This window comes from Mangifera indica, unplaced genomic scaffold (genome assembly GCF_011075055.1).
Source record: "Mangifera indica cultivar Alphonso unplaced genomic scaffold, CATAS_Mindica_2.1 Un_0064, whole genome shotgun sequence".
NCBI lineage: Eukaryota > Viridiplantae > Streptophyta > Magnoliopsida > Sapindales > Anacardiaceae > Mangifera > Mangifera indica.
Genome location: NW_025401156.1, coordinates 1 through 141,457, shown reverse-complemented (window position 1 = coordinate 141,457; position 141,457 = coordinate 1). Strand labels below are relative to the sequence as shown.

The following is a 141,457-nucleotide window of genomic DNA, read 5'->3' as shown; positions in this document are numbered from 1 at the left end:
GATATAATATGATATAAGTGAAAAATATATATATTATGAAATACATCAAATTAATACGATATAGTAGATGTATCATTCCAATATGATACGTATCTTATGTATGATACGTATTATCAATATAGATCGATATATTTTTTAAAGGAAATGGTAATATAATATAGGTATATATGAAAATTTTTAAAATTTCAAAGGTATTTGTGATGTCTTCTAAAATGATGACATATTAATTATATATTTTTATTATTTTATTATTTTATTTTTTAAAAATTATATCATATCATACGATACGATACGATACTTAATATACCATACAAAAAATTAAGTTTTCGATATACGATACGATACGTAATTCAACTACCATGTGCAACTCTTCTTTCACATCTTCGCATGTCTTCACTTCACCTTTATTTTGTATTTTCTTTTAAACTAAATCTTTCTTCACTCGATTTTCTTAAGTTTGAGTTCATTTGATTTTTTTAAGCTCGAGTTTGATATTGATTAACTCAATAAATTTGCAAACTCATAATTCAATTTAAATAAAATGTTAATAAATTTTTAAAAGTTTAAAATATTATATTTAACTCTTATAATTTTCTCTAGTTTTAAATATTGAGAGTAATTAATAAATATATAAATGAAGGGAGTTTAAATATATTTCTTTTTTTATAAATTAAGGGTAAAATATAATTTTTGAACTACTTAACAAAATTGAGTTTATTACATAGTATATCATATCTCTATCTCCTTGCAAGCAAGCAATCAACAACCAATTAACTAGAAATTTTCTCTCAAATCTTATAAAATTAACAAATATTATTGGCGGTCATATATATCTACGATCAACCTGACTGTGATGAGTATACAAAATATTTCATCAATTTTTTAAATTTAAAATTATTTAATTATATTAAAATATATAACAAGTTAATAATAAAAATAAGTAAGTATAATATTTTTTGTTGTATAAGTATCTTTGTATAAACAAAAAAGAAATGAGATTTAAGAAGGACGTTCAGAATCACCTTAAATTCAACCTAACATTTTAAAAATAAAGGAAAGACAAGAACAACGCCAAAAGACACCAAACAAAAACTAGGGCAAACAAAAAACACACCCAAAAGAATCATCTTTTTGGAGCCGCTCAAAGTTTGAACATTCCATTTATTTATCAAAACTAGAAAATTGGCAGTCGTAGCACGAAACAAGATAGTGTATGGTGATTAGTGCATAAACATTCGATGTTAGGCCACTTCTGATTGGGGAAAATGGCCCAATTCCATTGTTACAACAGAAGACTAACTAGGAAAATTAGATCAATCACCGTCTTTTTTGGGTATAATTACTTTTTTTTTAATCTTATATATATAATTATTTTTTTTATTATATAAATATAATAACTTTTTAAATTAACTTTATCTTTAAAAGAAAACAATTATAAGATTTAGAATTGACTGGATAAGTTAACCAGATAAATTGGTCGGTTGGCTATGGCCTACCGGCCAAACATCCGGACAACCATCCGACAAACCATTTGACCAATCTTTTTTTTATATTTTTATCTTATTTTATCTTATATTTTAGTCTTGATTGAGTGAGTGAGTGAGGTTTATGTCTTGATTAGATGAGTTTATGTTTGGTGAGATGAGTCTTGATTATATGAATAATAATCTCTGGATATTTTAGATATTTTATGTTTTAAGTTATATATGTATAATTAATATCTCATCTTTTTTTCTATCTTTCTGAAAACATTTGGTATTTCCAAAATCGAAAGAGTAATCAGTAATGTTTCATTATCTTTTAAAGTAAAAAATATTTCTATCAAAAACACTGTTTTTTTCAACAATCGAATGAATACATTAAAATTATTTTCTTTTTTTCGTATATTTAATGGTAGATAGATAATGAAGATGAAATTGAAATCCCACTCCAAATGAAAAATGGTTAGTGATTATTTGATATTCCCACTTCTGCCCATCAATACCAAAATCTCAAGCAAATAATGTTTACTAAGACATCATACAGTGGGAACCACTATGACCTAATTCCATTTGGTTTTGTTCAACTTTCGTCTTGTTGCCAGTTGGGAACTTTGTCTCGTTGTTTGCTCTCTCTCCTTATCGGCTTCATTTCTTCAACCTCTTCTTTCTCCTCTAACATATTTAACTTTAGTTTGGTATCATTGAACTTTGCTGCGCAGCTTCTAAACACGAATTTGTCTGAGCTGGTCAACAAGCATAAGCAAACTAGTCAATTCAGTGTTGTTTGAAGCCATGAACTATTACTTAATATTAAGAAATTTCATCTAACTTCAACAAGACTCTATCTATCTCATGGCTCCAAAATCAACACTATGCTTCGTAGCCACCCTCTCTTAGCTACCAAAAGTTGCCTTGTGGCATCCATCAGCGGGTTTAAGATTGGGGAGGGGGATGTTGATAAATATGGGAAGGTTATTGTCCATAGCGTGCAAGGTTTCTTATCTACTTTTCATACTCTTCATAATCCTTGGCGTGGAAGGTTAGTGTTCATAGCGTGAAGGTTTGTTTTATCTCCTACCCAAAACCCTAAATAATTATTAAATATATATCTATTTATTATGGTGTTCATTGATTCATCGTATTTCAATTACCTTCTCCTATATAATAAGTGGACTTAATTGGTCAAAAATATTTTTAAGTACATTTGTATTAACATGGACCTCACGAATCCTATATATATATTTACTTTTCAACAATCCATAAATTGATTCAGCTTCCTTAAATTGTCCTTTGTAAGACTTTTATCATGCAATTTAAAAATATTAATAATTTCTTTAAAAAAAAAAATTGTCGGCAAAATTCTTAATAAGATTTTTTTACGATCTTACCCCTATTATAAAAGCGCTTTACTTATATTCCCCTGCTTCTTTTTTCACTCTTTGTAAAATCATTTTCACCATCCTTCTTTTACCAAGATAAAACTAATTAAGGCTAAGCGAATGTGTTATTTATAATACCAAAAAACTTATTCCCACCTAAAGATGACTGTTTTCTTAATTTTCATCATTTAATTTTAAAAAACTCTTTTACCTACTCATAAATTATAAAATTTATTAATTTTAAGAATAAAATCGTCATTTTATATATAATATTAAAAATAAATAAAAAAATTTATCTCATTTTTCTTTTCATAAAAACTAACAATTTCTTTATTATGCAAACTTTTAAAAAATTGTTTTTTTTTTTCTAAGGTCTTAACTTTAATATCCAATCATTTTCTTCAACGTTATTATTAATAGTCTCTCTCTATTGATGGTTCATTTTTTTTTTTGGCCAAAGGACTATTTCCCATCCAAGGTATGCTTTTTTTTTAAATTCCCTCCATTAACTTTGAAAATTTCATTCAACCACTCATGGGTCGTTAAATTTAACTGAGTTTGTTAGTCATATTATTTTTTCCCCCAACCCAAGTTTTCAAAAACTGTATTTTTCCTCTAGGGTTTCCAAATCTTTAGATCCAATTTTTTTGACGACAATCGACGATCTCCAAGGACCTACTCTCCCTCTTCGACAACCTATCTTTTCGGTCATACACTTCTAACGTTGTATACGCCTAAGAGGGAAAGACGTCGCATGATCGGAAAGAAGAGACATCAGGGAGGAAGACATATCGTCTGGAGATCATCGGTCATTGTCGAAAAATTTAATCTAAAAGTTTAAAAACTCTAAGGGGAAAAATGTTGTTTTTGAAAATTTGAATTGAAGAAAAATTATTAGTTGTTAGGGTTTGGGGGTAAAAATTAAATTTAAGTTTATTTGTAATAATACAGATAAAATAATAATTTTACTTTTGAATCCGTTAATCTGACTCTTTTTTAATAGTCTATGGATAAAATAACGTTTTTTTTTTTTTTTATAATCCCCTTTTTACATCTCTTTTCTCTCTGATGACATGCAATGCTTCTCTAATAAGATGAATCATCTTTCTAAATAAAAATCTTCAATCTTGTCTTTGCCTGAAAAAACAATCATACTTCTTATGGAGCATGAAGGTGTGGTGGCTTAGCTATTTTATTGGGTGAATTCGTAAGTTTTTGCCGTACTACGTTCTGATTCCATCATAAATATCAAAGGCCGATTTTAAGGGGACCGACCATCCATTAGAGTTATTGCTTAGTCATTACATATTACAACAGTCTTAATCAATACGTCATACAACTAAATGAATTATGAAAATATTCCTAATTTCCCTTTTGTTGTTAATTTTCAGGTTAGAGCGTAACGAAATTTATTTATATTTAAAGAATTGTAAAAACCAAATAAAAATTACAAAGTTTCAAGGTTGGTGTCATTGAACCCTATCGTGCAGCTCCTAACCACAAACATGTCTGAGCTGGTCAAAAGGGAGAACAAAATTAGTCAATTCATAAATGTCGTTTGCATTGAAGCCATGAACGGTCAATTAATGCTACGAAATTTCATCAAACTTTAACAAAACTCATTCTCATGGCTCCATTATCAACGCTACTCTTTGTGGCCACCCTCTCGTGGCTACCAAAAGTTGCCTTGTGGCTTCCGTCAGCGGATCGATTGTGGAGTGGAATGTTTATAATGATGTGAGGGTTATTGTTCATGGCGTGGGCGAGTGTCATCCTTGTTTTCAGAATTCTCATTATCCTTGGCTTGATAACAATGGTGGATACTGACGACAGTGACGGTCATGGCAAAAGTGGGATTAATGAGAGTTGGGTCGTGAGGGGTTTTAGGGATGGTGACTTCTAATTTATTATCTCGGCAATACATGAATTTGTAAATAATAATATATTATTATGTAAATGTATAATTTTAAATTAAAAATTAAATAATATTTAATTATATATAAATATATTAATATTTTTATATATATAATATTATTTAAAACGTAAAATTTTTAATTGACATTAACCGAAGGGATAGATTGAATAAAAGTAAAAAAAATTAGTTAAAAGTATTTTTGAAATTTTAATAAAAAATAAAAATATATTAATAATTGATATTTATATTAAGTATTTAAATTTTATTAATAATTTAAAATAAAATTATTATTAATAGTAAGAGGGAGAAGATTGATCCTTTTAAAGTAAAATATAAAAATAAATTATTTGAAAAACAAAATTATCGTGAAAAGACTAAAAACCTGATACCATTGGGTGAAAGATTGAGTGGTTCACAATGAGTGATAAATTCCATATCAACTTGTCATCAACGTTGTTTAACTTATGTCAAAGTTCCACCATCCATGCCTCCTCACATTAGCCCCTCATAATTTGTTGCCTTCTTTTGTTTTTTTTTTTTAACAATTTGATGACGTTTGAGATTTAGAGTCAGAGATGGCAACCATTCAATAAAATTATATATATAAATAGTATGTATAAATAATAATATATTATTATTTAATTAATTATTATTTTATTTTTAATTTTTAATTATCTAATCATATATCAACATCATCATTATTTTTATATAAAATTATGTATAAAAATTACACACATACATGACATTGCTCACCTCCTTCTCTATCCCTAAATGAAGTAACTTTTCACAAGCCATAGCGACACGAAGTTAAGTCAATAAGTTAAATTAAAAAATGAAAATCACCACAAATCATGTCAAATTAAGCAACAAAGGCACAGTCTACTGTCCCCTTAAATCACATAAAATAAAAAAATAAAAAGTTCTAAGAAAATTGAACAAAAAGAAAATAGTGAGGGCTAGTTTGCAACAAATTTGAGTTGAGAGTGGACAATGCGACCTCTACAGTTTTGGGAAAGAGACAAAGAAGGGTTTAGTTTATATATTATTGACATTTGATAATTATTTAAAAGTATAATAGGTGTGTTTTATAAATTAGATAGACAACGGGGTATAAGATACGGATATATATTATTTCATTTTTGTTTATAGAGATTTTTTTTATCACCGTCATGTTTATTTCAAAAATCCCTTTTCTCGTAAAATATAGAAATTACTATTTTCACATTCTTAATGTAATTTCAACTGTTTTATTTTTAATTTTGAATATTTATCCAACAAATACGACTTAATAAAATTTTGTGCATCTATTTAAACGAAAACATGATTTGAAATGCATGATAAGTAGTAGACTCAGTAGAATGTTTCTGTATTCATATTTCATCATAACCTAAGTATTTTCCTTTGTTAATATTTAGCAAGGTATATTAAACTCTAAACCTTTAACCCAAAATCCAAATCCATTTTTTCCTTGTTTTGCTCGTTTCATTATATTTTATAGACCATAACTTTAAGGCTAAAGGACTATTTCCCACCAAATTTTGGTGAAAAAACAAATATATACGGACAATAAATAAAAAACTTAAATACCCATATAAGTTTTAGTCTGTTATGACATATCTGTAAATTTTTTACTATAATTAATAAGTAAAATCATTATTTTATTAATAATATTAAAATAATATCTTATTTTACTATTTTAGTTTGAAAATTTAATAATTTCATATCGTGAGTAAGCTTTGAAAAATCCATTTTTCCCTCTAAAAATATAAAACTTAAAATCTAACCATTTTCGTAGGTGATTAACAGCCTTAAGGTGAACAAAAAAGTCATTATTGTTAAGAGAATGACCTTTAAATGACTTTTTCTTATTTAAAGATTTGAATTACGCTTTATTATCTAATGAAAGACAAACATTTGTTCAGATCTATACACCTCTCGTTATCTAGCAAAGTTTGAGGCCTTCGACCACCGCTAGTGGCCTAACTTTAATTATGATATCCATTGATTCATCGTATTCGAATTGCCTTCTGCTATAAGAAGTTGTCTTAATTGATCAAAACTGTTTTTAATTACATTCATATTAATATGGACCTCACTTAGCTATAGGTACTTTTCAACCGACAGTGAATTGATTCAGCCACCTTAAATTGTCCTTTCTATGACTTTGCATCATGCAATTTAATAATATCAATAATTTCTACGAAAGAAATCCTTTTTTGTCAGAGTTGAATTATAGAACAACCTGAATTTGTCGGCAAAATCCGTGGTAAAATTTTCTTTCCGATCTTACCCCTATAATGAAAAAGCCCCTTCACTTCTATAAACCCTACTTTATTTCACACTTGAAAAATCATTTTCATAATCCTTCTTTAACCCAAGATAAAACTAACTAATTAGGGTTAACTGAATATGTTATTTATTATAACGCCTATGATTGATTGCTTCTGGTAAAATGAGTAAGAAAAAAATATATATTTTAAATGTTAAATATTTTAATGGATAATTTTGTGCGAATCATGGTTTAACTGCCGTTGGATTAGCCTGTAAATTATCAAACAATTATTTGATGGGACGATAATAATCATTAATTTGTGCCCCACGACACTTGAATTTGGCCTTCTAAAGAGTCAACGATTAGGATTTATTTTTAATCGATAAATATTTAAACCCAATCATAATTCTTGTCAACAATGATCATATCATTTAATTAAAAATATTTTAAAAAATTTAAAAGTTTATTATATATTTTTAAGTTTAAAATTTAATAATTTTTTATTTAAAAGATGAAAAATAAGTATTTATTTTTTAGAGTTTTAAAATTATTATGGAAAACTACAAATTTCGTTATCTTTAGTTACATTCTCTCTTTTTTTTTTTCTCCTTTGTTATCTTGTCTAAAACGAATATAATTTGTCATATTCATCTCTTATACAAAGACGAGTGGTAATGAATCTTTTGGCATAATACAATAAGAAATACATTGTCTTGTCTTTTGTTTTTTAACTATTTTGCGGTCCAAAGAAGACAAATCTTTTGCCCTAGTACAATAAGAAATAGCGGTGGAGAACACAGAATCCATTGATATACTCAGAACCAGCACACAGCTTTGCAATTACACCAGAAATAAAAAAATAAGAATAGGGACAACATGCTGCCCCGATTCCATTCATTGGAAATTCACTACCTTTTCCTGCATTAAGAACAAATGTTTCACATGCATTGGGTTTGTGGCGGTGGGTTCTGGAATTTTGTTGCTTCATTTTGGCAACATGCTGTAGTCATATATTTTAATTTAATGGTGTCTAATAATTTTAGATGCTTTTTTATTAGTGATTTCAATTTCTTTAAAAGAATAGGCGGTGCACGGTTTGGTTTGATATTGTTGGAGAGTTTTTTAAAACTAATTAAAAAAATAATTTAAAAATTCTGTAAACCATTTTAGATTTTAAATCGAACTAAAAAAATACGATTTATAAAATATAACATAAACATTTAAAATTAATGTGAAATATATATAATATATATGTAAAAATAATAATAACATAAATATAAAAAATTATATATCTAATTATTTATTAAAAAAATTTATAAAATATAGTTATATAAGTATTTTTTAAAAATATAATTTATAATTTGATTCAGTTTGAAAATAGCTTAAATCACAACCCAAATTAAAGATTATTTTTTAAAAATTTATCAACTTAAATTAAACTATAATTTTTAAATAATTTAACTTAATTTTATGATTTAAATAAAATTATACCCACTTCTCTAAATGACTTTGGAATGACATAATTGTTACGCAATTGCTTATGAAATTCAGGTTATATAACATTTAAATTGCTTTTCCAGTCAAAAGCATTGAACTCATGCATTCCATTGAGAATGCTGAAAACGTTAGTCAATATTTACGACTTAAATTACTGCAGACGAGAAGAAATAATAGCCGCAATTGTCCTGGCTGAAGACTTGAAAAATATCCGAGAGCTGGAAAAAAAAAAAATAGTTATTTTAATTTCAATTGATTGCTACATTTTTTTCGAAGTTTTAAAGAGGAAAATGAATGTAGCTATTTCGATCACGTGAAAGAAATATGATTGGGCAGCGAGTCGGCGACCTTCATCATTTATACCTGTAAAATGATCCAATTTCAAGATTCGATTATAATAAACAAAAGCAAAAGAAAAAAAAACACAAAGCATAGTGTCATTTTTATCTCTTCTCCAACAGAAACGTAGACATTTTTTCATTTTTATTAGTAGACAATGAAAATAATTATTTCAATCACGTGAAAGAAAATAGAAAAGGGAAAAAGAAAATTAGTTCAAGCAATAATTTATCAATACGATTGGGCAATGAGTCAGCGACCTCCACCACTTGTACCTATAAAATGGTCCAATCTTAAGATTTGGTTATAATAGACAAAAATAAAAAATAAAAAAACCACAAAGAGTAGTGTGCTCTTTATCTCTTCTCAAACAAAGATGAAAATGTTTTTTCGTTTTCATCAACAAAAAATAAAAGTAACTATTTCAATCATGTGAAAGAAAATAGAAAGGGAAACAAAAAAATTAGTATAAACAATAATTTGTCAATACAATTGGGCAATGAGTTGGCAATGTCCACCACTTGCACCTAGGAAATGGTCCAATGTAAAGATTCAATTATAATAGACAAAAACAAAAAATTAAAAAAAAAAAACATAAAGAGTAGTGTGACTTTTGTTTCTTCTTAAACAGTGTCTTTTCATCTTTGTCGATGAAGAGTTTTTTTGTCTCTTTATCGACAAATCTCCATCAAGAAGAGACAATGATGATGTTGGAGATGTCATCATTTCTTCTTTAGCTTATCATCGTCACCAAAAAGGGAAGAAATAAAACATAGAAATTTGGAGAAAAATAATCACTTTTTAAACCTTAAATTGAGAAAAATTATGAAATTTTTAAACATGATTAGAAAAATGTTATAAAACTTTTATTTTTAAATTTTAGTAAATAATAATTTTACCCCTAACCCTAATTAAGAGTTTGAATTAAATATTATTTGTCATTAAATAATGTAATTAATAAAAGACTAAACGACTTTTTTCTACTCAAAGTTTTAATAGATAAATTCTTATTTTTTTAAGTTAAAAAAAGAAATCATTATCGTTAATGTTGTTATTTATTTCTATTAATAAATTTATTAATTTTTTTAAAATAATAATTTTATATTTTATTAAAAATTATAAAAATGTTATTAATATTTAATATAATTATTAATATATATTAAATTATTAATATTTAATATATATATATATATATATATTATATATATATATATATATATATATATATATATATATATATATATATATATATATATATATATATATATATATATATATATATATATATATATATATATACTCTTGAAAAAAAATTAAAATTCTAACTTGTGAGTGAGGGTGAGGCAATACTTTGGAATATTTTTGGTCCATATGATCTCATAAAGTAAAAACAATGTGTAATGGACACATATACAAATAAATGTTGACCAATCCAAAGCGTCATTTCTTAATGCTTGTTCAATTATGCTTTAAAGGATGAAGATGCTCCCATGGGACCCCTCCCCACTCATCTTATTTATTCACAAATGACCACAAGACTTGTTCCCACCCAAGTGTGGTGAAATTTCAAAGTCTTTGTTTTTAATTTTTAAAAATTTATTTATTTAAAAGATAAAATTAAAAAATAAAATCATTATTTTTTTACCCAAAATTAATAACTTTTTAAAATTAAGTTTGGAAAAGTTGTAATTTTTTTCTATTTAAGATTTCAAATTTTGTAAACAAATTTTTGATGAATGGTAGTTGATCTCTCTCCCTCCGATGACTTTTTTCTCTTAAATACTTTTTATTTGATTAACAATATTTGAATTTGATAGAATTTAAATAAAAAATCAAAACTCTTTGTGTTAATTATAAACATTATCATTCAAATACAATCAATTTATTAATAAAAATTTAATTTAAATTAAATTATTTTTTAGATTAAATTAATTATATTAAATAAATCAAACCCAAAATTTAATAATAGATGTATAAAAAAAGATTTAAAAATATATTCTTTCAGACAAAAACCGCTTTTAGTGTCGTTCAAGCGCTTTTAGTAGAAACAATCTTCCATATCGGGTCCCTCTCTTTTTCCATTCATATTCTCCCACGTGTCTATTTACCCCCTACATCCTTTATCCCACGTGCTCTAATTTCCCCCTCCTCTCCCCACTATTTCTTTCTATTTCTTTTTCCCTCACTCCTTTGAACTTTCCTTCTCATTTTCTTCCCAAACATGAATCATCTAAACCTTTCCGTTACTTTCTCCATCTCAGTCATAATAATAACAGTTTTTCAGAACAATATTTTATTGCATGTCAAATCCTCAACTCCTTCAGATAATCAATATTCTTTCTTTGATATAAGCACTCTCGCTTCCTCGCCGTTGCAGTCCGGCAACAACAAGAACAAATCGTGCACTTCACGGCCGACGTATTTCCGCTGCCAGGTATGGACACAGGACTGCTCCGATGAGGTTTTGGCCCTGGCTCGCTGGCCGGAGAACGTCAATTGGTTGAAAACTGTGAGGAGAAAAATTCACCAGCACCCGGAGCTTGCTTTTGAAGAATATGAAACAAGTAAGTTGGTCCGGGCTGAGTTGGATCGGATGGAAATTAAATATAAATATCCGTTGGCCAAAACGGGTATTCGGGCCTCTATTGGGACCGGAGGCCCGCCGTTTGTGGCCATCAGAGCTGATATGGATGCACTTCCTATTCAGGTGTTTTTTTTTTTTCTGTATTTAATTTATTTTTATAGAGAAATTATTATCATTTGCAAAGTACATAATAATCATCCATGTGCTTGTACATGTACAAATATAGTCATGGGCTTGCATGTCGGTACGTTAGTGGGGGATTTATTTATTTATTATATTTTTGGGTTCTCAGAATGTCTCAATTTATGGCTTTATTTTTCCTTTTTGATGAGAGTTGAATTAGGTTTCTGTTTCTTATTATTTTTACTTTGTACTTTAGTCACATAAAATCTAAGGGAAGTTATCTTTTTACAGAATGACACAAGAAGGATTAAAACAAAGTTATTTCAACTATTTTTACCTTCCAAGAACTTCAGGTCAAATTTTTTGACAGAAGGGACAACTGGATTAACATGCTGGAGTTGTATGTTTTTCAGGAGGCTGTTGAGTGGGAATATAAAAGCAAAGTTGCTGGAAAAATGCATGCTTGTGGACACGATGCACATGTTACAATGCTCATCGGTGCTGCCAAGATCTTGAAGAGCCGTGAACATCTTTTGAAGGTTTGTTATTTATTCTGCAAATTTTGTTTAAAATGAGTCTGTTTTCTCACTTGTGTTTCTGCATGCAACCAATTAGAATTGCTGTTACCATAATTTTTTTTGATATTGGAGTTGATGGGTAAATGTAGATATATGAAATAATGAAGGGGGTCCACGGGGGGCTGTTGATTAAGCATGATATATAGGTGGAACATTAATTGCACAATCTTTAGGGTGAAGAAGTTAAGTGTGTTGATAGGAAGGCTCATTTTGTTTTGTATGAATATGTGTGTATATAGGACTGGATTTGAATCAAATTTGTTTAAGTTCGAATTTAAATTTGTTTGAATAAGTCTAAAATGAGCTCAAGCTCGAGTTTGAGCCTAAAGGTTCAATATTTCTAAATTCGAATTTTAGGGTGCTCAACTCATCAAACTCGTGAGGTTAAAAATTTTGATACAAAATAACTTTATTTTAATCAATATGTATTAAAAATGACATCATTTTAATAATGAGTTAAGCTAAAAGGTTAATTTGAACTCAAATTAAACTCGAGTTCAATGCCTTGCAAATTGAGTCAAACTCAAGCTTAAATTTAATTTAGTTCAAATCTAACCCTAGGTGTATGTGTGGTATAGGCCTTCCTTCTTCTTCTGATTAAAAGGACTTGATGATTGTCTCTTCTATGCAATTTTTTCACTTAGTATTCTCACGTATTTTGTCGGTTGCCTAAATTTTTGCCGTCCAACCAGATCTGTTTTCATTTTTCTGAAATGGTATTTATTGAAGTGTACTATTTGTTTAAAAAAGAAATCCCATGTGTCAATAGTTGAAAAAAAAAACAATTTCACTTTCATAGATTGGCATTACAGGAGTAGGGCGGTTCAATTTTAAGTTATACACAGAGTGGGTCTGTTTCATGGATGTCCACTTTTCAAATCTTTCAATTTGATTAAGACTTGGAAAAAACGAATCCCATGAATTTGGAAATGGAACCGACGTTAATCCTGTGGATAATGAAAGCTGCTTGCATTTCAGCCGTGGATTCATCTACTTGCTTTTGTTTTTTTTTTTTTTTTTGTAATTTTTGTGTATTCATTTATGTTTGGTACAAAGTGACACACATGTTTGGATGTTTGCCTCTATTCAATGAGGCATCACATTGTGTGGACTATCTTCAATTACTAAAGGTTGAAAGGGATGGCCTCCAATTAATCCAAGATTCCATTTTGTGTTAGAATGTGTTGTTCTTGTTATTCTTTGCCTATTAATGAGTGTTTGAGTTGTCCCTTTCTTTTCTTTGTCATAACGAATAAATTCACACAAAATATGGGCCTAAACAAAATGGGATGTTAGCTGAAATGAAAAATAATAAGAATATTTATATTGTGGTTCTGTTCTCAGGATGAAAATCCAACCAGTGCCATTTTCCCTCACAATCGGCTGATCTAAATGCCTGAGGATGTAAACATGTTTATTTATTAAGAAAGTTGTGTCACATATACGTTTCTAAGCCATACTGCTCTTTCTACATTTGCAAGAAGCTTAATTCAGGATAGGGGGTTTGGTGGATTAACTGATAATTTTCGTATTTTGTTATGACAGGGAACTGTAGTACTGATATTTCAACCAGCAGAGGAAGCTGGAAACGGTGCAAAACGGATGATTGGAGACGGGACTCTTGAAGATATAGAGGCCATATTTGCAGTTCATGTATCTCATGAGCATCCAACTGGTGTCATTGGCTCAAGGCCTGGTCCTTTGTTGGCTGGCTGTGGCTTATTCAGAGCCGTGATTAGTGGAAAAAGAGGCCACGCCGGGAACCCACACCACTCAGTTGACCCCATCTTAGCAGCCTCCGCTGCTGTAATCAGCTTACAAGGCCTTGTTTCTCGTGAAGCTGATCCACTGGACTCACAGGTTTGGCTTTCTTAACGGTTACCCATTATTCTACCGGCCATCTCTTTCGTTAAGGGATTTAATCAGCATTTCTGACTATGATCAATCTACAGGTTGTCTCAGTAACTTCATTCAATGGAGGGAATAATCTGGACATGATTCCTGATACAGTTATTATTGGTGGAACCTTCAGGGCTTTTTCTAACACTAGCTTCTACCAACTTCTCCAAAGAATACAAGAGGTGATTGTGGAGCAGGCCAGTGTTTTCAGATGCTCGGCAACAGTTGATTTCTTTGAAAAGGACTCCACAATATACCCCCCTACGGTGAACAACCAGCGCATGTACGAGCATGTGAAGAAGGTTGCCACCGATTTGTTGGGTCCACTGAACTACAGAGTGGTTCCACCCATGATGGGGGCTGAGGACTTCTCCTTTTACTCGGAGGTGATTCCTGCAGCTTTCTTCTACATTGGAATTAGGAACGAGTCATTGGGGTCAATACACACAGGCCACTCCCCATACTTTTTGATCGATGAAGATGCTCTACCCATAGGCGCAGCAGTTCATGCTACTATAGCAGAAAGATATCTTTATGAGCAAGGAAAAAGTCGGGGACTTTAAGCTGCAGCTTTTGCTACTAATGCGGTAAGTTTTAAACTTGACTAGCAAGAGAATAGTATTTGAAAAAAAAAAAAAAGTGCTCTGCTTTTTTCCAGTGCACTTGGCGACGTTAATCTACTACATATTTGAAGGTCAGGCCAACGGCCTTGGTTTTTTCGGTGTACTTGGGTTATGGGATATGCAAGGGCAAGATTTTCGTTGGAATTGTAGATGAACAAGACAATCTTCTGGTGTTGTAATACTTACCGCATGTTTTATATATACCCGTAGTTTGATTTCATTTGTTTTATTCAGAGGGTTAATAGGATTTAATGATGCAAATTCAGCAGAGAAAATCCGGTGGTTCCATTTCGGAAATTATACATACTTCCAGCAAAGAGAATTAGAGGTAACAAAATGACTTCCCAGAAGACAACAGGGATAACCGGGCCAATATTATTAACTCTTTTTTTCTTGATTCAACTACTAGAAAATAAAACTAACTATTACTTCATCGCACGTTAGCATTAAATTTTTTCTTTTTAACCAAGGACTCACTAATATTTGTTTGATGGGTAAACCGGGGCACAGTGACCGGATCTACACTGTTTTAGCATTCCATTGTGTGCAGAATAAACAGAAAAGGTGAATATCATGTTTAAGCATTTCATTCCAAAGTTCACTCAAATTCTAACGTCAAACAAAATATGCAAACCCATAAATCTAATAACATTCTCTACAACTTTATTACAAACCCACTTGTTACTTTATTTCACACAGAATTTCAACTTATTCTAGTGTCAAGTACCAAAAAAGCTGTCCCTAGAGCTTTTTAATAAATAAAAGTTCCATGTTGATCAGACCATTCTCACCTCTTCTCACCGCATAAACTTCTAGCAGCTTGTAAAGCAAAATACGTGAGGATGATATCAGCACCAGCCCTTCGGAGGCACATCAATGATTCCATCATAACCCTCTCTTCATCGATCATCTTGAGAACCCCACCAGCCTTGATCATTGAGTATTCACCAGAAACCTGGTACCATGAAATCAAAGATTAATACAAATGGACCTAAAAAAGAAAGGCTGTGGGAGACTGAAATAAACAAAGAAGCAGGTATCGAAGATGAGTTAGTAGAAAAGGCGGTTAATAAGGTTATTAAATATTGGAGTACAACAAAGAAAGGATCACACCAAGAAAGCTCTCTACTGTCATTATATTATAAATTACTTTATCTTTTCATTTTGAACCTTAATCCTACAGGACAATTGGATACATACATGGTAAAAGTGCTGAAAGATGTATTTTCAGATCATGTTCAGTGAAAGATTACATGTCTATACTGATTATCATAAGTCAACAGGACAATGCTAGTCCTCAAGAGAAAGGTTGTAAAATGAAATAATTTTAGCTATTTCATATATGAACATGGTAGATTTAGGAAAAGAAATAGTTTCTGACAATACCTGATATGCAGCAATCGGCAGAGGAGATTTATCCCTGAGTAGCCTTATGATATCCAAATAAGGAAGACCAGGTTTCACCTGTAACAAATGTTAAGTAACTTCAGTATAATGAAGGCTATAGGTACAAGAATATTCACAAAATTCCCAAAGAAGCAATTCTGACCAAAAGGATGTCAGCTCCTTCAGATTCATCTTCACGGGCTTCTACTAGAGCCTCTCTATAGTTTGCTGGATTCATCTGATAACTTTTGATTACAAGCCAAATTAATGAAAAAAGTGAGTGACATAAACACTAAATTTACAATTTTACCATTAATAATGAATACATACGTTTTCTTGTCTCCAAAACGTGGATTTGAGTCTAATGCCTCCCTAAATGGACCATAGAAGGAACTTGCATACCTGTTTGCAGGACAATATGGATTGACATGTTAGATATGATGAAAAAGTTTGCCTGTTAGATGGTTGGAAAAAAAAAAAAAAAAGCCCATCAACATCCATCAACACAATTGATTTATCAAAAACTACTGGCTTCTGCAATGGTTGGTCAAACAAGTGTCAAGCATAGAAATACGCCAGAAGCAAATTGTAGTTTTTGTTCACATCAACTAAAAGATAGGATGAGGAAGAAGATAAATAATACAAAGTGGTGTCTGAACATCCCAAAATATGTGATCACAAAAGGCTTCTTAACTAATTACCAAAAATAAATGTGGATATAGTTGAACTAGGAAAATGAGTATCCACACACGAGATTTGTGCAAGCAATGAAACAATACCGTGACACTAAAAATTCAAATAAATTGTACAAACAATGGAATAATGGCCTCCAGAATAAACCATGTCCTATGAAAAAATAATTGAAACATTGAGAAACACATAATAATAACTAATTAATTTTTTCCAGGATTTTCATGGTCTGTAAAGTATCCACTTAATAATCTTCTCCCATTCCCAGCTCTTTTCTAATTGTTCTTTCTTTCTTCCCTGATTTTGCAGTTCTTTTCTAGGATTACTCAATCAATGTTTGTGTATGAGTTTGAAAAGAAACACCCACTCACCACAGCATGAACTGAAATACCAAACATTATGATGACAAAGATAAATAAAATGATCAACATACTTTGCCGTATAGGACATAATAGAAACATGATGAAAGCCTTCAGCATCAAGAGCTGCACGAATTGCTCCTACACGACCATCCATCATGTCACTGGGACTCACAACATCTGCTCCAGCACGAGCCTACGTACAGAAGTAACAACACCAACATGACCAAGAAAATGTCAGGTCATAGAAGTGCAGCACAAAGCAAAAGTGAGAAAAATTATACAACACTGAGATAGTTGAAGCAAAATGATTGACTAACTACAAATGATCCGTAAGAATTCTCTTAATTAAAGCAGTTGAAACACCATACTGCAACTTAAATGATAATGAGCACTAAGTCGAGAATAAAGTAGTTTTTCAAGCACAAACAATGACTGCATCACAACCCAAGAGGAGGTCAATAAATCTTCAAAAACCTAAAGGAAGTTCACAAATGTTGTTAACTACATAAAGACATTGTAAAATTCCAATGGCAGAAAATCTATCCAAATTACCTGGGAAACAGCTTGCTTACATAATTGATGCACTGTTTCATCATTCAATATAACACCTACATAGTATTACAGAAAATATAGCAATGAGTGATTTTGTTTATGATCATAGTTAATTAGAAGCTCAGTGAAAAGTTTAAGAAAGTGAATTTTTTCATGACAAAGCATTTTGTAATTTGACCAGCAAAAGAAATGCCACCCATAGGTTACACACTTCTGGTCTTAACTCTAGCAATTCATCTTCCAATCTCTTACAAATCAATCTGATAACATCTCTCTTGCTCCCAAACATGCACACACAAGAAGATAACAGATGTAAAAGCATGACCTAGAAGACATCAAACAATCAGCCTAAACAGAGGAAGTGATGAGAACTAATACCCTACAGTTCAACACCAAAATGCATAAGCTCGGTCGTCTTCCTTTAGCCATACAAAAACATTGGAGTATTCTTGGTAAAATACAATACAAGAATAAAAATACAAGCTCACCATCTTCTCGGACAATACCATCATGCCCATCTGAGGAATATGGATCTAAAGCAACATCAGTGTAAATAACCTAATAAGAAAATGGTCAGTCAAGCAGATTGTCAGAATTTCAGAAACATAGTCTAGAAACCCTGTCAATTCTAAAGATACATGAATTGATTTTTGACTTACAAGATCAGGATATTTGTCCTTCAGTAGCCTTATTGTTCGAGGAACTAAACCATTGTCATTATAAGCTTCAACTCCTGTGGCAGACTAAGATGCAAAAACCAATTACATTTATGAATTCCAGATTAAAGAAGAGAAACCATGATGGAGAATAGAAACCTTCAAAGCATCAGGAACTTTGGGGAAGAGCACAATGCTGTTGACACCTACATCCCGAGCTTTTGCCACCTGCATCAAACAATACTTAACTTCAAATTAAATCTGGCAATTCTCTAACTACGTATATATGTGAGACGCTCATTCCAGTCTGCCCCACACGTTTGCCAGAAGTAGGCACTAAACATTGCTCCAGTGCTAACAAAGAATCAAAACAGTCATTTGTAAAATACACAATAGCTTAACCTAGAACCAATGAAAAAGACCAAAAATCCAAGATCAGTTATCTTTCGACTTGGAGATAATATACAGAATCTTCAAAGGCTGAATCACCTCTTCCACAAGCCCATGTCGCCATCCAAGTCTGTAACATCCAGGCATAGCTCCAATAGGTGTGTCTTCCTCACCTGCAAACCTCGAAACATTAATTACACAGCATACGGCCACGTTTCAGAATTTAATTAAAAGCATGAACTATACAACACATTTGCAATAATACCTTCATGAATAAATAATGGATAAACAAAATTCGCAGGAGAAAGATTTGTTTCCTGAAACGATGCTCGCAATGTAGGGGACTTTCGATTACGACGAGGGCGCCGATTAAGTGCCTAACACAACACAAAGCAATCTCAATCAACAAAACAAAATAAGAATGCAATTCAAGTCCTTCTGAATTTAACATTTTATCAAACAGAACATTATCGCAATGACAAAGAAACTCACAAGCGAAGGAACCACCGGGGTGCCAGCTGGCGCGGTGGGCTTGGGTGGCAACGGAGGCGCTTCTGGAGCATTACCAGCCACCACGGCCGCCTCACATTCCGCATCAGTCAATCCAAGTTTCTTAATAGGTCCATCGCGCGTTTCGCCAGCTTTAACGATAAATAGACATTGACTTTGACGCACCTTGACTGTCGTTTTAACAAAATTGAATTTCAACCTTAAATTAACCGACGGCTTCAGACCAATGTAGTTTTGGCTATCTACAAACTTGATTGAAGGTGAACTGCAAGCACCCGGCGCGTGAATTACCGTTGAAGCCATGAATTCACTTCGGTAACAACAGGTGTAAAACTAAATAAGAAAACAAAATGATGCAGATATTCTGACTGGTTGACGAGAAAATGAAGGAAAATCAGACAGCAAATCTTACCTTTCAAAGCTTATCTGATGGAGATTTCTAAGGCGGCCAATAAGAAGCGAGCTGCACACACACTACCCGATATTTACCGATTACCTTTATCTCACGAATAAGCGCTGCTTGGATTGAATTGTCGTTTTGTTCAAGCGTGGCAGAGTAAGTTGGTTCAACTAATTGGATGCATCATACCATACTTTACATCTTATTGTAGGATATAACACAAATATAAAATAACATATATTATAAAATTTATTGAATTAATAGGATATATACTTTATAATTTAATATATATTATTAATATAAATTGATATATTTTTTAAAAAATAATATATTTAAAATTTTTTAAAATTTTTAAATATATTTATAGTATTTTTTTTAAATAATGATGTGTTAATTAGACTTTTATATTATTTTATTTTTTAAAGTTATATTATATGATATCATCAATATTCAATTTATAATATAAAAAATTAATTTTTTAATATATAATACTATAAATGATTCAACTACCATAATTCAAATATTTATTTATAATGGAATTTCCTAATAAATCTTGATTCAATTCAATAGAAAATTCATTGAAATGCTTTCTAGATCCTATACTCTGTCGTTTCGATTTTTTGCTTTCTCGGCCTACGGCTCAGTTATTTGGGCCTGTAAATTGAACCTGCATCTTTGTCTTCTGGCTGGATCCAATACGATGTAATTTGAGCCCCTCCCTAATCTTTAGAAAGAGGAGAGAATGGAAAAAGGAAATAAAAATTAATTAAAATAGTTTTTAAGGGTATTTATACTATGTTAATTAATACTCTAAAAATTATACATATATAATAAATAAAACAAAATAATAAGAATTTTTAACCTTACATAAACCATAATTGCATCTTTTCATCTTCATCAGCAATTTCAACTAAAATCTAATTAAAAAAAATAAAAAAATTCAATGAAATTCATCTTAATGCAAATAAATAAGAATTTGATTACGTTGTTTTTTTATATTTTCAAGAATTAAGTCTAAAATATAAAATATTTTTTGAGATAGGCGTGATTTATCCCTAGTATGAATAATTTTAATTTTAATCTCATTCTTTCATCAATTTTTCATCACTATTGTCAATTTTAGTTAAGAGTATAACACCAAGTCAAGTTTATTGAGTTTTGTGTCTAATTTATTTGAAATTTGAAGAAATCAATGGGTCAGAGCAAGTAGACATGTTCATGGGCTGTATTTGGCATGGTCTATCAGGCTCATGGGCTATGAAGGACCAAGGCCCGAGGTACAACCCTATGCCTCCTTAGTCATATCTTCATAGTCCTTTAATGGGTTGGTCCACATGTTTTGTCGGTTTGCTTGTTATATTATATAATTTTTAATATTTTGTTAATTTAAAATTTTCTTTTTATAGGTTGACCAGTAAACCTTACCTACAAATCCCTGATATTTGTAAGCTGTGTTTTTTCTACAGGCTGCCCTAACATCTTGACGTGTCTAGGAAAGAGGGTAAAAGTGATACCTCTTAACTTTTCCTTGTGTTAATTATAGATTGTAATTGTGAACATGATTTATAAGTACAATTCTTAATCTCGTGTATTTGATTTTAAGTTAGAATTTGTATAGAATGTGAAGAAATTTGGGGTACGAGTGAGATAAGAGTAAATGCGGTTATTATTTTAAAGGTAGGAGTAATTATATTTACCTTGTTTTTTTTAACCAATTCTATATTTTTGTGAATCTTAGTGAGTATGATATTTAACTTTTTATTTATTTCATTTCTTCATTTGTATGAAGGATGAACGTGATTCTAAGTTAAAATTTATGTAAACCTGAAAAAAACAAAAGAGCTGTTGGTATGAGTAATCTCGACAGAGTTGACATGCTCTAGGGGGTAGGCATGGTAGGTGCAACTACATTTTAAGGGTTAAACTATAATATTTTAAAACCTTTAAGGTGATTTAAAAATTTATGATAACATAGGGTTTTATTGGATATTTTAATTATCATTAAACCAAATATCACTTTATGTCCATGTATTTTGACAAACGACAGATATTATATTGCAATTTAGGGTGACGCGATTATTATGTTCTAAACTCATCTTACTCTCGCTAAGCTTTCCTTAAGCTTTGCCTATTGTGTCATTATGTCATCTGGCTTTTAATCACAAGATATTAATTAAAATCGATAAAATTTTTTTTGTGTAAAATTTTTTTTGTGTAAACTTTTTTAGACAAATGTACAATGATTTTATTTTTATAAACAAATTTACTTTTAATTTTAAAAATACCCTTCCCGATTTATTACGTGACTTTCAACAACTTACGTATGTGTATCACAGTGTATGGGTGAGTATAGGGTACATACAAGGTGCGTAGGTGCGTACAGGGTGCATGGGTGCATACAGGGTGAGTACAGGGTGCGTGCATTGTGCATAAAGTGAGTACAGGATGCGTGGGTGCTTGCAGGGTGCGTAGGTGCGCACAGGGTACATACGGGGTGTGTAGGTGCGTGCAAGGTGTGTATGGAGTGCATACAGGTTGCGTGGGTACTTACAGGGTGCATAGGTGTGTACAAGGTATATGGGTGTGTGCAGGATACGAGGTGCGTAAAAGGTGCGGAGTGTAGGGTACATAAAAAATATAAAGGGTGTGAAGAGGGTGTGTACGCACTCTGTTTTATATATATATATATATATTACACACACTGTATTCACCCTATACGCACCTTGTACTCACCCTACACACTTTTTACGCATCATGTACTCACTCTACACGCCCTATACTTACCTTACGTACACATAAGGTGTGTAAGTGCGTACAGGGCACATCGGTGTGTGCAGGGTACGAGGTGCGTAAAGGGTGCGGAATGCAGGGTACGTAAAAAATATAAAGGGTGTGAAGAGGGTGTGTACGCACCCTCATCGCACTCTGTTATATATATATATATATATATATATATATATATATATATATATATATATATATATATATATATAAAATTTTAAATATTAATATATTTAATATAATATATAAAAATAATAATTTTTAAATTTATATTATATTATTCTATTTTTTAAATATTATTTTATTTTATTTTATTTATATAATATATATATATATTTTTTACACACACTGTATTCACCCTACACGCACCCTATACTCACCCTATACACTTTGCACGCATCCTGTACTCACTCTACACGCCCTATACTCACCGTACGTACACATAAGTTACTGAAAGTGACATAATAAACAGAGAGGGTATTTTTAGAATTAAAAGTAAATTTGTTTATAAAAGTAAAACCGCTGTACGTTTGCTTAAAAAGATTTACAGGAAAAAAAATTTGTCGATTTTAATTAATATCCACACCCCAAAGTTGTGCGCTTGGTGGAACATCATAACCCTTTTCTCATAATTCATAGCATGTGAAACCCCTTTCATTACTAAAATGTTAATGTGCACTTACAAATTTCAGTTTGCCTCTAGCATGCATACGACGTACCAATCTACCACATGTTTTGATGAATAGTACAGGTACGGGTAATCGACTTAGTAGGTGCGATCTATTTCACACCTATCAAATAAAATATTAATGATCTTCCAACCAAAATTAAGGTTTCATTCCACAAAACACAACATCAAGTGACGGCAAACATTTTTCCATCAACTAATAATCAATTTTAATTTAAAAAATGTTACAATCCTAAGTAAAATTTAAAATTAACTTAGGATTGTAAAAAAAAAACTTTTTTTTTTAACTTTAACTTTATAATAAAATTATGTATACCCATTTTTAATACATAATTTATATATATAGATGATGTGTTATCATGTGATTAGATGTTTCTTTATCATATGATAACACATGTTTTAAAATCACCTAATTACATGATGACACATTACTGTGTACATGAATTGTGTATCAAAAATAAACACACATAGCATTGTTCTTAACTTTAACCTTTGAACTTGAATCATTGAACTTGAAACTTTGACCTTTTTTTTTAATTGTCAATTGGGCTAAAGTGATACACAAAATTGGTTCGTCAAGCCATCTTGAGTGAAAATATTAAATTGTCAATCTTATCCTACATGCATACAACTATGCAAACTTGCCTTCCACAAAACCACTTTTTGAAACCCCTTGCCCCCTATTGGTGTGTGCATAACATTTGGGGTTTTAGTCCCCTCAACACGCATATGCTATATAATATTGAAAACATGCATAAAATTTATTCACATGTTGTGACATGTTAAAACGCATTTATGTAACTTAACATATGTCACTTTTTTCCTTTATCGCTAGTATGCCCTTACATAAAATCTTGTTATGCATGGACAAATCACACTATATATAACACAAGACATAACACATGTGAAACTTAGCATGATATCTCTTACATTACTTTCTTAACTTGTCTTAAATCTCCAGTTCCAATATCATCAACCTGCTTTTATCTATGCCCTATTATCTTATTTTTGTCCTCCTAAAGCTTAGGAGATAGCGTACGAAATCCAAAGATAAGTTGAAAATTACAAATTTACAACACTAACACATGCCAATTGGGGATTTTATCAATTACATACCATTGATAAAAAATTTAACGTCAAGAGGGAGAAAAATACTCCTTAATATATCTAATCCATTAAAATTTCCCTTCAATTTACTCAACTTTCTTCAATCACATAAAACCCCTAAAATCACAAACTAGGGTTTTTACATTGATTTTGTTTCAAGAAATTAAGGTTATATCAACATACCTTGAGGTTTAAATCAAACTGTTGCACTTTGACTTCGTTGTGATTAAGAGACTTTAAAATATCTTTTCAGATTTTGCACACGAGTCCTTCTAATTCCTATTATTTTTATTATATTTTAATCTTTTCATAACATTAATTATGCGCTTCCCTTTGAACTTACTAATTTAACACTTTCATCCATTTTCTTTTGCACATAACTTTCTTATATTATACTTTTCCCTCTTATATCATTTACAACATAAATTTAATAAGAAAAAAAGGATTAAAATATCCTTTGTTTATACATATGCGATTACGAGCCCCCTTTACACTTGATAATTTCAATAAATCCTATTTTTTTGTTAATTATATCTGTATAATATTTAAAGTTATGAGTAATATTATATGAATTCATTTAAGGGTTTTTTTTTAAATAATGATAAAACCCCACTCAACTCTGAATGATAGTAAACTCTAATGTATAATAACTAAATCTATAACGATTGCTCTAAATAGTTTTGAATTTTATTAATTATAAGAAGAATACAATTCGATCTCAACTTTCTTCCTAAAGTATTTTATACTTCTACCATTTTCATGCCCATCTGGGTCACAAACCCAACTCAAGTTAGGTTACAAGTCGGGCCTAATCCTATTATAGAAAAGATCTTGGCATAAATATAATCAAGAAGTATGAAAGGATGATGATTATGAATTGAGGTCAAGTGTGCTAGTGTTTCCTCTCTTTTGCCTTTTTCCCAATCTGCCACTCACGTTTATAATATGTCGTGGTCCTACTCCAAGTGTGCCAGTGTTTCCTCTCTTTTGCCTTTTTCCCAATTTACCACTCACGTTTATAAAATGTCGTAGAGCGTGCCATTCACATGCAGTGGTCCCACTCCAAGATAAACTTCGACATGTAAGTCTTTGCCTTTAGATTCTTTTGTCTTCAAAAAGATATGATTATTTTGTTGCAACATATATTAAGTCCCATCAAAATTGTTTTTTAGCGGGAGATCCTGAACAACTTGAACACTTGTTAAATGCGGTTGTGTGGTGAGTTCTAAGTGATGATGACAAATAACAATATCCAAAAATTTAGCAGGTTATATTTAGTTTAAATAATATTTTACAAATTTATTTCCAACCAAAGTTTTTTTGTATTTTTAAATTAGTATTTATTAATTATTAAATATTTAAATATTTATTTTTAAACTATTAAAATTAACATAATTAGTTAACATTATCTATATCCCTTTAAGTTTAAAAAATTAATAATTTCTCATAAGATTAAACTTTAAAATATTATATTCTCCTCTAGGGTTCCTTTATTTGTCTTCCTAGCTTTTCTAACATCGTCTTCAGTCAGTTTCTCTCTCTCTCTCTCTCTCTCCCCTTTTTCTGATGTCGGTAACCAAGTAAAGAACGTCCTTATCATTAGAGGAAGACAAATCATCTTCCTCCAAAGACAAAGACAATTCGTCTTTGTTCAATGATGAAGGCGTTCTTCATTCGATTGTCGACGTTGGAAAATGGAGAGAGAGTGAGAGATAAGTCGGTGACGACGTCGAAAAAGCAAGAGAAAGAAAAAGAAAACCCTAAAGGAAAAATGTAACATTTCAAAGTTTTATCTTTGAAAGAAATTATTAGTTTTCTAAATCTAGGGAGGAAATGAATAATGTTTTATTATTTTTAATATATTACTAGTTAAATAACAATTTTATCCTTGAAACTTAACTAGTTATGTTAATTTTAACCACTCATTGATGGATATTTAAATTTTCAATAGTTAACGGATATCAGTTTAGGAATACAATCAACTTTAGGTGGGAATAAGTCCTTTGGTCATGTTTTATTATTAAAAATGATAGAGTATCACAAATATATATTAACTTAAAGACTATAAAATATAAGTTATTACAATTTTGACAAAAGTTTTTAAAATTGGTAATTATAAATAATTATTATGTTTAGTGGAAGATAATAAAAAAATAATAAGATATTATTTTACTAAAACGACCTTAGGCATAATTATTTTAAAATAATTTTCATATTACTCATTATATTAATTGAAAATGAGAGTAATTGGTCCTAAAAAATTAATAAATAAAGATAAAATTATAACAAAATTAACATTATCTTGAAAATTTTTTAATGTTTAAGATGAATGTGATAATTAGATTACTTTTTATATAACCTATCATATTATTATTGATAATAATAAATTATTAAAATATTTTATTATTAATAAATCAAATAAAATAATATTAGTAATAAAATATTAATTAATAGAGTAATCTTACCTTAAACCATACACCTCTTTTGGTGAAAATTTTTATTACAAATTATTAAGGGAGAGTGAAAAGATTTTTTATTTTTATTTTTAATAATAACATAAGACAATGTATATTTAATCATTCTACAAGATATAGGATGAATAAAAACTATTTATTTGACTATAAGATTAAATTCTTAATTTATTTGATTTAGTGCTTATAAAATCAATTATTAAATTCATAATTTATTTTATTTAGTATGATTAGTTTTAGTTTAATGTGACAGTCTGATTCAGATGGATTTCCTTGTTAATAAAAACCTTAAATATTAAAATATAATGAATACACATAAAATTGCAGGCAATTGTGCCATTATTCATCGTTGGACATTATTTAAAATTATAATAAAATATTTGAGTTCATGTGTATAATTTATTTTATATATAGTTATTTTCTACTAAGACATCTTAATATAAATTTTGTCAAAATCTTACATATTTACCGTTGGATTACATATGTTAGACTAAAATATTACTTTCAATCGAGATTCAATGGCCTTGATAAATTTATATGAGAGCATTTTATATGAATTATTATTATTATTATTATTATTATTATTATTATTATTATTATTATTATTATTATTATTATTATTGTGGTATAAATAATCTACCATCAATTGTCCTTAAATATTAATTAAGAAAGGCCAAAAGACTTGTTCCCACCTAAGGTTTGGTCAAATCGTATTTTCATCCGTAAAATTTCAAAAACTTAAATACCAACTGTTCTGTTAAAATTTTTTATTTGAGACAAGAGTAAAATCATCATTTAACAAAAAATATTTTTAAAAAAACTAAAATTTTATCTCATTCCACATTTTCTTAGTTTAAAAAACTAACAATTTTCTCCTATTATAGTTTTAAAAAGTGATCCCCCCCGCCCCCTCTTTAGGTTTGATTTTTTCCATCACCATTTTTTGGCAAACTTCACCGTCTCTAGCCCTTTCTATCTCCTTCCAGCGCTCTCTCGTCTCTCTTCCAGGCCGACTTCAACTTGTATAATTTATATTGCATAAAATATCATCTCATAGATATTCATATATGAAAAGAGAACATTGAAAGTAAGGGAGCAACTTACTAAAAATAAAAAAAAATGAAAAAAAGAGTAAGGGGGGCAAAATTTGATATCTCTTCATAAAGAAACTGCTTATGATGTTAAGCTAATTGATTTAGACATATTTTGTTATTATTCAACCGACATCACTAAATGATTTAGATATATTGATGCATTTTAAAATTTAGGATGAGATATGTTGGAGATAAAGTTTTTGTTTTAAGTGTTGTACAACAAATTGAATTCAATTCTACCTTTGATTAGACACTAAATCTTGACTGCAAATCAAAATATGAATTCAAATTTCATGCCACAGTTGTGTTCATTTAGGCTTTCATGGTGTCTTGTCTTGAGGACCACTACCTTACTATCTTTCACTAATTAAATTGGTTGTAGTCCCATATAAAAACTATAATGTTTATACAATAAAATGATCGAAAATAAGTGGATGGTTTTTTCCTTTTCGGTATCAAGCTTTGGATTTTGGGTTTTGGGTTTTTCTGTCTAAAAGACTTATTTCTATATAAGGTTTAGCATATTTTAAAATTTTCACCCGTAAAAATTTAAAAATTCAAATATTTATCTACTATTAAACTTCTATTACTTTAATAATATTATTAAAAAATATATAATTTCATCTCATTTTTCCCTTTCTGATTTTAAAAACTAACAATTATATTCCAAATTAAGTTTTTTTTTAATTTTAAAAATTGATTTTTCCCCCTTGCTTAGGATTTTTTATTTTTTCTTCTCTTACCACGACAAGAATCTCTTCCCACACAGAGAATTACTCTGAGAAAAATGGTGCTATGTTGAATAAATAGACACCTTGAGATACAATGAAGTGTTGGATTATTTACTCATTGACAATTGTAACGTTATATGAAATGACATGTGGGGCGAGTTATTGGTTTTGGAAAATAGGTAAATCCAAGATTAGTTGATAAATTCACATTTGGATTTAATAATTATTGAGTAAATTTAGACAGATGAAGATTGTCAACCAAAAAATCTTTGGATGATGATGCCATGCCTAACCAAATTAAAGCATAATCTTGTTCTTTTACAACTAGAAGATTTGATTTGATATAAAGGGACGCATGCATAAAATTAAAGAGTTGTTTCACCAGAGAGTATCGATAAATACAAATTAGAGTCATATCTAATAAAGAATAATATTATATGTATATATTTTTTATATATAATTTAAATATAAGTAATATTATATATACATACTTTTAATATATAATTTATATATATAGATGATATATCATTATATAATTAGGTATTACTTTATCTTTAATTTAAAATTATCTAATCACATAATGACACATTATTATATTCAAATTATGTATTAAAAGTATGTATACATAGTCTTATTATTTATATATATAGATGATGTGTCATTATGTGATTAAAAGTTATTTTATTTTTTATCTTTTCCTTAGTATTGGTCCTTAATATTTGTAAGATGAAGAGTGAAAGTTATATTCTAATGATATATTTGGTTATTCTTGATTCAAATATAATTTTAAAGATTTATTTTTTATTTTAATTGAAATAAAATTAAATATTTATATTAACAACATCAATAAAATTATATATACAAATAATAATATATCACTATATGATTAAGTATTATTTTATCTCTAATTTTAAACTATCTAATTACATAATGATATATCATTATTTATATATAAAATTGTGTGCATAACACTACTTTAACGATATAGTCTTAATTTCGTAAAAATTATAGTTTTCTCTTGTATACACAGAAAAAATAGAAAATGAATCGCATAAATATTGAAGAGATATATTATTTTATAAAATTCTTCTCGTTGTCTTTGAATATAAGGTTTACTTGCACTTCTAGATATTTTTTGAATAAAAGATATATTTAATTATTATTTTTATAATTAATCGTTTATCAAAACTCACTATATATCATATTAACAAATTCGGTGAAAGAAAAAATCTATCTTATCGCAAAAAATATATATATATTATTTATATTCAATAAATTAAGAAAAAGACCACTACTATATAAACAGAATTTAAATATATAAAACAAGTATATATATATTATATTATTATATAATTGAATGTTATTTTATGCTTAACTTAAAATAATTCATTCACGTGATGATATATTATTTATGTATAAATTTTGTGTATTTAAAATATATACACATGATTTTATTGTAAAAGATGTATAATTTTTTATAAAATAAAACTATATATACCTATTTTAAGTATACGAATAAGTACATACTTAATGCATGTCATCATATGATTAAGTGATTTTCAATTAAGAAAAAAATAATACTCAATCATACGATAACACACATAAATGTATATATATTTGTATATTTAAAGTGTAAATACACAGGATTAAACTTTTAGTAAAACTATGTACATATGTCTTCATATGATTAGATAATTCTGAATTAAAAATAAAATAATACTTAATCATGTGATGAAATAAATTCGCATAGTATTGTTTTTAAACCTTATGGTAAATAAATTTTTGGGCCTACTATTGACAATTATGTACCTATGTATGAAAGAGAATATTGAAGGGTAGCAAAATTTGAAATCTTTACATAAGAAATTGCTTAGGATGTTAAAGTGATTAAGGCATATTTTGTCATTATTCAACCGACATCACAAAATGATTTAAACATCTTGATTAATTCTTAAATTTAGGAAGAGTTATGTTGGAAATAAAGTTTTTGTTTTAAGTGTGGTACAAAATGAACTTGATTAGACACTCATGTGTGCCCCAACTATTCTTAAAAATCTTCACTCCAATCCAAATCAAATTATGAATTCACAATTCACACCACTGGTGTGTTAATTTAGGCTCTTTTGGGGTCATGTCATGACTACCACTTTCTTATTATTTTTCACTAATTAAAATTGTCGTAGTCATAATCAGATTGTATATCATATTATATATTAAAAAATTAATTTTATATATTATATATTAAATATCGTATCATATCATATGATATAATTTTTTAAAAATAAAATATTAAAATAATAAAAAATATAATAGACACGTCATTATTTTAAAAAAATATCATTAACACGTATAAAAATTTAAAATTTCTCATATATACTTTTATTATGTCATTATTTTATTTAAAAAGTGTATCGATCTGTATTGGTAATACGTATTATATCGTATGATACATCTATTGTATTGTATTAATTATGATACACTTCATAATACATATCATACTTTATTTGTATCGTAAAATATGTATTGTGTATCATAAGATATTAATAACTATAGTTGAAGAACACACTTTTGATTATATAATTGTATATATAAATAATATATTATCATATAATTAGATATTATTTTATCTTTAATTTAAAATTATTCAATTACATTATCATATATTATTTATATATTCATCTATATATAAAAGTATACAAATATATATTTTTATTATTTTGAAAATGGGTAAATCTATGATTAGTTGGTAAATTCACATTTTTATTTATTAATTATTGGGTAAATTTATATTGATTAAGATTGTCAACCAAAAAATCTTTTGATGATGATTCCATGCCTTACCAAATAAAAGCATAATCTTGTTCTTGTGCATCAAGGAGATTTGATTTGATATAAAGGGGTTCATGCATAAACTTCACCATTAATTATGTGTTCATATATTTCTATTTTTTATATAAAAATGTGGTCTGGTTAAAAGATAATGACATTTAGTGTCTCCTATAGATTGAGATCGGTATCACAGAACGGTTAATTAATTCTAATATTTAATATAATAAAATATAAATAAAATATAAATTGATAAAAAAAAATTATTGTGATTCAATCAGATAGCCAATGATATATGTCCACAATTGAGTTATTAATTATCTTATTGTTAATAAAATGGCATGTGTCCTCGACTTGAAATAATTTAATTTTGGATAAAGGTCGTAAGGGGCATGTGGTGAGAGGAAATTAAAAATTATTCTGATAATCTATATTTTATTATTTATATATTTTGTTTGATTTATAAGTAATAAAATATTTTAGTAATATTTTATTATCAATGGTAATATTACAGATAATATAAGAGGTAATTTGATTATTACTCCTATATTATGTATTAAAAAATTACTAAGGTAATATTGATTTTATTATAACTATATTTTTATTTATTAATTTTTTAAGCAAAAATAATCTTATTTTTAATTAATATAAAAAATATTTTCGAAAAATTATACCCAATAATATTTAAGTAAAATAATATAATAATAATTTATATCTATCTAATTTTATCAAATATAGTAATAATTTATATTTAATAATTTTTAAAATAATTTATTTTTAAGATAATTCTTCAATTTTAATAATAAAATATTCTTCAAATTACTACCCTTTTCTTACGGAAAACTTTTTGCCTATCTTATCATATTAATCTTCCATATTTTTAGGGGAAAAAGTAACCGATACGTTCAAATGCCAAATTTGATTATTCATTATTTAAATATGATTTTCAAGATTTGTTTTTATTTTAATTGAAATAAGGTCAACAAAGTTACCTTAACAACATGGTGTTAGAGAGACAATAACTTCCCCTTTAGACACAGGGGAAAAAAAAACAAAAGATTAAATATCTTATGATGTTAGAGAGATTAAAATATATTTTTTAATTCTTTGTAAAAAAATAATTATTAACGGTTGGACTCCTTTTCAATCCTTTGAAGAACTCTTTGTAAAAAAATATTTTTTAATTCAAAGTCTATATATTCTATGTTTTGTGGATTGAAAACTTGTCTAATCGTTAGCTATTTATTCTATTATTTATTTAATTTTTTAAAATAAAACATATGAAACATATAAAATATAATTTTAAATACGTATTATGTAAATTAGTTTTATTGATTTTAAATATTTTTTTTATTTAATCAATTTAATAAATTTGATTAAATTTAAAATAAATTAATATTTATATATAAATTAAATTAAATTATAAAATTAAAACTAATTTTGAAAATACTAATTGTAATTGAGGAAAGAGCGAGCGGTGAGAACGGGGAAAAGTCATATGAAATTTGTCGTGTAAAAGCAAAGACCAGAGGAGTGGTGGAGAAATCTCTTTTGATTTTTAGTTAGGAGAGAGATCTGACCCGACCTGACCCGTTCAATGTAGTAGCGTTGGTCAATAAAAGGCCCCACAAACATTACTTGTCCAAGTCAAACCAACTAAAATCAGTTACGCTTTTTTCTTTATGGAAATCAATAGCCAACAAACACGCTTTGCTTTTGGTTCAAAGAAAGATTTGGGATCCTCTCTTTCTTTTCTTTCTTTGCATCACACTATTTTTCACTTTAAGGTCAAATTTGTAAGGCTGTCTGTCTTTCTTATTGTTATTTAAACCCTAATTAATAATTAATAAATATAATTATTATTGTAATAATTGCTTATTAAATAAATATATGTAAAATTCGGGGATAAAATTGTCAGGGGTGTGTGACACATGGAGAGAGCAACACGTGGTGGGCAGGTGTTAAAAAATTAAAACAAATAGGGAACCTTGTAATTTTCTACTTTGAACAAGGGACACCCCTTCTACGGGGACATATTCGCAAAAAATTGAAGATTTATAGCAGAAGAAAGTGAGCCCCACAAAAGATTATATTTCATAAGGGTCCCACAAAGATTTCAAATTTTGTTCAGTGGGTCCCTGCCTATTTATTTCATGTTCCCTTCAAAATTATTACTTTACATTACAAGAAGAGCAAATTGCAAATGCTCAAAGGGAAAGAGCTTCAATCCATTCCATTCCATGGTCTTCTTCATCTTCTGTTTTTTCTCTGTTCTGTGCATGTCTGTCTGTGGTCCCTTTTTGGTAATTTTGCCTTTTTCATTCCTCTCAATTTTCATTATGGTGTTTCCTTGTGTCTGTTTAGACAAAAACAACAAGACCCATCTTTACCCCTGTGGTAATTTAGACAGAGCATATGGTGTCTCCTTGTGTCTGTTTGGCCAAAAACAAGAAGACCCATCTTTACCCTGTGGTAATTTAGACAGTGTGTATTATGTATCATATCATATATTAAAAATTTAATTTTTTATCATATATTTTAATATAATTTTAAAAAAATAATAATTAATATAAAATATTTTTAAAAAATTAAAATTATATTATATATCTTTATTATATGGGTATTTTATAAGAAAAGATACATTAATAAAATATATTATATTATATGATATATTTATTATATTATATTAATTTAATATAACTTATAATACGTATTATTTTTATACCATATTATATCATAAAATATTGATAATAATATATAAATTCTCAAAAAAAGAATTTAAATTTAAATTTTATTAATATTATATTAAAACAATATTTTTAACTTTAATTAGTATAATGATTATAAACCAATTATTAAATTTAAAATTTATTTAATTAATATAACTTATATAAGGGTTTAAAAAATTAAAAAAAAAAACAAGGCTACCTTTTTATTTTCAATTATTATTATTATTATTGGGAAATAAATAAATAAATAGTAAAAATAGTTAGGAAAAATAAACACAATGATGACTTAAATGGGGGAAAAAAAGATCTCCGGATTTTCCTTATTAATAAAACAAAATCCAATCAAAAGGACGCCATAAAGATAGAGAAATATGAGTGGTTGTACCAACAATGTATGCAGAATCTAGGAAGAGATTTTGGCAACTAAAAACACTTCCTTTATCTCTCATCGACCTCATAATAAGAACTCCAGTCTCTTCCTTCATCTTTCATAAATCATACCCACCAACGCACGCTATCTACCTTCTCCCTTTCACCTCTTGGTCTTTCTCTTTATATAAACATTCATAGTTTGAAGGCATAATTCATTTTATTTAATGGAGTTGAAATCAGAATCTGCAAAGGTTGAAGATACCCAGCAAGTTATACTACTTGAACAACAAAAGGAAGAAGAAGAAGATGATGATGAGAAACAGAAACAGCAATTACAACAAAGTTTTCATGTTTTGGCAGTTGATGATAGTGTCATTGACAGGAAGCTTTTAGAGAAGCTCCTTAAAGTTTCTTCCTATCAAGGTAATGATTTTTATTAATTTATTAACATGGGGATTGAGTTGTTTGATCATTAAAATTATTATTTTTTTAATTCTTATATGCATTTTGATGTTTTGTTCTTGTTGTTGTAGTGACTTGTGTGGATTCTGGAGATAAAGCTTTGGAATTTCTAGGTCTGATTGATAAACTAGACACTCCTACTGATTCTACTTCTTCATCTCCTCCGCAGTCATTACAGCAAGAGGTAAAATTAATCTCTTTACTCTCTTTTAGATTCTCACATGTGTTTAAAGAAAATAATAAGCTGTTGATCTCCAAAACAAACCAACTTACTCATATACCATTTGTTTTTTCCTCAACTTTTCCATTTCTGATATCCACTTAGGGGAATTAACTTTAATCTCTCTGTCAGTGAAATCCTCCTGAGGAGAGTGAAGTTTTGAGTTTAATATGAACTTGTGTCGGTTAGGATTAAGGCAAAAGTTGTTGTTAATTAGCTTAATGGATAATTGGTTTGCAATATTCAATGTAGAAATCAGTCCCTTCACGTTCTCATTCATTACTGACATATCGTTATCAAAGATGAAAAAGGAAGGCAAACGCAAAGGCAAAGTAGCCAGAAAGGCTTTTGATTTAGTATAATTAATTAGCCAATTAGAACCCATCTGTAGATATTAGCCTGCTTTTATACTTATAATATAATCAACAAATTTGTGAGCTTTGAAACATTAGTTTATCCAAAATCACAACAAATATTCATAAAGGGGCCACACAGATGGAGAAATTCAGCTTTTATATAGTTAAGGAGATCTGTCTTTCTGTCGACATTAACAACCTGGAAATGCAATCCCATTTTGCTTCTCAATTTCTGTGCCAATTCAATATTTTGCCTGTGGACCTCTGTGATTTCTTGCATGTTTTATGAACTGGTAGGTTTGTCCTTGACATTTTTGCCCAATAAATTCTAGGACAAGCCACATTAATGAGAATCAAGCCAAACAAAATTTTCCCCACCTACGGATATATGTTTGACGAATAACCCTATTTTCACAAACAATGAACACAAATTTATGTATAAATAATATCACATCACCATTTGATTGAGTGTTTTTGTATCTCTAATTTAAAATCACTAAATTATATGGTAATATGTCATTATTTGTGTTCAAATTTGTGCTCATATTTGTATTGTATGTTTTACATAAACTGTGTGCTAGTAATTCAGAGTGTCTGAAATTAATGTTTATGATCAAATATTGCAGGGATCCAAGGTGAACTTGATCATGACAGACTTCTGTATGCCGGGAATGAGTGGTTATGATTTACTCAAACGAGTCAAGGTGAAGTCCATGATCTTAATTTGAAGCTATGTTAGTTTAGAGATAGCTGATATTTTCTTTTCTTGGTTTCTATGCATAGAAAATTTGGTAAGATGCTTCTCTGATAAGCAATAATCGAGTTGATTATCTGACTGTTGCTTCAAAAAGACACTAAAAAGTTGGGTAGAGCACAGCATTTTACATACAAGTTTATTATTTCTTAAACTGAAAAATTCTAAGTTTTGCTTAAACTTTCAGGGATCCTCCTGGAAAGATGTACCGGTTGTGGTCATGTCATCAGAAAATGTACCTTCAAGAATCAGCATGTCAGTTCTTTATTAACTAATTCTTTTCAACTGTCTCCAAATCAAATTTATATCAACAAATTAACTAAAGTTTGTTTGAATTGTCAGGTGTCTGGAAGAAGGAGCAGAGGAGTTTCTGTTGAAGCCGCTTCAGTTATCAGACCTGGAGAAGCTTCAGCCCCATCTTTTAAAATCCCTAAATATGAAGAGCCAAACCTGTACAGAAAGGGAGGAGGAGTTGAGGGAGGACAACAACAGCAATAACAACAGCTCTAACAATTATATAAACAACAGTAATAGTTTTAGCAAGAGGAAGGCTTTGTCAGCTGAGCCCTCAGAGAGGAGGCCTAAAATGAAAGAATTGGCAGTAGTATAATTTTGATATTTTATTTTATTTTGATGGGAGATTGTGGTGTAATTAGTTTACAATAGAGAGTGCATTAATTTTCCTATATACATTGGTTATCTACTTGTTTAGTTGATTGATGACTGACAGGCTTTTCTATCAAACATATACATGAAATTACGAACCAAACCTGTCTTTCGGTTGACTGATTGAAAGGTAGATTATTTCAACTAAAAAACCTTAAATCATAATAATCTAGTTTGATTTTAATCATACTCCTTCAAGTCAAAATTAAAGATAATTTTAATTCAAATAAAAATAATTTAATGATTTAAAATCATGACTCAAAGTTGTGATTTTGATTTTTAACCCAAATTTTTGACTGACTGAAAAGGTAATGTTTTATTTAATAATAGATATAACGATATCATTTTAACAATTATTTCATATAATTTGAATCTGAGTCGAACCCTACATTTGAATCGAATTGAATCATTTACCTTACTTACAAGCTAGACAACCGAACTCTTTTTAACTTCAGCTCAGTTTCAAAGATGAGTTTAATCATATTACTTAAATCCGCTCAAATTTAAATTAAACAAATTTGAATTAAATTGAATCAAACCAAATCAAATCGAGTCTACTTTGGAATCCGAGCCAGCTTGGTTTAGTCCTATCCTTAGTAGAACAATTTTCTGGATATCAATGCCAACACAAAGCAGGAATAGGAGATTTCAAGCAACAAAATTTTCTAAGGTAAGAAAATCCCAAACCACTGGGCATTTAATTAAAGGTATCTCTCCTACATGTAATTTACTATCTTTTTCATTCAGCCAAACCCACTGTTACAACTACGCTATTCCAAAAAGTAAACACGCGATAAAACAGCCGAAAATGCCTCCCATTTATTCAAACAAAGTAAGGGGAAGGAAGGACATCAGGCGATTCTTTTCCTTGCTGCTGTTGTTGGGTATCACAGCCGCAAAGCACAATACAAAATGCACATGTCTCTTAACTCTACTGAGAAAAGCTGCATGTACCTTCTTTAAAGCTCATCTTTTGCAGATGATTCTGCTTTAACAGATTCTTGAGGAGCAGATTTATCCCTGTTCTTCTCAATGAATTGGATAATGTCTTCCTTGGTCCTATCCCCCTCATAAGCCACTACCTTTCCACTAGCTGACCTCAAGTACACCGTTGGGAAACCTTTAACATCAAAAGTGTCACTTGGGATATCATTTGCAGTTGCATCCTAGACAAACACGAGCATATCATGTCAAAAAGAATACTTTCAACTACAAATATATTTATGCTGAAGGCTGTGCGCAGCAGAGATGAACATATAGAAACATGAAGATAAGCAAAATAATGAAATATCAAATGGTAACAAGGTAAAATTGAATAGAGTCGAGTCGAATAAAATAATTTAATGCGCAAAAACTAGCTATTCATATATTGGACAAGGCATCATGTCCGTGTGCCAATCATTCTACTAGACCCAATTAGGTTGCTGCACATGTTTAGGACCAAAAAACCATTGCCCAAATTAGTGTCAAGCAGACAAGTTTCAGACATAAAACAATAAATTTGATTATTGATGTCATGGAGACTAAGGATCCACACCAGTGCAAGCAATAATCAATTAAATTAAATTTCTATCTGACGATCACACTGAAATACTAGTTGAAGCCATAGAGGGTCATCTTTAGAGGTAGAAAAGTTGAAAAAAGTCTTACAAATTTTGCGATAACAACGTCCGCATCATTTTTATAAGAGACGGCAACTTCATCCAAGATTGGAGCCAATTTTTTGCAGTGTCCACACCAAGGAGCATAAAACTCTAGCAGAACTGCGTAGAGCAAAATGTCAACATACATTACATTTCAAAATTCACTTGAGTAGTGAAATAAGACAAAGCATCAAAGAGCAGGAAATGGTAGTTATATTCACAATTATTAAGCAGATTCATCTATGCAAATTCGTTAATTACAAATTTCCATTTTTAACTGTAAAATTAGCTGTCCATTGATGTTTCAAATAAAAGAATTAAAAAGTAAATGCATGCCAGCAGTGATCACAGCCTAAAAAGAATAAGTAATGGTAATTGCTGAGGCTCTGTTTAATAAAAATAGATTTTGTAGCAAATATAATAAATTGACAAAAAACATTCCATGATTTCTTATAGAAACGTGACACAAATCCTAGAACGAAGAAGCATTTTTAGCACAACCACCCAACACAAACCACCAGAAAAGACACAGGATTTCAAGCACAGTAAGCAACACATAAAAAATCCATCAAGTGAGAAAAAATTTAAAAACACACCATTTTTTCCAGACTTGAAAACCATTTCCTGAATGCTTTCAGCAACAACCACCTTCACAGGCTCATTGTTCTCTTCAGGAATAGGCTCAGATTTTTTGTATGGTTGAATTTTCCCTCCCTGCAAGTAAAAACTTTCATAAAAAAGATGCTTTCTATGGAAGGACTTAGTAACACACACCTTCTACAATAGAACAAATAAAGTTATATTTAACAAATAAAATATTAACTTGGCAAAACATTATGAAATTCTCTATTCTCATTGAGGAAAAAGTGCAATGAATACAAGAAGCAGATATATCACCTTGTATTCCTTCATCCAAGATGCAATTTGATCAGCCTCCAAATTAGGCTTCAAATACTTCTGCCCATCAGTTGCCTGTACAATGATGAGAGGCACTTGGCTTTCTTTGAGTCCAAAGTACTGTTGTTCAATCAATAAGAAACAATTGAAATATCAGATAAATATATCAAATTTGAAACCATAAATAGAAACTAGCAGATCAATGCATACCAACCTGGAAAGCAGCTTTACTAGCATCAAGATCTCCCATCAGAAAACTGATGCCCTGTCCTTTGTATTGATCAGCAACTTCACGATATTTCGATTTGAAAGAATCAGCACCTTCACTGTTGAAGTTCATAAACAACATTGCCTATATTTGCAATTTTACAAAAAAAATTAGACAATGTTCCAGTAAGGGTTAGTTTGTTAAACAGAATCAGAAATTTTGCTGCCACAATATTCAATAATATTACAAACAAATTAAATTTAGTTAAAAATAAAAAAGGAACAAGGAAAACAGAAGATGAAAGATATAAGACATTTAGAGTATCTATATGAAAGGGTCAACATATCCCTTCCTAAACATATAAAGAACGTGACATTAAATTTATTTTTTTAGAGGAAGATGCAGAAAATGGCAATCCAAGACTGCTGCACTTACCTGTGACATAAAGGCCTATCCACAAAAAGAAGAAAAAATCTAAAAGCGGTTTTAGAGACTAAAGGTTGTGAGTTCACAAAGATCTTATTCTGTAACAAGAATTTGTTGCAACGAAACAGCAAAGAAATTACTATGCTCCCAAACTATAATCTAATCTCTGATGCCAGATATGGAGAGATCATTTTGAAGCCTCCTAGACCTTTTCTACTTCTGATTTCATTTACCCTATAACCAGCTATACCATGAACCCACATGGAAACTCGGCTTAGCTTTTCAGAATGATAATGTTATTACATGAGAAAAAAGCTACTCACTGCTAAACAAGGAGAATGGAGATAAGACGATTTCCATGCATAATTGTATAATTATAAAGTTCTAAAATAAATTGAAAAGGACAGTGTAATTTATATACTGGTGCACACCTTTGCATTAGGACTGTTAAAGAATTTCATAACAAAAGGGTGCAAGCTTGGGTCACTGCTAAACACAGTCACAAGGGGAATGCTAGCTTCTTCAACAAACTTCTCAAGAGTATCCACCTTAAAATCCTGGAAGCATGTAACTTCAGCAAGTTAGCTGCTTGAGCATAGCTTGACAGAACCATTTACAAAAGTTTACTATACCTTGGAGTCAACAAAGATTTCATCAAAAGGCTTGAACAACCTCACTACCGGGCCAGTCACAGATGAATCTCCATGTGGAAGGATTTTAGCGTTCAGTGTATGACCAAACTCATACTCTGATCTCAATTTCTCAGCAACAGCTGTGAAGTTGTCAAACTCCTCTCCAGATAAGTTCGGGAAAACCCCAACCTAAAAAACATGCATAAATGTTCAAACAAACCTTTGAATTTCCTCTAACTAAACAAATAAAACCAAAGTATTCATGTCAAACGCACAACAACTATCTTCTTCTCATCAATAAAACTACTAGCATCTTCTGCAGTCTTTATTTCAGTAGATGCAGGACCACTCTGTTTCTTTAAATAAGCAACAATACCCTCAGCATCACGGGGGCCTTTGTATTCTTGAATAGACTTCCCACCATCTCTCAAAATCTTAAGTGAGGGGAAACCCCTAATATCAAACTTAGTGGTAAGATCTTTGTTTGCTTCGTCATTAGCATCAACTTTGGCAAGAACAATTGGGGGGTCAAGAGTACTCAAAATAGATGCAGCTTTCTCATACTACAAATAACAATAGACACTTTGTTAATTTGTTATCAGCAAATTGAACAAGCATTATAAATATCATATAAAACAAGGGTAGATAAGTACCTCTGGAGCAAGATTTTTGCAGTGGACACACCTGAAAAATGATAGAGTCAACAAGTAACAAAATATATGGAAACTCAAATTCCAATAATAAAACGATTTTACTAGAACTTAATCAGCAACATGCAATTGATAAATATTACGATTTCAGGTTGAAGTTGGCTCAGAGAAACTACAGAATTGTCCAAAAAAAAGAGAGAGAGAGAGAGACATGCATTCAACAAAAACAAAATTAAAAAATTAATAACTAATTAGTAAAATAATATAAAAACCAGCCGAATTAAAAATTAAAATAAACAAATTAAGATAACAAAGAATGTATAGCCTGCAACTCTAGATTAATCAAACATTAGAAAAATTCCTTAAGCCATAGAATGAAATTAAAATCTCGTGAAAAACAAATCAACAAAAAGAGGAGCTAAATTTAAAATCTGCAGAGGACCAAACACAGTTAACTAGATATGTAGAAGTTAAAAAAAAAAATCAAAGGAAGTGAAGATTATACCAAGGCGCGTAAAATTCAACGACGATGAACTTGTGTTTACTAACAGTGTCATCAAAGTTGGAGTGATCCAAAGTGACGACGAACTCCTTGGATTCGGTGCTCTTGCTCTCTTCAGCAAAGACCGCCGTGAGGAAACAGGCGATCAGCATCACTAGAGGAAATATCAGCGATTTGATCGCCATGATCACAGCTCTCTTTCTGAAAAAATATCTTCTGATACTCTTTCTTAAACTTTTAATCAGAAATTGGAGGATTTTGTGGCGGTGTGAGTCAGAAAGAGAACGCGACAAACATGGTACTGGCACGTGACTCAGTGGAAGATGTTCACGTGAGTGAACAACCAGAGTCGCGCTTAAAATACCTATTCGAGCCGCATGTTGATGAAAATCTACGTGGAGGATTTTGATTGGGGAATTGTCGTAATAGCAAGTGTTGGAACGTGGAATAAATAAAGTTTTACTTATTAAGGGGGCTTGCTTTAATATTTAAAAATTATCTTGCGAATTTATTTTTTATTTTTTTTGTTTAATTTATCAATAATAAAATATTATAATAATATTTTATTATTAATACTGACATAACAGATAATATAAGTGATAATCTGATTATCATATTCACTTTAACTATTTAAATGTTATTAAGATAATTTTAATTTTATTATAATTATATTATAATTTATTATTATTTTAGATAAAAATAAATTTATTTTTAATTAATATGATAAAAAATATAAAAAATATTTAAAAATAATTATATTTAAAGACATTTAAGTAAAATAATTTATTAATTATTTTTAATTAAATATAATAATTATTTATACTCATCAAATTTTATTAAATATAATAATAATTTATAATTAATAAAATAATTTTTTTATTTTAATAATAAAATAATTTTTTTATTTTAATAATAAAATATTATCTAAACCAAACCACATAACTAAAATGGTCAGTCGTAACTTGCAACAATCAATCTTAAATTTAATTCGGCTGAAAGACTTACTCTTGCCCAGGATAAAACTATCACATTTTCCTAGAAATCTTACAGTTTTCCTTTAATCCAAAATTTAAAAATAACGAATACCTTTTTAAGTTTATTTTTTTTCTCTCCAAAGACAATTTATTATCTTTTCGATCGTTTATTATGCTCTCTCTCGTCTTATCTCTTTTTACCAGTCTCTCTCTCTCTATTCTTTTCAGTTATCTTCAACCGAGACAAAAACGATGTCTTTATTTGAAACAAAAATAATTTTATCTTCATCTCGATCGAAAACTACTGAAAAGAAAAGAAAGAGAGACCAAAAAGAGAATGATCGGCGATTGACCGTCAAAGATAGCTAATCAATGCAAGAGGGAAGTGAAAAAGCCCGAAAGAGTATTTGTCACTTTTCAAACTTTGAATTGGAGAATAAATTATGAATTTTTTAAATCGAGGAAGAAAATTGTAATAAAATCTTAGTTTTCAAAATTTTTTAATAAATAACAATTTTACCCCAATCTCAACTAAAATTATTAATAAAAAATATTTATATGTAAGTGTTTAGATTTTTGAAAATTAAGGGTATGGGTTTGAGTTTTCACCATACCTTGGGTGACGTTAAGTCTTTTGGCCTTTCATTTTTAGTTAACAGTTTAAATACTTTGCCATTATTATTATTATGTTTTAGCTAAAAAACTATTTCCCACCCAAGTTTCAATGAAAAAATAAATATGTATCTATGACAAATAAAAAATTTAAATACTTACCCAAGTTTTAGTTTGTTGTCATGTATCTAAGAATTTTCTATTAAGATTAAGAAGTAAAATCATTATTTTATCAGTAATATTAAAATAATTAAAATTATATCTCATTTCCCTCTTCGTTTGAAAAACTAACAATTTTCTTTAGGATTAAATTTTGAAAAATTTACTTTTCTCTCTAAGATATTAAACTTGAAATCCAACCACTTCCACTTGCAAACAACAACCCTCTCATGATAAAGGCATCGTCATTTTCCAACAAAGTTTGGGGTGAAGTTGTCAACAATCGCCGATAGGCAGAGAGGTAAAGAAAAAAATTTAGAGATTTGGAAGAGAGTCATTTTTTAAAGTTAAGGTCCATGGTAAAATATTAATTTTCAAAATAGAGTAGAAAAATGAGATAAAATTATATAATTTTTAATGTTATTATTAAATAATGGTTTTACTCTTATATTTAATGATAATTTTAATAAAAATTTAAAGATCGAAAGATATTTAAAATTTTCATTTACCATAAATATGTTTTTAATATTAGACTAAAATTTGAGTAGAAAATAATTATTTTTTTAAGAACAGGAATGCTTTGCTATTGCCTAACGTTACAAATGAAACCTCATAATTGACATAATTTATTAGAGTAAATTACGTTCTTCTGCCCAAGGTTTTATTTAAAAGTATTTTTCAATTATTAAAAGGTATAAATAAAATTTGGTTGAAAACACAAATTAACAATTTAAAGGCAAAAAGTGATTTTACCATTTTGTAAAATATGAAAAATTGAAAAAGCTTTTTCTGCATACCAAAGTAAGAACTAAACATGATGGTTCAGCGTTTTAATAGGTTTAAAAACTTGAATTTTACACCTGTAAAACCCTAGCAACACCATTTCCAGTTATCAAGCCACAAGCCAAGGCTGCCAAGAAAGGAAAGGTCATGTAATGAAGAATATTATGAGAGTTAAAGTTCACTAGTTGGTTGACCGATTGGGTATGGCCGATTGAACAATCAATTTTTAAAAACAAATTAATTAACCAATCAATTTTTTAAAAATAAATTGGTTAATTAAATGTTTAATCAATCAACCTTTCTACCGTCAAAGTCATCAAAAATTTTCATATTTTCATCTCATATTTTAGTCTTAATTTGGTGAATGAATGAATTTTATAACTTAATTGAGTGAATTTATGCTTGATTAACTCTTAACTAGAGAAATACAAAGCCTAATGATAATTTAACTAATATCCCAAAAAGAGAAATAAAATAGTTTCACATAATTTAGATATTTAAAAGATTTTTTTTTTTGAGTTGATTTGGATTATTTGGTAATTTTTTAAAAAATAAATAGTAAAGATAAAATGATGGCTTCCCTTTTTAACACATTTTATAAAAAAACAAAAAAAAATCTTACCAATGTTTGATTTTGTGAGAGAAAAATTATTTTTAAGCCAAACCTTGGGAAAATCTACTTTGCACATATTATTACTATTATCATCGAGACAGAACAATATTTCCCACTAAATTACGTCAAAACAGCAAGATTTTTTACTTTAAAGTTGAAAAAAAAAAAAAAGGGACAAATTGGCACATTCTATTACATTTTTAAGGCAAAAACCAGAAAAAGATTAAAATATTTTTATGACTTTGTAATAACTATTAAAGTTAAATAACACTTGACTTAAAAAAAACTTATATTTTATAGTTAATAATTATATAAAAATTTTAAAATAGTTCACCGGTGCGGTGGCTTTCATCATCTGGCAAACTAATCAGTTTTGATTCCAATTGAATTGCACCATGTTGGCGGGAGTTGGTTTGGAATCACGGAATCTTAAGCCAACCAGCATTGTCCACTCACCTACTCAAAATACCATCCACTGCCGCTAAAATCAACCTATCTAACCATCATTAATCAGCACATCCCACTTCTCCAGCCACACCCACCTTCTCAATCAGGTCTTATCCATTAAAATTTTCATTCGACCACACAACTAAATCATCGAAATTTGATTTTGAAACTCAAGCTTCTTCAGCGCCCAAGCTATAATTTCCTATGTTTTGGTTGGCAAAGGACTCATAGGTATTAAGTCTTCTTTTCTCTTCCATCACGCAAGAAAAAAAAATGGAAAATTCAAGACATTATCAACCTATCTCCAAGAACAAAACATTAATATTATGCGTATCTACTTTCAATATACAAATAAATATATATTTATGTGTATTATCACGTGATTAGATATTATTTTATCTTTAATTTATAATCACCCAATCACATGATGACACACATCAAGTATATGCTCATTTATATACTCAAAGTGAGTAGACATAATTTTATTGAATGTGAATACATAGCAACTTTACTGCTGACAAAATTCAATACTCCTTCAAAAGCAAGATAAAACTTCTGACGAGAAAAACAAAGAAAATAACTTACAGAACTACAAACATGATGTGCCTGCAAAATGCTTTTGCTTCACTTTCACATACTTTCAGTTGAGGCAAAAGAAATTTCCTGTAAAAAGCAGGGCAGGCAGAAATAGCTTTCATTCATTATCACATTGATTAATAAAATATCCTAAGTTTCAACACTAAACATCTACCCTCGACTATGATACTCCCAAACATTCCGACAACAACCAACCAGTCTACCCGCGACCAACCAACCAATAAATGAATTTCTGTACAAAATTCCTACCTATCTAATTAAAGGGGCTATAACATTACCAAAATTTTGAAACATGCAATTTCAACTTTTGACCTCCGCAAAGAATGCACCGTCTGAGCTTCTTTCCAGCAGATCTGCAACTCTACATTCTCTAGATGATTCTACAACCCCCTTTTTTCACATCTTCTATTAGTAACTCTTTGTAATGCCTAATATTCACTTCCTATAGATTTTTTTTTCCGCAGCCAATCTAACATTATACACAAGTGATCTCACTGCAACTGTACATATTCTGGCAGAATTTTTCCCCAAAATAAGCCAACTCGGTCAGATTGAAGCCAAAATATTAATATAAGCATTCCCTATGAGTTTCCAGAATGGTGGTCAAGTCGGACTTCCTCGTGAACTTTCAGTGCCTCTGCAGTGAACTTATGTAATGCCTCAAAAATAGGGGCAAAACCTGACTGTAAACTACTTGAAGCTGCATTGTGAACTAGTTTAATGGCTTCCTTATGCCTGGCTCTCTCTTCTTCCAGTTTCTTCTTCATTGAATCCAAATCCACCTGCAGATCATCAAGAGGTGAAACTCCACTTCCAGAGACCTTGGACACTGCTGTTTTATCAGACAGTGCATCTTGATCATGTTCTAATTTTCCCTTCTCCATGCGTAAGGTCCTAAGCTGTTTCTCAAAATCCTTTGAGGTATATTCTGCTTTGATCCTTTGTCGTTGCTCCTCATCTTGCCTTTCCCATAGCTGATGTAAAGTTGAAGCAAATCCACTCATAGCACCTGCCACCTCCTCCTCAGAAATTCTATCCATCGCTTGGTACCAATCATTGCAAATTACAAAAATAGGAGGAGCTCCAATCCGACTAGGAGAGAAAGGAGCTTGTCCATCAGGGGTTTCTTCAGGTTCATAAAGAAGGCACCTTAAAAGCCACCCATTTAAGGACTCAACATAGGACTTTTGGGACCTAACCCAATTATTAAACTGGGAACACCAATTCATAAGCTCCATCTCAAGATCAAGTGTAGCTTTTAGACCAGAATCTCTTCGGAAGCCTGTGTTTGCTTTAAGAGAGTGAACTTTGCTTTCCATGATAGCTTGGAACTGTTTCTGGTGGCATTTTAGCATGGACCTCCACATTCTTATTAATCTGCAAATAGAGAGGTTACTTTTATCAGATTAACAAATAAAACCCAGAAAATCAGCAAATAAAATGATAGAGAAATACAAATATTTTAAATTAAAAAGCAGTTGTTCCCAACAGAACTGAATAGCACCAAAAGTTTCAGTATAAAAACTAAGAAAAATTATGATGGTTGCACTACTTGTAAACATTATATATACAATAATCAGTTGATCCTTCAGCAGTTTAATAATCGTTTCAAAGAATACTGTGCATGGAAATGAACTCCCAGCTATTTCCAGCTAATGTGAGAAAAGACAAATAATAGAATGGCAATCTATGTTGCCATATGAGGAAAAAAAAATTAAGGATGTTCAAAGATCAGTAGACAGAAAGTAAAACTAGCAATTTTATATTCATAATCTTGAACCACACATATAAACGACATTAGATATGATGATATTTTATATCATGATAAACACCCTAATACACTGATATGGGCAAAGAAATAAAGGGCTGTACCACTTGCAATATCTTCATGTCTGAAGTAAGCAATTACACTAAAGCATATACCATAATGTGGAAAAACAAATGAGATTTCACCTTGCTGATGTGAAGCCATGTAGCAGTAGTTATATAATAACAAAAACAATAAAATCCAACATTATTAGTTAAGTATCAACACTCTCCAGCCCATCAATAAAGAACAAAAGCCTAAACCCATTCAGTGATCAAAACCCCAACCAAAAACCTATCATTTGTCAGAAAGCTCCAGTTTTACATATAAGAAGTTAACTTAGACATGGGACATTTTATAAGACCTATTTAATCAGGAAAAAGTCATAATCCAACAAATAGTCTATAGTTAAAAACTTGAATGTCAAAGCGAAAAATTCTAAGGTACACCAGATTTAAAATATCATCTTAACTTTAAGAATATGTTATCTTTTTGGCCTCCATTCATAGACAAAATTCAGTGTCAAACAAAATCTCGCAACCTAAACCATAATACACAGATATAGAGTTTCACTAAAAACATGGCCGAACAAACAAATGTAAAACACAAGTGACATTCCTATCCCTAGCCACAAGTCCCTACCACCATCTATTTCATCCTAAAGAAACACAAGTGACATTCCTATCCCTAGCCACAAATAATAAGATATTCTATATGTTATAGACATTTAATTATAAAGCAACAGAAACTTAAATTAAACAACTCAAAGAATAAAATCAATTTATACCCATGAATTAGTTCAGTGAGTTGTGGCCGCAATTCTTCATCCCTCAACTTATGTATCCTGCTTGATATTGAATCAACTGCCCTGATACAAACATTAATTTTAGTAAGCAACTTTCTTATAGAATCCTGTGTAGCATCAATCTTGCTGGACTCTGCTCCTCGGTCATCTAACATTCTTAGTCTCCTGCACTGCTTTTCATATGTAACTCTTAACTTTTCTTCATCCTAAAATCAGCAGAAATAACCATAAATGTTAAACCGAATTCCATAGCCACTAGATATCAAACAACTTGAATGCAAACAATTAAAAAAATAATAGAGTAAAGACAATGATAATTAACATCCAAATCACAACTGCTATACACAACAGTATTGTATTATGATTTACAAAGCATAAAGACTTTTTAGAATCAGAATTTTACACGGAACAAATTTCACATGACAGAATAGGAATCTGAAAACCCACAAATCTGAAGCCTAACAGCAAGGAAAAAGTGAATCAGCCAGCCATCAAGACTAAACCAAAGCCTGAACAATGATTTAACCCAAAAAAGAGGCTAGGCATGATCATAGACATGAGGAACAGAAAAAAATATATATATATGTATCAACCACAATTTTCAGTTTCACAATTATTCAATGTTCCAAATGTGGAACTATTTTGGATGGCAGCTTCAAGCATGATAATGCAGTAAAAAGAACTCTAAAAGGTTCATTAAGAAAACAATCATCAAAACAGTAAGAAATATTGAAAAATATATGCTCCCCCACCTTAACTTCCTTGTATAATTTCTTCTCCCAGGCATAAAGTTTCTCCAAAGTTGAAGAAAGGTTAGCAGATTTTATGTCAAAGTCTTTCCTGGGATCCCCACAGTATGCTTTTGCCATCTTCATTGTCCTAGAAGATAACCGTGCAGACCCCCTGGGTGGAGGATGTGAAGATAACATGAATGGTGCAACCAGGTACATGATCCTGGAGAAGATAACTTCACATGGGTATGTAAGTTAGTAGAGAATCATGGTAAAAGCTAGTGTATATCAAATTTAATGTTAATCAACAATAAAAATGATCAAGCTACATGTGATAGATTGGCAAAGGGGATTTTTTTTCTAATATAAAGAAACAGATAAAAGCGAAATAGCATCTTAAAGGCTCAATTTGTAAGCTTCCATGTTTTAAATTGTGGCATAGTCAGCTGTGTAATATTATCAATTTCCTGGAACTAACTGGACAAACCCACACCAGGTGACATCTTTCTGGTTACAGCCAACACCAAGCATATGAATATCATCCTGTTAGCAACTCAAATAGAGATTCATTTTACCAAGAAAATGTGCGATTTTTTTTCCAAAAGTTGTTCCACAATAATATCCCCTCACAACTCAATCACTTATTTTTGGTCCCCAACGCTATCAAATTCACAGTTAAGGTAACGCATCTAGGGGGAGCAGGAGGTATATCATAAAAAGCTGTGTCTAAAACAACATGATGAAACTGCAGGCAAACATCAGAGTGAAATACAAAAAAGCTACATATATAATTGGAAATGCTGAGCTATGAAAGATGTAAAACTAATGAAGGAAAGAAAATCGAGCTATTCAAGGCAGATGGACGCAAAACAGTATCACAAAACAAGACAGCAGTATGCCCCTCTTTCTTTGTTTGGATCAAATTGATTGTCAATTTCGTGGGCAGCTTTCATAAGAGAAATTTTTTTTTAGTGTTTTGGAAGACTGAAAAATAGTGGCTTTACCAAAAAAGTAGTCCTGAGGAATCACAAACCAGATCTTGCAAGAGTAAACCACATATGTGACTCGACCAAGCTGGGTCAACTAATATGATGCAGTCGACTAGAAATTCACTGAATAACTTCTCAGCAACAAACAATTGCTGCGACTTGCATAATCACACAAATGATAAGCCCATATTATAAATATTAACTGAAAAGGTGATAGAGAGCATTCAGAATGCACAAAAATACATCCCAACCGCAGAAATGGAACTGGAAAGTAATCACATTCACAGAAATCTGTAATCAAATAAACACACAAGGCTTAGAATCATACCTTTCAGTAGTGGACTGGTTCTACGCTGATAAGGCAACTTTCCGACCTCAAGCAACATTGCAACCTCTTTTCCATGACTTGAAGCAATCTCAAACTCATCCCTGATTTCCTTTACCACCTCCTGAAGTTCCCTTGTTCCATGAACTGACAATGGAGTTAAACTACTGAGCTTTGAAGATTCAATATCAACAGTAGAAATTGGTGAGTCCTCAACCTCAAAAGTCACCCCCTTTTTTCTCATATGTCCCTCTTCAGAACCCTTTGAAACAATACTTTCAATACTACTACCACTATTGTTCTTAACCTCTTTAGGCTCTGCTTTCTCAATAATCGGTGACTCATTACTAATGTTTTGCACAGGGACTGACCTAGAAGTTCCCTCTCCAAAGTTCACATTCTTGTGTTTATTATTACTACCACTTTTCACGTTTACATTCATTTCCTCGTTTATTATATTTTTCTTTTTTTCATTTTTATAAACTTCTGGCTGTGTCTCATCTTCCAAAGGTGGTATACCTTCTCTCTCCCTCACCACAGTCGAATCTGGACTACTCGCATTGGACCCGTACCCGTATCCAAATGAACCCGGGTACATACCATAATTGTTACTATTATCATAAGCGTCGAACACATTCAGATAATCCCACGTGGACACCCTGGGCGGCGAGGGAGGTGGCTGCGGCTTAGCTGGTGGACTCGTCTGCTGATCATTTGCTGGAGGTGAACCCATTGAGAACCCGAAAAACCCACCATTCTGATACATAGGCGGATAACCCGGCCCACCGTAGCCATATCCATAGCTGGACCCAGTATAATGTCGCTCGGGCTCCTCGTATACAACAGACTTCGCCGGTGTAGCAGATTTTTTCATATAATACATGTTGTAGTTCCGATTTGGAGGGTATGCCCAATCTTGTTGATTTGGAGGGTATTCCCAGTTCTGTTGATTTGGAGGATAAGCAAAGTTTTGTTCGGTTGGAGGGTATGAAAAGTCTTGTTGATTTGGAGGATAAGCAAAGTTTTGTTCGGTTGGAGGGTAAGAAAAGTCTTCTTGATTTGGAGGGTAAGCAAAGTTTTGCTGCGCATAATAATACGGATAATTGAAACCATTGTACGAAGAAGAAGATGGCTCATCTTGTTCATGGTGATGTTCATGTTCATGTCCACCTTCTTCGTCGCTCTCCTTTATATGGATATGACCTGAATCCGAGTCCGTATCTAAATCCGATCCGGAAGACAAATGCAAATGCGAATCTTCATGTATTTCCTCCTCTTTCAATCTATCATCAGCCGAATGAGAAATCGAGGTGGAGGAAGACGAGTTCCGGATTTTCCTTTGCTTGGACGAGGATTTGCCTTCGTCGGACGGCAAGGTGAGAACCGGAGAGTCTGGGGAAGATCCAGAACCTCCAGTCACAAGCTCTTCCTCCACGAACTTTCGAAACGCGTCACCAACTTCCTTTAGCGAACAGAAATACGACAAGTGTGAAGCAGCGAATGCGTAGCGGTGTTCGGACGCTTCTTTAAGAAGCTGCTTCCGTTCTCGGCAGAGCGTCACAAGCGGTAAGTCATCGATTTTGGATCCTGCACACCCCATATCCAAGAAGCAGAAGAAGAAGGAGGAATTTGCATAAAGAAGTCGCGTGATGGGGAAGTGATGATGATGATAAGCCGAAGAAGAACACCACTCATGATGCCTGTTCTTCGTAGAAAGGACGACCAGGAGAAAGCATTTAGGAGGGGCAAGTCAGTAAATAACAGTAGATCCAAGGCTAATTTCAATTTATCTCTTCACCACAGAACAACTTCATCATCAAAACCTAAATAAAGCAAAACCCTACGAAACAGAGAGAAATAATAACGGAAAAAAAAAAAAAAAGAAAAGAAAAAGAGATGAATCTGACCGTCGAATTGGATGAAAGAGAAACACAACCGTCCATACAATTGAAAATTGAAACTGAGATACGCTTCCGGAGAGAGCTTTTTGTATTCTTGTTGTAATAAAGGCTTTGTTTTTTATTATATTGATGTTACCTGGAGATTTGAAAAGTGGTGGGGATTTGTAATGAAAAGAAATTTATTAATGAGAGAGAAGAAGAAGAAGAGGGAAATTAGACTTGTCAGCCTTCTTCAGCGAAAAAGAGACCGTTTCAGAAATTGCAGCAGGAAGAAGCAGGTTCGTGGAACCCGCCATCTGGCTACCAGTTTTAATTTTGCTTTTGTGTTTTTTTCTCCCTAATTGCCCTTGGTGGCCTGTGCTTGGTTTGTTTTTGTTCATTTAACGAATTAGAGAAAAGTAAACACTTTTTCAGTCATCCAAAATTTTACGTAGTTAAAAGGAAATTTCCAGGGTGGGAGAGAAAAATAGTAATTTTGACTTAATTGGAAATTAAATTATTAATTACAGGTTTTATTTGTTTAAATTGAGCTATTCAACCTCAATGGAGATTTTTCGTTAAAAAATTTGAATTATGTGAATAAATAATTAAAATTAATAAAAAAAGAGAAAATATGCATAATCTAATCCCGACATCCCAATCTCAATAACCTATAATTGCATTGTTATATCTTCTCATATCTCACAACCATCTCGAAATATTATGTTGTGCAATCCAATCCAACTTTCCTATAACAATCCACGCCATCGCTCGACCATTTCGTTTCGTATCTACTTTTCCTTTTTTTTGGTTTAATGGCTTATGGCTTTTGTGACTATAATAATAGTTTATTTTGGTATTGTGTTGGATTTATTATTTACTCAGCGTTGGTTTCACAAGTACCAACTTCTAGTAGGGTGGGTGTTTCTTTATTTTTTACATGGTGAGCCATTGGTGGTTTGCAGTCGCATGATCAACCATCATGTGATGTTTATCTTTTCTTTATTCTCGTCTTTTTGTTCATGATAGACATCACAGAGAATGTCCGACAACATTACACTGCTTATAAGGGTGGCCATTATGGTGGTGCATGCTTCATTAGGGAAGAAAAATGATTTGTTATTGGATAAAAAAGTTAGAGATATGCTACGTATACCCATTTTTTATACACAATTCATATATACAATGATGTGTCATCATGTAATTAGGTGATTATAAAACATGTGTCATCATATGATAAAGAAATATTCAGTCACATGATAACACCTTATCTGTGTACATAAATTATGTATCAAAAATAGATACACATAGTTTTATTGAAAAAGTTATTAGGTTAATGACCGATAACTTCGATTGGGTCTTCTTCTTCTTAATATTTGTAAATTGTTTAGTGCAAAGTAACTTCTTAACAAGACCATTAATGAGAATGACAATTTTTTTTTTTTTTTTGGCGATAGAAATTGACTGATACTAATTGTTTATTAACATTTTTACTTTAAAATTTAGCAAAATTAATGAAATCAATGAAGCTAGATTAGATATCATGGTGCATATTCAAGTTAAAATAGTAATTTTACAAAAAAAATAAAGGGTATATAGCCAGGCACTTCCTTGTTTCCATTGGAAATGAGTTTTAAGGATAAAATTGGTAAATAATCTATTTATTAAAAATATTTTAGTTATTTTACGGATCTCTAAATTATTTACGACAAAATTCAAATAATAAGTTCGATATCATATTTGTCATTTTTATGTTAATGTATGATGTTAAGACTCAAGTGAAAAAAAGAAAAAAAGATTTATGCATTAAATTTTATAAAACTAACTTGTAGTAGGAAAATGTTAATCACTTAAATTAATTATTCACATCCATACGTTTTGAAATGGATTTGATCAAGTTAATTTAAGTTTGATTTGATCAAGCTTGAAATGAATAGTCACATCTCAAGTATAGTTCTAAGAATTTTTTGAGTGATCTCGAGCTCAAAAAAAATATTTTTTTGATAAAAAAATACTCAATTGTGGTGAGAAGATAAAGGAGTCAACTTATTTATAATAAGTAAGATGAGTTATTATAATTTCTTTCGATGATTTGAGTTTTATAATTTGAATGAAAGCTTATTTATAGTAAATTTTTGCAAACGTAAGTCCACTTCCTATTTGCAAAAACCTCAAATTTATGTGCATGCCATGCATCAGGCTTTTCGTTTCTTAGTATTAAAAAAATATGTTGATGTTTTTATGAAAAGCATGTACTTTAATAAAGGCAAAAGACTCATTCCCACCCAAGGTATCAAACGCTCATCCCATAGGTTTTAGAATTTAAAAAGATATAATTATTATTTAACTAATAATATTTAAAAAATCTAATTTTTATTTTTTAGTTTTAAAAATTAATAATTTTTTTTAAATTTAAATTTTGAAAAGTTATATTTTTTTCTTAGGATTTACCTTTTTTTTTTCTTAGGGTTTACCTTTTTTTTTTTCTTCTGACCAATTTTTTCATCTCTAACCACCATCTTCAACTCACTCGCTCTCCCTCGCAGAGCTCTCTCTCCTAGAAATTACTCATTTTTTATTTGTCAAATTGATTCATCTTCATTTGAAGCTTTCGTTGTTGTTTTCTGTCGAGTCGTCTTGGAACAAAACTTTTATCATACGATTCGTCTTCGTTCAGAGGAAATTTCACAACAAAGGCCGACAAAAACTTAGATTCAGTTTCTACAAAAAAGAGCATCAAATCTGAAGAGATAAATCTTGTCCTTGTCATGATGAAGACGATTAATCTTTCAAGAGAGAGAGCACCAAGAGGGAGAGAAAATGGGCTGAAGACGGAGAAGTTGGCTAGAGGAAAGATTATTAATAAAAAAAGATAAAATTTTGTTAGTTTTCAAAATTTAGGGAAAAAATTATTAGAGGAAAAATGTAACTTTTCAAAACTTAAGTTTGAGAAAAATTATTAATTTTTAAAACTAAGAGGCATAATAAGATAAAATTTTATTTTTTAAATATTATTAATTAAATAACAATTATACTTTTAAATTTAATAAATTTTATTAATTATAACAAATAACTATTTAAGTTTTTAAAATTTAATAAATATGAATTTAAAATAGATTAAACCTCGTATGAGAATAAGTCTTTTGACCTTTAGTAAAAGAGAATATTACACAACAGATTATTAATAAAAAGAGAATACTGATCAACAGAGAGTAAGAGGCAAGTTATCCTTATAAACCACCTACATATCCGTTTTATTATAAGAAATTCAATTTCAAAAAATTCATCATTTTCAATTGAGAAAGAGATCTTAAAAAAAAAAAAAAGACAAAATAAAAATTGTTGTTTAGCAAAAGGGACAAGAAGATAAGGGATAAAAGGGAGTCGTTGTTGTTAAGTAGAGATTTGATGACCGATAATCCTTGCATCCCCTTTGTGGCACCATCAATATTTGTTTATTTTGTCCCTTCTAAATTTATTTATTTATTTATTTTATATATAATATTATATTTACACATTTGCATGCCATATTGGTCTTTGTCTTGTCTCTTTTTTTTATTTTTTAACTTTTTCCTTTTTATTTGTAAGTTGTAACCCACTTATGTTTCGGGTCCACTGTTGCCAACGCCAGCACGCACCTTTTGGGCACGAGCCGTCCACACTTTTGGCTTTATTAACTAATATTCTCTTCGGGTCGGGCACTATAATGACTTGACCCATTTAACTATTTGAAAAGTCTATCTAAAATTTATAGGGTAAAACACTTATTCATACTTAAAGTATAGTAAAAATCTAAATTGATTCTTTTAAATTTTTAAAAACTCAAATATTTACTCATAAATCAAATTTTATTAAAAAATTTAGTTAAAGTAAGGGATAAAACTTAGACAAAAATGAATAGTCTTTCTTTGAGAAGAAAACGACTACTTTTCATCTTAGACAAAGACTCATTGCCTTCGTCTCAAACTAAGAGCAATCGTCTTTGTCTAAGTCTCAATCGAAAACGATTGACAAGGTAAGGGAAAGAGCCAAAAAAGAGAGAGATAAGGGAGAAGAGAGGATGGTCGACGGTTGAAAGCCAATGAATCCCCGTTGAAGAGAAAGAAAAAAATCCTAGGGGATAAATCATCGTTTTTCAAACTTTAAGTAGGAAAAAATTGTGAGATTTTAAACCTGAGAAATAAAATGTAATAAAACTTTAATTTTTTAAATTTTTTAATAAATAACAATTTTACTCTTTATCATAACTAAGTTTTTTAACCAAATTTGGCTCATAAGTGGATGTTTAGGTTTTCTAAAATTGAGGAGAGTCACTTTGGGTTTTCACTATACCTTAGGTGGGAACACGTTTTTTGGCCAAATTTAAATATCAACACAGGTGTTACAACGTAGAGTGTAGCTTAGGAGAACATCTTGCACAATTTTTATGCACAAATAATTACATGTTGTCATGTGATTGAGTGTTGTTTTATTTTTAATTTTCAATTATCTAATCATATGATAACACTCTATTATTTATACACAAAAAATTACACACATAACATTACTCTTTTGCTCTAGGTAATTGCACTGAAATTCATTCTGCCGGTTTGGCTTGTGATATGTCACTATGTAAATGAATGTTATTTTATTTTTAATTTTTAACTATCAAATCTCATAATGATACGTTAGTGTTTATGCATAAAATTATACACAAAAATTATACGCATAACATTACTCCTATATTAAACTCCTCTACCTTTAACATATGTTTGTCTATCAACATATGCATATCAAATTAATATAATATAATAAATAATAAAATAATATATAAATAAAAAATAATATATATTTTAAGGTATATCAAATTAATATGATATAGTAAATATATTAAACGATACAATACATATTATTGAAATAGACTGATACACATTTTTAGAGAATATAAATATGTAGTATACACATATATAAAAAAATTTTAGTTTTTCACAGATATTTATAATATTTTTTGAAATAATAATGTGATGATTATAAATTTTTATTATTTTATTAATATTAATTATATTATTATTTAAAATATATATTATACGATATTATACATAATATAGAATACAAAATTTTTAAATTTTAATATATAATATGATACATAATTTAACTACCATATGCTAACACTGATAATATCACATGGGATTTGGATTGTTTTTTGTTTTTGACCAAATGAGATTAGGTTAGGTGCAATATTCCTTAGCTTGATGACATATAATATGATTGATTCCCTAACTAAACATACGCTAATTAAAAAGTCCCCGAGTAATTATTATTTCAAAAGTTATTAAAAAATAACTATATGTTAAGGGGTTATATGAAAATAAACAACTCTTTTAAGGACTAAACCACTGTAGTTAAATAACTTATTTGAATTTGGATAACAAAATCAATATATGTACACGTAAGATTGTTACAATTTGACGAACGGTTGTCATGGTAAGTCATGAGGCTAATGTTAAATATCAGTATAATCAATTTTATTTGGCACCCTCAACTTATAATATTTACACATGCACCCTCAAGCCAAACTTACTAGTGCTATAAAGAGAAACAATAAAATTATGTATACCTATTTTTGGTACACAATTTATGTACACAGATGAGATGTTATCATGTGATTAGATGTTTCTTTATCATGTGATGACACATGTTTTAAAATCACCTAATTACATGATGACACATCACTGTGTATATGAATTATGTACAAAAAATGAGTACACATAGCATTGCTCAAAGAGAAATGATAATAAATTGCTAAATTCTTAGAGTATTACTATGTATATCTATTTTAGATACATAAATGAGTATATACTTATATCTGTCATCACATAATTAAATGTTATTTTATCTTTAATTCAAAATTATCTAATTATATAATGATACATATAAATATATACTTATTTATGCGTTTAAAATGAGTATATATAGTTTTATTAAAATTTTTATATTAAATATTTATCCCTCATAGTTAAAGTTTGTCGTATACACTAAACTTTCTAACATGAAATTACAGGTCAAACAGAGCAAAATACCTTACAAGAATTGAAATTGCTAGATATCAAATTTCAATTTTGGTTTCTACCTAGGATTAGTATACCCAAAGTTTTGGTTTCAACTTTTGTGGAATCAAACAATTTCAATTCTCCCCTATATAAAATTGAAATTGATCCAAGAACCAAGTTCAGATTAAAGGTTAGTATTTAACTCAGTATTTTATTTTTCATTAATAAAATATATTATTTTATTGAAGAATAAAACAAGGACACATTGTTGCTATATATAAGAAAAGTAAAACCCAATCAACACCAACAATGTGATTTTTCAAAAAGTTTCATAAACAATTGAGGAACAACCCAACAAAAATGAAACCATATTGGATTATCAACGAAACGACAAGAAGTTTGAGGGCCAATATTGCTTCCAAGAGTTTGCAAATTCATAAGGTTGGGCAATCACCAAAATGCCCACAAAAGGAGAGAACAAAGAAAAAGAGATTGCACCTTCGAGCCAAAAAAGTCAACATCAACCGTTATTTTCTAACCTACACAAAATATTCAAAACTTCAATTACCATCATGCTTCCAACATGTATTTTATGCTTTTCAATGATAAAGTTGGTATACCATATCAACTCATCATATTCCTTTTCAACAAGATTCTTGCATATCACTTTAACAAAAGCTAGAAAATCCAATTAGAGTAGGTATATATGTGACCGAAATCTAACTATTCGTATGAAAGAAGCCAAAAAGTTGAAAATTAAAGAAAGTGGGTTTGAGAGTAGAGTTGTAACTAGAGAAGGTTATAAGTATCTTTTTTCATAAGTAAAAATAAAATAAGTAAATAGTTGTAAGAAATTATAAACGAATCAGAACTAATTGAATATATTCTAAATAAGAACTTGTTTCGTTCATTTCTAATCTAATTTTTAAAAATCTTACGAACGAGGAAACAAATATTCTTTGGCCCTTTTAACTTATAATATTTGCACATGCACCTCTAAAGTAAACTTGCAAGCATTATAAAGAAATTTTCTCTAAACCACCTATCTTCTGTGTTTTGCAATTTAAACCCCTTATTTAAAGTTCACTGAATATGTCAAATTTTTTAATCAGTGTAACAAATTTTATTTGACCCCTTTACTTATAATATTTATACATACACCCCAGTTCATATATTATAATGTTTTATGGCAAATCACTACAAAACCCTTTACTTTGTTTTAATGGGAAACGCTTCGATATTCATGCCAAACTTTCTTCAACGTTTTGTGCGTAGGTTAAACTGCACTTTAAATATATATTTTATTTTTATATTATTATTAATATTATTACTATTTCAATGCACACCTAAATTATTCTCATTCAAATCAACAAAGCTGTGATGTGACGTCGAATTTTTAAAGAAACTTTGGCTGTTAACCTAATCTGAACAAGAATGCATCAACTTGTTGACTTGAAAGAGGATGATTTAGGTGTGCATTTAAATGATAATAATAATAACGAGGCCAAATGAGTATTTTCCATCCAAGGTTTAATATAAAGACAAAAATATATAATTTTATTTTATTTTTCCTCAGATTTTAAAAATTAATATTTTACCTCAAAGTTTAACTTTTAAAAGTGACTATTTTTTTTCAAATCTTTAAGTTTTTTTTATTCATCTATCTAATTATTAACGATTGTCGATTCTTAACCTAAACCTAACCACTGGTGACTTCACCCGAAACCTAGGGATGATGAAGCGTCATTCTTTATTGGACAATATTGTCATTTAGACAAAGATTTTTGTTGGATTTCAAAAGAGGGAGGTTGCTATTCACCAAATAAATCGACCAAATTTTAGGATATTAAATCCTTGAGAGAAAAGTAAATTTTTCAAAATTTGATCATGACGAAATTATTAATTTTTTAAATAAAAAAGAGATATAATTTTAATTATTTTAATATTAATAATAAAATAACGATTTTATTCTTAATTCTAACAAAAATTTTTTTAATGAATATTGCTAGAGTAAACCTTAGATAAGTATTTAAATTTTTTAATATTCACAAATGTGTATTTATCTTAAAATTAAATCTTAGATGGGAAAGAGTCCTTTGGCCTACTAATAATAATAATAATAATATAAGATAAGAAGGGTAGATCGGGGCAAGTAGTTTGTTAAGATGGATGCCCAAATTGGTATAATGTTTCCCTTTTATTGAGTAGGTAAAAACAAACTCATTCCCATTTGAAATGTTACAAACAAACTCTTTCACAATTGAAATTCTAAAATAATAAGAATAATATTTCACCTATTTATTTTTAATATATAAATAAATATATATTTATGTATATTATTATATAATTAAATATTATTTTATTTTTAATTTAATATTATTAAATTATTTAATAAATATATATTTATTTATATATTTAAAATAAATACGTATAATTTTATTCATATAATTAACCAACTTACATGAAGACACATTTCTCATTGTTGTCATCATCATCAACCAATCTTTATCCTGTGTTCAATTATTTTACAACAACTGTTCAATTACGCTGGTTGAATACCATCCCATACGTCGCCTCTCTCTTTTTTTTTACTTTAACTTTGACTTTGCTCGTATTTGATCAAGGTTTATATTCAAAATAATATTACGTGTATAAATAAATTATATAGATTAATATAATAATAAGTAGAAAATTTTAAAATAAAAAAATAATTATAGATTATTATTTTAATATTTAAAAGTTTAATTTTAAAATGTTATTAGTCGAGATAAATTTAGGTTAGATCGAATCCGAACATTCTTTAGTTTGAGTTTGACTCAGATAAAAAATGGCTCAGTTCAACTTAATTTTGTAGTTTGAATCAATTGCTCAAATTCATAGTTTGATTTGACTTGAATTAATGATTCAAATTGACAGCTCAAATATATGGTTTGGATTCATGACTCGAATTCATGATTCATTAACAAAACGATATTATTTTATCCAAATAATATTTAAAATTTCTTATTAAAGTTGAACTAAGTAGTGTTTTCAAACTATCAATTCAAACTACTGAATTCAAGCTTATTCAAGCTATGAATTAGAGCCGAATCGAGCTATAAATTCTAAATATTAATTTGAGCTAGATTTGAGTCAAACACTCTTTGGTTTGAATTCGATTCGAATTAAAAAATGAATCAAATCTTTTAACTTAAATTCGATTTAAATTTTAATCAAATAAATATGAGTTGAATTAAATTTAATTGAATTTAACCAAACGAGCATGGATTATGTCCAGGCCTAGTTGTTAGAGAGAATTTCATCTATTACTCAAACCATCTCTCGATACAAGAGTGTTTATTAATACTCATCAGGACAAAGTATGGAAGGGTCCCTCGTCAGGATTTTCTTCTTCGTCATAATAAGCTTTAAAACGACAAAAAATCAGGGGAAAAAGAAAAAGCAATTCACCTGTGAATAACTAAAGCAAGAAACTTGGAAAACATGATGGGTTTGGAAGAGTTATCATTAACCTAACACCCCGTGTGCTTCCTCCATGGGAGCAAAGGCAGGGCTATCATCATCTTTCCATCTCTCCTTTTCACACCACACTTTATGAAGAAAAAGCAGGACAGGAGAAAAAGTTGAAGACATTTTTGCTCTAAGCTGTCTCTGGTCATGCCCAACTTTCACCTGTGAAAATTAAAAATAAACACGCTCTCATCACTTTTTCAAAGCTGCCCAAATTATCCAGAACTTGGGTTGATCATTATTTGACAAGACCAGAGTGGCATTATCTCTTTTTCCAAATTTTGGTTGATTAAAAGTTAGACACATACATGCATTCGCTTCCAAAAGGACAGTTTGGCTCAACTCAAGTGGGATTTTTTATTTTAAAAAAACCCAGCAGGTAAATATTAAATTAATTACGCAAGAAACCCTTAATCCAAGTTTGATCGTATTAAAATTTTTATAAAAAAAATCTATTAAAGAAGTAAGGAATGATTAATGATCTCTAACTCTTAAGGAAATGACTTATTTGTATATCAATTAAATATTACAATTTTGCAGAAGGAAAAAAGAAAAAAAATCAATTGTAGCTATTCGCCAACATTGAAAGAAATTTGAAATAGGGTTGGACTACTCCCAGAAATTAGAATTGGGCCGCACAAGCATCATCCTCTGCTTAAAGGAAGCAAGCCTTTCTCTTCACCATATACCCATGCACCTTTAACTGAGAGAATTTGTCCAACTTACATCAGAAAATTATACAAAGAATGTATTAGAGCCTAGGTGTAAGATATATTACAAGCCAGAAAGATTAAAATTTAAGAGGACGGTGGATTTTGAGAACTGTTATATAGATAAATTTATGTTTGATCAAACTCATAGAATAATACTTGAAAAGGTGATAAGTCATTCTAGAGGGACAAGTTACACGAATACAATTTTAGCTCAGTTTGTATGCGGGTAGAAGTCTCTTGTTCAGAGATTCTGACCTATCATATCATGTGTCTATGTAAGAAAGCAATAACTTTTTACCGAGTTAGAATCAGATAATCATCTTATTTCCATGTGAAATGAAACAGAAGATTAAATTTGAATTTTAATTCAAATGTAGATAAGATTGTAACTCTATCTTTTTATCCTATAAATATAAAGGATTAAACAGAGTAAAGGGCGCAAAGAAAATAACTTTATGAACCATGTATATTAAATTAGATGGAATGTTTGCGTTTATAGTTTTACTTTTGTGTATGTTTCATAACTTGAATTAGAAATCAATAGATGGAGTCATTGCAAAATGGTTCAATTAATAGATGAAATCAACATATTGTGTTGATTCTTAAATTACATATATTTATTTCCTTTACCATTTTCATGTAAACTTTTGTTTGCATTTTTTCTTTTTTTGTTTTTTAGGGTGCAAAGTGTTTTTTTGATTACATATATATGGACCTCAAGTTTGAGCTTGTCAAATTGGTAAGATTTTGTTTCAAATTTGAGATGAAAACGACTATCTTTACTTTGACTTTAAAAATTATATTGTACGTCCTAAATAAAAAAAAAAAGTTATTTAAACCCTGATAATTTAAATGTTCATAGATTATTTTTATATTCAAAGTTAAAAAATAAAATTTTTACTATGTAATTGTAAAATTTTAAACTTTTAAAGTATGTTTGGTTAAGATAATATTTTATTATAAAAAATAAAATATTATCACAAAGATGAATTTGAAGACTTATCCCCCAAAAAAAATATAAATTTGAAAAAAACTAAGTATAAATTATTACTATATTTGATAAAACTTAATAATTATAAATAATTATTATATTTGGTTAAATGTTATTTAAGTATCTTTGAGTATAATTATTCTATAATATTTGTCATGTTACCAAAAAATGAATAAATAAGAATAAAATTATAACAAAATCAAGATTAACTTGATAAATTTTTAATATCTAAGGGAAATATGATATCATATTATTTTTATATTATATGACATATTACCATTGATGATAGAATATTATCAGAATATTTTATAACTTAGATAATGTCAATTATAAAAGATAAATTATTATGATAATATTTTATTATTCGAAACTAAACATCCCTTTAGTATATTTTATTTAAATTAATCAATATCAAACTCAAAATTTATCTGAAAGTGAAACTTAAATAATTTGAATTCAAAATGAGCTCAAGAAGAATCAAGTCATAAGCGGGTCACAACTTTGGTTTGAAACCCTAATTATATATTTATTTAGTTATTAAGATGGAAGCATTATTTAAAAAATCGGATAAAAACTTGGGTTTGACTTGTTAATAAAAAAATAATTATTAATGACTTATCTTATTTATCAATTTTGAGAATGTAACCTGTGGGTAGATCTGATAAATAGCCAGGTAAACCTGTGGGTATCCCTAGGTAAGTTGAATGTCCCATAAACAAACATACATGTAATCTCTATTTCTCCAAGCATTTTATACTAAATTTGAGCGCCATATCAACTCATTTTAAGGAAAATTTTACTTAAAATTTAGGTGAATATATTTATGTAAATAGAAATTAATTGTTTAGTAAGAAACAAGTGTGAATATTCATGCATCTTCCAAATGGATGATTTCAATTTTCTTGTGCTGATGATATAAAAATAGTAGATTGTCCCTCAAATGTGTTCTTTTATCTCATTGAAAAAAATATATGTTTTATTATCATTTTAACTGTATAGAAAGATTTTATAATTTTATAAATAAATAAAACAATTAAAATTAAAATTTTATTGATAACCCCCCGTATGTCCATCTTCATAACATGTATCTTTATAATTTGATCTCTTTTTACTCATACGTTTTACTCACATATGTTTCGAATAGGCTCAAACCCGGCCTAACACAACCATTTTTCAGGTCTAACTGGACGGATCTCACTGCCCTCTTCAACAGGTTGACGCCTGTGCCAGGAGTTCCAAAAACATTGGATGGAAGTCTTATTTTTCTGTTTTCTGTTTTTCTGTTATGTTCGGTTGAATTGCGGCCCACAGAAAGCGCCTTATCCTAGGCTATCATCCTCGCATGCTGGCTAGTTGTCTTCTGTCATCCGTACACTCTGACGCTGGCTGCCCACACGCTTCTTTATAATTTCCCAGGATATCGCCAATTCGTATTGTCCCCACAGAAGAAAAGGTGGAAATGCCACGTAAGAAAACAGAATAATAAATTTATCTATTTTAAATATAATAATTTTTTTTTTTTTAAGGTAAGTTTATAATTATATTTATTTCTTATTTGTATTTTCCCTGTATTCCATACCCTTCCCAAATACAGGTGGGTAGTAAATAGTATTATAATCCAGGGAAGGCCAAAAAGAATTCGTTGCACGTGGGATAATTCCACAATAATTACAGAGAAAAACAAAATATTTTTTTTATATTATTTATTATATTAATTGAAAACAAAATTAATAAATAAAGATATAGTTATAACAAAATAAAGATTACCTTAATAATCTTTTAATATATAAGGTGGAGATACGAATCAGATTATCTCTTATATTACTTGTCACATCACCATTAGTAATAGAAGATTATTAAAATCTTTTAACAAAATACTATAAGTAATAAAAGATAGATTATTAGAATAATCTTTTTACCATAAGAATCAAATGTCATCTTATGATAGATTACCTAGAAGATTATTAAATATAAATAATTACTATCCTTGATAAAATTTAATAGTTATAAATAATTATTGTATTTAATTGAAAGATATAATTTTACTTAAATATCTTTACATATAATTATTTTAAAATATATTTCCTATTACTTGTTATATTGATTTAAAGTGAATGTATTTTAGTTGTAAAAAATTAATAAAAATAAAATTATAATAAAATCAAAATTATTTGAATTTTTTTTAATATCTAAAGTAGAGGTGATAATTAGATTACCAACTATATTACCTATCACATTACTGACAAATTAAACAATGTGATGTAAGTAATAAAAAATAGATTACAAAGGTAATCTTTCTTCACCGTAAACCAAATGACCCCATCGTATTACATATAAAATAATACTACAATATACAATTAATTATTATATTTAACAATGGTATTTGAATTGTATATCGTATTATGCATTAAAATTTTAATTTTATGGTCCTGGAAATTGTGACAACCATTTTAGTTTGATTTAAATTCATTTAATTAAAATTCAAACTAAGTTTGAGTTGGGAAGATTGATTCATTTTTTAGACTAAGTCAAATTCAAATTAGAGGAAGTTTAACTTGTTCTAACTTGCGAGTTACAAATGACTCAATTTGGTTTGAATTTGATTTACGACTTTATTTGAATTATATTAAATAATTATCAAAATAACGTTTTTTTATCCACAATTAGGTAAAATAAAGTTATTTTATCAATGAGATAGAAGCTCAAGTGAAAAATTTAAGTCACATATTTGAACTATGACTTAGAGTTGAACTCAAGACAGATCAAATTGAACAATGTTTTATTTGAATGGAACTCAAATCATCCCTAATTTTAACTAAACAAATTTAAATCAAATTATTTTCATTCAATCTGAACTCAAAGCAAAAATGTTCAAACCCAATTTGATTAATATCCACCCCTATTATTATATATTGTGAGATAAGATATGTCTTTTAAAATAATAATAAAAAAATTTCTAAAAATGATTGTCATCCCTAAAATTAATTAAACAATATTATCACATTATTGGCTTTAAATTATGATTATCATTACAGTTTTGTAAGTTATAATTTAATAATTAAATGATTAATCTTAATCTCTATCTCGAAACCATAATATAGTGGTTCCTCTTGTCAATGGTGAATGAAGCGGAAAAAATGAATAAATTCAAATAACTCTATTTTTAAGTATATAAATGAATATATATTTATATATATTATTATATAATTAAATAATATTTTATTATTAATTTAAAATTATTTAATTATATTAGAATACATATTATATATTCAAAATATATAAATATAATTTTATTGTATAAATAATATGAATTGAAATGACCTTAAACAGTGAATTATGGTTTATGGGCTTTTTGTTAAATTAAAAAATTCCTTCAATTTTTTTATGTGATTTAATTAGAAATTACAGAGATGAAGCATCAATTATTTTCTTATGATTTTAAAATTAGTTATTTAATCATTTTAAAATCTAATGCTTATAATCAAGGCAAGATAGAAAGACGAACATTGATTTTTTTTTAATAATATTTTTAATTCATGTATATCACAATTTTTTTTTTTTTTTTAATAAAACTAGAAAGGTATATTAGGACTTGCAAGGATTAGAAAACCAAGTTTTCTTGTTTTTTCCCTTCAAGTGAAAAAGCTTTACGTGGAGAAAAATTCATAAAAGATAGTTTTTCTTTTTCTTTATATAAAATAAAAAAAGGTTTGTATTATAAAGTTGAATTAAAGTCAAACTGGTTCAAATTTAATTATTACCTCGATTCGATTAAACTTAATATAAGCTATCATGGCTCGTGCTTGAACTAGAGCCATGGTTTTGTAAATTTTCAAGCTGAAGCCATAAGAGCCCAGCTCAAGCCAATATTTTTTTAATTATAAAAAATATTTTTCTTAAATCTATATTTTCTAATTTAAAAAAAAAAAAAAAGTATATGAAAAGGGTTATTTTTAATGGGTAAGAGTGAGTAGTTCACAGGTATCATCTGTGAAACAATTGAAATGGATCGAGGTTGTATTTATAATCAGTGGAGTGTTTGATTGAATATCAACCTTTTCAATATAGCATTTTCTTTTGCAAATACATTGTGCATTTTCAACAATGTGGAAGTCTTTAAATCTTCATCATTTCATTCCCTTAGTTTAAAGAAATTAATCTGCTTAAATTTTAGGCATGAGAAGCTGATTAATTTCATTTCTCATCATATTTCAACTCATTCCTTATGTTTTCCTTTATTGGAAAACATAATTAAGTCTAAATTCAATAAATAAATTTAATTTTGCTACAATAGCAAACCAAACTTAACTCTTCATTTTGGGTTTAAACTCGAACATGGGTTTATAGCAAATCATCGAGCTTAAATTCAACTATCTTAAATCAAACTGAATTTAAACGAGCTTAAAATTGAACTCAGTGTGATTCAAATCCAACCCTACTTTTAAGCAAAAGCCTCTGGAGCTTAAGGGCCTAAGGGGTCTTTTGTGCACACGGTTTTGTTGAACTAGATTGGTGACCCAATTCCAACCTAACATAGTGTAAAAAGGTCTCTTAGCATGTATGGATAAAATTATTGATGCATACACTCATCCATATCGTAACAATTTCCGATTCACCCAAAAATATGTATCATTTTCCACCAACATAGTAAGATTTATCGGGGAAATATCGGTACTAATAAACATGATATGAACTGCCACATTGTATTCCCATTCAAACCAGAAAGCGGAGGGAGTACCGACCAAAAGAATTTGTGCAGTCAAAAGACAGACGCTAAAACAGCAAGAGATGTAACAGATGCTAAAACAGCAATCACAACCATGAATCATGATATTTGGGAAATAGTTTGACTTTAAAGGCTTATCTGGGCTTCCACCAGCCGCTTCATACCCTGCCGAATCTTCAGATTCATAGCATCTGGCAGCTCTGTCTGCAATTACACTAATTGAATTTTATTCTTTCTACTTCATTTAGACTTCCAAGTTTTAGTTGGGAGTTCGGTTCCTGTGTTATTTATAGATACCGCAAAAGAAACCAAGATACTTGTTTTTTAAATCCTGCAGAAAATCATGAAGAGAAGAGAAGCCAAACAATTTAGCCATCCACAATTTCCTCCATGAGACAGCAGCAAACTTTTGATAACCAGTTAGCCACTAACTAAAAGAATATATTAAAAAAAAAATTATTCATAGTTACAACCTTCCCAGAAGAATACTTGGCAGCTACGAACTTCTCTGGCTATCATCTATCACGATACCCTAATCACAAATTTGTGAATTAGTATAAAAGGTCAAAAAACATCTTCATCATTGCCAATCAAAGTTTAGATATGCAAACTCCTTGAACCGAAGCCAAGAATGCGAGCTGTTCTGATAACGAAAGATGATAATGTTTTGTCACTTGTCAGGCTGACCCCAGAGATCAATTGGAGATGGTTTTACCGTTTTACTGTTATTTGGCACACTAAAGATGCACGTGTTTATGTGAAAAGAATCCAAGCTATTCAAAATATCAAGGAAACAATTCCAGAAACCAACCATACAACAATTTCTTCATGTATTTTTCATGTGAAAAATCTTGGTGTTTGAGTTCATGTACATTAGTCTTTATCCAGGATGCTATCAACTTTTAAAGTATAATGATAAGTCCTATTAGGTCCATTCCTATACTGGGCGTTTATTGCATGAATAAATCTCAAACAACGACTGCACATATTTTGAACCAATGAATTTACTAATAAAAGGAGCCATCAAAAGCAAACGGTTAATATACTTGAAATTCATTTTAAAAAGAATAGAGTATACACTAATGCAAGAAGAAATTTTAATTTATCATATTTCATGAAAACACCAAACCAAGCATTCAAAATCAACTAACCTCAGGAGGATCAAATTTGGCACCAAGGTTGCTGAGTTTGGCATGGGCTTCAGCATAATCTTTGAAAAATGCTTCCTGATCTTCAGCATATTTCTCAGCATATACCTGCAAATCATGCAATATTTATTAGCTAAAATGATGATTCTATGTAAGTGTTACAGTAAATTTTCATTAAATTTCACCTTGAATGAAGGATCTTCAAAAATGACAGCATCGGTAGGCAACACAAGAAGATCTTCATCCATTTTCTCTTTAATATCCTGCACAAGAAAATCACATTCAGGAATGGAATTTTGGATTCTCACTACACAAAGAGTATGGTCTAACTTCAAACCTTGAAGTAGGAATTATCAAATTTCAACCATTTAACCGTCCAGGACTGCCCTCCAGGAGCTCCGGGTCCATCTTTCTGTCATACAACATTTTCTATTAATTTCTTAGCTATTTACTAGCGCTAGTAGCAAATTAATAGATTAGATGAACCATCCAAATTACGCATTCCACAAAAAATTTGAAAGACTCTCAACATGAATATTAAAAATTAGAGGTTTTATACCGTATACTTTGTTTCTGATTTTCCCCAACCACTCCGTTCAGGTCTAGACCTTCCCAGGGTATGTGCACCTGATAAAACAACTATTTCCTGCAGAAAGAAGAGATATATAAAGCATTGCATGCAAATTTGCGATAAAATAATGACCAAATCTACCTTACAAAGTTGCAATTAAAGTTACCTGATCATTTAATCCCATTCTGTAGAAAACACTTCGCAAATGTTCAGCTGGTGAGGGAGGGCCAGCATCTAGAAGTAAGATGAATGCTTCAAAGTCAGCTGCTAAGTTAAAATTGAAGTGCCATACAAGCAGCAGTGGATTTGATATGGAAAAAATAACCAAACCACACAACAACCAGTTCAATCAGTCCTAGAATATGCTTAAGTATCGTAACAACCTAAAATTGGAAGATTTACTATTAAAGATTCTAAGAAAACAATTCAGCCATATATGTAGGAACTCAAGACTCATCTACAAGGTTCAGCATTGATGCCATGATAACTCTTTTATGCCGGCCGATAAAAACATGAGCGCTACAAATTTATATATATATATATATATATATATATATATATATATATATATATATATATATAGAGAGAGAGAGAGAGAGAGAGAGAGCAATAATGGACAAGTTAATTTGAAGATTAAGTGATCAATTTTTAAATTGTCAGCAGATTGAAACCTAAATAAATATATATTTTTCTTTAATAACTGAAGTGCCTAATAACTTCCCATACAAACAAAGTACATACACAAAATCTCATGATCTAAGTAATTTGCCTAACCTTCCACAGTATCAAATACTCAACTAACCCTCATTCCACAAAGAAATATGTGAACACTTAACTTTTTGCTTAACCAAAGCACACTCATCAAGATCTCATGGATTATGACATGACATGAATAGGGCTTGATTCGAGTTAAACTTGAACTCGACTCAATTTATATGGAACCAAACTCGAGCTCAACTCATTTCAAAAGAGTCAATCTCAAGTTCGAGTTTGTCGCAAGCTTTGAGTTTGACTTGTTACTAAAACGACGTTGTTTTAATATATATTAATAAAAATGATGTTGTTTTGTATCGAATTTTTTAAATTTGTGAGTTTAACGAACCGAACACTCATAAAAGTTAAACTTCAAGTTTGAGCTCGATTCGAATCCAGTTTTAGACATGAGCATGTCCCTATGCATCACGTTATCAACCATATTGATTCCAAAGGAATTATTCATCACGTTGAACTACTTCCTAAGAAATTTGTGTTCTTTTGATTGATGTAGGCACCATAAGTTAAATGATATACTGCCAAAGACTACAAAAGTGAATGGTTAACAAACCAGGAAGCCTTCCTTCTTCAGGGCACTGCTCAGGTCCAGAGACATCTATTCTTCCGTATTTCATGCGTAATTTGGGGCCCCCGGCTTCCTGAATTTCAAAGCAATAGATAGAATCTCTAAAATCTAAACCATTTTGAAAAATATTGAAATCAAAGCAACAGTTAGTAAAACCTCTATAGCAGTAGCACTGGCCAACTGGAATAAGTCTGCATAGGTGACACCAGAGTATTTGTCCTTTATGGGTTGAATCAGCTGCAATGCGTTCACAAGGCCTGAAATGACAACTTGTGAGGCGCCAATGTTCCAAACCAAGCCGAAATGCACAAATTTTCAAACCATTACCAGCATTAGCTCCATGTTTAAGCTCAACTTCAAATCTAAGACTTCCATTAGCTCCACCCCTTTGAGGCCACTCCTCAATGTTCTTGTTATAAGTACCCGCATCATGCCAACCAAGACGAACCTATTACATCATTCACAACAAGCTTTAAACCACATGACAACAATTTCTTAGGCAGCCACAATTTGTTTAGGTGAACTGGGGATAAATAATAATAACAAAATAAAAATTATACGCAACATTTTTGTCATTAGTATACATTGATATTTTGATATCACAAAAAATAAGTTTAGCAACCTTAACTACAAAACAAAGCAAGGAAAATTATTTAATAATTCACAAGCACCGTTACAGTTTCAATAATTGAGTTGAGTGACAGCTTACGTACCAAAATAGGATGGCAAAACTTGGTTTTCAGAAGCTCCTTGATATCTTCTCTAGCACTTTTCAATTGAGCAGGATCCGAAGCCGCACATTTCGGCGACGCTGATGTGTTAAACTGTCGGTTCGTCGCATTCACCAAGCATCTCTTCTACACTCCACAAAGTAAAAATAAGAATACAAACAAATTCATTTTGACCTATTTATGCCGTAAATAAATTAAATGAGAAAATAAATGCTACCTGGTGAATGAGCGGAGAGGATCTGAGACATTTGAAAGAAGAAGTAGAGAAAGAAAATGAAAGGGAAGCAGAAGCAGAAGCGAAAGCAAGCTTAGAGACAGCGGCGGCGGAACGGGAGGAGAGGAGACGGGAAGTGGCGGCGCTGCTCAATGAATAAGGCATGTTGGCTATCGACGATTGGTGAAACTGTGTGAAATTAGACCTACCGTTTGGTTGTTTTCCTATTTTTATGGTGCCTAAATTACCGTGTCGCCCAGGGTTTGGAAAAGTTAGTTTTGCCCCTTAATTTCTTAAACTATAACTTTCACCCAAAATGCAATAGTTATAAAAACCAATAATATCAAGACATAAAAATCATTTAAAGATCATAACTTGGGCCCTTTTATGGATTTGGGAAACTATACTTTAGTCTTTCCATGTTAGATGCAAAGAGCAAAAGACACTAGTCATGGTAATCTTATCATTAATCATATACAATTATAGAATGAAAATTTTAGTGTGTATATATTCTAATCATTTAGTTCTTTCAATCCACTTTTATAATGATTGTCATTATTGGTTTAAATAGTTGATCGCCCTATTTTTTTCAAACTCTATCGTTTGTCTAATCTTTCTTATAAATATTAGATTTATTTTGATCTTAACTTGGATGATTTGATCGACTTTGATTTATGTTCATAGTGTGTTTAGTATTCTCCACGATTTATTTTTGAACGAACTAGAGTTGCCAACATCATTGTTGTCACTTGCCCTTGCCTATCATCATTCTCACTAGGTTATATTTGAATTACACTTAAAAAGTATGTGATATAAGTAAGATCACACATTGATAGGTGCAATTTTCATCAAATCCAAATACATCCATATAACTTTTTTAAATGTAATTTTACAAAGTGAAATAATTGTGAGTGATAAGGTACTTAATCTCTCTAATGCTATTTATGAACCCGTTTTAGTTAAGGGGGTTATGGTTTGGGCGAGAATTATGGTTTAAGAATTTAAGGGTGGGAAAGTCAGATCCCCAAACCTTGGGTGGAATTATTGTGTTTATGGCTGGTTCAAAGTTCAAACCCTCTCCCATTGTGTTGGATTACGCGGCCCAATGCTGATGGCAGACACGCGCACCAGCCCATAATAGCTTTTCGTTGGAGTTGTTCGTCCTGTCCGGTTTTCTTATTGGATATATTTGTGGACAATGTTAGCCCTGGGACAGTAGGGTCGCATATTATTTTGTGTATTAAAAATATAATTTATTATATTATACATCAAATATTAACATAAGATATATTTTTTAAAAAAATAAAATTTTATAATATCATAATTGATATATCATTAATTTTAAAAAATATCATAAATACTTTAACAAATTTTAAATTTTTCGTATACACTTATACTATAATATTATTTTTTTAAAAACGTATATTGATTTGTATCAATATTATGTATTATATCATACAATATATTAATTATATCATATTAATTTAATATATCTCATAATATGTATTATTTTTTTATCTATATTATATCATATTATAAAATATATATAATATATTATAAGACACTGACAATCATGCATAGTGCCAAGAGCCATGAATCACTACTAGATTTCTCCGAAAGTTTTTCGTTTGCTCTTGGGAAAGCATTAGGTTAATAATAGTATAATCTTTGTACATACTTGTACTATTGAAAAGGTAAAATTTTATATATATATATATATATATATATATCATTATATGATTAACTAATTTTAAAATAAAAATAAAAAAATATTTAATTATATAATAATATATTTTTCATATATATAATTATATATAAAAAAATATTTATATATAGTATCGTTTTTTAACTAAGTTTTTTGGGTGTAAAAAGTAGTTGTTGAAAGATTCATGCCGTGCAACCCCAATCTAGGTATTTGAGATTGGGCAAGGGTCCATGGGATCAACTTAACAACTGCGAAAAGAAAGCCCATGAACTTTTAACTTACAACATTTTGTTAATGAGTATTTATTTGTTATTTAAAATTGTGTTATATGTTTGGGGTACACATTTTCGAATTCGTGTAGATGAATGATATGCTTTTTATGGAACAAATGTTTCAATGTTGAAAAAAAAAAAAAAAAGAAGGAAAAACTAGACCGTGACTTGTGATAAATAATAATAAATTTGATATAAAATAATGTGTGATTATTTTCCCTATAGGCACGATCATGCCTACTGGACAAAATAACACCTACCCAAAAAATTGGGAAATTGATATTTTATAATGTGCTCCTATTGGGGAAATTGATATTTTATAGTAAACGTTTGAGAGGAAAATATCATTTTATCCATAATATAAAAAATATTAATTTACCCTTATATTATAAAATTAATATTAACTAGATACGAGTAAATTCTTTATTTGAACCATAGATTTAAACTATATATTCGAGTTAAATTCTAATTGAATCATTTTCATTTGAACCAAACTCAAATTAAATGTTGACTCGATAAATTTGAGTTAAATTATTTTTTATTCGGGCTCAATCCGATTTATATTCATCCCTAACTTAGGACATGTAACATTATTCTTTAATGGTTACGTAAATATGACATTTTTTAACAGGGAAGTTTGATAGCTTGGACTATGTAGACATACCATATGATACATAAATATAACGCATTCATTTTATTATTCATGACCAATTGATAAAATCAAAGTACTAGAGGTTGTAATTGTATTGCCACAATCCAAAGTTTTGGAAACAACTGAATTGTGTTGTCACGCTTTTGTTGTAGACGTGTAGTCTTAGCTTTGGTCATAGCGAAGTAATTATTATAATAAAGACTTATTCTTATCTAAAATTTAGTGTAAATTCAAATTCATACATATTAATTTTTGAAAATCTAAAAATTTATCTATTTATTTATTTTGGTTGTTATTGTTAAAAGTAAAATTATCATTTAGATATTTTATTTAAAAAATAAAAAAATTATTATTTTTTTTTCATTTTAGTTTTGAAAACTAATAATTCTTCTTTAGACTGATATTTTTCAGGTTTTAAAACTAACTTTCCCCCCCCCCCCCCCCCCCCCCCCAAAAGTCTAGGGTTTTCAACTCCATATTTTTCTCTTTCACAATCGCCCTTAGCTTTATAAAAATATTAGTTTCACTCTCACTTCAGCTTTAGTTTCCAATTTGCCACCGCCAACCTTCTCCTTTCTTCTCCAACATTTTCTTTACATTTCTCTCCCGACTGATGCAAAATTGAGAGAGAGATCTTGCTCAATTTTGGGAGGAATTTACACCAATTGGGAGAGAACAGGGAGGAAGGGTTTAGGGTTTCAATCTATTAGTCAGTCTATTCTGTTCTCATTGCCGATCTCCTTGGTGATGCATGTTGGCACAAATCTGATCGAAATTGAGCGATATCTCTTGCTCAATTTTGACCTAATTTTAAGTTAGTTAGAAGAGAAATGGGAGGGAGATAGATGCCAACAATTTGGTCTAGGTAGAGGATATGTTGGAAATAGAAAGAGAAAGTTATTAACAACGCTTTAAAAACTCAATCTGAAGTGGGGTAAAACTAACCTTTTTCATAAGATTGGGGGTGGTCTAAATAGGAAAAATATGAAAAGATAAATTGAAACCTAAATTTAGGAGAAAAATGTTAGTTTTTAAACTTGAAAAAAAATAGAGAAATTGATACTTTTCAAAATTAAGTTGAAAAAAAATGAGATAATTTTTTTATTCTTTAAATAATAATTTTTATTTTAACAATTATAATTAAAATTAATAAATAAATAAATATTTATATTTTAAAAAATTGACGGTCAAATTTATGCTAAACTTTGAGTGGGAGTAAATCTTTTTGGCCTATAATAAAATATAGCGTAAACAATTAAAACTGAAATAAAAGGTGATGTTGGTGATCTGTCCACCAAACCTTTGATTTACATGACACTGAAGTTTTTTAATTTTATTTTAAAAGATTCGCCATATTACTTTTTAAATATTAATTAATTGATATCGTACTAAACGTAGGAGATAAGTAATAAAAGAAAAGAAAAAAGATATATAATTTAAGAATTTTTATAGTTAATAATTCTTTCTCTCTTTTTCTTTTTAATATAATATTAACATTGCCGACACCCTTTGAACAATTTTTCCTTTTATACCTTACTGGAACTTTAAGGTTTAAAACTACATATAATATCAAACGATGTTTTATTATTATAAGTAGGCCAAAAGACTTGTTCTCATCCAAGGGTTATTAAATCTTTAAATTAGTATTCATTAAATAATAAAAACTTAAATTTTTATTTTTGAATAATTAAAATTAACAAAATAAGTTAAATAAAATGGTATAATTTGTTATTTAATATTTAATATTAAAAATAATTTTTTATCTCATTTTCTTACTTTAGGTTTAAAAATTAACAATTTTTCCTCACCCAAAGTTTTAAAAAGTAATATTTTTACCCCTAGGGTTTACTTTTCTTTTCCAAAATTTTTGGCCACTAGAACTGACTCTGTTGCTTGATTTCTCCAACACTATCTCTTTCTGACAATCTCTCACTCCTCCAGAGTGGATGTCATCACAGAGAAAACATTGAAGAGACAAATCTATCTTTTGCCTTCTATCACATTTGTCGATTGATCTATCACACAAATCAGATGCAAAGATATGTCTTCTATCTCCTGTTGCATGAATCAAACCCATAGATTTGTCTTTCGTTGCACACTGATCATAAGGCACAAACGAATGACGAATGTGCTTCTTCCATCTTTGGTGTTTTCTTTGTGATGATGTTCGATCTATAGAAGAGAGAGATCATCGAAGAGGGAGAGAGTACTAGAAGGGGGAGAGAGCACTAGAGAAAACGAGTGATGAAGCCTGTTCCAGTGGCCAAAAATTTTGGGAAAGAAAAGTAGGTTGAAAATGTTACTTTTTCAAACTTTGAGTGGAAAGAATTATTAAATTTTAAACCTAAAGTGAGAAAACAAGGTAAAAAATTATTTTTTTAAACTAAAGGTTAAATGACAAATATATTCTTAAATTTAGTTGATTATGATAATTTTAATCGTCCTTGGGTGAAGGTTTGAGTTTTCAATACTTAGCGAGTATTAGTTTGGGGATTTAACAAACCTTGGGTGAGAATGTCTTTCGGCCTTATAAGTACACGACCTTTATAACGATACTATCATGGGGCCTTGAGCTACTATGACATTTGTAATGTTACATTTTTTATTTATCATATTATGAAGGCCAAAAGACTTATTCTTATTCAAGGTCTGGTCTATTCTCAAATTTTTATTCACAAAATTCTAAAAACTTAAATACTCATCATTTTATTAAAATTCTCTGTTAAAATCTTCATTTAATAAAAAAAATTTAAAAAACTAAAATTTTATCTTATTTTCCTTCTTAATTTAAAAAACTAACAATTTTCCCTCACTCAAAGTTTGAAAAATTATCTTTTCTCTTTTGGGTTTGCATTTTTTCTAGTTTTTTCTCTTGTGACCCGAGTTGGTCTTCCCATCCATCTTTAGTTGGCTACAAAAGAAGAAGGAAGGATGACAAATCTCATCTTCGTTCAACACTTAGATGACACGAGATGCTTTAATTTGTCTTGCTTTGTCACACAACAAAAGTTTGACTTGTGACCGAGCTTTGTCACACAACAGATCTTTGACTTGTGGTCAAGGTCCGTCTTCAAGCGTCAGACAAAGACGAGATCTGTTGCCCTTCCTTCTTTTTTAATCTCTGATGGAAGATAGGTGGGAAGTCACTAAAGAAGAAATGGGAAAAAATACAAACTTTATAAGAGAAATGGTATATTTTTAAACTTTCAATAAAAGAAAATAGTTAATTTTTTAAATTAAGGAAATAAGATAAAACTTTATTTTTTAATATTTTTTATTGAATGATAATTTTATCCTTAATCTTAACAAACAACTTTAACAAAAGAATAAATTTTTAAAATTTATACAGGTAAAAATTTGAAAATAAATCAAAATAAATCTTTTGACCTATTATAAATAAGGAAGCATATCACATTTCAAAAGGAAAAAAAAAAAAAAAAGAGTATTTCTCACATTTATTGTTGGGATCTAGAATTACACAGGGAACATAGAAGTATTTAATAAGTCAAAAATGATTGATATTTTCTTGAAAAATGTAAAAAAAAGTATATAAAATCACATGAACCAACATGCACTAAGTCAATGAATGATAAATATGTTTAAAATATGACTCTGAATCTTCAGTCTAGAGTAGTAGACTTCTTGATCCGTTTGGTGTGATTATTGTGAAGAACAACGTGGTTCGGTATACCAACAAAGAAACCTAATTTGAGGAAACTTATGATGGCATCACGATCGCGACAATCAACGGTGGAGATGGGCCCATTCTGCGCTTACTTAACGTGCGCAGGGGAATATCAGTAATTTCGTTGCTCATGTGACTGTAATTTTAATTTTGAGTACGAGGCATGAGAATCCACCACCCAATGCCTACCACGCCTCTGAGTCAACGTAACTGGTAGGGTGGATTTCTGTTGTCAGTTACACGCTCAGTTGGGGTGTAGCGGCGCACACGCGGCCATTATATGGTTAAAATGGAGATATTATTAGATATTTTAATTGTTTCGAGTATTTTTTTAACAGATAATTTGATTTTAACTGAATTATTATGTTGAATTGAAATTAATCATCTAAAATAAGATAAATTTGGATTGATAATCAATTTTATATTTAATAAATTAAAAATTTAATCTTAATATATTATTAAAAAATATTTACATTTATATTCTTTTATATATATTATTTTCTCTTTTATTATTCACATTAGTGGATACCAAATTAACCTTAATGGTAATTTTATAACTTTTTAAGAAAGTGTAAAATTATTTGTGTTTCTAGAATCATTAAACATTTCTTTTCTTTTATATGTTTATTAATTATATTAGGTATATAAACTTTGTAAGATCCGTCACCTTAAGTCAGGGGATGACAAGCAAATGGGGCTAAAATCTTCATTTCTTATCTATGTTCTTATAAGATGGAAGTTTCCTTGTCTCCACCCAGTTTTATTACTTGCAGTATTTTCAAAATTAGATTAGATTGATTGGTTTAATTGAGAACCTATTTTTGGTTTTGTCCAGTTTGTTTTTAAACTTTGACCTTTGATAACTCGATTAAAATCGGTTGACCCTAAATTAAAAAAAAGAAACTGATAAAGCCAAGTTTACAAGTTTTCATTTTCATTAAATACACTAATATTTTAATATTAAAATTTCAAATTAAATGTAAAAAAGGTTAAAGTTTAATACTATTCTACAATTAGATTTATTTTAAAAATCAAACACAAAATCAAAAAATCTCTCACATGTCTCCATCAAATTTTAAATATCAATGTTCAAAGACAACAATTTCATTAATTTTTTGGGAAGATAGAAGGTAGGCTAGCTATTAAGTATAATTTTATATTAATTTAGTTAAAATAATTTGGTAAAAATAATTTTTTATTATTTATATAAATTTGTTGTGTGAGTAATATAAAAAATTCGGTTTATAAAATTCTTTTAATACTTTTTTCTAAATGTAAAAGAATTTATTCTATTAAAATTTGGCATCAAGAATTAATTATGAATCAAATGAAATTTATGTAAATAATTTTTACTTTAATACTGTGTATTACATTATTAGTATAAATAAATATATTTGAATATAGTAATAAATTTAAGAATATTTAATAAATGAAACTTATATTAATTAATAGAATAATTATATAATATTATAAAAATATTAATTCATTTATTTATGATTATTTATTTTATTATAATGATTTAGATTAAAATTGATTGATTGAATTATAAATTATTAAAGTAATCTATTTGAGAGTCAGTCTAATTTTAACAATATTAGTTACAGGACAACAGTGAATCCGTATCATTTCCCAACGATTCCTTCCACTTATTAGGGCCACAACGAGATTAACATATGGTCACCATTTGCTTACGTCATTACCATGCCAAAACATGATTTTATGAAAAATGGATAATACCTTTGATTATTTAAATGCATAAATAAATATATCAAAAAAATATTATTTAAATATTTAAAATATCTCGTTTGTTTCACACTCTCATTATTTATTTAAAAAAAAAAAACTTCCCGTAATGTTGGCAAATCCCATTACTCCAATAACTTTTTTTCGTAAATAAATAAAATACTGCTGGCAATGACGTCGTTTATACAAAATTTTCTTCAAAATTGTCGTACTATCTCCAGAATGGCACAAGAACCGAACCAATTCACATTCTTAAAGCTCACATCACAATCTAATCCACATCCAGTAAAAGGAGCTTACCTCACTGAACCACACCACCTCCCAAAACATGGTGTGAACCCACGCGCTTGTATTACAGCAATAATACAAGGCATCACACTCCCGCAGATAACGCCCAGGATACGCCGCTGCTCACGACCACTCTCTCTGGACCTTGCTAATGCCATCATCCATCATTATTTTATTTTAAATTCGTAACACCTTTCGTCATTGACACAATTACCTTGATATCACCTCCTTTACGCTTTATCTTCAAAAACAGGATCTGAATCCGTTTTTGTGAATTGTTTCAGTTCTTGTTTGTTTGTTTGTTTGTGCAAATATGGGGAGTGAAGAGGTGACGAAGAAGAAGGAGGTTTTCGATTCGGCGGCGGCAAGTGCGGTGGTTAGTGAGCTAAGAGGAAGTTTCTCGGCGGGAAAGACTCGGAGCTACAAGTGGAGAGTGGCTCAGTTGAAGAGTATGTTCAAGATGCTTGACGAACACGAGCCGGAGATTGTCGCTGCTCTTCGTGATGATATCGCCAAGCCTGAATTTGAAGGCTCCCTTTACGAGGTCCTAACACGCGCCTTTTATATCAATTCAATTATGTTTGTTAAATCGTGAACGAGTAAACACTAATTCTAATTCAATTCCCTGATAAATTAATCGTTATATAACGTAGAGTTTTCTAAAAATTGCGTTTTTTTTTTTCCAGTGCTGAACATGATATTTTTCCGTTTCCATTTTTGTTTAATTCTTGGAGTATTAAAATTAGTGAATTATGTTCATGATGTACTTTATTTAAGTAGAAGGCAGTTAGACATGGTGCTGTCTTAGAATGACTGCTATGTTTTCTCGTATGTTGATGTATGATTGTTGTTGTAAGTTTTAATATACCTTTTTCTTTTCATTTAAATTTTGTGTTATTAAGAATTTCAGCGATTTAGATTAAATGGTTCAGAGAGAGTTCTCGTGAGTAGCGGCGTATCTTTAACAAATTTCAATTTTATACGTTCCTGCTGAATTGATTGATGCTGGAGTGTAAATTTGGTACTAGGATATTAATTGTTTGAATGGGAGAGTCTGGGTGATTGATTATTTGTCAGAATCGTTGTCCCGTGGAATATGGTCAATTTCTAGTGATGAGAATTAATTATACTTTTAGGGATGTGCAGTTGTCTTGAAATTAATTTGCTAGGCCAGCTTTATGAAAAGTCGATGAAAGCAAAACTAGTTGAAAATTTGTTCAGTTAAATCCAAATATATTAAGTTGAGGCAGGATAGTGGGGCATAGAACTGAAAATGGATTGTGTAAGTACGGAATAAAGAAGCCTCAACCTTAACTACCTGTTTGCTTTGTTTCTGTAGGTCATTCTATTGTCATTAACTCTGTTGTGCTCTGTTTGCTTTACAACTTAATATTTATATCATAACATCAGAGGGTGGTTACGAATCATACCTTGTGAACTGTGATGGTATGGACTCTTTTGGTGAAAAATGTTATGAGTAGAAGTCAAGAGCATTGCTTAGCAAAAAAATTAAAAAAAAAAAAAGTCAAGAGCATTAATGACACAACTACTTTTCTTTCCTTGACAGGTTTCTGCAATTTTCCTCTTCTGACTTCAATATGATTGCACTATAGTGCATGAAATCTCAATAATTATGAAGGGGCTAAGTTTTTAGCTTAATTTTTTTTATAAGGAACACGTCTAAATCCTTACCTTTGGACATTTTTGTTGTAATAAATCTTCCTTATTTTATCACACCGTTTTGAGGCTGTTGATTGCTCCTATTTATTAAAAAGATAATCGATGAGAATTTCATTTTTTAGCTTAGTTTATGACTGTCTATGAACATTGAATTTGGCTTTGGGTAATTCTGAATTTCGGACTTCAATTTTTAAATTAACATTGTTAATCAATTAAGATTTATGCCTGACTACTTTGGAGAAATATTTAGGGTAGCACACAGCTGACTAAATTAAAAATTTGGAGATGATAAGGAAGAGGAATATTTTGTTTAAGAGATTTTAAAGCAACAGTATTGTTGGCTGCGAATCCTGATGTTTGTAATCAGGAGAAATTTGATCACTGAACAATTTGCATAAGAACGTACATACATGACATTTTGGTAAATGCTGTATAATTGCACGTGGAGGATGTTTTTGTCACTTTAACCAATGACATCTTGATGAATTCAACTCTGAGCACTATTTGGTATGGTGATAAGGTTTTGGCATATATTTGATTCAGGGTATAAAGTAATGTGAAATATCAAATTAACATGATTGTTGATCCCCAGTAGTCGCTGTTACACTATAACTAGTTTTATGTGATTTGTAATTTCCTTTGATTTTTATGTCATTTGCCATTGGATAATGTCTGAGCTTTCTTGGTTCTGTAGTAAAGTTGTTTGTTGATTTTGGAAGCCACTCTTGGAGCTTACAGTTATCATGTAAAAGTTTGAGATGAAGCAGTTATTTTCCATTTTCTATATTGAGGATTGACATGGTTTGTTATGCAGGTAGGTATGTTGAAAGGCTCAATCCGATTGGCACTGAAGGAACTAAAAAACTGGATGGCTCCAGAGAAGGTTAATTATTCAGAACTTCTTAACTAATGGGTACTTTTGTTATCATAAGTCTTGACATTCTCTTAATCTTGTTTAACTTAATATCTTGTTCACAGGCTAAAACTAAAATTACCACTTTTCCTTCCTCTGCTGAAATAGTGTCAGAACCACTGGGAGTTGTATTGATTATCTCAGCATGGAACTACCCTTTCTGTATGTTCCTGGTGAAATTATTTGACATATTTTAATTCTGAACCACAAATATATCTCTCAGATTTGATATCTTTAGTTTTCACATTTTAAGACTAACAACTACAATCTTCAAATTTTCTACAGTGTTGTCTCTTGATCCAGTTGTTGGAGCAATTGCAGCTGGTAATGCCCTGGTTCTAAAGCCTTCTGAAATTGCTCCAGCTTCATCTTCACTGCTTGCAAAATTAGTAGGGGAGTATATGGATTCCTCTTGTATCAGGGTTGTTGAAGGGGCTGTTGCTGCAACATCTTCCCTGCTGGAGCAAAAATGGGATAAAATTTTTTATACAGGTTCTTATTTTCATCATCTAGTACTTCATTTGGCATGATAGGAGTATCATTAATGTGCATCATGATCTTATAATCTTTTCTACTCTCCAGAACCTGTATTTATGTTAAGAAAGATAGAGATATTTTTTTGGCTTAATGTGCAGCAGTTTAATTTTTTTTCCAGTCGAAGACTTCACTTTACATAGCCATGGAAACAGGATGTCTTGATTCACTTAAATTTTTCCATAAAAATCTTGGGAAATTATACATTTAAGAAAATAAAGTGTGTACTGAATGGAACATTCAAACGTAGGATTAGCACATCAAGTAGTTGAGTTGGTGTAAGTTGAAGGTTCTGATGTTGATCAGATTGGAGTTGTGATCTGAAAGCTGGTACAGCACTCTTTTGTTTGTTGCTGTTTCAAAGCATGTGTGTGGTACTTTGAACTGCATGTGCATTTTATATATTCTTGTATGTGTGTAGCAATGAATTTGTAAGGATTTCCTAAGCACCAGTATTAAATACAGAAATTAGGTATTTCTGGACAATTCTGGTAGGGTGAAAAAGTTTATAATTTTTTGATTGGTAAAGCTTCTAAATTACGAAAAGTATTATGGTGTAATTCTCATGCAGATATTAGGTTTAGTCTATTTCACCTGATGATTAGGTGTAAATTGACCTAGGAAATTCTTTAATGGTCTGGACGTCTACTGTAGGAGGGTATTTTGGCAGAACTTAGGAATTATATGTGTTGGTTAGCTTTCTTAAGAGATAAAAGTTCATATTGCTTTGGGGGTTCAGAAAAGACTGTGATGGTTTTTAGGATTTCCTTTCCAGGTTTTTATCTTTTAGTAATTTATTTGTTGTGTTGTGATGGTATTGGTGCTGCAACAGTGTTTTTGGAATTTCTTCTTATAGATGTGTGACATTGCATTAATTCCTCTTTTGACTTTTAAGAAGAATCAAAATAACGGGAAATACTGTACAGGCCCTACAGGGTGCTGAAGCAAAAGAAGGTCTCTTGATGCTTTGCCAATCTTTGAAGTTGCTGTTCTAGCTCAGGCTTCTTCTTCTTTATTTATTTATTTGATTTTAATTAGAGAATTTTTGTGGAAGTCTTTACACCTTGATTCCTTAGGATTATTAAATCTATCCTTGTGGAGGAAGCCTTTTGGTTCTTTCTGCATGGATATCAAAATACGTGTTTCATACTTTAACTGGGATATAATGCGTTATGTTACAATTCTTTCTTTCGTAGGCAATGCAAGAGTTGCACGAATTGTGATGGCTGCTGCTGCAAAGCACCTAACACCAGTTGTCTTGGAGCTTGGAGGAAAATCTCCTGTTGTTGTTGATTCAGACATTAATTTACAAGTATGGAACATTTTTTCTATGGATAGGGTCTATATTCATATTCATTTCCTGGGTGCTAAATCTACCACTTTTCTCATCTGTGTTTCATGTGCTGAGAAACATCTATCTGTGTTTCAAAGGTTGCAACTAGGCGGATTATCATGGGCAAGTGGGGTTGTAATAATGGACAAGCATGCATTTCTCCTGATTATGTTGTAACTACAAAAGATTATGCGCCAAAATTGGTAAGGTTGCCCATACCTGTGGCAAGGCTCTGCATCTATATTTCTGTTTGCTTAGTTCTTCTCTAATCCTCCTTCCTTCAGGTGGATAGTCTGAAATGCGAATTGGAGAAATTTTTTGGGGAAAAACAATTGGAATCAAAAGACTTGTCTCGCATTGTGAACTCCAACCACTTTACTCGCCTGTCAAATATGTTGGATGACGAGAAGGTTTCTGGAAAAATAGTCCATGGAGGAGAAAGGGACAAATCTAACCTGTGAGTTCGAATGTGCATTTGCTTGTACTCTCTTTTACTTCATTACTTTATTTTCAGCTTCTGGGATGAACCTGTTTTAAAGTTAGTTACTCTTTCCTTAAATGGCAGAAGGATTGCTCCAACTATCCTGCTAGATGTTCCTCGAGACTCACTGATCATGAGTGAGGAGATATTTGGTCCATTGCTTCCCATACTCACGGTAAACACTGAGTTATTATATAGCAATGCCCTTATTATTATTATTTTGTCAAAATGATCTGGTTTTTTCATTTTTATGAAATGCATTTTCTGCAAATAAGTATGAAGCTGGCAAGCCATATGAGATTCATCTCTGGCAGCCCCTTCAGTTTCATTACAACAGCTGTTCTTCGGACTAAACAGAAGGAATATATCATCTTTCCTTCTATGTGTGGAACAATATTAGATTAAGTATGAATTTTCTTTCTGAAAAATTTACCGAGTAAAAAGTTTAACCTGAGGATAGCAGTCCTCCATATATGGGTGGAATTGTGTTTTGATTTACCAAAATGCAAGTACCTTGAGTGACATGAATAAATTTTAAGCCAATGGAGATGGGAGTTGTGGTGGCACGCTATGAAATGAGATCCCATAGAATTCCCTGCATGCTATACGGTGCTTTCTCATAAACAGAGAAATCCTGCTTATTCCCTTTTCTCACCACCATATTTAACTGAAAAAGGGAAATAAAACAACTAAAGATTACACCTGCCTAGAGTCTTCTCAGCATATGGCAACAGTTGCAAAAGAGCACTTAATATGATTGTAACAATATTAATTTAAATAATATGCATTTGTTTGTGAGGAACAAGACAACAAATATTATGATTTCTTTGTTGTTTTCTGGAACAGGTTGACAAAATAGAGAATAGCTTTGATATAATTAATGCGGGATCAAAGCCACTTGCAGCATATTTATTTACCAACAACAAGATGCTCAAGCAGCAATTTGTGGCAATGGTCTCGGCAGGGGGTGTGGTTGTCAATGACACAACTTTACATGTAAATATGCTTCCTCAAACTTTACGGACAAGTTGCATAAAAATTCTTGCATCATATATTAACACATTCATGCATGTTACATGTGGATGATTTGATGTTCTCCATTGTTGGGCTGATGTAACAACTAGATACTGCCATGGCCAAAATAGTAGTGATGATACTTTTTGAGTTGCATTACCACAATAGGATTAGAACTTCATTGTGTTGTGTTTCAGCTTCTGACATTGCATTGGTGAATTGATCTTTAGAGACATTGATCAAGATGTAATGTCATTAGAAAGTCTCTGGAGTTAACTATAGGTTTGGTAACTCTTTTGGAGTGATGCATTATAAGTTTTACATAATTTGTGAGCTTCTTAATGTAGGTCACAAATTGAAAATTTTTTTGTTGTTGACTAATCTAGTGTGGCCAAGGTATTAAGAATGTAATATGTTCCCATATGGAGGTAGTAATTTCGATCCAAATTTTGAGTCTTTGACTCTCCTTGACCTTAACGGGGAGCAAATTCTTTAATAGAAATGGAAAAAAGGGATGAGATGAGACGTGGATAAGAACGAAAGGTATCTCCACAATCAGAGATAGAGATACATATGTCCTTGTCTCCATCCTCGTCTCTATCCCTATCCCTATCCTCATCCCCATTCATGTCTTTTTATATTAATATATTTGCTTAAAATACTAATATATTATTATAGTTTTAAAGTATTTATGTTTTTTAAAATTATTTATATTTTTGTTATGTATATTCAGATAATTAATATATAATATTTGTGATGTTTAAAATAGTGGATTGATTTTAATTTTGGTTAATTTTGTTATTTAATATATTTATGTTATGTTTAGTTTAGAGGGTACGGATAAGAGATTTTTTCTAATAGGGATGAGAACAGAGGGAAGATTTTCTTTTATAAGGAGAGGATGAAGAATCTTTGTCATCCCTATAATGGGGATGGGCTGGGGCGGAGACCCTATTCCCATCTGCCCTAATTTGTTGAATGGTTTGATGGGATTTAATTTATCTAATATGTTCTTGGCATTGCAGCTTGCAGTATCCACTCTACCATTTGGAGGAGTCCAGGAGAGTGGGATGGGATCGTACCATGGGAAATTTTCTTTTGACGCTTTTAGCCATAAAAAAGCGGTTCTGTACAGAAGTTTTGCTGGTGATGCGCCTTTGAGATACCCTCCATATACACAGGGTAAGCTAATGTTGCTGAAGGCTGTGATGTCTGGTAGTTTAATTGGTATAATTCGTGCCCTTCTGGGATTCCGTAAGGCTTAAAAAAGATCTGTGGATGTTAGTCTCTTGGTGCAAGTTCTCGTGTAATTCTTTGCATATTTTCATAAAACTCAATCGGTTCAGATTGCAGTGTGTACTTTGTGTGTTTTCAATTTGACCGAGATTGATTATGTTTGAATGTGTTACGTGCAATTAAAGTGTGCTGAAGCTATTTGTTTATATTTTACAAGCGAAATGTGTTTATGATAGGGATGTATACCATTCGGTTGAGTGCGATTTGAGAGTTTATTTAAATCAAATTGAAAAAAATGATTTGAATTATATGTAAATCGATATTTCAACTATAATTATAAAAAATAAAAGAAAGAGTATAGGTGGTCATACCGAGCTAATCACCGAGAAATGAAAACATAATAGATTCAATAGTCCTTGTTTCGAATATATTAATTAAAGATTGAACTATACAAATCAATCAACATTACGCTTCAAAATTCTAAGAACATCGGAACGTTGATCATCTGTTAGTTCATCGGGGGAATTACCTAGGAAATGCAATTTTAAATTACCTCTCTGTCTTTCATCTTTGGTTGGCATGCCTTGTCCTTCAATGATCTTTTCCTAGCCAGGATGGACGATTTCACCAATACTCAAATCCATCTTCTTCCCGTCCAGCAGAGGAATTGGAATGGTGCAACCCGAAAGAGCGTCAACTAGAGGTATGTCTACTACCAACTCCAAATCATCGCCTTCTCTCCTAAACAAATTAAGCTGTTTCTCTGCAATCACAAAGGTTATGTCAGCTGGGTGACATCCTCCTGGAACCTCATTTCCCATCCCTTCAAATGTTATCTTTGTTCCTTCTTTCCATCCTGGCTTCACTTTTATTGATACCCATTCTTCCTCTTGATTTGCTTGCCTGCCAAAATGGTAAGATAATCAACTATCAAGTTTCTGGAAACCAGATTGCAATCAACAATACTATATGTATCCATTTGAGAGTGCACTCGAGTTTCTCTGAATAGGCGGTGGCTTTACCAACCCCGTCGAGTTCGAAAACATGATGGGGTTGGTGGTGCTCCTTCGGCTTGCATTTCGGGAGATAGACGCTGCTGGGAACCCTTTGATAGTTGATTCGTCCATATCGTTCTTCCGACTCCAGCTTCTAAATGGAGAAGACGCCGGCGATGGTATTGGTGAATGGTCCTTCCATCTGCTTCAGCTTCTTGATAACGGAAAATGAAAGCTTTTATCGGTGCTACGGTGTCCGAAGAAACAACCGGGACCCGTTGGAGGGTCGTGGTTATGGCCCACCATGTATCTATTAGTGTAGATTCCATTATCCGAATTTTCCTTAAGAGCCTCCTGGAAATTAAATTAAATTCAGATCATCAATACATCTTAACCTTTGCTTTCTTTTTCATGCCATGCATAAACAGTATTCAAATTTAGGGTTTTATCATATGAAAGAAGATTGACAAATGCACCTTATGGCCGCCCGCCTGTGAATATCTGGGTAGTTGAATATCTGAGGGTTCAGCAATAGTGTTACTGTCTTAAGTCTTGAAGTCTTTTACGACTGGGGGTGGTAAAATTTACGGAGGGGAAAACGAAAGGTGGAATCTTTCCTTTTTGGTTCATGAATGGAGGAGGCACGGACACGGGCACCTGTTGGTATGCCAATCTGGGGTTTAGGATCTACCATGAAAGACGCCACTTTATTCACCAGAATGCATGGTTTACCACAATTATCATAATATTATATTATATTTTTGTTTCTCTTATGATAGGGGAGAATATTATAATTATTGGTATATTATATAATTTTCACAACGTTTAAATAAACCTTTATAGTTTAAAAATTGTATCATGAATGTCATTTTATTATATATTTGAGATGTTATTGGTTATGGTAAAATAGTAAAGCAATAAAATTATATTAATAACTTTTGTCTACAACTCTGTATATAAATAATGATGTGTCATCATGTGATTAAATATTATTTTATCTTTAAATTTTAATTATCCAATCATATAATGACACGTTTTTATTTATGCATAAAGTTGTACACATAATAAAAGTGTTTTATAAGCCTAATATTAATGTCATAAGGTTAAGAAAGAAAGGTTTTTGTTATAAAGTTTTGAACTTTGAGGGTTCATTTGATAACACAAAGAGTCTTTTTCCACTCATGTTTTGGATTGATTTGCATGTAGATAATATGACTAATCACCTCTTTCCTATTGTAAATTGACAAAAAAAAGAGTTTAACAACATACTAAATGTCTATGAGTAGAGATATGTGTAATTTGATTTAAAGTATAAAACCGATCTAAATAAACTTACCAATTGGGTCGAATAAGCCCAAGGCCTGATTATTTGACCACCCAAAAAAATAGTTTCAGATCATACAAAATTCGAATTCAAGTGAACTTGAATAAAATAAATTTATATATTAAGTTATCGAGTTAGACTTGAACAAAGATTGTTCAAACTCCAATAGGCCTAAAAAGTGTAACCCTTGTTAATTCATATTAATGTTATATTTAGATAGTGCTTGTTAATTTGTTTCATATTTGAAATAAGTTTAAATGTTACATTCATATTCACAGGTGCAACCAAAATTTCATTTAGTAGGATGTTTTCATAGGTTTTAAAAATTACAGGGGGATTTGAAAGTTTTTAAAAGTTAAATGGACATGTTCGAAATTAGTCAGAAGCCCAAGCCTAAAATTTTTTCCGATCTGGGCTTGAAGAAATCAAGCCCGATTTTCTTCAAGGAATGCATAAAAAGTTGTTCTTGCGCTGGAAAAGATAATTTTTAAACTTACAATTTTTTTATAATTAATATGTATAATGTGATCAAGTAAAAAAACAGTAAAATAATAAATTAAATTGATAAAGAAAATCTATCTTTTAAATATTTTAATTTATTAAAATATTATTAAAAAAATAATGTATTCTTTACGATTAATTAAAAATTTAAGCAAAACATTCTATTTAATAAATAAAGTGAAAGCATAATAATATGTTATTATATAATTGGATATTATTTTATCTTTAATTTAAAACTATTCAATGATATAATAACACTATTCATAATCAATAATTTTCAGTTTTTAAAATTTTTTTCTCTTCTAATCTTAATATTAATGGCATTAATAATAAAATTTTTTAGGGTTCTGATTACTTGTCAGAACAACAGTTGTTTTTTACTGTGTGTGTCTATATATATGTAAACTTAATCTTCATGCAAGGGTTTCTTATATTAGAAGTGAATCTGGTAAAGTTTCAGGATGGAAATTGAGACGAGCATCCATGTCAATACAAAAAACTAGGGTTATATGTAAACACATGGTTGAGTCAAGTGGGAGAGTTGGAGTCTTTGGGTTTAGCTTTGTGGACGTGAAAATGACAACCCAAATTCAAAATGACAACTACATAAGATGCCATCTCTTGCATAAGATGAAGAAGATGAAGATGAAAAGGGCTCGATTTAGTAGGAAAATTTTAATTTCAACTTTCCTTTAATGGCTGACAATGACCACCATTAATATTACATACATATATTTATATATTGGCTTGTTCGTTGAAACGTGAAAAAGCTATGTCAAGTAAGAGTTATTCAACAATTAGAAAGCTTAGGCAGCCACTAGCTACTACAGTCTTCCTCTGACTTGCATATTCGGGCATAGCCAAGAATTAACTTTTCCTTTAGGCCAGACTAAATTAGACCCACTTGTATTACGAAATCAATATATAAACTGAACCCTCTTCTTCAAATTGTAACTTGAGAGTGCCTTTGTTTTCTTTTCTTTCATAAAAAACCTTGAGAGAAAAAATGGAGAGAAAAAGCAAAAGAATGATGACGGTGCTGTTGCTTTCGCTAGCCATGCTTGCGACAACTTTTCAAGAGTGTCTCTCGGATTCAAGTCAGCCTCCAAGCAAGCGAATGTCAACCAAGTCAACGCCTCCTCGAAATGCTGGCTCAACTATTGTTTTTCCTGTTACCGGGAATGTTTATCCTCATGGGTATGTTTAGTTTTATTCTTGAAATGCTGTTTCTGTGAAGTTTATTGCTGATATTTGGGTTTTTATTGGGCTGTGTTTACGTTCTTTCCTATCATATATTTTCTTTGTTCTCTCTTTATTTGTCGTTCTGCAGTCTTAGTTTTTGATTATACAGTGAATTTTGCTCATCACAACTTCGCTTTCTTGCAAATAAATGTTTGTTTTCAATCACCAGGGGCTACTCTGTGTCTCTTCAAATAGGCAACCCACCCAAGAACTTCGAGCTTGATTTTGACACTGGCAGTGACCTCACTTGGGTTCAATGTGAAGCACCTTGTCAAAATTGTACGCAGGTAAGATTGTCATTAAAAAACCATAGTGTAAGCTTGTGTTCAGATGCAGCATATCACGCTCTCATCTTGTTAATTTTTCCATGTTGGTTATTGTGCAGCCTCGCGGTTCTCTCTACAAACCCAATAACAACTTTATCTCCTCTGACGATCCCCTTTGCAAAGCTATTCAAGCGTCGGGAAAACCCCTGAATAAGAGTCCAAATGACCTATGTAACTACAAGATTGAGTATGCTGATCATAGTTCATCCCGCGGAGTGTTGGTTAGCGACCAGTTTTCTCTAAGACCTACCAAGGGCTCTCAGCTTATTCCCCGTTTAGGCTTCGGGTGGGTAATTTTGTTGTTCTTTCTTTTGCCAACCTCTATAATCATATTTCTGCAGACTTTGTGATTTGGCAGAGGAGTCACTAGTTAATCACATTTGATATGGCTTGAGCCTGAAGCAAAATCTTTAGTTTGTCGAACTTGCTTCTTACGATTAATTACATTTGATTACGTAAGTGCTCACTGTAAAATCTTATTTTTCGCAAGATGTGGATATGACCAAAAATATTCTGGTCCATACCCTCATCAGTCTACAGCTGGGGTTCTTGGTCTCGGCAATGGCAAAGCAGGCATTATGTCACAACTGAATGCTCTGCATCTAACACGGAACGTTTTAGGACATTGTTTAAGTGGGCAAGGAGGAGGTTTTCTATTTCTGGGAGACGATTTTGTTTCACCTTCAGGCATAGTCTGGACACCAATGTCACACGGTTCGTCGGGGTAAACACTCCCAAGCCTCTCTCATTCTTGTTTCATTTGTCTTATTTCTTGCACTGATGTATATTGTCCTACTGGCCTTGTGTGATAATTTGGTTCCCATATGCTATTTCAGGAAACAGTACTCGTCGGGACAGGCAGAACTTCTATACGATCGTAAGGCTACTGGTGTAAAGGGCCTTCAAGTAATTTTTGACAGTGGCAGCACCTACACCTACTTTGATCCCCAAGCTTACAAAACCACCCTGGACATGGTGAGAAGAGAAGTGGGTTACCGCATTCTCATTATCCTTTTTTAGTTGGTCTCAGTATCATTTGACAAAACTTTGGTACAAGCACTAATCACTTTTATGTATCTCAGTTGAGTAGAGATTTGAAAGGGAAGCCATTAATAGAAACGAGAGATCCAGCCCTCTCGATCTGCTGGAAAGGCCCAAAACCTTTCAAAACTGTTAGTGATGTCAAACACTACTTCAAGCCCCTGCATCTGAGCTTCACAGCGGCGGAAAATGCCCTCCTGGAGCTATCTCCCAGAGCTTATCTCATTGTCTCAGTGAGCATATCAGTGGAGTTGTTTATTAAAATTTTTATTAGAAACATTTTAGGAAAGAAAAAACAAAGCATACTTAATGATCTTCTCTTTTTCAGGAACTTGGAAATGTATGCTTGGGAATTTTGAATGGTGCTGAAGTAGGGCTGCAAGATTTAAACCTTATTGGGGGTAACAAAAACTGCTGTTTTCTTTCATTTTCCTTCCTTTTGACAATCTAATTTCCTCTTTCTACTCTGCTGTTCAGACATTTCTATGCAAGACAAATTGGTAATCTACAACAACGAGAAGCAGCAGATTGGATGGATTTCTTCAAATTGCAATAACCCAAGCCCTGAGCTATTGGATGGTTCAAGAAAGCTCTCTCTGCATGAATCAGTTTGGGGAAGAAAAGTTAAACATATTTCATTAGCTAAAAGAAATCAATGTAAAGAACATTCCCCTATTCCCACCAGCCACTAAGAAATAAACAAAATCAAATGAAAAATTTCTCCATTTATGAATCCTTAAAAAGATTACAGATGAATTTCTCCATTTTTGACCTCATAATGCATCCAAAAAGCAGAGAAGAGTGTAAGTGGTCATCTCCAAGAGCACAAAAATGAAGTAAAATGGTTGCATGATAAACATATCCCGTTAGCTAATCCCACCATCAGCTAAAACAAATGAACGAACATCCAACATGCACAATATTTATGTACAAATACATACTCTCACTACATTATACTATTATAAAAGTTTCTCTTAACATTACTTATTATATATAAAAAAAAAATTTAATTATATATTATGTTATACTATATTTAATAATTAAATTAAATATTTTTTATTTAAATTGTTATATTGATTTTTAATAAGAGATTTATGAAAAATATAAAAATTATTATGATATTGTCGTATTTTTAAGAACGTATTATTGATAATATATTGTATTAAATTCATATATGAACATTTTGTATTTTTTTATAAAATTTTAGAATATTTTTTTATAAATATATTTTTTATTATTTTTCATATAATTCATGGATGGAAATAATGAATATCCATTGAAACTCTAGTGAGAAACCGTGAGAAAATTAGTTGTTTTTTATTTAATTTAATACAATATAAAGCGGGAGCGACCGAATTCGTACCCGGATTGTTTTAACCCGTCTTAAAACCCGAACAACATCCCGCCTCTAAACCTGATTGGCGCCATTCCGCTACCCACTCAAAAAGGTCTTCCCCCCAACACTACTGGGGGCGAGTAGCGTGGGCCGTGGAGTGAGAAATCTAAGGCACCGGAGCTCCGAACAACAAGATGGCGGACACCGTTTCTCTTATGGATGTCGACGAAGACGCGAACCAAAACCAAAACCAAAACAACACTCTAAAATCCAACAAGGGAAAAGATGTCGTCTCCGCCGCACCACCTGACAGCAAAGCTACTCCTTGGGTCGAGAAGTACCGCCCTCAGTCCCTTGCTGACGTGGCCGCTCATCGAGACATTGTCGATACCAGTACTCTCTTCCTCTCTTATTTACTTTTTTTTTTAAATTATTTCTAGGGTTTGTATTACTTAATTACTTTTTCTAATATCCTGTTTGTTTCTTCAGAAAGTTCAAGAACCGATTGATTAAAATTTTGTTTGCTGTTGTTATGGTTGAATAGTCGACAGATTGACTACCGAGAACCGGCTGCCACATCTCTTATTATACGGCCCTCCTGGTACGGGCAAAACGTCTACTATTCTCGCTGTTGCACGGAAGCTTTACGGAGCGCAGTACCATAATATGATTCTGGAGCTCAATGCATCTGACGATAGAGGAATTGATGTTGTGAGGCAACAGATCCAAGATTTTGCCAGCACGCAGAGCTTCTCCTTTGGGTAAAGTAATTGTTATGTGCTTGAGCTTCTATCTATGTATATTATTATGATATCAATGTGTCACTGCTGTGATTATAGTTGTTTGAAATTTAACATTGCAAGTATCTACAGAACTTGTAGTAAATTTTCTTATGCATATTTTGAATGTAATGTTAGACATGAGCTATATATCTAAAAAAGTGTATTTAGTAGTCTTCTGGAATTTTGAAGGCCTTATTCTCTACATAAGCTGTTATAGGAACCTGGTGTTATCTAAATGTGGTAAAGTTAGGAAGTACCTGTTAATGATTCAGATGTTGTAGGAAATTCATATAAATTTAATTGGCGATATACACCATATTTTGTAGAATTAATTTCTTGTTTATTGTGACATTTCAATGCACTATGGGTCCCTTTCTTTGTACAAGGGTCATGTTTTCATTCATCTGAGAATCACATACTGATTCTGATATCGCTTTGCCTCATGATGATTATGTCGTTGGGTTAAAATGATATCAACATATTGCAAAGCAATACATTTATGTTGCCTTTTTACTTGTGTTGAATTGATTTGAGCTAGAAAAATAGTACTTTAACAAAGTTATTGGTTACTAAGAGTCTTGTCTTTATAGAGCAAAGGCATCAGTGAAATTGGTCTTGCTTGATGAGGCAGATGCCATGACAAAAGATGCTCAGTTTGCCCTGCGTAGAGGTATGAGCTGTTTGTAATCCACTTCATAATTATTATTTTTCTTGTACCTGGTTAAGTCTCTCTTACCTGGTTTCTTTTTTTTTTCCTTTTTTGTGAATATTTTTGGTGTAGTGATTGAGAAATACACAAAGAACACTAGGTTCACACTTATTTGTAATCATGTCAACAAGATTATTCCAGCTCTGCAGTCTAGGTGTACGAGATTCCGGTTTGCTCCTCTTGAACCAAGTCATGTCACTGAGCGACTCAAACATGTTATAAAGGCTGAAGGGTAATTTTTCTACTTTTTTTTTCATTTATTGTGTTAATTAGAAAAAAGGTCACTAGATATTTAGGTGCCACTGTTACATCATTGATCATCCTCTCAAATATCCTGTAGTCATCTATTGAATATCATTTCCTAAATCTGAATCATAATATGCACAGTATTATCAGCCATTTTTTTTGCAGTCTTGTTTTTATTGATAAATTTTGGTTATCTTTTGAAGGGGCAAAATTTTGATGGTCATGAAACAAGAAAACCCTCCTCCCATTTGTGATTTATTTCCAGTGGAGGATAAAAGACAATTCTTCTTGTTGAATTGCTTTTTTGGTAGAGAATATTGGCAACTAGAATGATTGAAAGGTTATTTTTTTTCTAACAGTTTGCTAGCCATTACTGATGCACAAATTGAAAGTTTAATAGAGTTTAAATTTTAAAAGAATTACTTGATGAGGGGAAAACTAAGAGTTCTTTTTGGCCTCACCTCATATAAATTGAGGAAGAGCATTCATGAGGTCCTTTATCATATCAATAAAGAGGAAGGATATCTGTTCTCCTCAATGGTAGTGTTTCTTATATTGGTTTTGCTTAAGTACTGTGTTTGTTTAGAAAAAGTGCTGATTCTCCAGTTATTGTTATATGGTTGTAGCTGTTGTCATTTGGACTGTGTAGTAGAAAAATATGTAATAATTCAATTTAATGGATTATTTCTCCATCTCGCTAGGCTTGATGTAACTGAGAGTGGCTTAGCAGCACTTGTACGGCTATGCAATGGTGATATGAGGAAGGCCTTGAACATTTTGCAGGTATAATTCTCTCACTTGAGTTGTGTGGTTACACTTAAGTCTTCTACAGATTTGAATTAGGTGGTGATCTATGATGACTGTTGTTTCTAGAATGCAGATAATGCTGAACATTATCTTTTCTAATACTAGAAGTTATCCTCTAATTGGTCTTGTTTGTAGCTGTACATGCAAGAATATAAAGTTTTAGAATTGCATTGGTATAAATTTGTAGAGAATGCTTGTTCTTGTATATCTTGTAATGATGGCAAAAATGAGCTCTTCTTAGATAGACTTGTACTGTTAAAGATGATGCTGATTTTTTAGTTTTGACTTCTAGATAGGTTGGTGGAAACCTTTTGCTATTCTCATGTTTGTTCATCCCTTCATTAATGGATACAAGATGATTTTATTAATCTGTTTTTTGATATATGCAGTCAACTCACATGGCTTCTCAGCAAATTACAGAAGAAGCTGTATACCTATGCACTGGAAACCCTTTACCGATTGACATTGAGCAGATATCTTATTGGCTTCTGAATGAATCTTTTGCAGATGGTTTCAAGAGTACTCATCACTTCTTTTTATTTATTATGCAATTGATGTTTTTTACTGTTCTGTAGCCGAAATTGTTACATTCTTAATTTTTAATTTTCACATTTCAGGAATATCTGAAATGAAGACAAGGAAAGGGTTGGCATTGGTAGATATTGTAAGAGAAGTGACAATGTAAGAGCTATTGGTAATTTTACATGTACATTTATGGATTGATTCAATGATCTCATATCCACAGCATTTATTTTGATAGGTTTGTTTTTAAGATTAAGATGCCATCAGATGTCCGAGTTCGGCTGATTAATGATTTGGCTGACATTGAGTAAGTTCTATGCCTTGCAATTCCTTAATATCCCTTCTTCCTTATTTATAATAACACAAATAAAGTCTGACAGTAGCCATCGATTCTCTTTAGGATATACTGTAGGTAGTTAGATTTCACATTATATGCTACCCTCCTATTAAATCCAAATGTGATGCTAGTTGGAACATGTAATGACATATTCATTAATTATACAATCCAAACAATTGCAGGTACAGACTGAGTTTTGGATGCAATGACAAGCTACAGCTTGGATCTCTAATTTCTACTTTCACGCAGGCAAGGTCTGCTCTTGTTGCTGCTGCAAAGTAGATATTTTTGTCTAGTTTGGACATGTTCCTTGCCGTTTGGCTTTTAAGATGGTTTGTTATGGTGACACTAGTGGACAGACAACCTCCAATGCCCGTTATTTTCTGAGATTTCTGAGTTCAGGTAGCAATTATCAAGTTGTTTGATGTAGTGCAGATGCTAGTGTTGGAGTATTAGATTGAATCATCCATGAAGTTAGGGGATCTCAGATTGTACATTTGTATGCATGTCAAGATACATTGCTAGGACACTTGTGTCTACATGTGCCCCTTCACAAAAATTTGAGCTTCAAAAGCCCTGTTTTACTTGAAATTTTCTTGCATGCCAGACTAGCCTCTAATGTGCACTATCGGGAATACAGTTGCCATGTTAGATCTTCCTAGTTTCTTTTATCGTCTGTTTTTGAAAATAATAGTATGATGCATGGCTGCTAATCCATACGGCATGGTTATCTTGCAGTTGACATTACTTATGCATACAATACAAATATATTTGCCGCCTGACTACAAAATTGTCAAGTAAATGAAATATCTGTGAAGATATAAAGCAAACTAAGGCAACAAAATTCAACTTTGCATAAATGCCTCGTCGGGATAGCTGAATAAAAGCGCAAATACAATTCCACCAGTGGTGTGCCAAAAGCCCAATTTGAAGATTTTCTACAATTTTTTAAAGTTGCTAACACAGAAAGACTTGTATGTACAAAAAACTTGTATAAACATTTTTTCATAATCACTGACGTGGGACAACCCTTTTGACTCCTTTTGCCTCCATTAATTTATGAACATTTTATCCTTTACATCGCTTACTACAAAACTGGACCTTTGTGGGATAAAAATACTTACAAGCAAACAAATCATAGACATCCATCTGAGTCAAACAACTGCATCTCTTCTCTATTCAGCTTCCTCAGTAACTTGCTGCACCTGCCCTTTTACATGCCATCATTCGACAGGCTGTTGGACCAGATTATATCAATCTCCAGCGTTCTGGAAGAACCATCTTTGTTGCTGTCATGATTTAGGCTAAACAAACCGCTGTAAACTCCTTCTGTAACAACCTTGTCAATTTGGATGGTCACTTTTCCAAGAGTTGTCTGAAAATGCCCAACTTTCCAAATTAGTAACCAAATCTAACATAATTCATGTGCAGCGACAACAATATAGCATATCATGACAAGCATATGCAAATGTTTCTCTTTAGCAATAATTTATGCGTTTCCAGTAGAATGAGTGAATTTCTCAGCTGTAAAGAAGATTGATGATTGCGACAACTAAACAAAAAGCTTTCTCTACTCCAGTGAAAGTGATTAAAGCATAATTACCTTCCCAAAAGTATTTTTGCTTTTGCATAAAATGTGGAGCTTCTGTCCCTTCGGTGGTACGTCAAAGGCCCATGTGAACCCTTCCTTCCACTCTGGAGAGATACTGTGGTTGACCACCTAATAATAAAAAAACATAGTCAGTACAAGATGATACAATCAGAATCTCTGAAGCAAACAATCCTGAAAATTTTTTGATTCAAGTTCCCTCTTTCAAAATCATGGTAGAACATGAAATTTTGCAAATTATGAATTGCAGATGTAGATTTCTTTCTGTCAACAAATGAAAGCAGAAAAAGATAATGGAGCTTCAGAGACATCCAAAAAGGTTGGAAACTTAGAATGCACTGATATGAACATTATATATAATGTGGCAGATCTGTATTGAACGGTCCATTCGATAAAATTTCTTAATAGAACTATTACCTTAGTTTGCCGTGGCGGACCATTGCCTATTGTCAATCGACAAAAAGCATTAGTGGTTCCCACGGTCTGCTTTAGATTGTTACCACGCTTAATTGTAACAGTTAAACACCCTGGTAAGCAGTGTAGGAGGCTGTCTGCTCTATCATGGAAACTTGGTGGGCAGGTTTTCATCAGCATTTGCAAAATAGGAATGGCTTCAGAAGCAATCATGGCTTGAGACTTTGCAATATCTATCGGCATGGTTGACCAAGAATGTTTTAACAAGCATAGGGTGTCCAATACAGACTCCTGTGCAGCCTCACTTCCAGACTTTAGTGCTCCAACCATATGAGGGATGCACAGGGTGGCTGCTTCAGAAATATGAAGCTTAGGGAAGTTCATAAATATCATATGTAACGTCCTTAACACCTCTTCATTAATAGTTGCTGTAGACCACAACTCTCTCTCCAGTGCCGCTGCACAACAAGCATTGAAAACTATCATTGTTTAAGTGGAAAAACGAGCTAAGAAACAAATGATAAATCACCACAACCAAAGAGAAAGGTAATCATACTAGACAAAAATGAACAGGTAGCAGAATATTGGTAGGTGACTACATGTTTTTACAGCAAGATATCACAATTTGGTTTTGCTGTATATTGCTCCTTGAATTTCCTTAAATACAAAATATAATTTATTTTGCTCTTTTCCACTATTATATTTTATTTTTTGCAGAAACTTTATAGTATGAATGAAATTGCAAAAGAAAAAAAAAAATTGAATCCTATATTTCAGTAATAATTATCAACATATGTGACACAAGGCAACATGAACATCATGATTTAATTTACCTGTCAAAGATCTGATAAGTTCATTTGACACATATTCTTGGAGTGTGTGATTGGAAAATAAAAATTTGATTAGCAATGCTGCCTGAGCAGCAACTTCTGCATTTGAAGACAATAGTAGCTCTTGAACAACTAATATCCCACCTGCTTCTGCAACAGCTCTCCTATTAGTTCTACTGTGCATTACAAAGTTCTGCAATGCACAGATTGCCACCATTTTCATTTCTTCTGTTGTTTCATCCTCAAGCAAGCTTATCAGCGCACGACATGCAGACACAGAATCACTGGCTCTAGCAAGCCCTTCGTTCTGAGAGAGGTCTCCAAGGGCTAAAGCTGCAAGAAGTCTGCCTGACTCTGATCGGGTTTGGGGGTCTAACAAATACTGTGATAACGGTGCAATTGCATACTTAGAAACCTTCATGTCTCGTATCCTCACATTGTTAAACAAGGCTTCAAGTAAACTTCCTGATGCTTCTTCACACTGATGAGATCTAAGTATATCCACCAAAGCATCTATGGCACCAGCTTGAGCCATCTGTTCAGCACTTGAAGCATCAGTCTTTTCATGGACAAGCAAGGCATTAAGAGCCACAGTGATGGTGCTCTCCAGTGTTGAGTGCAACATTCTGACCAGAACCACCACTGGAACTTTAAAATAGTACTTTGCATTGCTACGCAAAACATTTGAGAGTACCAAAGAAGCTGATTCCCACAATGCATGAGGAGGTTGAGGATCATCTTGAATAATAACCTTTGCAAGCTCAAAAATACCTCCAGCATCAGCAACTGCTTTTGGCCAGCTTGTGGAGATCTTTTCTAATGCTTTTACAGCTGTTTGCTGCAGGTTCAGTATTCCAATTCCAGCAAGCTGCACAAGTGGAACAACGGCATTTTTTGTGGTGATGTCTTGTTGGAAATGTTCCTGTGCCAGTAGATGGCTTAACAATTCTGTGCCAAGCTGCTGGATGGCTTGAGAAGGAGACTCCAAAAATGAAATCAAAGGCTCAATCACTTGGCTTGGAGTCAGCTTCAAAGTTGTGAGGCTTTGAGGTTTTTCCAAAATATTCACAAGTGCCTGCAAGGCGCTATGCTGTCCCCACAGATTGAAATCTGGACGAAGCAAAACCATGAAAAGAGGCTCTACTATTTTTGCAGCCTCAGCACCCCTAGCAATTGCACTGCTATTTGTTAAAATACGGAACAGTTGGGCAATGGAGGAGCACAATGAACTGGGTGCAACGGGGAGTAGCTCAAGACAGTTATCAATTATGCCAGCTTTTACCATTTCCAATTTGCATGGAGTCCGGTCTTTCCCTAATTTTATAAGGGCACATATGCTAGCCTCAACAAGTCGATGGTTTTCCCCAGAAACCAAGCCGACAAGCAGATCCACAACATCATAAACTGCCGCAAACTCAACATGTTGCTCATCGTCCAATAATCTCTCAAAAGCACAAACAGCAGATTCCACAGCTATACTTGTGTCAGACTGCATAAGTGGTACAAGGCATTGTATGCAATCAGAAGCAATTGGAGATGTTCTCATTTTTGTATTACCAAACATAATGAAACAAAGTTCAGCAGCATTTCTCTTCAATTCCAATGATGAAGCAGTTGACAATATTTTACATAGACTCTCAAGAGGGTCTCCTTCCACATCAGTCAATAAACCCGCCTTTGAGGGACTTCCCGATGTCAACTTGATCAATGAAACAAGAGCAACCTCTTGCTCACACTCTGATGCAGCATTAAGCATGTCAACCAATGGCTGAACAGCCTGCCAAGCTAATTCAGAGTCTCTAACATTATCTGCATCAAAAAGTTCACGGAGGGCCCTTGCAGCACTAAGTCTAGCACCTCTTGAGCTCAAACGCAGAACAGCTATGAGTTGATTCAAGGAACTAAGGGATGCTTCATATCGGATGATATCAGGATTGCTATACAATATTCTCAATAATTCTGCTATGGCGGCTTCTGTTGAGTGTTGAGGGCTCAAAGATAGGTATTTTGTTAGAGCATCCAGAGCTCCAGCTTCAGCCATGATTAATTTATTTGTATCACTTCCATCTGCAATGCAAGTCAAGAGTTGAACAGCAATTGGAGGGGCACCTGGCCTATCGGGAATGGGTCTCAACAGATCAACTAGCATAGGAATTGATTTTCGTGCAATAGAACCAACTCTTACCTCCTCAATTTCAAAAAGTTGTTCCAACACAACTTGATCAGGAGTTCTTACCAGTAAAAATTCTTCAGATAAAGCCATAAGGTCTGGCATATCTGATTCTATGTAGCCAATTAGAGCTATCAAGCCAGCAACAGCACCTGAATTTGCAATAGCAAGATTTATGCCCTTGCTTCCACTACAAATAAGACTAGCCATTGCCTGGGCAGCAAAATACCTATCAATTACTTGATCAGATCTCAGCAGAAGAGCAAGTGAGGGTATGATGCTCATTGTTGCAGGAGATAGAGCAACATTAGCATCTTGAAACAATATGGCCAGGAGCATGGCACTAATCCATACACTGTCAGTATCTTCAAATTCAGCCTGCAAAACAACAGACGTTTAATTTTTGCCAGCAATAAAAAATGGACAAAATTTAGACCATAAACATTCATAATACCATAAATGCAATATAAGCAACCAAAAAGATAAAGGCATAAAACCCAAACTAACTAAAAGGATAAATCAGGCCATACCTGTGGATTTGAAGCAAAATTTGCAAGCTTGACAGAGAGAACCTCAAGTCCACCAGCTTCAACTACAGTTAGTTTATTCTTTGTATGATAGGAAGAAATTATTGATAGCAACCATAAGGCAACAGTGCCTACCATGACAGTGGCTGGATCAGAAATATCAAAATCACTGCCTTTATGAAATGTAGTTCTTTCCACATAACCTTTTGGAGTAATGACTTCAATTTCTAAAGAGGAACAACTAGAACATTGCTTCATCATATCCACTAAAGCATATATAAGGGATTCCAAATATCCTGACAGATCAAGAGCATCCATTGACTGCTCTTTGTGCTCCTTTGCAGCACAAATGAGTAATGCCGTTCCCTCAACTCTAACTTCTAAACTGGATGAATGCATGATTCTATTAGCTAAAGCAACAATGGATGCTGATCTTGCAACCAACAGATCACCTAGTACAACTGGTTGATCCCTGCAAAACCTAGAAAGAATTTCTATAGCCTTATCTTGCAATGAAGGAGGCCCCTCTGCCAGACAGCGCACAAGAGGTTCTAAGCTTGAAGGAACCTCGACAAGGACAGCCCATGGCAGGTATGAGAGGTTCGAATCCTGCTTTGTCCTAGCCAAAAGTGAAATTACTTCTAAAGCATCTGCAGCATCAGTTCCATCCATACTCATTGCATTTACAGAATCAACTATTGTATGGACAGCAAAACGAAACTGGGAATTTCCTTTGAGCACATCACCAACTGGAAAATGCTTCAGTAACTGATGTAAGGCCTGTGATGCATTCTTCTTACCTTCTGAAGTTCCTTCTGCCAGCACTCTTGTCAAAACAGAAACAACATCTTCAGCCAGGGCTTCTGCTGCAACCTGGGGATCAGAAAGAAGATTGGCCAAAGCAGCAACAGCAGTTTCAGCAGCACTTATAGAAGAAGTTTTACCCAACTTAATAACAGGACTGACATCCCCTTTGGTAATATAAGACATCTTGTTTGTAGTTTTAGTCTTTGTAGGGCGGGAAAGAGCAGCCAATGCTCGAGCTGACTGTGTGGCAACAACTTGATTATTACTGGTTAAAAGCTTCATACATGGCTTCACAATCTCATCAGTTGCAAGACTATCACAGATATCTTGTCTTGTGCTTAAAAAATCAGCTAGGACAGAAGCAGCATTTTCTTGGGTTTCTTCATTGGAGGAATTGAGCACCTGGACGAGAGATGTCAGCCCTTTATTAGCAGCAGATCCCTTCTGCAAAAGAACATTTTTTGATGCCACTGTAAGTACATGACCCAAAACTTTAATAATATGGACCTTTGAACATGGTGAATCTCCTAGAAGGAAAGCTAGCAACTGATTAATGGTGGCAGAATCAGCTGTCCGGACAAGTTTTGTAAGTGCCATAGCTGATGCTGCCTGCCCTTTCATTCCACCACTTCTTAGGAGCCATAAGAAAGCTGGAACAGCTCCAGCACTTTCAACACAGGCACGGATATCTTCACTGTGACAGCACAAATTCCACAGAACATAAGCTGCAACCTCCCTTGCCGTCTGAGATCCAGTCTCTAATAACTGCACCAGTGGAGGAATACCGCCAGCAGCAGTGATAGCCCACTTGCTGTCATCAACCTGATCAGTTAAGATTGATAACAACTGAACAGCATACTCTTGATGCTGCTCGCTTGATAAGCCCAGCAACGACATCAGCAACTGAACTCCTTCTCTCTTGCCAACAGCCTCCCAGATGCCAACTCCATTGCAGCATAATGTTGTTAACGACGCTATCAGATACTCCTGCACATCAGCAGCAGCCATTGTTATGAGTCCTATAAGCACCTTCTTCGCTTCCGCATGACTGAGGCATCTTGAGAGGTAGATGTTTCCATATAAGCTGGCCATAGCCTCAAGAACACGCTGTTGAACAAGTTCATTATCATGAGGCTTCAGTAACATCACTAATATATTCTCTATCTGTGTTGCATCAAAAGTTTCCTCATCAACTGTAGAATTTTGACCAAAGACCATCAGAGCATAGGCAAGTGCTCCTATTATATCAGCAACTGGAGCAGCTAGGCAAAGAGATTGAGATAGTTCTCCAAGATACATTATAAAAGCAGACAAGCCCCCATAAATATTAGCTAAAGCTTGTGTTGCATGACCCTGCAGCGCCTGGCCACACTCCCCTTGCATACACTCTTTAGAAGGAGCAACAATAGCCCCAATCAAAATGGGGACACCTTCAGCATCAACAACAGCTTTCTTAGCTTTGACTGACTTTGACGAAAGTGCCTCCAAAGCATCAGCAGCGCTAGCACGAACAGAAACATCATTATTCTGACCCACAAGCTGCAGCAAAGATTTGACAGCTCCAGAGTCTATTACTTTGGGGATACTATCACTGAAAGCCAACATCAGACGGGCCAATAAAGAAGCTGCATTGGACTGAGCAGCAGCACTACCAGAAGATAGAAGACCCACAATAATATCTACTCCTCCAGCCTCAAGTGTGGCCCTCCAATACCCATTCATGTCACCACAAAGATTCCTCAAAGCCCCAGTAACAAACCCCTGTACCACTTTATCCTGCTGGTTCTTTGGATCAAGCTGATCCCATAAGGAGGGAACCACATCTTCTGTAACAAATATTTTCATACCAACATGATCATCTGAAAGTCCACCAGAGGAGACCTCATATATTGCCTCAGCCGCTGCTTTCCTTGCTTCAGTTGATTCTGACTTCAAAAGTGAGAGCAATGGTGGAATGCATCCACCTAGAAGCACCTTTAATCGTAAGTCTTCATCTTTGCATAGAACACTAAGAGTTGCAGCAACATTTACTTTTGCCACAGAGGTACCAATCCTGAGAATTGATATGAACAAAGGCATTGCTTGGGCATGAGTGCCAATAAGCGTTCTGGCCTCCTTCCTTGATCTTACAATACCAAGTATACGTGCTGTAATAAGTTCTTTCTCTTGTGTTGAAGACATACTGGCATGTAGTTGCTCAATAATTTGAGCAACCATAGACAACATACTGTCTGGGTCATCCATTCCTTCTGTTCCATTAGATGCCCTGGATGCAACCAGTAAATTAATTGTACTAATTATTATCTGGGCACCAAAATGAGTGATAATCTAACATCAGCTAGAATTTAATAAAGAAACGTATAAATTAATTCTGGTTACTGATTCAACAGAAAAGATGATGATAACTTTCTAAATTCAGTAGTGAATAATTTCTTTTCAGATGGGTTTTTATTCACTCATTTGAAAAATGTTAACAGTTCCTATACATATACATGACACTTTATTGTTGAGGTATTATAAAGCTGTCTCATTATCAGATTTTATATATGTGTGTGTGTATGAAACCAACAACAAAACTAACCGAGGCTGCGAAACAGATTGAAATCTATGCTCTTGGGGTTCAGGAGAGGGAGACTTTGACATATGCACAAATGCACAACTCCACGGTCTCCTTGGCTGCCTGCAAATCAAAGTTACTAATCAGTATTATTAAATCAACCCCAACTGACAGATAAAAGTAACAAATAATCTTGTAAACAAGAGGAAAAATGAATGTTCTCAGACAATTGTACAACAAAACCACAAACCAAGTTAACCAACCTTTTCTATTTCCATACCTCAATCATCTCATCAACTACATATCAATTATAAAAATTAATTTCTCACAAATACAACACAATATCATGACCAGTCTGGTAAACTACCATCACATACCAGCTACAGTGAGATGAAAAATAAATAAATAACACCTGCTACCCCTAGACATGTATTATGCACTCAAAAAAATACAAATTACATAGACAAACCAGTTCAAAAGTATATCTTCAATGCAACGCTCAGAAAACCAAATCTCCAACTAACATAATTTCAATCTCTTCAAAATTTCAATGTCTTAGTTCACCTCTACAGACTACAGGTAGCCCAAAATTTTAAAAAAAAAAAATCAAAGGAGTACCAACCAAAATAACGAACCTTTAATAAGAGAGAACAAACAACAAAACATAATTAGAAAGATGGATATTTTTATGAAGATGAAGACCATACGGATTATCAATGAGATATATAACAAAATAAAAAGCCTACCGACAATGTAAATGCCGAGAACTCTCCCTTACAGCTATCCCAAAACCCGGTTTCTCGGCCCAAAAAACATCACAATCCAATCATCGTCCGTCGCTTTCAATTTACAAGATCAAAAGCCAAATTCACCGAAAAAAAAAAAAAGATCAAAAGCCAAACTTTCCCGGAACATTTAGATCTTCAGACATTTGTATATAATAATAATAATAATAATAACAGTGTTGAATTGAACTGTACTACCAATTTAAACAACAATGAAAATGTGAGTATTTTTCAACATGAAAACAAAATGAGAACCGTACGGAGATCAGATCACTGAGTCCAACTCAAAACACATGTACTTTTCCTCAACTATAAACAAAATTAAAAATCTTAACAATAAAAAACACCTTCAAATAACCGAATTGAGAAATAAAACCCAAGTGAGAGCTCTACGCCGTCAATGAAGGCCGCAAGCGACAGACAGTCAGTGAGAGAGAGTCTCAGTCTTTTCGCTTCGTTTCTTTTCTTTCTGTTTTGTTTCCTTTTCATCATATTTTTATCCTTTTTTTCAAAATACAATTTTTACCCTTTCCCACTATTTTTATATTATTTACGTGGAATTTTACCATTGGGTACGGTTAAAACGGGTGCATCTACTGAAGAAATTGACGCCAATTGGCTCATTATTTATTTATGGGATTTTATTTATTTTATTATTTTGCAAAATTTAGATTTTAAAATCGATTTGTTTCCATTTTCTGACGCGGATTTCTTGTTTTTCTTATCTTCTTAACTGTCAGTGAGTGTGCAGTTGAGTAGAAGACTCTTACTTGATTCTTGCTGAATTTACCAGTCTGCCCCCTTTAAATAATTTTCTTAATTTAGGATCACATAATTAAGTGATTGATGGTTGTTTAGAGTAAAAATTAAAAAATAATTAAGATTAGAATAGAAATTGAATGGATGATTTAAAAAACATAACACATGGGTGAATGTGATTGGTCTTGAGTAGTGGGTGCCACCTTGATTGCATGCAATTAAATGAGCAATTATTTTATTTTATTTTTAATCCTGGATTTATGAATTGTGAAGGGAGAAGGAGGATGTTTGATCTTGATCTCCATTTGTATTTAATTAAATGTATAAAATAATAATATAAATTTAAATGCCACTAAATCAATTCAAATACGCCAAGGAAAGATTTGAAGTAGACGACAAGACAATGTTCCCGGGAAGTAATATATATATATATATATATATATATATATATATATATATATATATATATATATATTATAAATTCTGACATCATCATTTACCTCACGTAATGCTTCTTGGATCTCGATATCCTCCCATGTGCTTCCTTACAAACACACCCACGATTTCTTAATCTAATCAAATTACTTTTTTCTTTTTTTATACCGGTAACATGTTACTATTATATAATTTTAATATATAATTGGGTGAATGAATAATATATTATTAATAATTTTAAGATTAAATTAAATTATTAAATTAAGTGGATTAAAACATAAATTAATCTATAATTTATTTCAATTTTATAATTTGGTCTAATTTATATAAAAATATTAACTTATTTAAAATTCAATTAAACTTAATAATATATTGAACCAAAAAACTATTTAAATCAATAATTTGTAATTAATTTTTTTAATCTATGTATCGAGTATCAATTGTTTAATTAAAATATTTAAAATTGTATTTTATACATTTTATATTTAAAAAAAAAGATAAATATATGATGTGATTTAAAAAATATATAATAATTTAACAATATGTTAAATTAGTTGATTGTCAAATTGAACTGATCAAATCATGAATCAATAAGATGATTGGTCTGGGTTTTAAAACATTGTGCATCATTATGTGATTGGTGATTACTTTATTTTTAATTTAAAATCATTTAATCATATAATGATATATTATTTGTATATTTATTTTATTTACTTAAAATACGTACACATAATTCTATTATTTTAACAAATACATTTAGAGATGTGTAATGAAATAATATTCTTAATCAACAGTTATTAGCACAAAATCATATATGAGATTGTATTGCAAGTAACCAACAATGAGATCCTCCTTTCAAGCCTAACTTGCAACACTTTTTACTCAAAGGGGAGCTTGAACATAATCTTCGACTTAAGTAATTACAAAGACAATTCAAGGGTGATTACTGGTTTCTTAGAATTTGTTTTATATATTGATTATCAAAATTATGAGTTTAGTTTGAATTTCTAATGGGAAATGTGAGATAGGGTTAAAGCTATACTTAGTAAACAAGTTAGCTGGGTCGAGTTAAAAATAAATCGACTTATGCAGGTAGAGAATATTTAGAGTGTGATACTCTTAGACAAATCTTACATTGACAAAATATGAAAGAGATATTAGATCTATTTGTACTTTATCTGTTCATCCTATAATGTTTAGAAATAAGAAAATTTAATTAGTTAAATAGTTTGTGAACTTTTTAAGCTGTAAAAATGCGTTTTGGATTGTAAAACTCAGAAATAAAACTATGATAAACTGTGTATCCAAAATAAATAATATATTGACAATAAACTGAATTATTAAACTAGAGATGTTACCCAAACATGTACTCAACTCTAGAGGCATGGGTAGACTCGTATATACCCATGAACTTCTTTTTTGAATTAGTCTATTTTATGATGGTTTTAGCACTGAAATGGCTAAGAACCACTCACCTGAGGTATATAATTTTCAAACCTAACTTGTTAAGAAAAGCCATCAAAGGACTTCTTGAAGACGTTCCATCAAACATGTGACAAGTAATTTGCAAACTTCTAGAAATCAACGCAAGTCCAGGGAATGGCAAAGAACTGCTTTTTCTAGCTTTATTTCAAATTTAACACTAACAGACAATGGAAAGCAAACATATCACCATGGTGTCACTAGATGAAATAATGCGTGCCAATTTCTCAATTTCAATATTGGTCATTGTTCCTCATTCAAATTTGCTCCTGTCTAACCTCTAAAGGACAAAAATCAACAAAGCGGAGAAGGTAATATTACAAACTGCTCTGTGGAAGATTTGTTGATGAGGGATTTCAGAATGTGCAAGATAACTCCTTTGCCAGTTATGGTTCTTTTAATGAAGGTGTCAAGTTCCTTGTCTCCTCAAGTTGTGATTTTGTCATAAACTTTAGTAGAGGTGGCAAAGCTTATTATCCTTAGGGGACGTTTAGTTTGAATAATATTTTATTATCAAAATTAAAATATTGCTTTAAAGATAAATTATTTAGAAAAATATTAGGTATAAATGATTACTATATTTGATAAAATTTAGTAAGTATAAATAATTATTGTATTAGGATAGAAGTAATAACAAAATATTCGTATATTATTTTACTTAAATATTTTTTAGCGTAATTATTCTAAAATATTTTTTATATTACTTATTATATGAATTGAAAATAAAGTTATTTTTGTCCTAAAAAATTAATAAACAAGAATATAATTATAGTAAAATTAAGATTATCTTGATAATATTTTAATACTTATGGTGAATGTAGTAATCAGATTATCATTTACATTCTTTGTCACATTACTATTAGTAATAGAAGATTACCGTAATATTTTATTATTGATAAATTAAATAATGTAATATAAATAACAAAAAATAAATTATTAAGGGAATATTTATTTATTGAGAACCAAATGACCTCTCATCCTTTTTTTTATGTGGGCACCTACTGATGACATGTGCAGTGTCCATCGTTAAACCTCTTCAATATCTCAAAATGATGAATGCTCGTGTCTTATTTTTTTACCAAGGAAGCAAGTTGAGGCTAGGATGGAAAATGCACTCATAAATGGAGACACAATTTTATAAAACGCTTGTTTCATTTAGGTTGAATGACTGCTTCTCACACCCAAACTTTGATAAACTGATAATTTTTTATTTTTTAAGTTTAAAAAGTTTATTTGCCTACTTATTATCACTTTTGTTAATAAAAACCAACTAATTTTATTATAAATTATTAGTACATCATTTTTTAGTAAAATTACGAAACTACGATGAAAAGTAATTACTTCCCTAAAGGTTAAAACCAACTCTCTTTCCTCCTCTCTCTTTCTTTTTTTGTCTTCTCTCTTTCTTAATCTATTCCACATTTTCTTTTTCTACCGTCTTCTAGGAGGATTAAATATGAGTTTATCGATAAATTCTTCATTTTTGTTGATATGAGGAATTTATCGACAACATCTTTAAACAAAACAAATAAAGTATCAATAAATTGAAAACACAATTATTTATCCTAAATCACAAAAATGAAATAGAATTTTTGGTTAAAAAAAAGTGACTTATGGATTCATCTAAGACAAGAAATTGATGGAACCAATGATAGCCAAATTGAAACACTGTCTCCAACAGAATACCTTTCAATAAGAATATGTATTCGAATAGACGTGTTAGTTAACTTTCACTTGAAAATCATGTATTTAAATAAAGATACAACGGAAGTAACTCATAATAAATACTTGATTGAACAATGATTAAAACTTCATAAATGAAGTGTGTAAAAGATGTTAATACATAAAATTAAAACTATGTTTTCTTAGATAAAATAAATGTGCAAATACATCAAAAGCAACAATGTATGCATAATCAAAGCATAAAAGTCAACCCCTTCTTATGCCATCTTCCTCACTAACTCTCGCTTCTTCTACAACCTCACATAAATCATTTTCTACATGCAAGACAATCACAAGGAATGAATGAATGTTAAACATTAAGTAAGTAGTGGTACGATATCTTAAATTGCACACAACTCAACATTCAAAATTTCTTATTGATTCTTTTACATTAACTCGCATATTCTTGCACTCAGCTAAAGTCATTACAACTCCTCTCTTATCCCTTCTCACTATGATAAATACGCCAAAACTTATTTTTTACTCCGCATGAGAACATGACTATTCATTTACTATCTCAAGCACATTCACTTTGCTTTGTTAGTCAGACTAAGCTGCAAATGTGTAGACACATTGACTACATAAGCAAATAAGTCGTAGTCCCCATTTCCATGAACACAATTATCATAAACTGCTAAATTCATCCGAAGGTAGTTTTCACCATGGGTGTGTGCTTGAAGCATCTCACTAGTCACATAATGAATAAACTCACATAGTCCCCTATTTCATGCACACAAAATATGTGGATTGCTCGATTACTACCCTACTATGGATGCCTTTATATCAAGCGTGTATATGAAATATCTCAAAAGTGCCACCTTGATGCTTTTACATTTGGGTTCTTAAGCCAAAAATTACACAATGTTAACTTATGAACCCATGCCACATATCCCACAACATTAAGAGATCACATAGTAGTAGCACCTTTCCTTAATCTTATGCCACGTATCACAGAATAATGACACCTCAACTTAATTTTGTGTCATATATTACACAATAGTTGTTTTCATCTCACATCTCCTGCCAAATATCACATAACATTAGCATGATTTATTACTTCTTCAAGCCACAAATTACTCAATAATTACTCACTCGTTCTTTCATTCTTACCACATATCACACTGTTAGTGGCCTATTACTAAAAACATTCTAATGATTAAAGTGATCTTAGAGAGGGGCGAATATAATCTTCTAAATATTGATATCACAAATTATAAATTAAAAACAACAACAAATACATGAGCAAAAATTAAAGAGAATGGTTAGAATATGCTTAATGTTTATAATGGTTTGAAACTTTTTCTTTTACGCCTCGCCCATCCATTTTGTCAAACAACTTACTTAAATTTTCACTAGAATCAATGAAGTCTTTACACTAGTTTATCCAAGATTTTGTTCAAAATATATTAGTTGAATTGAAATTTTATCCACAATGATTTGAAAGTATAAGTTTTGAATGTAAAATGCATCTACAAGGTTAACTACACAAATTTAGTACAAATGTTTTCTCAAGGATATGAATAGAAGTTTAGTGAGAGAAAAAGAGAAAGTTTTTCTTAGAGATGATGAGCATAGATTGATATAATATGGTCTCTAACCTTTTTCAACTTGAAATAACTTCAATTTATTGGTAAATTTAATGATATTGGAAACATTGAAAGAGTCATTGAATTGAGATTTGTATCCGTTAACATTTGAAAATGATAGATTTATCTTGAAATATGATGATGTATGGGCGTTTGTGCTTGACTAGAAAATTCGTTTTTTAGACTACATCAACCTCTATCAGAGCTTCTAATAGTTGAATTTGTTTTTGTGTCAAACGTTTACATAAGTGTGTATTTCCTATGCAATACCCTTTTTCAAATGCATACTCTTAGGTAGAATATAAACCTAAAGAGACATGGAAGCTTTGGACTTTTACTCAGGCATACAATGAAATTTAAGGCATGCTTAACACTTAGTATCTCATAGGATGCAAAAAGGAGTATAAACATTTTTACTGGACAACATCAATCTCATATAATAAATAAAATCATCCACAAAACCATAGTCTCTGAAATCCGACCCATAAAATGAAATGTGCATAGACAAGTACAAGTCTTAAACTAAAAATCAATACAAGCTCAACATAACACAAAAAACTAAATTACCCCTCCGCCTCATGCAACTCTACAAGTTGGACCATTAGCTCCCCTCTCGCATATATTGTACCAAGTAATAAAAAATACATTTTACCTATTAAAACTAACATATGATTTTAATGAATAGGTGATAATGAATTTTTTAAACTTAAAAGTGAGAAATTGTTGTTTCATAAAAGCTCGTGTGGGAAATAGTCATTCGGCCTTTCATTTGCTAAATCCCCACACACACATATATGTGTGTGCATGCATACATGTATGTATGTATGTGTCCCTCTTTTTTAAAAAAAATAATCGACAGAATTTAAAACTACTGTCTACCATGACACCATTGTATTGATTAGGCACATAAACTAAATGATGTGTTGACAAACATGAGAATTCTCATGTAATATGTAATATTTAACATTAACTTGGTTGGGTAGGTCAAAATGTAATTAAATTGTCAATGACTACAAAAAATAGGTTGATAGGGTGTTAATAGGGTACAAGAATATGTTGATAAAGCACATGGGGAGAGGAAAGACGACATCTTGGCAGTACGATTTGGACTAATTTAAGAATCAAAGTTACCATAATTTTTTATGACCTTATATACATTAAATTTGAGGCACTCTTCTCATTCATTACCTAAGTGCAGACACAATGAAATGTTTAATAGGACTGCCATTTTTTTATGGGCCATGATTAGACCATTAAGAGTCCGTTCATGTCGATCTTCTTCCTTTGCAATCACTTCAGCTGTCTGATACATAGGTTTGTAATGGGTTAATCGTTCTAGGCCAGTATGCTTGGGCCTTCTGGCCCAACAACCTCCGATCGGCCAGTTGAAGGGATGCCGAAATTATCTCATAATAAATATATATTTTTTTTAAATGTGCATATTAAAAGAAAAAAAAAGAAACAAAGGGACACCAAGGATCAACTAAGTTCGATCTAACAGGAGGAAAGCTAGCAAAACATTACAAATAGACAAAGCCCACAAGAAACAAATAAATTAACTCATCTTCTTTCGAAAACCTATCATAGGATATATCATGATAGAATTCAAGAGGAGACACAAAATTAACCTATACAAACTAGTATTAACAAGTATTCGAGAATGCAGACCTGACCACAAATCAAACACCACAGAAAATTTACCATCCATATAAAACAAAAAAACTCAACAACCAACATATTTATAACTTATAATATCACTATAATTTTAATGCATTGTCATGTAAATTAACAGTAATTAATTAAAATGACTCATTTGAAAGGAGTGTATATGGAATTGACCAACACTCCAAGAGAGTATACCTTTGCGGCCAATGTTTAGATGAAATTACTATATTTTATAAACTTGTTTTGACCTAGTTAATATCAAAACTCGCATAGACCTGCATATCGAACATTCCTTCATACATGCCAATTTTTAACCGTTGATCTTAAGTTTTTCATTTTTCATACAAAAAATGGATAATAACCATTTTCACCATTTTCAATTTGTCGCAACGTAATAACCAAATTCATACCTTGTAAGTCAAGGTGGGTTGAATTCTCACCATTTTCAATTTGTCGCCAACGTAATCCAATATTTAATGAATCATTAGACTTTAGTAACAAACGAGGTAAATGGGACAGAAAATAAGGCCTAGTTTTTTCTTTAACATATAATAAAATAGAGAAACCCAACCTAGCCCATTACAAGATATTAAGATTTTTAAAAACCCAAAAATATTTGCTTATGTACATACACATGGATATACACATGCCAATGGTTTAATAATGCATAATTCCAATTTCCAATCACCTCCATCCAATGTCCCTAAACCTATATAACCTGTATTTCCAATACTACCCTCCGATCAGCTAGTCCACCCCGCACGGGCACACTCATAGACTTTCGTCTCGTGTTACCGTACAAGGCTACCTACACTACCAATTCTATCAAATCTGGGTCCCAGGACACCCTGTTTACCACCAATTCTATCAAATTTGGGTCCCACGACACCCCATTTACCCGGTCCCACTTTAAAAAGGCTTCTGAAGGTACATGAACATATCCTGCAACGGCGACAGCTGATTGCTGCTTTGAAACTGAGAATTGAAGCTCAAGTCCATATTGGCGTCTAGGTAATTATAAGGAAATCCAAGGTTATTGTTGTCCCAGGGTTGTATTTTCGGCTCGCTCTCCACCTCGGATATGAATTCCGGTGATACCACTTGCTCCGAACAGCTCGAGTCCGTGTGTAACTTCGGCATTGAATCCGACGTGTCTAAGTACATATAATCGTTAACCGTTCCGGTCGCTGTCGCCGCCGGATTGGGGGGAAGTGCTGATTTGTTCACGCCATTTGAAATTATATCCGGTTTCCTATCCTCCTCCATCACCGGTGAATTCATTTTCCGGTTTACTGCTTGATTTTGCTGCTTCTCGACGCTTCCTTTCTTGTTGTATATGCGACACAGGACCCAGTCATCCAGCTGCCAGAATATAATCAGAACCGTTAAATTTAATCCATCACATAAAAGTTGATTGTTATGTCAGACTCATGACCAAATAGTCAGAGTTCTGTCTATCTCTATTGTGAGCCCACATGAAGTGATAAGAAGGAATATTTTCCTTAACTGAAAAATAATAATTGAAGCGATTGGCTACAACGACAAGGCGTTTTATCGTAACCATGTGAATGACGTTAAATGTCCGATTAGGTAAATCTCAATTATCAAATGTACCAATCCGGTAGACCAAACGGCATCACAGCCGTTAAAAATTTGCGCGTGGGTCCCAAGTTGTGTCCGTATTGTAAACATTTAATTTTAACAGATTGAAAATTTTAGAAAAATTGATAGGTAAAAGTCAAAAGGCCTCCACGTTGAGGTCAGAAAAATCATACTGTAAAATCTCCATTTTTATACTCAAAAGTAGCAGAAAGAGAATGGTACGGTGCAATACCCTTAAGCTGTTCTTCTTACGAGCCGTCCGATCCACGTCGGCTAATCGATACTCGTGCATAATCCAGTTGGTTTTCTCCCCTTTAGGAGCTTTTCCTGCGTAAAACACCAAAGCCTTCTTAATTCCGACGGGTTTTGGCTGTCCAATCGGCTTATCGGCTCCAGTCGCCTTCCAGTACCCGCTTCCCGCTGCTCGGTTAGGCCTTGAACCGTTCGGGTACTTCCTGTCCCTCGGCGAAAAAAAGTACCACTCCTTTTCTCCGTATAAGGCCAAATCTACAAATTGAAAAACCACGGAAATGATTAAAAATTCAAATACATAAATAAAAATAAATCCATGATCTTAATTTTATTAAAATTCATAATACCTGGGAGGTCCCAAGGGTCGAATTTGTAAAGATCGATTTCAGCGATAATCGGAACAGCTATCGACTGCGACAAACATTTCCGGCATAAGTAGTGCATCACGAGCTCCTCATCCGTCGGATGAAATCTGAAACCAGGAGGCAATTGTAACTCGGTCGACATTTTCACTTCTGACTATTTTACCCTTCCTTTCTGTGCTGTAGCTCACCACGATTTCCTGATCTAGCCGCTCTAACTCCCAATACAATGACGGCGCTTGAAACTTTTAACGCAATGGAGATTACTCAATATATAGACGAAGATGAGGACACGTGGCGAGAAGAGAAAGAAGTTAATTCTAGAATCCACGTGGGCGATAGTTTTGCTTGGGGCTTTATTAGGGAAGGCATTTACAGCAGCCGGACACGTGTCAACAGATAAAGCAGTGTTGGTGCGTGCCAAAAGCCACATGTGGTTGATTTTGTCATTGCTTACGCAAATTGTTTTGGACGGGTGTAGTAGGACTTTGTCGGTTCGTAGAAAACTCGCTTCGGGATCGGCGTGGGGTCGCGGGTTTGTTTTTCCAGCCTTTTTTTAAATATATTTTTATCGGCTTATTTATTTATTTTAAATCAGTTAACCGATAGTTCAACGGTGGATAAGAAGAACACGTCATCCTACAGTGCGGCTGAGAGAGTCAGCTTGGAGTGATTTGTAATCTAAATTAAGTCTGGCTGATAAAGATGTCGATTAAAATTAATTTCAGAGAAATTAAAAATTTATCAATTGATTTAATGTAACAAAACTGGAAAGGTTTATCGTTGAAGTTTGAACGTTGAATTAACGGGTGTAGGTGGATTAAGATAAAGATGAAGGAAGAAAGGAAGCTACGAAGAAGCAGAAAACCGCCGCCACACAATTTTTCACTATTCCCACTTCTTTAATCTCATTATTAGACACGCTGATGAGCGTGGACATTACAACATCCTTACGTGGAATTATAAATTCTCACTTTCGGTGCCATGACAAGACACAGGTCTCCGCTACTGTCAAAGGAAATTCAAAATCTACAAATAAAATATGGCCACGTGTATACGTGAGGCATACGTGGGGTAATTAGGAATTGGGTGATCTGCAAGTCTATGTAGGTTTTTTTTTTTTTTTTATATATATGTAAAATTTATATTATTGTTTTTATTGAATTTTGCGGGATTAGGAATTCGGAATAATTTAGGTGGGGCATGTTGAAATTAAATTAAATGGAAGAAAAAAACGTGTGGAAAAATGTTGACTATAATTAATTAGGGAGTCAACATCTTGACCAAATGGATTACAGATAAGGGATGGGGAAATGTAAAATTGTTTTACATAATTAATTGGATCGATTTAAGGTTTGATTTTAATTAGCATTGATTAGAATTGAAATACACTGAACATGGACTAGCCATTATTAATTGGATCGAAAAGACTTTTTCACACGATGAAGAGAAATTATATGACGTTATGCATAACTTCCAATACAAGTTTTTAAATAAAAATTAATTTTATTTAAGTTTTTTAGTAAATAATTTTATTTATTTAATTTTAAATATTTATTATAATTATATTATTATAATATTTTTTTATTATTAGTTTTTTTTTCTTTTTTTATTCAATCTTTTATCGGTTTTTTTTGTTTTATTTCTATTTTTTTAATATGTTTTTTTTAACACTAATACAAACTCTCTCACAACTACAAGAGCCAACAACACTTGTACGCTACCATCAACATTACCAAACACCACCATGATGACTCAAGGTCTCCCATCTTCATCTTCGCATGGTGCACACATTATTCACAATAATGTTGAGCTTGGAAGAATTTCTTTTCAACAATATTTGGAGATGGAACCCCGGGATGGGGTGCCTCGTGTTGTTTATCAAACATTTATGCTAATTCAAAAAGGTAGAGAGATGTTGCTTCTATTTGAAAGAGCATGAAAAGGAAAAGAGTGAAAAAGGAATTAGGCCTAAGTTGGATTAAGAACTAGAGAACTCTTCATTATTTCACTGCATGGATACTTCACATTGTGACATGAAAGTGATTAATTGGACGTTGGAGTGGTTGAACATGAGAAACAAGAAGATCGGCTAATTATGTTCTTGATCTTCATGTTGGTTTGCATTAGGTGGAAGAAAAGGATTAACACTTGTGGGTATATAAAATGAGTATTCAGATAATTTATCTTTTATTATTTATATTATTTGATAATAAAATATTATTAATATTTTTTATTATTTTTTAGTAATATTTTGTTATCAATATGATGTGATGTATAATATAAAAAATAATCCGATTATTAACTTTATCTCATGTATTAAAAAATTATCAATATAATCTTTATTTTATTATTTTTTAATTTTTTTATTAATTAACTTTTTAGAACAAAAATATCCTCGTTTTTAATTAATATAGTAAGTAACATGAAAAATATTCTATAATAATTATATCTAATATTATTTAACTAAAATAATATTTTATTATTCTTTTATTATCTCTAACCAAACATAATAATTATTTATTTTTATCAAATATAATAATAATAATAATAATTTATATATAATAATCTTCAAAAAATCTATTTTTATATTAATATTTTATTTTTGATAATAAAATATTATCTAAATCAAATACATAATTGAAGATTAATGTTGTTGACGAACTGGTTAAAATTTATTTTTATTAGAATTAATATAAACCATGATGAAAAATATATCAAATAAATTTTTGAAGGCAAAGTGACATTTAATTTTAATAGTTTTTTATGAAGTAATAAGGGTAATTTCGTGTTTTCCTTTCTTTTGCCTTAAAAAGAAAAACAAAATTTGTTAATAGATGTTCCCAGAAGAAGGCAATAATTTGTCTTTTGTCGACTTTAAAGAAAAAAACTTGTCATTTTAACATAATCTGGTTGGAAAATAGTCTTCTCGTTATTGTGAATTAAGGAATATGGTCCCCCTAAATCCTAATGGGTATTTAATTTGTGAATTAAACAATGATCAACTCATAGATTAGGACTAAATTCAAGTAGATTAGTTTTCAGTGGACTTTCAAGCAATGGGTATTGCCTTCTTCCTCTCATAAATAAAAGGTTCTTTTTTTTTTTGGGGAAAACTTTTATTTTGTAATAAATTCTTGAAGGGTACCCTCAACTAATAAAATTAATTTATTTATTAAACAAATTTCTCCTTCAATTACGGTTTGACTATTCCCACAAATGAAGCAGCCATCCAGATGGCACTATCAAAATGTGAAAAGCCTGAAAAAATTAATAAAAGTTTCTTGTCTATTCCATAATTACAAAATTCAATGAATCTAGAAATCAAACCCAACCCATTTCGATTTGCCCGGTCCTACATGTCGTTTCTGCCTCCCCATATCCACCGTCAATTAAACCTCAAAAAACATGGTGCATGCTCGCCCTCAATTTTTGTCCTTTATAATAAGGTTCACTCGTCGTTTTCGGGAGATAACTCCAAGCCTCGCGTGCTCTTACAAAAGATTTCTGTTTTCCACTTGCCGATTTTTGAGTTGATGGTTATGTAAGATGGAAACATTTATTTATTATTGTTTTGTGGGAAGTCCTTAGTTTGGTTGAAACAATGTTCGAGGCTCCATGGCGGCGGTGGGATTTCTTTTCGGATTTGTTGGAGTTGGTGTTTTCTTGTGTTGCTTGTTTTCAGTTCAGTTTGTCGTTCTGGGAAATGTTAATGGTCTCGCAGCCCTCCATTAATGTGGGCTGTCAATTTTCTTATTCATCTGGAAACCATTTCTTCTCAAAACTTCTTCCTGTTAAATATTTTCAATGAGAATTAGTGATACAAGTAACACTGACATGCAGGGTCGGCTACAAGGGGTCAGGAATGGTCATTACTTCAAACTTAAATAATATTATGTATATTTATTTTGAATATATAATTATTTATATATTATTATATAATTAAGGATAATTATATATTTAATTTAAAATTATTTAATTATATCATATCATATATAAATATATATATATATTTATATATAAAAAATAGATACATATATTTTTATTGTTACCCTTTTTATATTATACCTCTGAATTTACCATTGCTTCCAGGTAAAGAATTTGATGTTAATTATTTACAACCACATACATTAACGTGGTGAAACTTCACTGCTGCAAATTGGGCAAATCTTTTTTAACTTGAAGCCAATTTGTTATGCACTCTGAATTATAAGGATGTTGACTAGGAAGAGCCACCACTACTTGATCATCATGGATATGGTGGTGAGACTGAGCTTGTGATTATACAGTGTGCAAGGCCGTACACAATATTCATTGATCATTTGTGGGAATAATTTTCAAGCTTTCTTAATAGAGAAGTAACGTAGGAAAAAGTAAATGGAGCCATCTCTAACTGATATACTATAATAAAAGTGGATTCCTCCTGCAAAAGTGGTAATTCTTTTTGTTTTTTTGTAACGAGAAATTCCACTTGAATTGAATTATCATTTTCGGAAGCGTACTAATTATATTAAATAAGATAAACCTGAGTCCGTGTAGTATATTTTGTCCCAAAAGTGGAATTACCCATTTTTGTATCTACTCATCACTGCCTCAACTCTGGGTAATTCCTTTTTTGCATAACTTCTGCTTCATCACAATAGCTTTTCAACATATAATTTTTTTTTGGTTTTATTAAGGGATGGTTTGGTTTAAAGTTTACGGTAATGTGATAGATAATATAAATAATAATTTGATTATCATCTCTATTTTAGATATTTAAACATTATCAAGTTTATTTTCAATTTTGTTACAATTCTCTGTCTTTATTAATATTTTTGGACAAAATATTCTCATTTTTTCAAAGTTAACTTTTACTTAAAAGTTTTAATACTTTACTAATTCTAATGATTTCCAGTAATATGATAATAATTTATATCTGATAATTTTTTAAATAATTTATATTTTATTTTGTGTAATAAAATATTATATGAAGCAAACACATTCTTAAGTTGAATAGACTTCCAAGGAGGTCACAGTTGAAACAAATAACAGGGTGTAGTCTCAGGACAAGCGAGTGGGTTGTTGAAAGAAGGCAACTATGTGGGAAAGCTGTATCTAATGTAACAGGACGTTTGGGAAACCCACCACAACCACAAGCCATGGAACTTGATATTTTAGGGGATGGGAGGGATGCCACTCTTGCCTCATGTTCTGTCAGATACTTTGGGAGAAAGGAAATTTAATTCTTGCTTTATTTTTTATAGTTAATATTTTCATGAGAAATTATACTGAGGATCAAAATAAATTTAAGATTTACCATTTTTGACTCCCATAAACTCCTCTCCTAATGCTTCTGCCTTTCTTAACAAACCTTGATGTGTGAGTTACCCTTATATGATCATGAACTTGGCTACCATGGCTGTGATGCTTCAAGGAGTTCCTTCTATGACTTTGTATTGCATTTCTTCTACTAATCCCAACTTGTACACGGTAGCTTCTTGGCCGCAGAGACTTCTTTCGGTGAGCTTCCCTGTAATCTCTCCCTCGGCGAGATGAATAATTGCTTCTGGGTATATCATCTGATGAAAAGCTTTCACTGCTGGAAGATTCTTGTTCATAACTAGAATCTGTTTGGCCTATTTCAAAAATGTTCCTTCTGCCGCGTTGGTTTCTTCTTTTGAATTTTATGAGCTTAACACACAAGAAAGTGAAGCAATATTCCCAAAAAGAGAACCAGGTAACCAAGCATGCCCACACCATTTTGCAGAGGCTATGACCAATGCACCAGCAGATTCCAAGCTTGTATAAAAGATAGAAGAACAAGAGAACTGCAGATTTTATAAAACAAGTCAAGAACAGTTAAACTATGAATTTTTAATTTAAATTAGGGCAGGCTAGGATAAATTTGCAAGTAAGTGTAATGTAACTCACCCAAGTATAATAAAGCCAGCACTATGGCCAACTTCAGCAGATTGGCAAGACAAAAATTTTCGATGTAGCAGATGAAATCCCATGTTGGCCCACAAACTGAACTGAACCATGCCAGTGAAATGAAAATCCATAAACAAGAAAATAAATAAAACTAAAAGATTTCCTCTCCAACTGGTTACTTCAATTAGCCTGCACGAGCATGACAATGCAGTGTGTCCCTAATAAGTTTGAATTAATTACCTGCAAGACTTTCCGGCAAGAAAATCAAGTGGGGCGCCAAAGAGATTGCCAAGGACTTGACCAAATCCAGAGAAAAATGAAGCGATTACATTACCCATCAAATCACTTCACAGATTTACGAGGCTGCTTCTGTAAGATGCTGATTGTGCTCTCTATCTCACCGGACAGCCTGCAACATGAAAGGAAAAGTATAATTTATTCACTTCTCAAATGTAGAAGATAATATGCATAGGATTATATTATGTTCTATTTCTTTAAGAGTTAACTATTTATGAATGTGCCCAGTTCTCCTTTTACGCGATAAATGAAGATTTCACCGATATTAAACCACCCCACGGCGGCAAAGCACAATTCTGAAAGAAATTGATCTATATGAGCGTGCATGAGAGAGAGGAGAGAGTACTCTTTTGAAGAGAAACAGGACAGTTCACCATATTTTAGCAATATAGTTAGGAACATTACCGTTCTTGGTCTTCAAGACAAGATGTGGACAAAAGAAACCGATGGGGGGTAACTGGAGGTTTATGTTACAAAGACAGAACACAACCTCTGTTAAGTAACTGCCTTGCAAAAGTTTTAAACCCAATCTACGGCTTAGATTGCCTCCTCAAGTTTGAGATAAAATAACAGTTTATGATTCCATCATTTCATTTCCTGCAACCATGGTTTAAACGTCCCCTTCTAGAGAAGATTTTAGTGGCCTTTTGAAAAGATAAAAGCATAAAACTTACACTACTGTAATTGCTTGTAGTACTGAAAAAGAAATCATTGAATCATAACACAAGTACCATCGATGTAAACATCCTTAATGAAAAATAATTCAACAATTCAAAGTAATTTAGGAGTAACAAGCCCCCATGCATATTGAAAATTCACATTCTTCCAAAGAAATGCATATCATTGGGGGCCGGAGATGATGATCATGGGGATTTAGATTAGAAAATTTGTCAATTCATTCTGAAAATATGAGTAAAACAGTTCGAGTTCTATAAATAACAGCCTTAAACTAAGAAGTTGGTTCGTGTTCAACCGCAGTCTAAGGTTTCCATAAAGAAAAACTGGGGACTGAACACGAACAGTTGACTTGAGCATTATCAAAGCAGATCAATCCATCCTTCCCTTCAAGATTGTTTCCTTGACTTCAGTTGGTGTTCTGCATTAAGAGCCTGACAAGTTAAAAAATGACAAAATATACGTCTAACTACACTAAAGCACAATGTTAGAATATATTCAATCAAGACTCTGCAGCAGGAGATGTTTTCCTATTTAAAAAATCCAACATTTTCAAAATCTAAGAGTGGCCCCAACTGAGCCTTATAGCAAGCTAATTAAAGCAAGGTTCAGTATGAAACAGGAGACTCCTTTTCAGGATCTAGCTCAATACTTCTAGTATTATCACAATCAATTAGGAAATATTCTCACTCTCGAAAAATAAAAGGTACTGCAAAGGATAACTAAAAGCGTCTTAAAAAGCTTACATAATGTAGACATGACCTCCCCAACCACTCAGACAGTCACGATCAACAGATGCTAACAAAGCTTGAGATACAGTCTCAAACAACTGCTCTGGTTCCTGCGTAAGAGTTAACCAAAGCGTGAGTAGAACATTTATTGTATGGGTCAAAATATTCCATATAAAGGAGAGCATTCATGTGGAGAGTCACTGCTGCAAAATCACTAGCCACAGTACATAAGTACATTCAAACTGATAAGCAGAATGCTTGAAACATTAGTTCTTAATTTCATCTGTTCTTCAACTTACTAAGTTTTAAGTTAAAGTAAACAGCATAAATTCAGACTACATAGACTTTACAGTGCCATGTAAACCAACTATTTAAGCATTATCCTCTTAGCCAATAACAAATGAACTTTATGCATTAGACTCATCTTCGATCCCCCATTTCTAATCCACTTCAACATCAAAATCCACCACTCCAAATTTATCAATTCTAATCAAGGATTATAAATTTTCCACTTTCAAACCAAATCTTTGTCTTGCCTTCTCAGTTTTCCACTGTATTATGACATTATCAATAGGCTAATGACTCTTGGAACCTTTTCAAGATAGGAACAAACATACAAAAAGTTTGGAACTCAAGGATCTCACTATACATAACTTTTCATTCATCATCTTTATAGCTGCTATAACAATTGTGTTTATGGAAGTTGCCCATTTAAAATAGATAAATGTGGACACAAAGATATAAACACAGCATCCATATCCCTAATGATTGCACAGATTCCCTTCTCAAGCATATCAATCAAGTTGCTATTGCATAAAAAATGACATACACAGAGGAAACACAATCCAAAATGAGAAGAAAGGGCATGTCAAGTTACAAACCATGTCAGGCTTGAACATTGCCTCACATGCACCATAAAGGGACTCTGAAGCAGTACCAGCAACAACAAAATCTTTAGCAAGCTCCCTGTGATGAGAGGGGACACATAAAAGTGAAAAACAGAAATACTGGCAGTGCAACATTAAAGCTTTTAAATCGATTCTTTGAAAATCTGTTCATTCTAAATTGAACTTCATATTGGTTTAGATAGAGAACCCTCCAATGATTGCTTACATGAAGCAATATTTTTGGAGATTAAGAATCCATAATTATTAAGATTAGTCATGTCAAAATCCAATTAACAGCATAAAAATTCATCAACCTAGCTCATGTTTGCTCCAAGTCCAAAATTCACATATAACTTTATGAGAGACATTTTCATTTAGCAAAAGACTCTGTCTTTTTTCATTTCCCTTTATAAAGAAAACCATAAATAAAATAGAAACACTTGAAGCAGTCAAGAAAACTCAGCATTTCCATGATAAAAAGAAAACATAAAAAAAAAAAATAATAATAATTAACATACTTGGCTCCAATTGAGTCCATTGTGCAGATAAAGGGCTTGTCTTCATCCCCCAATCCAGCAATCACAGGTTGGCAAAAGTATGGACCAAACCTGGAAAAAAAAACAGCAATAATTTCATTTTACACTTCTATAAATAAATTGCACATTCAGTAATTCTCTCTCAAAGTCAAGGTACTCATGCCACCAATACCATAATAATAAAAGCCATTTCACTGTACATATTATAAAACAAAAACCATCTCAATTTGCATCCAGGATACAAGTAATGGACCAAAACACATCATATAATTCCCTGGTATGCTTCTGAAAAGGAGGGCCAGCTTACTTCAAAGCACTTAAACATACTTATGCCGAGTTTCAGGCAATGACAAGACAACATTTTACAAGAAAAAGAATAAAGCACCTGGCTCCAAAGCTTTGAAATTTTACCCAATGATCTAGCAGGGCATGCTAAGTTTCAACATATTTTGCTTTCACTCGATAATTCTCATCTATAAAAGTTCAGTTAACTATGTTGTTTATGATATTACACAGATAAACAATAAAATTATGCTTGAAACCTAAAAAGATTAGCAGAAATTTTTCTGTAAGGTTAAAACACATTAACGGAATTTTAACAGCTACATAAACAGACAAAGAGTCAGCTATGTAGGTTCAAACCCAATGCATTTAAAGTTTGTCATCTCTACAATTTAATGATAACAATACCCAATACGCCAATTTCCTTGAGTTACAAACTGCAACTCACAAAGTTGTACCTTTTTCTTTTGATGATCAGAAATCACATGAACTCATAACAATTTTAAGTTCAAAACCTAGAATTCTATATCTAGACTCCTGCAGAGCCCTAAAATCTTTTAAAAAGATATTTCTCTAGGCTTTTCCTCAAACCCAAAGCTACACTTCTATACCTAAATTGTGCATACACCGAAATCAACTTATTTCTAAAACAACCATTTCACGTTAATCCAAATACTAATACAACATAATAACAAATAAAATAAAAGCTATAAAGTTTATATTACAAGAACCTTTTTTCATAAAGTAGAGCAGAAACAAGGCTAGCAAATGTTTCGGGCTTCATGTCTCTTTCTTCTCGCAGCTGATACAACTTATGACGGAACACCAACCGTTGATATCTTCAAATCAAATCAAATCAAACCAAAACAATCAATCATATTCCCGCAATAATAATAATAATAACAACAACAAAAACAATATAAAGAATATTATATTATCATACAGAGTTTGAGCGTCGGTGGCGAGTCCAGAGAGGCCTATATAAAGCCGATCATGAATTTTAAAAATTCGCTGAAAATCAGTAGCAATTGTTTGGAGCTGAACTCCGAGTCGGCGATCGCTGGCGATGGCGAAGCAGTTCTTGCCCACCATAGCCACTAGGGCGCTACCATTGTACTCGAAGATCTGCACAAGGATTCATGAATACAACTTTTTGACAATAAAAATATATATGAACTATGCTCTTTCTATAAGAAAGAAAAGGGGTAAAATTAGGGTTTTCGTAAACCTACCGACATTTGAGATTGATTTGGGGAAGTTGAAGTGAAGAAGAACAGAAACTAAGTGAGAGGTATGTGTAGGGCATAAATGTGAGTCGACGATACCTTTTAATCGATTCAAAGCTTGGAGCAGGGGTTAGCTTTCTTCATCAAGCTTTTTCTGTTGGGCCTTTTTTTTGGGCTGGACTATTTATTTTTATGTCATAATAATTTCTTCGGGTTGGTCTAAAAAGCCGATTAAATTTGAATTTATTTAAGTTAATTTAAGTGGAGTTTGAGTTTAGAAGGTCAATCTGTTTTTTAAACTGTTTTTTAAACCAAGTTAACTCAAGTTAGATGGAATTTAGGTTGGTTCGATTTGCTAGTGGGGTGGATGATTTGATTCAAATTTAGTTCGTAGTTCGATTCAAATTATTTTAAACAATTGTTAAAATAATATAATTTTGATTAATATTGGGTAAAATAACTTTTTTTTTGTCAATGAACTACGAATTTAAGTTATGAACTCGAACAAACTCAAGCCAAATTATATTTTATTTGGATCGGACTCAAACTATTATTAATTTTAGTTTGACTAAATCAATTTAAATCATTTTTCATTTAAGTCAAACTCGAGAGAATGCTCATTTGAGTTTTATCCACCCTTGTGATAACCATCAAAATTAAAGGGTAGCTTTGTTGAGTCAACTTAATAACTCTTTCAAAAGACATATGCAAGGTATGAGGTGGCTTCCTTATATCTGTATAGAGCATTAAATTTAAAGCTTCCATCAGTTACATATTCAATTGGTTATTTTTTTTTATTTAGTAGTAATTTTACCAGAAGAATACTCATTTTACAATTATAAAATTTGAATTTACTTACCTAATTTGAGTTCTATAATATCACAAATATTCTCAGATTTATTACTTCATCACATTAAGTATGCCAGAGAAAACCTTGCTTCTTATATGTGAGTGCATTTCCTCTTTCTTCCTTGTTCATTTTTTTATACTTTGGTTGACTATAAGCAAAGTTGTCATGTTTGAGCTTTCATTTTTGTCTGAATTTGATCAGCAGAGGTGGTGAAACTGTTTTTTCTTTAAGTGTTTGATTTGAAACATATAAACTAGTAAATTCAGAACATAAATGGTTCAATCTGCCAAACTTAATGAATATGAAAATGGCCTGTTTCAGTTTAGTAAATTAAAAATATGACAAGTAAAATTAGTCTACCTAATTTCATGCAATTCAAAGTTGGTCAGCCAGAAAATCTCATTTCTATAGCAATTCCATGAAATATGTTAATTATTAGATTCTCTTCCTTTTTTTGCCTTCACTTTGCAAATATAGAACCCAGAGTTGAAATTTTCATTAGAGAAAGATTATAAGAGGTGATTGATATTTCATTTTTCCATATTTAAGGGGCAGAAAAGCTACAGGTGGTATATAGATAAAGTTCTGCATATTGAAGCTTTGCTCACTGAGAGGAATGGTGAAGATGTGGTGTTTGTTTGCTCTGTTGTTGTTGATGGCAACCGGTGGCTGTCATGGCGGCGAAGTAACCTATGATGGAAGATCTTTGATCATTGATGGGCATCATAAAATTCTCTTCTCAGGCTCTATTCACTATCCTCGAAGTACTCCAGAGGTTTGTTATATCTCATATCTCCATTTTAGTTTGTCCCTGGTAAACAATTTTCTTTCATGGCAATATGTCAATGAGAATGAGAAGAAATTGTGGTGTTAGTGATGATGTTAGTTGAATGAATAGTCATCACCAACCCATTTGACAGAATTTTTCAATAACCAACTGCTTGGATCACTTGTCATTTTCTTACCAAACAGTCATATTTTTCCATCTCACTAGCCTCACGCACGAAAACAAAATTTCCAGATAACACAGCTCAGCTCATCTGTCACATTTGCTTTGATCCCTGTTGCTTGTATTTTGGGTTCTTATGAATAAGCTTATGCTAAAAAGTGGCCATACTAAGCACTTTAAGGAGACAGTTTGTTTCACTGGTAATCAGCTGACTTGCTTTGAGTAGAGGTGGCAATTTCAGCCTGACTTCAAGGCCCCAACCCTCTTTGACCTTAGCGAGTAGGGAATTTCTGATAGAAACGAGGAAAGAGATAGAGACAGTAATTGAAAAAATCTCTGTAATCGGAAACAAGTATATATGTGTCTCCTCTTCGTCTTACCCCCGTTCCCATCTCCGTCTCTTTATATTAATATATTTACTTAAAATATTAATATATATTTATAGTTTTATATTATTTGTGTTTTTAAAATTTATTTAGGTTTTTGTTGTACATATTAAAATGATTAATATATTATATTTGTGACATTTGAAATAATTAATTGATTTTAATTTTACTTAATTTTATTATATAATATTTCTATATTACGTTTAGAGGATATAAGAAGGAAATTTTTCTTTACGAGTACATGGAGGAGATTTTTCTCTACAGAAATGGGGAAGAGATGGAAAGGGGAATTTTCTTTGCGAGGAGAGGACGGGAAATCATTTTCATCCCCATAACGTGGATGGACCGAAGACTGGGATTGATACCCCCTATAGGGATGGGGATTAAGGTTCTCTGGAGGAGATGGGAAGGGGAATTTTCTTTGCAAGGAGAGAACGGAAAATCATTTTTATCCCCATAAAGGGGATGGACTAGGGACTGGGATTGATATCCCCTATGGGGACGGGGACAGGGATTGAGGTCCCCCCCCCCACCCCTCCCCATTGCCATCTCTAGCTTTGAGCACTCTTGACTTGGACAGATAGCTCATAATTAATAGTACAATTTTGATTATGTGATGTATATTCTCAGATGTGGCCATCTTTAATAGCTAAGGCAAAAGGAGGAGGACTGGATGTGATACAGACTCTCGTGTTTTGGAACCTCCATGAGCCCCAACCAGGCCAGGTGATCACCCTAGTAGATAAAAAATTTGACTGCTTTTATTACATAAAGAAGGGGCAAAACTATGTTTAATATCAAGGTCCTTCATATAAGACATTAAAAAAATTGTATGAGAAAATGCAAAATCCATTTATGTAGGTTCATTTTGAGTTGCAGTTTGATTTCAATGGAAGACGTGATTTAGTGAGGTTCATCAAGGAAGTTCAAGCACAAGGCTTATATGTGTGCCTTAGGATTGGACCCTTTATTGAGGGTGAATGGGGCTATGGGTAATTACGGTTTAAAAGCCTCTCGATGTAGAAAGTAAAAAAATTCTGTGTTTGTAGAGAGCTTGACAGACTATTATAATGATATTGCAGAGGCCTTCCATTTTGGTTGCATGATGTTCCAGGCATTGTCTTTAGATCTGACAACGAGCCATTCAAGGTATTGACATTCAAATCATTGCTCTATCAGAAGCAATTGACGGCTCACTGGAAATTATTAAGAACACTCTAATTAGTTTGTTCATGGCAGTTTCATATGCAAAGATATGCAGCAATGATAGTAAACATGATGAAAGCGGAGAGGCTATATGCTTCACAAGGAGGGCCGATTATACTATCGCAGGTTTTAGTTCATCATTCAGATAAGCTTGATTCTTTTATCTGCTACAGAATTTTCATATTGTAGAAGTCGAATATATGTAGATCGAAAACGAATATGGAATGATAGAAGCAGCTTTTCATGAGAAAGGGCCCCCATATGTCCGGTGGGCTGCAAAAATGGCAGTGGATCTTCGAACAGGAGTTCCATGGGTGATGTGTAAGCAAGATGATGCTCCTGACCCTGTGGTTAGCCTCCTTCTGAAAGAATATTACTTGGATAGATTCAACAAATTGAAAACTTTCCAGCTTGCTTCTTTCAACTGTTGCATCTGCTTATTTAGAATATTCTTTGGATTACTTACAAACAGATTACTTTTGCAGATCAACACATGTAACGGAAGAAGGTGTGGAGAAACATTTGCAGGACCTAACTCACCAAATAAGCCAGCAATATGGACAGAAAACTGGACTAGTTTGTATGCTTTGAAGACAGGCTTCATATTTCTATTAACGTTTTTATCATTATTATGACTCTTTTAGATAGCCTCTTAATGTGTAGTAGTGAGAAGAGATTAATGAGACTTATGGGTTTGTGAAGCTATCAAGTATATGGTGAAGAAGCAAAAAATGGTCAGCTGAAGACATAGCATTTCAGGTTGCGCTTTTCATTGCCAAGATGAAAGGAAGCTATGTGAATTATTACATGGTATGAAGTCTGAACCATCTCGTTTTATGTATCAAAGATTATACATAATTTTCTACCTTTGTTTTATTGTAGTATCATGGAGGAACAAATTTTGGAAGAGCAGCCTCTGCATATGTACTGACAGGTTATTATGATCAAGCTCCTCTAGATGAGTATGGTAAGTGTCATTCATTTTTTCTCTATTCACATTATATTATATCTCCAAAAACAATCTGAATTTGTCAGCTTGATGAATTCAGGTCTGCTTAGGCAACCAAAGTGGGGTCACCTTAAGGAATTGCATGCTGCAATAAAGCTGTGCTTAAAGCCTCTGATTTCTGGTGTAAATTTTACCATGAATTTGGGAAAGAACAGCAAGTAAGAACACTGTAAAGGAACCCACAAGTACTTTTTATTTTTATGTTTTTGAGTAATTTATCTGGTGAAATTAATGTTTTTGGTCACAGGTCTATATCTTTGAAGAAAGTTCAGATTGTGCTGCCTTTCTTGTGAACAGAGATAAAAAACAGAATGCCACAGTCCATTTTCGAAATCTGTCTTATGAATTACCTCCATTGTCGATCAGTATCCTACCAGATTGCAAGACTGTAGCCTTCAACACTGCAAAGGTAATTTACGGTACAAAAATTCATTTGTTTCAAAGACGAATTCCATATTTGAGTTTTTCAATCTTCAATAGGTGAGCACTCAATATGGTACAAGATCAATGAAACCAAGCCAAAACTTATACTCAACTGAAAACTGGGAAGAATATAAAGAAGTTATTCCTTCTTATGATGACACTTGCTTCAGAGCAAGCATATTGCTAGAGCAAATGAATATAACCAAGGATGTGTCTGATTATCTTTGGTACAATTTCAGGTAAACCAATGCAAAGACTTTATGTTGAGAAAACTTGAAAGTTGTTTATCTTACTGTAACTGTGCAAATTTTTATGCAGATTTAAGCATGAATCCTCCCAGGCCCAAACATTACTGAAAGTGACCACCCTTGGACATGTTTTGCTTGCATTTATAAATGGAGCATTTGTTGGTATAAGATCTTACATGTGCTTTAAAATGAAGCTTTTGATGTGTAATTATGTTACATCTAAAATTTTCTTTAGGCTCTGCACATGGAAGTCACAGAAATGGAAGTTTCACTCTGGAGAAAACTGTTCCTCTATCAAATGGAACAAACTATGTCTCCTTACTTAGTGCAATGGTTGGATTGCCGGTACTTCTCAACACTACTAATTCCAAGCTCATTTCCTTTATTCCTTGATTTTAATATGTCCTGTGATCTCAATTTGATTTCCGTTTTCTTCTTGGTAAAAAGGACTCAGGAGCACACCTTGAGAGAAGGGCTGCTGGATTACGTAGCGTGAGCATTCAAGGTGAACAGGAATTCAAAGATTTCAGTAATTATTCATGGGGTTACCAGGTGAGTCTAGGATGTTTTACATTTCATGTATAACTTTTCTGTTATCTCAAAGAACACTTGAAAACTGTTGACAGTTTAATCATACACTCGTATTTCTGAATATTTTCTGAAGGTTGGCCTGTTAGGCGAGAAACTACAAGTTTACACAGATTTTGGATCAAGACAAGTTGAATGGAGTAGTTATGGAAGTTCTACTCATCAACCCCTAACATGGTACAAGGTATGGAAACTACTGATTTTGCTAGATATTCAGAGATATTGCTCCACACTAACCCACATTGGCGCACTGAATATTTGCAGACACTGTTCGATGCACCTCCAGGAAATGACCCTGTTGCACTAAATCTTGTGTCCATGGGAAAAGGTGAAGCTTGGGTTAATGGGCAAAGTATTGGTCGATATTGGGTATCTTTCCTTACCCCAAAAGGCAGTCCTTCACAAACATGGTAGTACAAAACTTGTTTGAAAATAATCTGCCTTTCGATTTTGTTTTAACTTTACATTTTGTCAGGTATAATGTACCTCGATCTTTCCTGAAACCTACTGGTAACCTTTTAGTGCTGCTGGAAGAACAAAATGGTTACCCTCCTGGGATATCAGTAGACACTATATCAATCTCAAAAGTTTGCAGTCATGTCTCCGATACACATCTGCCACCCGTGGCTTCCAGGAGGGGCCACAACCAAAGTCTACCGCAACACAAGAAGCAACAGGGTCTGAGGCCAGAAGTTCAGCTTAGTTGCTCTCCCAGAAGGAAAATTTCCAGGATTCTATTTGCCAGCTTTGGCAATCCTTATGGTGATTGCGAAAACTACGCCATTGGAAGCTGTCATTCTTCTAATTCTAAGGCCATTGTAGAGGAGGTAACCTTTCTCCTCCATTTATTTTCCAAACAATAAAGAGAAGATGGAATCCTAATTAATCCTTCTAATACTTTTTTCCAGGCTTGTCTTGGGAAGAGGAAATGTCGTGTACCCATTGGAAGCTGGAAGTTTCATGGGGACCCTTGTCCTGGAATTCATAAAGCTTTGTTGGTTGATGCAGAATGCACCTGAAAAAGAATTAAAAATACTTTGCTTTCCATTTTAGGATTCAACAAGCAATTTGTGTTGCTGGATTTGTAATAAAAATATTTCTTGTTAGTTATTTAACATTTACTTAACGTAAAAACTATGATATATAAATATATATATTTTTTATTTTGTTAGAATAAATATTATTCCATATATGACGTCTGTTGTACATTTATTACTTAAGTACCCAACAAGTAAAGAAAAATGGACAACAGTTTTATTTATTTCCCCATCTCCCTGCAGTTATAATTATAACTTCTAAAACAAAACCCAACTGGTTCTGCATTGTCATTTCTTTGCATGATCAGAATCAGAAGCTCATCAGGCTCTGAAACTTAAAAAAAAAAAACATTTTCATCTCCGAGAAGAAGCTGAACAGAAACAGTGAAATGGGGATGGTGCAATTGTTTTCGGTGTTGTGTTGGTGGTTTGCTTTAAGGGTGGCAGTAGCAAATGGCCTCAGCAGCCATGAAGGAGGAGAAGTAACATATGATGGAAGATCTTTAATCATAAATGGCCGACGTCAAATTCTTTTCTCAGGCTCTATTCACTATCCTCGCAGTACTCCTCAGGTATCAATGCTAAGCTTCTGCTCTTCTTCGTCTACCTAGATAGCTTCTTTTCTGCAAATTCAGAAGCCAGACTAGCATGATGGACATAAATAAGAACTATAGAATCATTCAAATTTGACTTTCTGGGTAGGTGTAAAATATGTCGTCTTGGGAAGAAATTCTCACGAATTTGTTAGCATTAAAATTTAAAAAAAAAAAAAAACTGATTGAATATCCAATAAAATAATAGTTTTGGTTGAGTAATAAAGAAAATATGTCCATGCTTAGAAAGAAAGAACTTAATTAAAAAAAAAAATCAATTTATCAGTTTTACATTTTCACCAATGAGGAAAAAAAAATATTCAAATCACAAGATGAAAAAGAAAAACCAGTAGCAAGCAATCACCGCTGAAGTTTGCCTTGAAAGCTAGGAAATTGTACTCAACTTCTTAGGACTTTATGGCTGAAAATAATAAATTACGTACCAAACAAATAAACTTGGTTTGAACGAGTTTGAAAGAAGTTTAATTCAAACAAACTCGAGTTTAAGGTATGATCAATTTGTTAAGCTCGCGAGTCTAAAATAATTTGATACATATTGAATAAAATGACGTCATTTTAATTAACATGTATTAAAATAATATCATTTTAGTTATTTTTTCTTAACTATAATATTGAATTGATCTGAAAGTTTGAATGGCTTGACACTGTAGTTAAACTCAAATCGAACTCAACCTCAATTCAGCTTGAATCTAGCCTATATTGAATTGAAGCTATTTTATTTTGCTTTAGGAATGGCGGCTATATATTCCATTATAAATTCCAAAATATTGGAAAATTACACGTATTGGTATGATAATTTTGCAATAAAATTATATGGGTATATTTTGAATATATAAAATAGATATACAAATGATACGTTATCATGTGATTGAGTAATTTTGAATTAAAAATAAAATAATATCCAACCATATGATGACATATCGTCCGTATATCTATTTTGTATTCATGTAGTATTGCTCGTAATTTTATTACTAAAACAAATGTGTTATCAGATGTGGCCATCTTTGATAGCTAAAGCCAAAGGAGGAGGACTAGACGTTATACAAACCTATGTATTTTGGAACCTCCATGAACCCCAACAAGGCCAGGTAAACTCTATAAATATAGATTTGTCTGTACACTTCTCAAACAAACATTTATTCTGGTTTTAATTTACTATTAATTAATGGCAGTATGAATTCAGTGGAAGACGGGATATTGTAAGTTTCATTAAAGAAATCCAATCCCAAGGCCTATATGCTTGCTTAAGAATTGGTCCCTTCATCGAGGGTGAATGGACTTACGGGTAAAGCATCTCTGACAACAAGCTTCGCAAATTATGTGTCCAAATAAAGTATAAAATGTTGATATCTTAGAGCTTTAATTTGCAGGGGACTGCCATTTTGGCTGCATGATGTTCCAGGCATTGTCTTCAGATCAGACAATGAGCCATTCAAGGTAGAACAAATTAATATTTAATACTACTTGATGAGTATTCTCAACAGTTATTCTATCTCCATTGACCTCAAATTTGGCTAATGGCAGAATCACATGCAAAGATTTGTAACAAAGATAGTAAGCTTGATGAAATCCGAGAATCTGTTTGCTTCACAAGGCGGGCCAATTATATTATCACAGGTTTAATTAATCTACAGCAAAATCTTGTAAAATTATTTGTGTATGCCAGTTTTAGGACCTAGAGTGAAGGTGTATTTATGCATGTAGATTGAGAATGAATATGGCATAGTAGAACCAGCTTACCATGAGAAAGGACCACGGTATGTTCGTTGGGCTGCAAAAATGGCGGTAGGCCTTCAAACCGGTGCACCTTGGGTGATGTGCAAGCAAGATGATGCTCCTGATCCTGTGGTTAGTCTCTGACTGTTTCTATTGCTGCTATCTTTACAGTGGTGCACTTTTTCTTTTTGATGCATTATAATCTGGAATTTGCAGATCAACACATGTAATGGAATGAGATGTGGAGAAACATGGAAAGGACCCAATTCACCAAATAAACCAGCAATTTGGACAGAGAACTGGACAAGTTTGTACGTTTTTACAGTGAAATTTTCGTCATGTAAATCAATATTGTGCTGTAGAATTAATGTTTCTGTATTCTTTGCATAAAATTTTACATTCAGCTGAGTGTCTAATGGCTTAATTTTATTTGAAGCTTTCAAGTATATGGCACAGAGCCATACCTGAGATCAGCAAAAGATATTGCATTTCATGTTGCACTCTTCATCGCCAAAAATGGAAGCTATGTGAACTATTACATGGTACAGTAATCTCTACATTAATTCATACTATTCTTTTCTTACAAAATGGAACATAAAATTTTCATAAAGTAATTTTGATTTCGATTGCAGTATCACGGGGGAACCAATTTTGGAAGAACAGCATCTTCATTTATGCTGACAAGTTACTATGATCAAGCTCCTCTTGATGAGTATGGTGTGTTTCTGTAAAGTTTAATCTTATTTCATGATTTAACTGTATTCAAACACTTAAAAATGATATAAACATTTTTAGTTTATGACTTCAGGATTGATCAGGGAACCAAAATGGGGTCACCTCAAGGAATTACATGCTGCAATAAAGCTATGCTCCAAGCCATTACTTACTGGAGAGTATACAAGTTTTCCTTTGGGTCGACTGCAACAAGTAAGAACATTGAATAAGAACTCCATGGAGTTTTTTTTTCTTTCAATTGTAATATTATCACTTAATTTGTAAGACTAATCCATGACTTACTTTATGATCTGGGTCTGCATTTTCAGGCCTACGTCTTCAAAGGAAATTCAGGGAAATGCGCTGCGTTTCTAGTAAATAATGATGACAGAAAAAATAGCATGGTTGTTTTTCAGAATTCCTCTTATGAACTGCCTTCAAAATCAATAAGCATCCTACCAGATTGCATAAATGCAGCCTTCAATACAGCTAAGGTAAGGCTCAAATCTCCATTGCTCAGATTCTGGCATTTCAAAATCAACACTAACAGATACAACTCATATCAACAGGTGAGCACACAATCCAATACAAGATCAATGACACTCAGACAGAAGTTAGATTCAATGGAATCATGGAAAGAGTTCAGAGAAGCTATCCCCAACTTCGACAATACTTCGTTACGAGCAAAAACATTGTTAGAACACATGAACACAACAAAGGATACAACTGATTATCTTTGGTACACTTTCAGGTAATCCTAAAGTAGGGGTTATTTGACTAAAATGGTTTCATACGTTCATAATGTTTAGAATATCTTCTGTAATGGCAGGTTTCAGCATAATTCATCTGATGCTCAATCTATATTAAATGTGCAATCCAATGGCCATGTTTTGCATGCATTCGTAAATGGAGAATTCACTGGTAAACTCCTTTCTCTGGTAGCCATAAACAGTTTTTCCTGAAATTTTTCAAGTGAATTCCAAATCTGGGTGCTTGATTTTCTAACTGCATATCATATTTGCTATTCATCTTCTAATATATTCTCCAGAAAGTTTGACATGGAAAATGTGCAAATAACATAAGCTCTTCTCAAAATTCTGGAAAAGAAAATTCTCTTTATAAGCAAAATTTTCAAATCTTACAAATCTAACTGCTAGGTTCAATTTGCTGCTCATTAGGATCTGCACATGGAAGTCGTGACAATCCAGGTTTCATCCTGGAGCATACTATTAATTTGAATTATGAAATGAATGATATTGCCTTATTGAGTGCAACAGTCGGATTGCCGGTATTTTTTCTATCAATTCTCTTCTTTTCTCTTCTCCAAAGATTTTGTTGTATTAAGAGGCTAACAACTTTACCCAAGAATCATCAAAGTGGTTTAAAATGTTATCTAAAGGATTCAGGAGCATACCTTGAGCGTAGGGTGGCCGGATTGCGAAGTGTGAGAGTTCAGGACAAATATTTCACCAACTACAACTGGGGATATCAGGTACTGCCTGTAGCCGCCAAAACCAAATGCCAACCGAAGATTATGCACTCATTTCTTCATAGTTTCGCCCTAGCTTATTTTAATCACTTCAAATTCAGTAATCTACATAGAACCATAACTCTAAGCATGGCTACTATTCATGTTTGGCTAGATTGATCTTAATATATATGCAGCAAACTTTTAACATCTTTCATGACTTTGAAGACAGTGAAATTTTATTCAGTCTTCTACTCATATCAGATTCATTGTTTTTTTTTTTTTTTTTTTTAAAACTTAAGGTTGGGCTAATAGGAGAGAAGCTACAAATTTATAGAAAACATGGATCAAGAAATGTTCAATGGAGAAGGTTCAGAAACTCTACTCGTCATCAACTCACATGGTATAAGGTATTAAACTAGGTTTTGATGATATTTAGTTCATTTGTTGCCTCGTGTGAAGTGTGCAGAAAGAAGATAATCCAAATTACTGTTGAAGACCTTATCAAAGCACATGGATGATCCATTTCTATTAAATCCTTTTAGAAGAAATTTGAGGCAAATGCAAATGTAGTTAAAACTAACCTTTTGTTTTGATGCTGATTCGCAGACTGTATTTGACACACCACCAGGCAACGATCCTGTTGCATTGAATCTTAATTCTATGGGAAAGGGCGAAGCTTGGGTTAATGGCATAAGCATAGGTAGATATTGGGTCTCACTCAAAACCCCTAAAGGGAATCCTTCACAGGCATGGTATGTCAGTACATATAGTGTCAATATGTGCAGAGTCTATGCTATAACTTGTGAAATCTGAACACTTCATGAATAAATACAAAACAAGTTTCCATTTACAGAAGTCCATTAAGATAGCTAGTACCTTGTCCTGCACAGTTAATTTCCCAATAATATGAAATTTATGCTATCGATGACACTATTTTCAGGTACCATGTACCCAGATCTTTTCTTGAACGCACCAAAAACCAACTTGTTCTGCTAGAGGAAGAAACCGGTAATCCTCTTGCAATTACTATAGACACTGTTGCAATCACAAAAGTGTATGGGCAAGCGAACAACTCACAGCTGCCCCTGGTGAGTTCCTGGGTAAGACAAAACCAGAGAGAAGACACTAATATAAAGAAGCAGCAAAGGCCTGAAGCTCAGCTTAGTTGTCCTCAGGGAAGGAACATTTTGCCAGCTCAAAACTTACCTAATACATGAACAGTTTCTACTCATACATGTCCCATGCCTGCAGAACTCAAGAATATATATATCATGCATATATACTGAAGTTAATGGTAAAAGTAGTACATAATATGTTTTATTTTTCTAATTTCATCATGATTTTTTTAAAATAAAAACTATGTCTAGCTTGTCTGGGGAAGCGAAGATGTTCTGTTCCCTATTCAAATCAATATATTGGTGGAGACCCATGTCCAGGCATCCCCCAAGCTCTCGTGATTGATGCACAATGTGCTTAAATAATGAGTTCTACACCAATAATATGCAGGATGAATGAGCATTTGAATTTGCCCGTAACTTCTTATTCATAAATGCAAAGAAATTATGAATTAATATCGAGATGCATCAACCTTGATTACAGTGATAATGCATATAAAGAACTAGTTAGATTGCATAAATGAATACTTATTTTTAATTACTAGTTGAGTTTTGGGCCATAACCTTTTATTGATGAATAAAAAAAAAGTTGATATCAATAAAACAGGAGTTCTCGCTCAATGAAAATGGCAAAATTTTGAAATATGAATCTGGTAAATTTAAGTAATTTAATAAAATGAGTAAAGCAAACTGTCATTGACTATGATACAAAAAGTAGGAAAGTACATCACCAAATGTGCATCCCTATCTCTGGCAACAATATGATTTCTA

The 141,457-nt window shown here is 31.7% G+C and overlaps 16 protein-coding genes and 1 long non-coding RNA gene across 26 annotated transcripts; 7 read left to right on the top strand and 10 right to left on the bottom strand.

Moving 5' to 3' along the window:
- Positions 1–11,058: 11,058 nt before the first annotated feature.
- Positions 11,059–14,910, top strand: LOC123207167 (IAA-amino acid hydrolase ILR1-like 6). The gene is made up of 4 exons (XM_044624452.1): positions 11,059–11,590; positions 12,004–12,129; positions 13,714–14,028; positions 14,121–14,910. Exons 1-4 carry the CDS (start codon positions 11,105–11,107, stop codon positions 14,628–14,630), a joined length of 1,437 nt encoding a protein of 478 aa, XP_044480387.1. The 5' UTR covers positions 11,059–11,104; the 3' UTR covers positions 14,631–14,910.
- Positions 14,911–15,255: 345 nt separating this feature from the next.
- On the bottom strand, positions 15,256–19,808 carry LOC123207168 (delta-aminolevulinic acid dehydratase, chloroplastic-like). Of its 2 annotated transcripts, none has more exons than XM_044624453.1 (13): positions 19,649–19,808; positions 19,219–19,546; positions 18,992–19,103; positions 18,826–18,899; positions 18,496–18,564; positions 18,340–18,423; positions 18,169–18,238; positions 17,681–17,736; positions 17,200–17,321; positions 16,407–16,478; positions 16,240–16,321; positions 16,077–16,154; positions 15,256–15,645 (listed from the first exon to the last, which is right to left on the bottom strand). In XM_044624453.1, the coding sequence occupies exons 2-13, from the start codon at positions 19,537–19,539 to the stop codon at positions 15,478–15,480; spliced, it is 1,308 nt and encodes a 435-aa protein (XP_044480388.1). In that variant the 5' UTR covers positions 19,540–19,546; positions 19,649–19,808; the 3' UTR covers positions 15,256–15,477. The 2 variants fall into 2 exon arrangements, with proteins under 2 accessions (XP_044480388.1, XP_044480390.1); XM_044624455.1 differs by having other exon boundaries at positions 19,219–19,569; positions 19,649–19,778.
- A 14,601-nt stretch (positions 19,809–34,409) lies between these two features.
- LOC123207166 (two-component response regulator ORR9-like) lies at positions 34,410–36,996 on the top strand. The gene is made up of 5 exons (XM_044624451.1): positions 34,410–34,858; positions 34,969–35,081; positions 36,100–36,177; positions 36,415–36,482; positions 36,570–36,996. Exons 1-5 carry the CDS (start codon positions 34,660–34,662, stop codon positions 36,835–36,837), a joined length of 726 nt encoding a protein of 241 aa, XP_044480386.1. The 5' UTR covers positions 34,410–34,659; the 3' UTR covers positions 36,838–36,996.
- Positions 36,468–42,155, bottom strand: LOC123207165 (protein disulfide-isomerase-like). Its single transcript, XM_044624450.1, has 11 exons — positions 41,855–42,155; positions 41,353–41,383; positions 40,975–41,262; positions 40,700–40,888; positions 40,499–40,624; positions 39,648–39,785; positions 39,434–39,553; positions 39,133–39,250; positions 38,544–38,656; positions 37,848–38,059; positions 36,468–36,677 (listed from the first exon to the last, which is right to left on the bottom strand). Exons 1-10 carry the CDS (start codon positions 42,034–42,036, stop codon positions 37,853–37,855), a joined length of 1,512 nt encoding a protein of 503 aa, XP_044480385.1. The 5' UTR covers positions 42,037–42,155; the 3' UTR covers positions 36,468–36,677; positions 37,848–37,852.
- A 3,587-nt stretch (positions 42,156–45,742) lies between these two features.
- LOC123207164 (nitrate regulatory gene2 protein-like) lies at positions 45,743–52,955 on the bottom strand. 4 transcript variants are annotated; one of them, XR_006500227.1, is made up of 5 exons: positions 50,697–52,955; positions 49,401–49,615; positions 48,631–48,854; positions 46,315–47,413; positions 45,743–46,102 (listed from the first exon to the last, which is right to left on the bottom strand). XR_006500227.1 is itself a non-coding variant. In XM_044624449.1 (5 exons), exons 2-5 carry the CDS (start codon positions 52,291–52,293, stop codon positions 46,618–46,620), a joined length of 2,832 nt encoding a protein of 943 aa, XP_044480384.1. In that variant the 5' UTR covers positions 52,294–52,516; positions 52,601–52,955; the 3' UTR covers positions 46,099–46,617. The 4 variants fall into 4 exon arrangements, 3 of the variants coding, with proteins under 3 accessions (XP_044480384.1, XP_044480383.1, XP_044480382.1); XM_044624449.1 differs by having other exon boundaries at positions 46,099–47,413; positions 50,697–52,516; positions 52,601–52,955; XM_044624448.1 differs by having other exon boundaries at positions 46,099–47,413; positions 50,697–52,393; positions 52,601–52,955.
- Positions 52,956–68,409: 15,454 nt separating this feature from the next.
- On the bottom strand, positions 68,410–72,773 carry LOC123207163 (probable L-ascorbate peroxidase 6, chloroplastic/mitochondrial). Its single transcript, XM_044624445.1, is given in 13 exon segments — positions 68,410–68,873; positions 69,016–69,053; positions 69,056–69,074; positions 69,694–69,798; positions 69,876–69,953; positions 70,028–70,102; positions 70,250–70,336; positions 70,428–70,495; positions 71,586–71,673; positions 71,757–71,857; positions 71,928–72,048; positions 72,314–72,457; positions 72,549–72,773. Coding segments are annotated over 13 exon segments (1,134 nt in total). The 5' UTR covers positions 72,711–72,773; the 3' UTR covers positions 68,410–68,825.
- Positions 72,774–80,891: 8,118 nt separating this feature from the next.
- LOC123207162 (aldehyde dehydrogenase family 3 member H1-like) lies at positions 80,892–88,287 on the top strand. The gene is made up of 10 exons (XM_044624444.1): positions 80,892–81,434; positions 83,385–83,453; positions 83,549–83,645; positions 83,769–83,975; positions 85,214–85,329; positions 85,449–85,553; positions 85,635–85,807; positions 85,916–86,006; positions 86,678–86,827; positions 87,871–88,287. Exons 1-10 carry the CDS (start codon positions 81,204–81,206, stop codon positions 88,108–88,110), a joined length of 1,479 nt encoding a protein of 492 aa, XP_044480379.1. The 5' UTR covers positions 80,892–81,203; the 3' UTR covers positions 88,111–88,287.
- A 195-nt stretch (positions 88,288–88,482) lies between these two features.
- On the bottom strand, positions 88,483–89,405 carry LOC123207178 (dnaJ homolog subfamily A member 1-like). The gene is made up of 2 exons (XM_044624465.1): positions 89,104–89,405; positions 88,483–88,984 (listed from the first exon to the last, which is right to left on the bottom strand). The coding sequence occupies exons 1-2, from the start codon at positions 89,403–89,405 to the stop codon at positions 88,687–88,689; spliced, it is 600 nt and encodes a 199-aa protein (XP_044480400.1). The 3' UTR covers positions 88,483–88,686.
- A 2,427-nt stretch (positions 89,406–91,832) lies between these two features.
- LOC123207176 (aspartic proteinase Asp1-like) lies at positions 91,833–94,274 on the top strand. Of its 2 annotated transcripts, none has more exons than XM_044624463.1 (8): positions 91,833–92,098; positions 92,313–92,430; positions 92,529–92,755; positions 92,960–93,193; positions 93,306–93,456; positions 93,552–93,743; positions 93,839–93,911; positions 93,988–94,274. In XM_044624463.1, exons 1-8 carry the CDS (start codon positions 91,908–91,910, stop codon positions 94,200–94,202), a joined length of 1,401 nt encoding a protein of 466 aa, XP_044480398.1. In that variant the 5' UTR covers positions 91,833–91,907; the 3' UTR covers positions 94,203–94,274. The 2 variants fall into 2 exon arrangements, with proteins under 2 accessions (XP_044480398.1, XP_044480399.1); XM_044624464.1 differs by having other exon boundaries at positions 91,835–92,098; positions 93,306–93,444.
- A 639-nt stretch (positions 94,275–94,913) lies between these two features.
- Positions 94,914–98,973, top strand: LOC123207180 (replication factor C subunit 3-like). Of its 2 annotated transcripts, none has more exons than XM_044624470.1 (9): positions 94,914–95,239; positions 95,391–95,607; positions 96,219–96,298; positions 96,410–96,569; positions 97,285–97,366; positions 97,780–97,900; positions 98,008–98,071; positions 98,151–98,219; positions 98,432–98,973. In XM_044624470.1, the coding sequence occupies exons 1-9, from the start codon at positions 95,041–95,043 to the stop codon at positions 98,529–98,531; spliced, it is 1,092 nt and encodes a 363-aa protein (XP_044480405.1). In that variant the 5' UTR covers positions 94,914–95,040; the 3' UTR covers positions 98,532–98,973. The 2 variants fall into 2 exon arrangements, with proteins under 2 accessions (XP_044480405.1, XP_044480404.1); XM_044624469.1 differs by having other exon boundaries at positions 94,915–95,239; positions 97,780–97,909.
- A 107-nt stretch (positions 98,974–99,080) lies between these two features.
- Positions 99,081–108,426, bottom strand: LOC123207179 (protein CELLULOSE SYNTHASE INTERACTIVE 3-like). Of its 2 annotated transcripts, none has more exons than XM_044624467.1 (7): positions 108,296–108,426; positions 107,188–107,286; positions 103,803–106,872; positions 101,106–103,650; positions 100,276–100,730; positions 99,853–99,969; positions 99,081–99,624 (listed from the first exon to the last, which is right to left on the bottom strand). In XM_044624467.1, the coding sequence occupies exons 2-7, from the start codon at positions 107,247–107,249 to the stop codon at positions 99,463–99,465; spliced, it is 6,411 nt and encodes a 2,136-aa protein (XP_044480402.1). In that variant the 5' UTR covers positions 107,250–107,286; positions 108,296–108,426; the 3' UTR covers positions 99,081–99,462. The 2 variants fall into 2 exon arrangements, with proteins under 2 accessions (XP_044480402.1, XP_044480401.1); XM_044624466.1 differs by having other exon boundaries at positions 107,910–108,421.
- Positions 108,427–116,254: 7,828 nt separating this feature from the next.
- LOC123207159 (NAC domain-containing protein 2-like) lies at positions 116,255–118,074 on the bottom strand. Its single transcript, XM_044624440.1, has 3 exons — positions 117,799–118,074; positions 117,432–117,706; positions 116,255–116,959 (listed from the first exon to the last, which is right to left on the bottom strand). Exons 1-3 carry the CDS (start codon positions 117,956–117,958, stop codon positions 116,507–116,509), a joined length of 888 nt encoding a protein of 295 aa, XP_044480375.1. The 5' UTR covers positions 117,959–118,074; the 3' UTR covers positions 116,255–116,506.
- A 4,949-nt stretch (positions 118,075–123,023) lies between these two features.
- Positions 123,024–124,623, bottom strand: LOC123207169. Its single transcript, XM_044624456.1, has 4 exons — positions 124,429–124,623; positions 123,967–124,135; positions 123,727–123,827; positions 123,024–123,623 (listed from the first exon to the last, which is right to left on the bottom strand). Exons 2-4 carry the CDS (start codon positions 124,062–124,064, stop codon positions 123,109–123,111), a joined length of 714 nt encoding a protein of 237 aa, XP_044480391.1. The 5' UTR covers positions 124,065–124,135; positions 124,429–124,623; the 3' UTR covers positions 123,024–123,108.
- Positions 124,624–124,756: 133 nt separating this feature from the next.
- On the bottom strand, positions 124,757–128,522 carry LOC123207170 (proteasome subunit beta type-3-A-like). The gene is made up of 7 exons (XM_044624457.1): positions 128,367–128,522; positions 128,078–128,259; positions 127,866–127,973; positions 126,835–126,924; positions 126,311–126,395; positions 125,445–125,539; positions 124,757–125,119 (listed from the first exon to the last, which is right to left on the bottom strand). Exons 1-7 carry the CDS (start codon positions 128,370–128,372, stop codon positions 125,071–125,073), a joined length of 615 nt encoding a protein of 204 aa, XP_044480392.1. The 5' UTR covers positions 128,373–128,522; the 3' UTR covers positions 124,757–125,070.
- A 1,161-nt stretch (positions 128,523–129,683) lies between these two features.
- On the top strand, positions 129,684–135,141 carry LOC123207171 (beta-galactosidase 16-like). The gene is given in 20 exon segments (XM_044624458.1): positions 129,684–129,985; positions 131,176–131,271; positions 131,425–131,537; positions 131,628–131,694; positions 131,785–131,877; positions 131,958–132,101; positions 132,237–132,331; positions 132,454–132,479; positions 132,482–132,561; positions 132,634–132,718; positions 132,801–132,915; positions 133,004–133,169; positions 133,241–133,422; positions 133,502–133,593; positions 133,667–133,776; positions 133,879–133,983; positions 134,096–134,203; positions 134,284–134,429; positions 134,495–134,846; positions 134,928–135,141. Coding segments are annotated over 20 exon segments (2,445 nt in total). The 5' UTR covers positions 129,684–129,826; the 3' UTR covers positions 135,039–135,141.
- A 195-nt stretch (positions 135,142–135,336) lies between these two features.
- LOC123207160 (beta-galactosidase 16-like) lies at positions 135,337–141,082 on the top strand. Of its 3 annotated transcripts, none has more exons than XM_044624442.1 (17): positions 135,337–135,628; positions 136,663–136,758; positions 136,843–136,955; positions 137,041–137,107; positions 137,195–137,287; positions 137,375–137,518; positions 137,603–137,697; positions 137,823–137,928; positions 138,019–138,103; positions 138,195–138,313; positions 138,430–138,594; positions 138,670–138,851; positions 138,930–139,021; positions 139,279–139,592; positions 139,871–139,978; positions 140,178–140,323; positions 140,512–141,082. In XM_044624442.1, the coding sequence occupies exons 1-17, from the start codon at positions 135,446–135,448 to the stop codon at positions 140,786–140,788; spliced, it is 2,385 nt and encodes a 794-aa protein (XP_044480377.1). In that variant the 5' UTR covers positions 135,337–135,445; the 3' UTR covers positions 140,789–141,082. The 3 variants fall into 3 exon arrangements, with proteins under 3 accessions (XP_044480377.1, XP_044480378.1, XP_044480376.1); XM_044624443.1 differs by having other exon boundaries at positions 138,430–138,851; positions 139,279–139,388; positions 139,500–139,592; XM_044624441.1 differs by having other exon boundaries at positions 138,430–138,851.
- On the bottom strand, positions 138,107–140,285 carry LOC123207161. Its single transcript, XR_006500226.1, has 4 exons — positions 140,153–140,285; positions 139,515–139,599; positions 138,404–138,643; positions 138,107–138,304 (listed from the first exon to the last, which is right to left on the bottom strand). It is a non-coding gene; the product is annotated as an uncharacterized LOC123207161 (long non-coding RNA).
- Positions 141,083–141,457: the final 375 nt, after the last annotated feature.

Excerpts from the sequence above, each read along its gene's own strand:
- LOC123207167 (XM_044624452.1), top strand. The coding sequence starts at position 11,105 with ATGAATCATCTAAACCTTTCCGTTACTTTCTCCATCTCAGTCATAATA. Across the intron at positions 11,591-12,003 it reads TGGATGCACTTCCTATTCAG|GAGGCTGTTGAGTGGGAATA; the intron begins GTGTTTTTTTTT and ends TATGTTTTTCAG. Across the intron at positions 14,029-14,120 it reads CTGATCCACTGGACTCACAG|GTTGTCTCAGTAACTTCATT; the intron begins GTTTGGCTTTCT and ends ATCAATCTACAG.
- LOC123207168 (XM_044624453.1), bottom strand. The coding sequence starts at position 19,539 with ATGGCTTCAACGGTAATTCACGCGCCGGGTGCTTGCAGTTCACCTTCA. Across the intron at positions 18,565-18,825 it reads GACATGGGCTTGTGGAAGAG|GTGGCAAAAGCTCGGGATGT; the intron begins GTGATTCAGCCT and ends TGTTTGATGCAG. Across the intron at positions 18,424-18,495 it reads AAGTTCCTGATGCTTTGAAG|TCTGCCACAGGAGTTGAAGC; the intron begins GTTTCTATTCTC and ends TTTGCATCTTAG.
- LOC123207166 (XM_044624451.1), top strand. The coding sequence starts at position 34,660 with ATGGAGTTGAAATCAGAATCTGCAAAGGTTGAAGATACCCAGCAAGTT. Across the intron at positions 36,178-36,414 it reads ATTTACTCAAACGAGTCAAG|GGATCCTCCTGGAAAGATGT; the intron begins GTGAAGTCCATG and ends TTAAACTTTCAG. Across the intron at positions 36,483-36,569 it reads GTACCTTCAAGAATCAGCAT|GTGTCTGGAAGAAGGAGCAG; the intron begins GTCAGTTCTTTA and ends TTGAATTGTCAG.
- LOC123207165 (XM_044624450.1), bottom strand. The coding sequence starts at position 42,036 with ATGGCGATCAAATCGCTGATATTTCCTCTAGTGATGCTGATCGCCTGT. Across the intron at positions 41,384-41,854 it reads GTTGAATTTTACGCGCCTTG|GTGTGTCCACTGCAAAAATC; the intron begins GTATAATCTTCA and ends ATCATTTTTCAG. Across the intron at positions 40,625-40,699 it reads AAATCTTTGTTGACTCCAAG|GATTTTAAGGTGGATACTCT; the intron begins GTATAGTAAACT and ends ACATGCTTCCAG.
- LOC123207164 (XM_044624447.1), bottom strand. The coding sequence starts at position 52,293 with ATGGGGTGTGCAGGATCCAAAATCGATGACTTACCGCTTGTGACGCTC. Across the intron at positions 49,616-50,696 it reads AACCAGTCCACTACTGAAAG|TTATCTTCTCCAGGATCATG; the intron begins GTATGATTCTAA and ends ACCCATGTGAAG. Across the intron at positions 48,855-49,400 it reads AATTATACAAGGAAGTTAAG|GATGAAGAAAAGTTAAGAGT; the intron begins GTGGGGGAGCAT and ends TGCTGATTTTAG.
- LOC123207162 (XM_044624444.1), top strand. The coding sequence starts at position 81,204 with ATGGGGAGTGAAGAGGTGACGAAGAAGAAGGAGGTTTTCGATTCGGCG. Across the intron at positions 85,808-85,915 it reads GAAAGGGACAAATCTAACCT|AAGGATTGCTCCAACTATCC; the intron begins GTGAGTTCGAAT and ends CTTAAATGGCAG. Across the intron at positions 86,007-86,677 it reads CATTGCTTCCCATACTCACG|GTTGACAAAATAGAGAATAG; the intron begins GTAAACACTGAG and ends TTTCTGGAACAG.
- LOC123207178 (XM_044624465.1), bottom strand. The coding sequence starts at position 89,405 with ATGGAATCTACACTAATAGATACATGGTGGGCCATAACCACGACCCTC. Across the intron at positions 88,985-89,103 it reads TTTCGAACTCGACGGGGTTG|GCAAGCAAATCAAGAGGAAG; the intron begins GTAAAGCCACCG and ends CCATTTTGGCAG.
- LOC123207176 (XM_044624463.1), top strand. The coding sequence starts at position 91,908 with ATGGAGAGAAAAAGCAAAAGAATGATGACGGTGCTGTTGCTTTCGCTA. Across the intron at positions 92,099-92,312 it reads GGGAATGTTTATCCTCATGG|GGGCTACTCTGTGTCTCTTC; the intron begins GTATGTTTAGTT and ends TTCAATCACCAG. Across the intron at positions 93,744-93,838 it reads GAGCTTATCTCATTGTCTCA|GAACTTGGAAATGTATGCTT; the intron begins GTGAGCATATCA and ends TCTCTTTTTCAG.
- LOC123207180 (XM_044624469.1), top strand. The coding sequence starts at position 95,041 with ATGGCGGACACCGTTTCTCTTATGGATGTCGACGAAGACGCGAACCAA. Across the intron at positions 96,299-96,409 it reads TCAGTTTGCCCTGCGTAGAG|TGATTGAGAAATACACAAAG; the intron begins GTATGAGCTGTT and ends TTTTTGGTGTAG. Across the intron at positions 97,910-98,007 it reads TTTTGCAGATGGTTTCAAGA|GAATATCTGAAATGAAGACA; the intron begins GTACTCATCACT and ends TTCACATTTCAG.
- LOC123207179 (XM_044624467.1), bottom strand. The coding sequence starts at position 107,249 with ATGTCAAAGTCTCCCTCTCCTGAACCCCAAGAGCATAGATTTCAATCT. Across the intron at positions 106,873-107,187 it reads CAATCTGTTTCGCAGCCTCG|GGCATCTAATGGAACAGAAG; the intron begins GTTAGTTTTGTT and ends GGTTGCATCCAG. Across the intron at positions 99,970-100,275 it reads GTCCGCCACGGCAAACTAAG|GTGGTCAACCACAGTATCTC; the intron begins GTAATAGTTCTA and ends TTTTATTATTAG.
- LOC123207159 (XM_044624440.1), bottom strand. The coding sequence starts at position 117,958 with ATGTCGACCGAGTTACAATTGCCTCCTGGTTTCAGATTTCATCCGACG. Across the intron at positions 117,707-117,798 it reads CGACCCTTGGGACCTCCCAG|ATTTGGCCTTATACGGAGAA; the intron begins GTATTATGAATT and ends TTCAATTTGTAG. Across the intron at positions 116,960-117,431 it reads GTAAGAAGAACAGCTTAAGG|CTGGATGACTGGGTCCTGTG; the intron begins GTATTGCACCGT and ends ATATTCTGGCAG.
- LOC123207169 (XM_044624456.1), bottom strand. The coding sequence starts at position 124,064 with ATGGGTAATGTAATCGCTTCATTTTTCTCTGGATTTGGTCAAGTCCTT. Across the intron at positions 123,828-123,966 it reads CTTGCCGGAAAGTCTTGCAG|TTCAGTTTGTGGGCCAACAT; the intron begins GTAATTAATTCA and ends GGCATGGTTCAG. Across the intron at positions 123,624-123,726 it reads GCTGGCTTTATTATACTTGG|TTCTCTTGTTCTTCTATCTT; the intron begins GTGAGTTACATT and ends TAAAATCTGCAG.
- LOC123207170 (XM_044624457.1), bottom strand. Across the intron at positions 127,974-128,077 it reads GCCACCGACGCTCAAACTCT|ATATCAACGGTTGGTGTTCC; the intron begins GTATGATAATAT and ends TTTGATTTGAAG. Across the intron at positions 125,120-125,444 it reads GGAGGTCATGTCTACATTAT|AACACCAACTGAAGTCAAGG; the intron begins GTAAGCTTTTTA and ends CTCTTAATGCAG.
- LOC123207160 (XM_044624441.1), top strand. The coding sequence starts at position 135,446 with ATGGGGATGGTGCAATTGTTTTCGGTGTTGTGTTGGTGGTTTGCTTTA. Across the intron at positions 137,108-137,194 it reads CAGACAATGAGCCATTCAAG|AATCACATGCAAAGATTTGT; the intron begins GTAGAACAAATT and ends GGCTAATGGCAG. Across the intron at positions 139,979-140,177 it reads ATCAACTCACATGGTATAAG|ACTGTATTTGACACACCACC; the intron begins GTATTAAACTAG and ends GCTGATTCGCAG.